The following is a 130,644-nucleotide window of genomic DNA, read 5'->3' as shown; positions in this document are numbered from 1 at the left end:
TATACCCTTTTCATTTGAAAGCAGTGAAGAGCTGTGCTACCTACTTTTCTTATTGACATCTTATATTTACATCAAGGGGATTCATATGATGTGGCAGCCAATAGGAGCTGAGCTCAGTTAAATGATCGATTTGGTGGTGGGTCTTATCCACTGCATTTTAGTCTGCTCTTTTGCCTCGTGCATAAAACCACCACTGGATTAAATTGCTTTCAGTGTTGATGACAAATGTGACAGGGGAGCCCACTGTATGTCTTCTAAATTGCTTTTAACTTGTGTTGAATATCAATCTACAGATCAGCCCGCTGACAGGCATTGATGAACTAAGGAAATTCATAACATACCGTAGGCCAATGCAATTGAGAGACTGCTGAGAAGATCATAAAGATGACTCCATCTTGAACAAAAGGCCTCTTCTCCATAATTAATGAATGCGTGACTGAATATAAGTATATTAAAGATTCATGAATAATTATATGATGGTTCAATCCAATTTTCCCACAATGGGTCTCTCATTTTAAGAGCTGACATTTCAGTTTTCTCCAATGAGCGCTTGTGCACATGGGTTGACGTCCTATGAGCCAAAGTCAAAAAGAAGCCATGAGCATTTGCTGCACAAAGTCAGCAGGAGTTATTTTTGGAGAAAGAAAAACAATGACATAACGACACTGAAACCACCCAAGGAAGACATCCATCAATATGTTGGCTTTAAACTTTACAGAGAAGGGAAAAAACACTTCATGTTTGTTGTGGCGTTTGCGTCTCTAGTAATGGAGGAAAGGAAGGATGGAGGGCAAAGTTTAATAACTCCCACACTGTTTTCCACATGTAGCTTGACTTTAAACTTGCCAAGGAGCCTTAACAATGTGAAGTATTATTTCAGTAGGTAAAGAAACAGACTGTAATATCTAGTGTGTACAAAATCATTTACCTCGCCAAGACGATAAATTAGGGTTAGGGTAAATTTGTTCCCTCACGGTGCCAGGACTTGCCGGGTGTGGAGAATGAAGTTGACAGAGTGGATGGAAGCCTGTAGATGTTATTCAGTTCTGCTTGGGTGGGAAATGCAGGCAAGTGAAAATTTACTGCATACTTAAGGGTATATATATGTGAACAGGCTGTGTTGTTTCATTAGGGCCCTAACATGATAAAAAGAACCCGTGAGGCAAAATCATCCCTTCACATTTTTCTCCCTGCCAGAGTCTTGGCCCATGAAAATATATTTTCTTTCTTCTCTTTGCTTTCTAGGTCTCGGTGGGAGGCAAGTTCATTTTAGATTCAGCAGGTCTTGATTAAAGGCCTCTATGTCATTAAGACTGCATGAGTGTCCTTTGCCCATATTTTTGAAGATGTGGGTAGTATGGCGTTCAGTGGGTAGTTATAGCAGATCGTTAAGCACAACAAAATCCTAGGAGAAGCACGACTCTCCGATGGTATGTTGTGTGCATGTCAAATCATTCATCCTGGTGAAGGTCTGACTTTCATTCATTGTTTCAAATGGATGCTTGTCCGTCAGCCACTGCAGCCTACACACACACCAATTAACAAACATAACACTGAGGTCCTCTGAACTTTTTCTGAAATCTTGTGCGTGCGGTGCTTAGTTGTAGCAATCAACTTATGCAACACAATTTTATTACATCTTCATTTATATAGTGCTTTTCACAACAGCTGTCGCTGTAACCAAGTGCTTTACAGAGCATATAATATAATACAACATGACACGTCACATAAAACATTGGCAATAATCCAATCATAACATGCCTTGTTGTTTGAAGCAGTTATACATGAAAGAGGAGAGAATCAAAGTCTCCTCATCAGAGGGTGTTGTACAATAGACAGTATTTCATTTTAATTAATGTAAAAGGAGCATCATTTTAAATTTGGCAAACAGGTTTTTTTTTTTCAAACCAATATTCTCAAAACTGCAGGGAAATAAAATTGTAAGGTGTAGAAAAACTGGGAGCTGTCATTATTTTTAGAATCCGCAACTCAACTCACAAGGTAAATACGTCTGCTTTTATGAAGGACTGAAGAAATCTGAATAATTGCATAGGAAGTCTGAAATCAGAAGACTTGGACAATCTTTAGTTAATAAAATGTCTCAAAAGTACTTGATTATTAAAATACGAGGTGACTAATTTGATAACCTGTTTGTTGTTGATTGATCGATTTAATTTTGACACCACTACAACTAATTGGAATTTAAACTGAACAACTCAATAGGTAATATCAATATTGTGTTTTTTTGTTTTCCTTTTTTTTAAAAATAAATCACTAACAAGTCCGGAAAACAAATGAATAAAATAAATGTTTTTCACTTTATTTTCGCAGATTTATTTTTCTGTTTGCCGTAAATCAGGGCTGTCCAGCTGCTTTTGTTTTTTGTGAACAACTCCCCTAGTTTAAAAGGATATTGCATGAGACACATTGAGCTAATAATAAAAGCAAGCGCATCTTGCAATTGGTGGCCACAAATTAGTCTTTTGTCGGCACTTTGTATCTATAATGTGGCCATTTTTTTTCTAATGCCATATCCTGCATTGTGAAAAAAAACTAAAAAAAACAAACAAACAACCAAAATAGAAGATATAATTTATCGGGTGAAATGACCTGTTTGTCCGGGCATCTGGTTTCTGGGAGTCAGGTCCTTATTGATTTTCTGTGAATAATTTATGCCATGGGAAAAAAATCTAACTCTGAAACCTATTTTTATCCACGAGCAATTCACATAAAGTACAGAGACTAGCTGTATAAGCACACCTAATGCTTGCCTTTACATGTTCATGTCTCTTCCCAGGTTTGTTTTGCTTTTCCTGATCACACATTTCTGACCTGGCATGTGGGAACGTATAAAGATCTGTGCCCTCTTGGCTCGATATCATTACACTGCTTGACACTGTATCCTCTACCAAACCTATTTGAAAAGAACGTAATGAACAGGTTGGTTTTTTTCATCAACATTCTTATTTTGAATATTCTCTGTATTAGAATGTCTTTTGTTCCCATAAAAGTTGACAAATATTCTACATAACATAATAGGTAATTACCTGCTCCCTACCCCAGAGATATATTTTGTAATTTCAACTATTTACTTGTCTCTCTAATAGCTACAATTATGATAATGGTCTATTACAGTCAAACTGATCCCCAACCCTCCAGCGTGAAATAAATATTTGCCACTTTTCATTAAATACATTTCATGCAAATGACAAATCTGTTAATGGCTGTCAGGGCACACAATGCTTGGGCGGCTACTTTTGATTAAATAGCACAGAGTCTGAGCAGAAAAGTGAAGCCCGTAAAGGTGAAGTAAAAACATTATTTGTATTTTCACCTGTTAAAAGTGTGCTTCAGCATTAAGCCACCAAATTATTCAATTAGTGTGTAGACTCACGCATGTGGAAAATGTCACAGGCACATTACCAGATGCAAAATACTGCCGCTGCTCCTGCGTCTGCTACAAAAGACCCTCCATCCCTATGTCGACAACTTCGCTTGAGCATTCAAGTGGGCCAATTATCAGATAATAGTGCTATTCTGTGCTAACACTGCAGCTGTACTTACATTTGGGCTTTCACATGCTTGTGTTCCCATATGATCTAATACCTGCTGTTACGTCAGACTGGTGGTAGGCAGCTAATTAAAGATTTATTCTGTATGTATATATGTGTAACTAGATGTTTGATAGCAAGCAATTAAAAAGTACCTGTCAAGGGCCACGCCAACATAATTGGCTTGCACAAGAGTAGTGACAGTGCTACATGTTTAAAACTTTGCAGGACAACATCAGAGGACAGATTTTTGTTTATAGTTTTTTTTCTGAATGGCTGCTACATCAGACTGCAGGGGGAAAGTTAGTAGTTTGAAATATATTTTACGACACATGGTCCTAGAACTTTACTAATATAAGTAAAACACAACACTGTTGTATGAAATTGTCAAAAACCTGCATAGTCATATTCAACCCTGATAACCCTTTTGGGCTCCATGAAACGATAAGACACTCTTAATGGCTTTTACCTAAAGTCATAGGTTCTGAACTTCAAGAACTCTAAATTACTCCAATAAAACCTACACTGGCTTTTATGATATTGTATGAATAAATCACAACTTAATAACTACAGGATGAACTCATTCCCTTCAGCCATTCAGGGGAAGTGTTTCAATTTCTCCTTATAGAGTCTTATTCTGAATTTAACAACTCTAATGCTTATTTCAATCTTTTTGTATGGATGTGTGTGTGTGTCAAACTAAATAATATAGGTTTTATTCTAGTATAAATGGGCTTCATTTGAAATGTATTGGTGTCTGCAGAAAAGGGAAGGTCAATTCGTCATTTGAGAACCCTTGATACCGTAATTTTACAACTATAGGGTGCACATAAACGCCTTTGATTTTCTCTAAAAAAAAAAAAAAGTGCCCATTAAGAAGGTGTATCTTTTGTGTGAATCAAATTAAATAAATCTGTAAATTTGTTTTGTGTGGACTCCGTAATATACAGGTAGATCGGGACAAAAAAAAAAAATACAATCAGAGGACTAGACGTAACACAGAGGAGTATGTACCTCATTGCCATTGTTTTGTGTGGCTTCTGCCATGTAGCTGGGGGGAAAAAATAAAAAATAAACAATCACAGGACTAGACGTGTATGTAGCTTTGCCGCCACCACACAGATATAATATACAAGCACCCAATGAACCAATCAGAGGACGTTATGTTTTGATATGTTCCATTAACACTGGATCCCTATTTAGTATTTTATACGGACTAAGTTCTAAAATGTCTCCATCTGCAATGGCAACACGGATACCCAATTGTACTTTAGGGATTTATGTAAAGTATAAAAACATCAACATCTCATGATTGATGAATTAATATCCAAAGCCGCTTTTCAAATTCAGTGTGCGTGGGGGGGGGGGCTCCCATTGTGTGATAATGTGGGGTTGATGTTTGTCCTTCATGATGTCATGCTGTCTTTGTTGTTTTTGATGAATTGTATGTGGCCACACAGATTCACATTCAGTTCATCAGTCATTGAATGAAAACGTGTTCCTCACTTTTACCACAACATTAGGTTTTGCATTCATTTGCAAATCAGGAAGGAAAAAAAGAGATAGGAAATGTCTACTGCAAAAAGCAAGCAGGTTTGTGAACTACCCGATTGCAACTGCTGCAGGTCGTGACGTGAAACCACAAAAGCAATTTGGAAAAAAAGAATAAAGATTTTCGTGCGGACATTAAAGACCTAACTTGAGAAAACATTGAAGACTCACAAACAAGCAGCAGCTGAAAAAGAACCTGTAGTAAAAAGTTTGACAAAGCATCTCAAAGAAAGAATTGTTTTTCCCAATTTTCTCAGTTGTTCAATTGGTGTGAACCCCCAAGAACTTAGCTTGTCCTTCTTAAGCGATATCTGATTTTCTTTGTACATTGTGATTATTATTGCGGGTTGCATAAAAGGCAACATCCTGAAAACCTCAAGATAACCTTAAAATTTCCTTGATGCAGAATTTATAATGATTCATGTGAATGAATAGTTTTGACTGTTTTAACTGGACCAGTTTTGGGAAGTGATGAGTGACGAGCATGGCATTGACACCACTGGATCCTACCATGGAGAGGATGACTTCCAACTGGAACGAATCAATGTCTGCTACAATGAGGCTTCAGGTCAGAAATCTGCCATGACTTTTAAGAAACTAAAATCCAAGTTTAGGATTTGATCCATAGGAGGAAAGTATGTCCCAAGGGCGGTCTTGGTGGATTTGGATCCTGACACCATGGACACTGTCCGGTCCTGCCCTTTTGGGAGGATATTTAGACCTGAGAACTTTGTCGTTGGTAAGCTACGACTTGAGCAAATACAAGACAGTATGAAATTCAATTGTGAACAAAATGGGGTATTTTTTCCAGGCCAAAAAGGAGCAGGAAATATCTGGGCCAAAGGTCACTACACTGAAGGAGCCGAGCTGGTGGACTCGGTTCTGGATGTGGTAAGGAAGGAGGCAGAGGAATGCGACTACCTTCAAGGGTTCCAGCTGATGCATTCTTTGGTTGGTGGCACCGGATCTGGGATGGGAACTCTGCTCATCAGCAAGATCCGTGAGGAGTACCCGCACCGCATCATGAATACCCTCAGTCTGCTGCCCTCTCTGAAGGTCTAACTCTTGTCATTCTAAGAGGTCATTGAACAATTGGAGTAAAATGAGAATTGTTAGCACATTAGCCTTGGTGGTTGGTGTTCTACACTCTGCTAAGTGAAGTTGTAGTTTTTACTTGCAACAATTCACCTGCAGGTGTCCGACACAGTAGTGGAGCCCTACAACGCTACCCTTGCGGTCCACCAACTTGTTGAGAACACAGACGAGACCGTCTGCATTGATAATGAAGCCTTGTACAACATCTGCTTCCGTACCCTCAAGCTGAAGACACCCACCTATGGAGACCTCAACCACCTGATTTCTGTCACCATGAGTGGTGTGACAACCTGCTTGCGATTTCCCGGGGAGTTGAACGTGGACCTCCGTAAATTGGCCGTCGACATGGTGCCCTTCCCTCGTTTGCACTTCTTTATGATGGGCTTTTCTCCGCTCAGCAGCAGGAGGAGCATACAGTACAGAGCCCCCACCTTGCGTAAACTAACTCTGCAGCTATTTGATGGCAAAAATATTATGGCTGCTTGTGATCCCCGCCACGGGCGCTGCCTTGGCGGAGCTGCCATATTCCGTGGCTCCATGTCCATTCAGGAGGTAGATGAGCAGATGCTGAACGTACAAAACAAGAACAGCAGCGACTTTGTCAAGTGGATCCCCAAGAACGTCATAACGGCCGTTAGCGACATCCCGCCGTACGGCAACAAGATGGCCGCCACCTTCATTGGTAACAACACTGCCATCCAGGAGCTGTTCAAGCGCATCTCTAAGCAGTTCACTGCTATGTTCCGCCGAAAGGCTTTTCTCCACTGGTACGTGGGCGAGGGCATGGATGAAATGGAGTTCACAGAGGCAGAAAGCAACATGAATGATTTGGTGTCTGAGTACCAGAAATACCAGGAAGCCATCGAGGAGGAGGAGGAGGAGGAGGAGGAGGAGGAGGAGGAGGAGGAGGAGGAGGAGGAGGAGGAGGAGGAGGAGGAGGAGTCCGAAGACATTTCACAATTCACTGCCTGGATGCGTTTCCTATAACCTGCATTATCTGCACTATCACTCCTGCCTCTTCTCTGCATTAGCGACTGTAGACCTTTGCCCGATTCTTTCAGTCATCAGTGGGTCTCTACCTAACAACAGTGGCCACAGAGGTCTGTCAGACTCACCAACTTTCTGTTAATCTTTCTTTTGTTCACTACGCAGTTCTACATTTCTGCCGTATGCAGTGCATTGAGGTTTAATTCGTTTCATTTGATATTTGACTTGAATAAATGTATTGGTAAGCATAGTGATGGTAGTGTTTTTTTGCTTCTTCATTCAGCCTGAACATGAGACGCAAGTCATTTCCACATCACAGCTTTGTCAGGGAAAGAAAAAAAAAAGGCACACTTCTCTTGTTTTAAAAAAAAAAAAAAAAAAAAAGTTCTTGTGTAACTATATTAAAGCGATGATACAAACATTCGAGCTCAACCCTGGCCAGGTGAATAAAATAGAGCAGAAAATAAAACTGTGTGGTTCCACTGGTTGCTTCCCTGCAGGGCATGTGTGCGCGTGTGTGTGTATGTACGTATATGTATATATAGAGTCTTTACATCATAAATAAAGATGTGCTTTTGGTGGCAAGTGCATATAGAAGTTTGGACTTTGTGGCATGCACACATGATGACACAAGACTGACATAAAGCAGGAAGTTGTCAGTCACACGCAGACAGCAGTGGTTGTGGTAGACTGCTGCTACTTCCCTCTGTCTTCCTGAATGGCAACAGAGAGAACGTGCTGAGGATCTTGCCCCTTCGGGACCAACACATGGACACAGTGGCATTCAGACAGCATGGGCTCCAGAATCAGGTATGTTATTATCAATTATCAAGAGAAAACTTCTATTCTTGCTGTCTTGTTTGTTACTTCCTCTCAGATCTGTGAGTACATTGCATGACTATAACGTTAAGTCAACTGAAAGGACAACAGAATGTGCTTCTCACAGAAAGCCTTATATCTTTTTGGTGTTTGTTAGGGTTACTGTTTGACATTCCGCTGTCAAATGTGACGGGTTCTCATCTGACTTTGTTTTCACAGACAAAATCCTGAGCGAGCCTTCATCGTATTCTTTGAGGCATCATGTCCCATAGCCAGAGATGAAGGTCAGTCCCTTGTACCTTACAACAAGGCCTGTGAGCGTTTCCATTACTGTCCATTACTATCAACAGAATCTCATCCAATACACTCCCAAATTAAGTAATGGAAGTGTTCCTCACAAAGGTTTCTTTGTCTCCAGCACTCAATCTGTCTTCCTACAAGATAGAGGACAGTGGCTATACATAATGTACATGCTGTTAAATGTCAAGCAATGCCATCTAAGCCAAACAACTGCCTGAAATGGATGGTACAAACACAATCTGTAACCATGGGTATTTCCTGTTCTGTGGTTTGACAACCGCATCGCTTGTCCTGTTGCTTTGAACTAGAAAGCAACATGAATGCAATCCATTTCCTAGTATGACCCCTTAACATGCTACATTTATTTGCAATCTGTTCGATCTACTGTTTATTCAAGTTGTCATGGCGCTCTATATACAAAAGTTGATGGTGAGCAACTTGGCCTTGGCTCCATAATGGTTGACAGTCACTCAGGTGATATAATATGTAATTGTGTGCTGCAGATCCGGGTGTACGTCTTCAGTTCCCAGATGACTTCAGAGATGAGGTACAGTACACTCTTGCATTTGTTTATGAAACACAAAGTATGGCATGTATCCATTTACAGTCAACTTTGAATACTATGGTGCATCTAACACACAAAACCAATTATCTGCTTTGTAGGAGTCTTGTCAAACCTTAACCAGGTTCTGCTTCCCATACGATATACAAAGGTAAGTTTTCTACCATTACTTCAGCTAATAGGTGTTATTTAGTTTTTAGTGAGCAGGACAACTAAGACACAAAAACTGTTTACATTTTTTTTTAACATTTGATTTGTGTTTTTACCTATTGAATTTCTATTTCATTGTTTGTTTGTTTGAACGTTTAGCAGGGCTCCCTTTTGTGTGGCCTCACACTGTAAGGTGTATCTAAGATTTAGTACCTCTTACATGTCCCATTGAAACGCTTACCCCCACCAAGCAAAAAAAAAAACATTTCACTTACTGCTCAACACTCTCAATAACACAACAGCATCGCTCAAAACAAGCAAAAGCAAAACTTCTCACAAACACTCAAAAACCTTCGCACATGGCCCCTAGAAAACTCACGTACCAAATGTGACTGTAAGAGGTTCTTCAGTTCTTCAGGGGCGGAGCTACAGGGTTGCCCAGGATGGGTGGCCAATTATTTTTGCTGAGGTGAGAGATATTTCGTTGAGTTTGAGAATTTTTGAAATGAACACAAGAGGTAAATATATTTTTTTACCTATGCTGGATCTTGTGCAATGAAGCTCCCTCCATTGTCATTTACGACACTTTTCTTGTCAGACTACACACTAAAAGCAGAAGCTGCATCTCGTCATAAAATTGTAGGGCAAACAAGTGTCTGGCTTCTTTTTTTTTTTCTTTCACTTTTGGCAACATTCTAGTTTTTCCAGTTATTACGCTCTCTTTACAATAACATCTTTCATTCAGGGTGAGAGAAGAAGTGGCTGTGCAGCACTTTACTTTTGTTCTGACTGATATTGAGGGCTGCCAACGCTTTGGCTTCTGTCGTCTCAGCAACAGTGCTCAGATGTGTCTTTGCATCCTCAGGTATGAACATGTCAGGGAAAACGCTTAAGGCAGGTTAAATGACTCTATGTTTTCACAGTTACCTTCCCTGGTTCGAGGTCTTTTATAAAGTTCTCAATACCCTAGCTGTATACATCAATAAGGGCCAGGTGAGTTTTTAATGGCGTCCAGGCTCATATGTTCCAAACAAATATTAGACTGAGCACTTGTATCTGCTTCATAGACCAATGAGATGAAAGTGATGCTGGCTGCACTCTACAACGAACCTATACCATTGACTGCCGGATCTATCACACTGCAGATGGTAAATCTCCAATTATAGTCCTACGTATAGTAGCAATAAGTATTTGTAAATTTAATAATATTAGGCCTGCCGGTACCCAGAGGGACAAAAGGTAGTGAGTCCAGTGAATAAATTAAATCTCCAAGTGGATTCAAAATTGTGAAAAATAGAGATTCCTCTTATACGTTACAACACAAGGTGAAATCTGTATTGCGCAAGCTTTTACGGGTTGAACGTAATCACAAAAAATAAGGATAAAAGTTAAAAAACTGAAATGCTGAAAAAAATTGCATTTTTGTTTTTTAAATCAGTGTCAAAAATACTTTTATGGGTACTTAACGGCATCTTTGGTTATATTTGCTGCTGACCAGTGTCATTTCCCCAAATAATCATATTGAATCCTTTTGATAAGGTTCCATACTTCATGGCTCCGGATCTCGGTCTCCCCTCTGTTCCCGAAAATGTGAGTAGTAGGATCAAACCTAGTGTCCCAAGTTTTACTTACTAACAACGCTGCTGTGTGTGTGCGTGTGTACGTGCGTGTGTGTATATGTGCGTGCACCAGAGGAACTTAACAGAGCTGGTGGTGTCCGTAGATGTGACGAACCTTCTGCAGCTCTACGCCAGCATGCTGTTTGAAAGACGCATCATCATATTTGCTCGCAAACTCAGCACCGTATGTATTTCTTTCGTTGTTTTGAATGACATTTTGTAACCATTCATATTACGTGCTACTGTGTTTGTAGCTGACAGCTTGCGTACACGCACTTGGGGCTCTGTTATACCCAATGCACTGGCAACACATCTTCATCCCAGTCCTGCCACCTCACCTTTTGGACTATTGTTGGTAAGCCTATCAGTCTGTCATCTGTGTTTCCATGTGTCACATCTGATCTGGTATTACCTGTTACAGCGCACCTATGCCGTACCTTATTGGAGTTCACAGCAGTCTATATGAGGTAAGAAATTGAAATTTACAAATCAGAATCAGAATCAGAATCAGAAAACCTTTATTGTCATTCTACGTACATAGTACAATGAAATTGGAGACCATGTCTGAACATGCCCACTTAATAATGGTAAGAAATTGAAATTCACAAATCTCTGAACATTCCCACCTAATAATGGTTTGGCAGAAGGTGAGGAGCCAAGGATTGGAAGGAGTTGTCATTTTGAATGTGGATGCAAACACATTGGAAACACCCTTCAATGACCTGAAGAAAATACCTTCACATGTGGTAATATATCTTTATGTGTGTGTTGTGTGTTTGTTTGAATGTGCAGTATTTATTTAAATGGTGCCTGCATCTATAGTGGTGAAAAATGATCCTTCAGATGGTATGGGCTCATTTCCCATTCGTCCCACTCAATGCTTGCTTCACAAGCCCCCTTCAGCCCCTGCTGTGACCCTGAACAAGATAATTGTATACACTCACATCCAAAAGTACTGGAACAGTGAGGACATTTGTTTTTATTTGTATTTCATTTTGCCTGTCAAGTGAAAGCACTTGAGCTTGACCTCAAAAGATTAATTTGAGAAAAGAGATTGTGAGAGATGTAAAAAGTTTGGAAATTAAATATATTGGACTTTTATTATGTCGCAATCACCTGGCATTTGAACAAGAGTGTGTGGGTTTCTTCCACTGTATGAGCGTATGTTGTATAACCTTCTTGTCACCACTTCTAAAAGTACAGTGTATCTGTCCCCAGAGGTCTGGGCTAAAAGTATGTTTGAAGAGCCAGGTGGTTTCTGCTGGCTGTGGCGTCTCACGGGCCTTTCTCAAGGCCCAGTCTGTGCTGTTTGGAGGATACAAGGATGCTCTGCAAAATCATAAGGTCGGTGCTTTATCATATGGCCTGAAAGTGCATGCTAATGTTTTTATGGTTCATAATTTTCTTTATGGCTCTGGTTCCAGTTTTTCGCTTCTCCATGACTGTACTTCTGATTTTTTTTTTTTATATATCTTAAAAAATACATTTTTATGTTTGAGGTGAAATTAGATTTCTTATTCTTGTATATTTTCATGCATATATTACATACTAAAAGTGTTATTATTATTATTAATAATAATAATAAAGATAATAATAATAATAATATATTGTAAACGTTTCTGTAATTTTGCAGGGTGGTAGGGTATGCTTCAGTAAGGATTTGTTTCTAGATCATAAGTCATCAAGTATGAGGCAGTTTCTTCAGAGTGCCATCCATTTGCAGTTCTTCAAACAGGTACGGTACTTGGCTCCTCTAAGTGTCTGCTGCTCTCTACTGGACAAAAAATATTGAACTGTACTGTAGATACTTAATGATAATCTGGGGCGAAAATATCCTCACCTATAAAATAATAGCACAATCCAAGACTATTTGTGACTGTGACTTGTGGTGTTTTACATTTATTTCATTGAGCATTGTTATAGCATCATAATGTAAGTATAATCTATTTTTGTTATCAAGGCCCATTTCCATTGAGTTCACTAATTGTGTTAGAATGGTAATGGTTGATTAGAAAATCCTTGATATGTGATATTAGTATTTTTAGTAACTTGTGAAATATTTTCAGTTTATTGATGAACGCCTGGATATTCTGAACACAGGGAAAGTACCTCAGGACTTGTTTGAAGAAGAAATCCTTGAGTGTGAAAGAACAGGTAAGTACAATGTGCTGTAGTGGATATAAATTGTGGATGGAGGAATCTGTCACTTGTTGAACTTTTGTTTTTTTACAGGAAAGACTAAATCTTATGTACAACTAGTTGATCATTTAAAGGTAAGTTAGTCTTAGCAAAAACAAATAAAAGTATCTTCTCAAATTGTTGCACAATTCATGATACCATTGTACCTTTGACAGAGAGGGGGAGGAGCGCTGATCCTCAACATGAAGTCCAAAACAAATAACATCCGGGTGAGCGCAAGCTGAGGAGTGTTAATTGTTAACTGTCTGCTAAACTTGAATGACTCTTTATATACAATATTGCACTTTGTCTTTATCAGGTGACAGGCATCGCGAATTCAGGTTTGAAAAGCAGGTTAAAAAATAAGGTGCGTTAGTGTCATAGTTGCAGTTATGCTCATATATGGTGTGTGTTTGTAGCTCCACCAACAAGTGTCTGTGTGTATGCATGTGTGGAAGGCAGGCCTTCAGCCAAACACAAGCCATTCAGAGAGGTGGATCCTTGTCACACCGTTCCGCTCCGTCCGACTGCCTGCAGAATGGCCTGCCAAACACGCAACACTTTGCAATGGTAAACAAAATATTGCGTCCATCAACGCCTCTCAATGGAAAGCCAATCGAGCATTTATTAGAAATCCTTGTTGTCCATCTTGAGAAGGAAGGAAGGAAGGAAGGAAGGAAGGAAGGAAGGAAGGAAGGAAGGAAGGAAGGAAGGAAGGAAGGAAGGAAGGAAGGAAGGAAGGAAGGAAGGAAGGAAGGAAGGAAGGAAGGAAGGAAGGAAGGAATGGTTTTCCATACTTGACAGTTGCGTAAGAGAAAAGCAAAGCACAACATCCAATGCTTTCCACTAATGTGTCTTGCTTTACTTTTGTGTGTTGTTTTCACATTTTGTCACGACTTGTCCATTAATTCCTTTTTGTTTGGTGCTGGTGATTCTTTTACTTCCGCATTGGATAACAGTCACGTCCTCATCGGCCCGGTTCCAAACTTAGTGTCACTCGAGGCCAGGGAGCCAAGGCAGCTGGAGATGCATGGAATGGGTGAGGCACATAAACAAATATAATAAATATAATATTTACCAATTAACCATTTAGCTTACCAGGACACATTGGGTATAGTTTTCCTTTGTGGGAATAGTCTTGGTAAAAGTCTTGAGTTCAATTCCACCTTTGGGATGAACTAAAACTAAATGAAAGTAAGCCTGAGCCATCAAGCCCTACCAAAGGTTCAACATCAGTGGCTCTGATTTCATAAAAGTTCTTCTGGCTGAATGGACAGAAATTTCAGACACACTGAAATAGTGTAACAAGTTTTACCAGATGACTTGAAGTATCCCTGAAGTAACCCTAACCACACATTAAGCTGATGTATATATATTCTCATTTGACCCTGTGTATCAATAAGGGCAATGTCTGGGCCAAGGGAAAAGCCTGACTCTGAGCTCAAAAAGGATGAAGAGAAGGAGGAAGATTTGCTGTGTGATCTAGAGGAAATGGATCTTCTAAGCGAGATTTTTGACACACTCAGCACCCGCAGCTCACATGAGCGGGTACAGCTATATGGCACACGCAGCCTGGATCTGTTTGGACCAGACTGTCATGACTATATTACAAAGGTAAGAACATCAAACTGACACATTAAATAACGCCACGTACTGCGGATAGTAACAATGAAGAGGTTCATCATACTGCTTAATCGATAGTTTACTGTAATCGTCAAGGCTTTTCACTGGGGTAAAAATTTAACATTCTCACCACCATGTGGTACACTGCGGCACAACAAATTAAAATATTCACAAGTCAGTAAGCTAAGAGTCCATGTTTTCTAATTGCATTTTTTTTTTCACCTAGTGTTGGTAACTTCCAATAACAACTATTCTGTGTTTAGCTTAGCCAAGTCAGTCCCAGCCAGGAGAGCCTTTCTCTGTCCACCAGCGGCAGTGGCAGCCTCCACAGCTGGAATCCGGAACAGTCAGAGGAAGTGCATACAGTCACTGAGATCACAGATTGGTTGACCCTTGATGATGCATCAGCAGAAGAAGAAGAGGTGCTGAAAAGCATTGGAGATCCACAGGAGAACAGTAAACTAGTGATAAATGTGACCCGTGGAATAGAAGTCCAGAACAGAACTAGTTCAAAGGAAGTAAAGTTTGAGGCAGAAATATCGGGAGGAAAAGTGACTTTAAAACAGGGCAATGAGGAGGAAATAGCTGAGCGGCTTGAGGACGAAGTGCTGAAAAAGACGGAAAATGCCGCAAATTTCACACAGAATGAGAAGAAATGTGGCGGTAAGAAAACAGCTGAAATAGAGGAGGATGCAACAGAAAAGAAAAGTCGAAACCTGGTGGAGAAAAGTAAAGATGCGGGACTTGGATGTCATCTATCCAGCGAAGGCTTCTTGGAGGAATCAAGGAATAAGAACTTGTCCAAGGAAGACAGCGCAGGAAACAGCAGTAACATTGTTCAAACATATCAGTCGTATAATACAAGCAGCCATTCAGATTCTCACAGCACCATCAAGCATGAACAGGGCGGCCCGGTCACTGTCAAAGTGTCAGAACTCAAAAAGATGTTTGAAGCGACCACACTGGCTGAATAGGAGATACACTTTGGTTCTGCTTAAAAAAGAAAACATATAAAAAAAACTATACCTCAGTGTATTGTTTGACAAACTTTGGATCGTGTCATGCATATATTCTTTATTCATGTACAGTACACATTTTTAATAACAAAAGTGAGCATCATAAAAGTGCATCTCAGTTATTGTCAGTGTTAATAAGAATCCTTCATGAGTTTAATACGTACTTCATATATATATACACACACACACACACACACACATACATATAGTCAAGTATATATAAATAGACAAGACAATGCAGAGTCGGGTAAAAAAACAACAAACATCTGTTCAAAAAGAAGGCAAAATTCAGTTCAAGTCTTTCATGTGGCAGACTGAGGACAATTTTGCATGAATGGAGCAAAATCAAATCAAATGTCACGTAATGACTTGCATTCCCCTTTTCATGCAGCACAACTGGTGACAGATTTGAAAGTCTGTTTTGTCCAACGAGTGAATAAATAGAGGTGGAAAAAAAGAACTGTGTGGTGTGTCAGAGGTTTTGCGAAGCAAAACTCAACAATTGATCATCACTAGGAGTGTGTGAGCAAATTAATCCAAACAGTTGAAAAAAGGTCAGTGATGGAGTAACTTGGTGGAATAATCATATGAGGCGTTCTTCTTTGGGTAAAGGGAAAGGCAGACCGTTCTTTTCAGATCCAGCTGCTCCGATCTGTTTCCTCTCTTCTGCGCTGGGACGGTAGGTTCCTTCCATTCTTCTCTTCTTCTTTAGGACGCACAGCAGAAGTAGCAGAGTCAAGCCAAGGAGAAGAACCACGGTGGAGATGAGTGCTGACACCGTGGGTGGGAAGGTTGTTTGTATTTTCATGGTGACGGACAGCTGTGAAGAGGTTATGAATATTTTGACAGAATGAAATAAGCAAAACAGCATAGGCAACATGTCAAATAGTTTTTAATATAAAAATCTTAATCCACGTTTAAGCAGGAGATTTGTTTTTAGGTATTTGTGATTTGTGAAACGAATACCAAAATATCACATCATGCAAGTGTATGTTGATCCAAGAAACTTCAGTGGGTAATTATGGGTAAAAGAAACACACATATTGGACAATGTGACAATGTTTTACCTCCCAGACGAAAGAAGGTCTGGTGTGTCCTTGGACCTTACATTGGAACAAACAAGCATAAAAAAATAATCAGAGAGCATGTGAAAAAAAGGCCACAATTAGTCAGATTACTGGTATAATGCATTTCCCCCCTCTGTTTTTTTGGACAGCATTTCAAAATGCATCTGAGATAGGAGGCATATAAATTTTTCACATCAGGTGATACAGTTAAAAAAAAAAAAAAAAACGTCTGAAAAATAACTTAAGAAGTCTCCTGAGAGATGAACATAGGTTCAGTGACATACTATTTGTTATTGGTTACTTCCCTTCCCACCAGATTATATAGGTTTATTTTATAACAGTGTTGACAGGCCGATCGGGATGCGGCTCTCGGGCTCTGCGAGCCAGGCAGGAATGCAGCCCGTCCTGCTCCACCTGTTCGCTCAGCTGACGACTGGGAGCCGCAAGACTAACACGGCTTCTTAGTTGCAGCCAATATTTAGAGCTACCACGTAATTTGAAAGCGAATGACCTGCCCAAGACGGAACGTGTCCTGGTGAAATGACACTCACCGTTCGTGGAAGTCCCAGTTTAAAGCCGACACGGAAGATTCAGGGCGACAGCGACGTGCCCTCGGCACAACCGAAACTCGGTGACGCACTACCTTTACCTGGCTGAACTAAAGCAGGTCATGTGACACATTGGCCAATCAGAATCATTCTCAGTTTACGGGATGGACCAATGTTTATTTTAGTTTGTTTTTCATGAATACCGTTTAAAAAAACGTGCAATTACGTCTAAATCAGTGGTTCTTAACCTGGGTTCGGTCGAACCCTGAGGGTTCGGTGAGTCGGTTTCAGGGGTTCGGCAGAGCCTCCACTGCAGAGGTCCGAACACACCTGATTTATATATCCGTATATCTAAACTGGTCTCGCAAAAGCAGAAGTCACACTGATTTGCTGGTATGTCATTTGTTGTGAATTCATGCATTGTGTTGGTTTTATTCTTTGAACAAGGTGATGTTTATGCACGGCTCATTTTGGGCACCAGTAAAAACATCTCTGTCTTGGCAAAAAAAAAAAAAAAAAAATCACTAAATAAGGGTTCGGGGAATGCGCATATGAAACTGGTGGGGTTCGGTACCTCCAACAAGGTAAAGAACCATTGGTCTAAATACAAGATTGCAAGTATTTTGTTTGGTAAACGAGCAAGTTGTAGCAACTTTTAGGACGAGCAACATATTGAAGCGTAATAGGCAACTGGCGGCCCGAGGGCCATATGCGGCCCTCACCCACTGTAGACGTGGCCCTTGATTAATTTTTGTAAATATATGTATAGTTTTAGTTGTGCTCAGTCATTTATAGAAGCAGCAACAGTGTGAACTACAGGATGGCAGCCATTCCTCACCAGAAGCTACAACTGTGCATCCAAGAAGAGCATATGTTTCAAGTAGCGGTTTTTGTGTGTAAATTTGGTTATTACATTGTTTTCACTCTATATCAGATATAGCTACACCAGAATGAGAATTTAAATCCATTTTAATTCGAGACACCAGAATGAGTATTTAAATCCATTTTAATTAAAAAATGAACCATGATAAATAAAAGACCCAATTGATGAGTAAAGCCACTTTTTTGGAAACAAATGGAAAGACGTCTCTCTTTGCCAAGCACAAGTTTGTCATCCGTGAAAATTCCCCGTTGCTGGAACACCAAAAACTGTTTGTCAGGGATTACACAATTTGAACCTTTTGAGCTTGGGCATGTTCAAAAGATATATCGACCCAGCTGGCTCAAAACAGTGAACCTTTCGTTTCAGTAACTGACTGTACCCAAAAATTTTAAAAGCACTATTGTGTAGAATAGATAGTGTTTATTTGATCTGAGAGTCTTTATTTACGCTAATTTTGCAGGATTTAAACTAAAATTTGAGAGAATTCATGAATGAGAAAAAGTCAGAATACCTGAAGAAACACCAATGCAAATCCATTGACATGTTTTGAGTTCCGATTGAATTGTTGCTCATGAAATAGAAACAATATGAAACCAAATGTCGATTTGCATTTGATATACACCAAATTATCCAAATATAGTTACATTTGTTTATTTGAGTGTTTTTACAGAAATGTTAGTATTCATTTATCATTTTCATTATTTGAACAAGCCATTGATTTTTAAAAGTATCTTTCGTAGACCTTTGCCAATCCAAGCAGTTTGGCAATTGCTGCTGGGAAATGATGTTGTTGCCCTCTGTGGACGCATTGGGAGGAGACCAGTTGAGAGAGGAAGATAAAAGGAGAGCGTTGCAGCACTGAACTCTGAATTGCAGTTCAGGATCGAGGAGACCATGAGTAATTCTCCTCTGTGGCTGCTGGCCTCACTGGCCTTTGCTTATTTGTCTTCTCTGGCCGATGGTGTTCCATTGTAAGTAGACTCACTGTTTAACACTTATCTATCAATCTATCAATCTATCAATCTATCAATCTGCCAATCTATCAATCTATCAATCTGCCAATCTGTCAGTCATTCTATCTATCTATCTATCTATCTATCTATCTATCTATCTATCTATCTATCTATCTATCTATCTATCTATCTATCTATCTATCTATCTATCTATCTATCTATCTATCTATCTATCTATCTATCTATCTATCTATCTATCTATCTATCTATCTATCTATCTATCTATCTATCTATCTTGCGCACTATTAGTAAAATGGTAAATGGGTTGTACTTGTATAGCGCTTTTCTACCGGCACTACTGATTACATGCCATCAGGAGCAACTAGGGGTTCAGTGTCTTGCCCAAAGACACTTTGACATGGACGCATGGCTGGGATCAAACTTTCAACCTCTCTACCACTGATCCACATCGCCCCATTTGAAATTAATTAATAACAGTAAACTGTAAACATTGGCTTAGCCATTCACATAATGATTAGCAGTTAGTTTGCAGTTCCACAAGTCAAGGTAATTTAGTCAAATAGTCATATTTGTTTGATTACATCAAACATGGTAAATAGAGCAGTGATGAAATGCTGTACTTAGCAAATTTTGGATTTCACTCCTTAACAATCAATAGTTGACTCATTGTTTGCAGAGTCCATGTAAGGTTGGAAGCGAGTGAGGTTATCCTCAGACACATGACGGGGGTTTTCAGAATAGGGTCGTGACATGATCAAAATGATAAGAAAGGGAGGCAAAATGGTGGGGGGAGAAAATACATTTGTCAATATTCACTGGAAAATCCTGTTGCAGAGTAAAAAAAAAAAAAGAGAGAGAGATAAGCAAATCCAGCATGTCTCTCCTTTAAAAAAAAACATTACGCAAAACATTAAAGAAAAACAAATAAAACATGTATGTAGTATTTGGTGCAGTTACAAAATAAAAATTCATTAATTAAATGATTGAATTTTTGATACAGCTGCATTACTGAGTGTGATTATATTGTGCCGCTATATCCTTGGCTTCTAATGATTCTCACATTAATGTGCTACAGGCAGGTGATGTCCGCCCCCAACCTGTTGCGGGTAGGAGCGAAAGAAAACATTTTTGTGGAGTGTCAAGACTGCACTGGGGGCGACATAAAGGTGGAAATAAAAGTGATGAACCATCCAACCAAAACCAAAAAGCTTGGCTCGGAGGCGTCTGTGACCCTTAATAGCGCTAACAACTTCCAAGCCCTTGGGCAAATTATGGTAAAAGAGACACTGCAAGTATATTTTTTAAAAGTGTCTGAGTACTTAAATATAATCTTTCCTTGCTACTTGTGCTCCTCACGCATTAGTTACAAAGCAAGGACTTTAGCAAAGACCCCAACGTGAAGCAGTATGTGTACCTGCAAGCTCAATTCCCTGACCGACTGTTGGAGAAGGTTGTGCTCGTCTCCTTTCAGTCTGGATACATCTTCATCCAGACAGACAAGAATCTCTACACCCCCGACAGCATGGGTGCGTGCGCAAAGCGTGGAGTCATTAACGGCCTTTGGGCTCAGAACAACTGAGAGCACCTAAAACCTGTCTTCCTGTCTTGCAGTGAACTACAGAATGTTCGGAGTGACGCCTAGCATGGAGCCTATTGAGAGAAATCAACGTAATGAAGATGAGGCTGCTGCCATAATCATTGAGATGATGGTTAGGAGAAACTTTTCAATAGAATAGACAATCAGCTTTTTAGAGAGCTGATGATACAGATGTGATTCACATGAAATGGAATGGATGGATGATCCTGTTCAAAAAGAAACTTGTGTCGATAATGATGATGTTTGTTCAATGTTCTTTGTCCTTAGACACCCGAAGAGGTCATTTTACCTCTTGAGTTAGTTTTTCTGAAGTCAGGGATGTATTCTGGAAACTTCAAACTTGCTGAGATTGTCAGGTGATTTTTTTTAAATTCTGTTTTTCACATTTTCTAGATGTTTTTTAATTCAAAAATTGAGATTTTTTTTTTTTAACCTGTAATGTTAATCCTATGAAAAGCTAATCGTTTTAACTCTCCCCATACTGATTTACAAATGTAAATATGAAATGAAAGTGTATGACAGAGATTGAAAACATAAATGCATGACATTTGACAAAACTTGTTTGTATGGCTGTGTGTAGTCCTGGAGTGTGGAAAGTCGTTGCCAGGTTCCAAAGTCACCCACAACAGCGCTTCTATGGAGAGTTTGAAGTGAAAGAGTATGGTGAGACCCGACTGTATTGCAACTGACGTTACAGAAAAAGTGTGTTACTTTTTATCCAATTTGGAACAATCAAATATTTTCCTTATTTTCAGTGCTCCCCAGTTTTGAAGTCAAATTGACGCCTTTGGTCCCCTTCTTCTATAAGGATAGCGAAGAGTTCGCTGTCGATATCAGAGCCACGTAAGTGAAAGTCATTTTGGTGTACTAAACTAAAGAGACTCTCTGTGTTTGACATCTCTTGTTGATTTGTGTGTGTTTGATTTAGGTATCTATTTGGCAAAGAGGTAGATGGGACGGCCTTTGTGGTCTTTGGGTTTCTAAAGGATGGCGAAAAGAGAAGTTTTCCTGAATCTCTTCAGAGACTTTCTGTAAGTTCAGTAAATTGCATCCGATTTTATTATTATGGCATATTTAAAACTGCATAGTACAGTATGTGTAATAATAATAACAATGATAGAGTATATTTATTCACTGGAGACAAATAAAGAATAATCTTTTTCATTTTTAAGATTATTTTATGTAGAGGGGGAAATGAAACAGATGGAACCAAAGCACGGATGAAACATCTTCACATAAAATTCACTTTATTTTTTTTTTATTTATCTGTATTTTGGACTTTTAGATTGAGAAAGGCCGTGGATTGGTCACACTCACGAAAGCACAGATGATACAAACCGTCCCAAACATCGATGATTTGGTGGGAAGTCACATATTTGTGTCTGCCAGCGTTTTGACATTGAGTGGTAAGAAATTATTATATGAATTATTTTTCACCGAAGAATCACACCAATGAGATGCAAGGGATGAGCCTCAATTACTATTTAGGTATAAGAGTGCATTTTTTTTCTGTGTTTGTTTTGTGTTTCCAGGTAGTGAAATGGTAGAAGCAGAGTTGAGAGGCATCAGCATTGTCACATCTCCATACACCATTGAGTTCAGGAAGACACCCACATATTTTAAACCAGGAATGACCTTCGATGTTACGGTAAATATTGTTGAATGGTCGTGTAATGGAATGATAGGGTGATGATAACATTTATGAAAAAATATTTCGATTTATCTTCCAATGGCAAACATGGAGGATTTTACTTATGATATCAATGTGGAATGAAAAACAGTTGAATGTTTGCTGACAAAGCATTCTTTTGTTTCTTGGGGGGCAGCTTAAGGTCACGAATCCTGATGAAACTCCAGCACGAGGTATCCCGGTGGTGGTGAACCCCGGTGAAGTGCAGGGCTTCACCTCAGACAACGGCATTGCCAAGCTCACTGTCAATACAATCTCAAGGGATGCAATTTTGACCATTGACGTAAGTAACTTGCCTGCAGGGAAAGTAACAAAGGATTTGGACAAACAACGCATGCCAGCTTTTCATAGCCTGTTAAATCTTGCATAGTTTGTTAACTTAAAATACTTTGTGTGCTTGTATGTATTGTTCTATTACAGGCAAGGACCAATGATCCTAAAATACTCGTTGGAAGGCAAGCAACTGCTACAATGAAAGCCCTCCCATATAATGCCAAAAGCAAAAATTACATCCACATAGGTAAGAGGATATCCTGCAGTGCAGAAGCAATTTTAGGACGCCATCTTAAGTGTGCTTTTTGCAGGTGTGGACACAGCAGAGCTGGATTTGGGAGATAACTTGAAAATCAACCTCAATTTAAACAAGCCACCAACTCGAGATACTGACATCACATATTTGGTGAGAATCGTTTTAAACCCATTTCTTTGCGTGTTTGATAGTTATGATTTTCATCGATAAAAGTTTGTCTCTTAAGGTCGTCGGCAGAGGACAACTGGTGAAATTTGGCCGTCATAGGACCATTGGCCAAGTTCTGATCTCCGTCATAATTCCCATCACCAAAGAAATGCTCCCATCATTCCGTATCGTAGCTTACTACCGTCCAGATAACAGCGAGGTGGTGTCAGACTCGATTTGGGTGGATGTCAAGGATTCATGCATGGGCACGGTAAAATGAACACATCAAGTTTTATTTTGAGTATAAATGATTGGTTTGATGATTATATAAGTCAAAAACTAATATCTGATTCTCATTATTTCCCCCTTTTAATTTCAGCTCAAACTGGAATCAACAAGACGTGCACCATCTTTTGAACCTCGTAAAATCTTTGGACTAAAGGTCACAGGAGACCCAGAGGCCACAGTGGGCTTGGTGGCAGTTGACAAAGGCGTTTATGTCCTGAACAAGAAGTTTCGTCTGACCCAGAAAAAGGCAACCACTTTTGATTTTTTTTGTTTGGTGGTCAATATGATCAGTATGGCCAGATGAGGAATATATTTTGGTAAAAGTAACTGAAAATTTGCATAATTTTAAAGAGATAATTGTGAACAAGACAATCATATACATAAATAGTGTCTAGACAATTCTCATGCTGCAAATTTTAGGAGATTTGTTTCTGCTTAACAGGTGTGGGAGGCTGTGGAAAAGCACGACACTGGCTGCACACCAGGTGGCGGCAAAGATGGAATGAGTGTCTTTTATGACGCCGGACTGGTGTTTGAGACCAACGCTGCACAAGGAACCGCTTACCGACAAGGTGACAGATTTGTTTGTCTTTCTGTCTATTTCTTTGTGTATTCACTTGGAGTGAGGATTCAAATTCCTGCAGATCCAAAGACCTCGATAGGCGAAATAAAAGATTCTATGTGACCTGAATCAACTATAGAGGCAACATTAGCCTCATAACTCAAATCAATTCCTGTCAGATATTGAATTTATTTATTTATTTATTTATGTATGTATTTATTTATTTATTTATTTATTTATTTATTTATTTATTTATTTATTTATTTGTTTATTTATTTATTTATTTATTTTTAAAAAAAAGATTAATGAAAAAAATCGCCTCCAGCATTTCTCATCCAGGGCAAAAGGGTAGGTCCTTAAACACAACCAGGACTTTGAATATGCTTGATTCTCACCATGTGGATCAACATTCTTTTATCGTGCAACACTGAGCTGTACCTGTAACCTGGTGATCCTGAAAGGGGGATCCTTCCATCTGTGGTCTCTTCTCAAGGTTTCTCATTTTCCCGTGGCAGGGTTTTTTTGAGTTTTTCCTTGCCCTTTTGGGAGCTTAAGATCAGGGGATGCTTTGAGAATAATTGTCAATTTTTGGCTATGTGAAGCCCTCTGAGACTGTTTGTGATTTAGGGCTATACAAATAAACTTGACTTGACTTGACTGTAGTGAAAAACAGACAAATTAGGTCTCACAACATGCAAATTAAAAAAAAAAAAGAAAATCCGCCCCTGACTCTCAAATAGGCTTCCTCGAATTAAATTTGTCGCAATAATATCTGCACTTTTTTTTTAATAATAAATTGCCAGTCTCCCATTTGATTGAGTTGTGTTCACAAAGCAGATGCCCAACAGTTTATTTCTGGAGTTCATCAGTATCCGGGTGGTCGTTTTCATGATTAAACTGTGTTGCATTTCCAGAGCTGAAATGTCCGGCACCCAGCAGGAGTAAACGAGCTTCAACTCTGCTACAGGTTACTACGACCTTAGGTGAGGATATCTCAACACTTCTACTCATTGTATGGCAAAAAAAGTGGGAGGAAAAGGAATCCCGCACCTGCACTAGACAACAAATCATCAATATATTGATTGTGGCCTCTCGTCTTACTCATTTCCTTTGTTTTCAGCAAGTAAATATCAAGGGCTACAGAGGGATTGCTGTTTGGATGGCATGGCGGAAACGCGACTCTCATACACTTGTGAAACGCGCAGCGAGTACATCACTGATGGACCAGAGTGTGTCGCGGCTTTCGTGTATTGCTGCAAAGAACTGGAAGGCCAGAGAGCTGAGATGAAGCAAGACATCCTTCAAATAGCTCGAAGTACGCGATGGACACAGGCAACAGCGAAATGACGGTCTCTCATAACTCTCTGACTTTAAATCTCTTTTTAAGGTGAGAAGAATGATCACATTTACCTGGACAACATTGAAATTGTTACCCGCACAAATTTCCCTGAAAGCTGGCTTTGGTCTGAGGTCAAATTGCCTGCTTGCCCTCCGCAAAGACGTAACTGGTAAGAAAATTGGTCGTATCTTCACTCAACACATACAAAATAGGTACTGTCACTACATCTGCACATCAAATAAGATCCAATGCAAGAGCTGTGTGCAAAGAAAGAACATCAACACTGTAGGAGATGTGTTCAAGTAACATAGCTTTTAGTTCTAGTTTGTCACAAGGTAGCCAAGTATTTTTTTTTTCCATATAGCACTCAATTAAACATAGTCCCTGTGGAAAATGATTTATATTAAACATATATGATACATTATATATATATTTGTTTCTTTCAGTGACACAACATCATATGAGACAATGGTTCCCATGCGTGACTCCATAACAACATGGCAGTTTATGGGTATTAGTTTATCCAAAACTCACGGTGAGGCTCCACTCATTTAAAATCAAAAGCCGGTTTAGTGGCTCTGAATGCTCCTTCCGTTGAGCTTTTTTTTAAAAATCCAATTACTATCTTATAGGAATCTGTGTCGGTGAACCTTTAGAGGTGATAGTACAGAAGGATTTCTTCATTGACCTCAAGCTTCCGTATTCGGCTGTGCGTGGAGAGCAGATTGAAATCAAGGCAATACTCCACAATTACAGCCCTGACGAAATCACAGTAAGTCTGTGTGTGCTCACTCTGCTGGATGACAAGATGAATCCGACGTTCAGTTCTTAGTTGCAATGTGTGGACACCATAAAACTAGACCATCCCTCAGTTCCCTTCTCCACCTTTGTGTTTGAGGTGCGTGTGGACCTGTTTGAGACAGCGCATGTGTGCAGTGCAGCCTCCAAGCGCTCAAAGTTCAGCCAGGAGGTTGAAATGGGGCCCCAAACTACGCTAGCTGTACCCTACATCATCATTCCCATGAATAAAGGAACGTTTGGTATCGAGGTCAAAGCAGCTGTGAGCGGTTCCCATCTCGCTGATGGAATAATGAAGGAGCTGAAAGTTGTGGTAAAGAAACATTTAAAAGTGGAATATTTTATTAATTTTATCGACAGGTTACACTGTTTGTGGGGGAAAAAAATCACTATTTAGAAGCTGGTGAAAATGAGTGTTCTAAGTAAGCACTTTAAAGTCCCTGAAAGGTTAAAACAAATGTCTAAATTTGATACGCCACAGAGAAGCATGCAGTACAAAAAAAAAAACCACGATATACATATTTTACCACTGACACTATATATAAATTCCCCTTTTTCCATTCGAGGGGACTAGACAATTTATATATAGTACATGAGGAAGGGCGCCACCACTGGAGAGCAAGAAGGACTGTATGCTTTCTAACCAAACTAATGCTATTTTAAAGATGGAAAAAATACATTCATACATGCAAAATATGCTTTAAATATATTTCAGTTTTGATTATACATTTTTCAATGCATGTATACAAGATCTGCTAATCTAATCCAACAATGATGGGTTTGGAGCAACCAACAAAATAACCATTTATTTTATTCTATTTAATTTTTGCTTTTCTAGCCTGAAGGTGTCTTGGTTAAGGCTCCAAAGGTAATAGACCTTGACCCTGCTAAAAAAGGAATAGGTGAGTTTCCGCATTCCACTACACTTTCTGAGAAGAACGTTGTAATTGTGTTGTGTGTGTTTTTTTTGTTGTTTTTTTTTATAACTTGGCATTTTACCTTCAAACTTGTGTGTGCACACCGTAGATGGTAAGCAAGAAGTCATCATCAACAGTCAAATTCCAAAGAACGATGTGGTACCGGGCACAGATTCTGTCACACACATCTCTGTGATGGGTGAGATTTATTTTTTATTTTTTTTAATCCATCCACTTTTCAATAAATTGACAAAAACATGTACCGTCACATGATGAAAATAGGACATTGCGTAACAACAATATGAGCTGGTGTTTTTAACTGCGTGTGTCTGCGTGCTTGCAGGTAGAGAACAAGTTGGTGTATTTGTGGAAAATGCCATTGCTGGGACGTCAATGGGTAGTCTGATTTATCAGCCTAGTGGCTGTGGAGAGCAGAACATGATCCACATGACCCTACCTGTAATTGCAACCACGTATCTGGACAAAACCAACCAGTGGGAAACTGTGGGCTTTCAAAAACGTAATGAAGCACTGCAACACATAAAAACTGGTAAGACATGATATTGGTCAAGGAGCAGAAATTAAATAGATGTAATCAAAATCTCCAATACGCTGAGACATTATCATTTAATATCAAGATGCTTAAAACTCTGTTTTGGGCACAGGCTACAAGAATCAGCTTGCTTACCGAAATAAGGATGGTTCTTTTTCTGTGTGGGCCAAAAGGCCGAGTAGCAGCTGGTGAGTCAAGCAAACAGAAAAAAAATAAAATAATAATCGGTCATTCTGTCAAGAACTTTGATATGCAAATGAACAGGTGCGCTGGCCTTCTCGTCTTTCAGGCTGACAGCCTATGTTGCCAAAGTGTTCTCCATGTCCAACCAGCTGGTGGCAGTGCAAAGAGATGTGATCTGTGATGCTGTCAAGTTTCTTATTCTCCATGCACAGCAACCTGACGGCATGTTTAGAGAAGTGGGCACGGTCGCTCACGGCGAGATGATTGTAAGGGCAATCCTTTTTCATTGCTGTGATTTTTGTATTGCCAACGATTTTGATCATAACGTGGCTTTGTCTATTTATTGTGTGTGTGTGCGTAGGGTGACGTGCGAGGTGGGGACTCAGACGCCTCAATGACGGCCTTCAATCTCATTGCAATGCAGGAGTCACACGCACTTTGCTCTGCCACTGTTAATGTGAGTACTTTACCCCAATTACCCTACCAACATCTTTTAATTACCAACTCCTTTACTTACTCCAAAAATATTGCATCGGTGTTAAGTGATCAGCTCATCAATTTTTGAAGTGATTGATCAGTGATTGAATTGACTGCTGAAAGTCAGGTCTGAATCCATCAGCACCCCAAGATTTTCAGACTTGGTATTTGGTTTTTGAAAACAGTGACTCCGTGCTTACGAATAACACGCTGGAAACAGTTCCTTTGGTTTGGTTTTGGTCAGGCTGAATAAAACTGTTTCATCCAGTTGTTACTTTAATTCAAGCAGTGACACAAATTGTCACATGAATTGATTGCAGCATACGCAGACTGAACACCAGGGGCCCAAAGACTGACCTTTGGAAGCTTCACGATCCCCCTTCTTACTTTGCTCTCCTTCTCTCCAGAGCTTGGAAGATAGCGAAGCCAAAGCACTTGCTTTCCTGGAAAAGCGTCTGCCCAGCCTCACCAACCCGTATGCTGTAGCCATAACATCGTATGCTTTAGCGAACAAGGATAAGCTGAACAAGGAGATCCTCTTCAAGTTCGCTTCCCCAGGTGAATTCTGGAACAGTCTTCCTTTCACTTTTTGGTATTTTATATTCATGAATAAAAAAATAAAAAAGTGTCATTTTACCAAAGTAAAAAAAATAGTTAATAGAAAGAGCCATTGCATTGTGATTACCAGAATAAAGATTTCTGGGAATTAAAGTCATCACAAAAACAATAATTATTGACGATAGGGAAAAAAACAAGTATAATAAAATATTAATTTCAAGTTATTTTCCTTTGCAGAGTTAAACCACTGGCCTGTGCCTAAGGGACATATTTATACACTGGAGGCAACAGCCTATGCTCTTCTGGCTTTGGTCAAGGCCGGGGTATGTGAATTTGTTTAATATAATACAGACAAAAATACAGACTTTTCCAGAAACAAACTGGGTTTGAGACTACAGATATATTAAAAGCAATGTAAAAAGCAAGTGTTTTCCATATTGTCCCGTAGTTTTATTTTAATAAAATTTGAAATAGTAGTTGATAATTCCTACAGTATATACTGTACATACAATGCAAAGTTTTCTTTTTTTATCTGTTCATAAAGCACTTTGAGGATGCCAGACCTGTGGTGCGATGGTTCAACAAACAGAGAAAGGTGGGCGGAGGCTATGGATCGACTCAGGTGAGAGAAGATTCGATGTCAATATTCATGTCATCTGGGCTCTGTTGAAACCTTTTCCCATTTTTCCTCCATTTAGGCCACAATTATGGTGTATCAAGCAATATCGGAATACTGGAGCAATGCCAAAGAGCCACAATATGATCTGAAAGTGGATATTGACGTGCCGGGCAGATCGTTACCTCTCAAATACAACTTCAACAAGCAAACCTTTCATACCACAAGAACATCTGAGGTGAGAGTGCCTCACATCTCATTTATTTAGCATTCTTGCTACTGTCCAAAAGTGTTCCTATAAAAGCCTCTGTGTGTATTTTTCACCCACAGATGAAAAGTATTAATCAAGATATCAAAGTGACAGCCGAAGGTAGCGGAGAAGCAACATTTACAGTAAGTCAACTAATTATGTTCTGGTTAGGCTCAAGTCCCACAATATTTATATGGCCTTTTATTTTATGATGAGGGCTATATATGATTTACTATGTATATAGGGTCTGCGTGTGTGCGTGTGCGTGTGTGTGTGCGCGCGTGTGTGTGTGTGTGTGTGTGTGTGTGTGTGTGTGTGTGTGTGTGTGTGTGTGTGTGTGTGTGTGTGTGTGTGTGTGTGTGTGTGTGTGTGTGTGTGCGCGCACGCGTGAGTACGAAAAGTTTCATGGCTTTATAATGAGTTCCATCATATAATTTGATGTTGTCAATGTGACAGATGGTGTCGTTGTATTATGCCCTGCCTTCCGAAAAAAAAAGTGACTGTCAGACTTTTGACTTATCAGTGCAACTTCTTCCAGGTAATTTTAATATTTTGTCGTATTTTAAAATTCTATTTGATAATTAGCTCATTCGTCTGGATGTTTTAATTGATTATATAAAAACACAATTTTTTTTGTCTGATACTGTCTTCCCAGAAAAAATTGATGCGGAAGAGAAGATATACAAGCTAAAAATAGAGGTTATGTAAGTACAATAAGAAAAAGAAGACTAGCAAACAGTGAGGTTGCAAAGTTTGATCCTTGTCTTTGTGTGTATCATTCCTTTATTTGTTTTCAATTCAAAACAACCAAATAAGTACTTGTTGTATCAATGTTCATTCTAAAATGGAAAACATGATTTTTTTTTTATCTGATGTTTGTAACAATGGAAAGGCCATGCTGCTTGTCGTATGTTTTTTTTCCCCCATTTTGTTGCTCTCCTGTGAAAAACACCTACTTATGTACATGTTTTCACATTAATAACAGCAACAATTCGTGCGCAAAATCAGAAACAAGTAATTATCCGTTTTTACCATTTTGCCTTTTGGAACAAATTTTGAAAAACAAATGAACATATGATACACAGATTCTTGACCCCTTGCCTCGGTCCCTTAAAAAAATTCAACAAAAAAAATCTGATTGTTTGAGTTTCTCAAGAAATACTGCTATGTTTGATGTCTGAGCAGGTATAAAAACAAAGAGCATGATGCATCCATGACAATCTTGGACATTGGCTTGTTGACTGGCTTCCGTGTTGACAACAACGACATGAACTTGGTATGAACCCTCACAGACAAACCTTCTTCCATTACTAAAATAGCTTCGAACCACTTCCTGATTGTATGTTTCCATGCAGCTTTCCAAAGGTCGTGCCCCCATCATTTCAAAGTATGAGATGAACACAGCCTTGTCAGAGAAGGGCTCTCTCATCATCTACCTGGACAAAGTATGACAGATCTCTTCACCTTGCCCCTGACACTTATTTCCCTTTTGATCATCGGCAGCTGCTTGATTTTATTTTTACATCATACCACCTCCACAGGTCTCTCATAAGCGTCATGAGGAAATCAGCTTTAGGCTCATCCAGACCCTGAAAGTCGGCATCTTACAACCGGCTGCTGTGTCTGTTTATGAATACTATGATGGTGAGTCACTTTTTTAAAGATACGTAGATGGCATTTTTATGGAATAAAATGCGGCGTTTAGTACAGCAACGTTCTTGCACCATATTTTACAAATAAAACAATACATCCTGTCCATTTCTGCAACAAAACTACTTTGCAGAGAGGCGTTGTGTGAAATTCTACCATCCTGAGAGGAGAGCTGGCCAGCTGCTGAAACTATGCACAAAGCATGAATGTACCTGTGCTGAAGGTAAGATGGAACACAGCTCCGACTGTATCGAGTGAATTTTCTGAGAAATACACTTTGTCTGGACAGAATTACATTTGACATTTTTGCAAAGCATTGTTCTCACAGTTGGAAAGCAAGAGTGAGCTATTTTTTCCAAATATTAGTAAAATTGCCACCGCTGTGTGCAACTGTAAGAGCCTGCCGGACAGGACACAAACAAACCCTGACTTCTAGCATCACATCATTACATCAAGTTAATTCATCTCTTTTTTCCCCCACACCCAGAGAACTGCAGTCTACAAAAGAAGGGTCAAATCAGTAATGATTTGCGTGCACAAAAGTCTTGTGAGAGTACCCCGACTAGCAAGATAGACTATGGTAAGACAAGTACAGTACAGTATATTAGTTTTTATTTGTCATTTTAGATGATGGAGAAATTAGTAAGTACTAAGATAATAATGTGTAACTCGTCTGTCCTCAGTGTACCGCATAAAATTGGACGCATTTCATGACAATTTGTCAACTGACATCTACACAGCACGGGTGACCCAAGTCATCAAAGAAGGTAGGATTTGATTTCAACTGACTGAGGAAATACTCACATTTGCTGAATGTTGATGCTCTCAAACTGAGACTATTTGCTTTCTTCTTCCATGTTGCCATTGCAGGAAATAAAGATATGGGTGCCCAAGGCCAACTACGCACATTCCTCAGTTATCCTCACTGCAGGGAAGCTTTAGAATTGGACATAGGCAAGTCGTATTTAATCATGGGCTCATCGAAAGATATTCACAGCGATGACGAGACACAAACGTAAGTCCCTGAGTTTTCTCTTCTTTTTTTTTTCATCAATGCTAGTTTTGTTTGATGCACTTGAAACATCAACTTGTTTTCAACCTCCTCTTTTTAGTTTCAATTATGTTCTCGGAGAGAAAACGTGGATCGAATACTGGCCTACATCTGCTGAGTGTCAATCCCAAGAACACAGACCTACTTGCTTAGGCATGGAGCTCCTAATAAAGAAATATGAAGGTTTTGCATGCGAACAATAGTCAAAATCAAGCTCATACAATGAAAATATGTTTTCACTATTCCCAGAATGTCAATCTTTTATGTCATGAAATGTTACACTGTGCCGATTAAAATTAGATGGTTATTAATCTCACTGTCTGTTTTACTTTTATAATAATAATTTATTAATAATTTAATTTAAAATAGTTTTAAAACTAAATGCACTGCACTGTCATAAAAATTCATTAAAAAAAAATACATCCTCACGAGTCGTAACATATCCAGCTTGTTTTGCTGTTATATTAAACAAAAGGAAACTGAGAATCGCATCAAATTGCCGCGAAGATGATCTCGGTGGGATCACACCATTAGGCTACTTTGAAGTTACTGAAGTGTTCTAGCATGCCTGGGGAGAAAACAGCTAAGGTAAACATCACAAACAATTATGCCAACAAATTTAAAGCTTAAGTTACATGGCATTTTAAGTGTCTGCTAAATGGATCTTAATAAACGCTCACAATTATGTGCAGCAAGATACCACATCTTAGATTAATGCCTGGCAATGTAAGAATGCTCAGAGTTCTACAGCTCAGCACTTGTTACTTGTATAATAAATACCATCCCTGCTGGACCCAGAAAAGGGAAAACATAATGACTTTAATAAAAGACATTTGTTTTCATATGTGTGAACAGTCCCTACTGCCAATGGCAATTTAGAGCTTTGCATGATCAGAAAAGGTTATTCATTGAAAGGTGTGCCATTATTTGGAAGGTATAGAATCGTAAATCTCTAGAAATAACTAGAATGTTATGTGTTATGTTTCATGCGCCCTGATTGCTTTTGCAGAGTTAAACTCAGTCATTCTGGAAGAAAAGTGAAGAATCCATTACAAAAGTTTCCTGATAACTCATAAAATCACATTTCCTCAAATATTACTTTACACGTATGCAGGTCCACCAATATTATAAAAAAACATATTTTTTGTCATAATAATTGAATATGTATGTACGTGTATTTTTTTTTCCTCTTGATGCTTTGTGCTCATCATAGTTTTGCTGACAGTATAGCTGCTCTCCTGATTATGAAACAGTGAGGCCAGAAAGGAGCGCATGCAGTAGTGACACAAGCAGTGAGAGTCAGCTCACGCTTTCCCCTCCCCTACCTCCTTGCTTTTTTATATTTCATTCATAAAATGCAGCATCACTGGCCACTCCATTTTCACTCTAGCCTAAAGTTGCTAGGCAACAGCAGAAAATAAAACAGAGGGAATGGGCTTTCACCCATTTAATCTCTAAATGAAAAGGACTGATGGGAAGTCACTGGACAATAACTGTTTTCCATGATTTCAAATTTAATTTGTTGTGCAAAATGTATATAGGCATATATGTTTAAAAAATTAAGAAAGTCGAGCGGCAGAGGCATATGAGGTGATTATTGTATATCGGTACTTTGCATGTTTGGGGGCCACCAAAATGGTGCCTGTGGACAAAATATTGTTAAGAACCACACAATCGAGTAGCTCGCAGGTATTTTCTAAAAGCAGTTCACCAATGCAATGTGATAGGAATGTTATAAAGGCGATCATGTCAAAACCAGTATTGAAGAATCAGCTCTCAGTTTTAAAAAGGTAGCTGACCTCTGATTTTTACAGTCAAAGCCCTGCGGGCAAATTTGCATGTGAGATGCCTGAAGAAGCAGATCCTGTCATGACGGTTTAGTATTATAAATTGTTTAAAAGTGCAATATGTACACTTTTGTCAATTTGAATACATATGGCCTTGTGTTATGTACGCAGCTCTGCAAGAGGCCACTGCAAAATGATCCGTTTCTCTGATTTTGTTATTGTTGGCTACAGGTTGTGTTTCGTTGAGTTTTTTTTTTTTTCATTCTATAAAATGAAAACATAAATTGCAAATCCAGATATTTGCCGGAGATCGAGAGGGAACAAAAACAGGTCAAACTACCAAAAGGCTCCAGTGTTTTTCTTTTGGTCTGATTTTCTTTAATCTCCCCCTGTACCCTGCAGATAGCGTGGGTGGCATGATGCATTTTGTTTTCTCGTTAAATACAGTCGGGGCTTCCAATTTTGGATACGTATGCAAAGGTATACAGTAGATGATGCGACGCTTCCATTTCGGTTGCTGCAGCAGAAAAGATGCGCTCTCTAGGTGTATCTCCCTCCCGCGTCCGTCTGCCATGCCGCGGACTGCCAAGCCGGCCAGACCGCGCCGCGCGTGCGTTCCATTCTGACCAACATTTCTAAAAATAGCTTGAGGTTGACGTCACTCGTCGAAACGTGTATGAGTCGCTTAGGGGAACGGTGGGTGGGGGCTACTGATGAGTCTAGAGCTCGTTGTCTGTATTTCGAGGGATTTGAGAGTGCGATACCATCAGCTGACTAACGACAGCCTTGCACTCCCAAACATTGTCACGGTCCTGCCACGCCAGGTCAGCGGCGGAGGAAAATATCGGTGACGTTACTCCCATCCCACCCACCACCCCACCTTAGTTTAGTAGGGCGGGGGGATATTGCCGTTGGATTGCCGGAGACCAATCACAACGCGGAATTGGACGTCACCGCAGATTGATACCCAATGGGGAGCCGAGCCTTAGCTGTCAATCAAGTCCAATTCGGATGAGTGGGCGGGATGTTCACTGGGCTGTAGTTCCGTCATCCAGCTCATCTCCGGGGCTACAGGGGGCCAATGTTGATTTGGGCTAATTCTCGTCGTTGTAGGTGAACATTAGAGGTTTAAAAGCCTCGGGTTGCTAGCACGAATCCTTTCGATTGAGAAGACCGCATCCCCGCCCTGCCCGTCGCTGTTTATTTTATTTTATTTCATTTCATTTCTACTGGGGAGACTGGGCTGACGGTGGGAAGCCAGGGGGCCTCGATCGGAGGGGGCTACAAGGAGTCCGAGGAGAAGACTGGCTCCTCCGCGACCCGGGATTGTCGCTCGATATCGGTTCGGTAAAGCGAGGAGCGGCTGCACCCTCGCGGCACCATCAGCGGACAGCCTGTTCAAGATCAACACCACGTTTGGATTTAGGAAATACTGTCTCGTCCTAATCGACCTGCTTGGTGGAACCTGAGAGCGACTCATCGCCCGTTGACAGGTTGTCATCATGGGCAACGCGCCCACGGCGAGGAAGGGCAGCGAGATGGAAAGCGGTGAGTCGAGCAAAGCAGCACGCTTCCCACCTGAGCATCACCTGGCCGGCGCCAGCCTCCCTCAAAGAGGCCTAACGATTATAGATTTATTAAGAGCCACATCCAAAAACTACACACCGCCAATTGCACAATGAGCCATACATTATGTAAGTACTGTACCGTTAGTATGTTGATTGCGTGGTTGGGGTTTGCAATAATGTACAGCTGCATTACATCAGCTCTTACTAATGTTTTGCATCTCTCATGACGCCAAAATCATCAGAAAAGGTCCACCGCAGATTAAGTCCCAACGAAATCGTGCACATACTTCGAAATCACGGCTGTCTAACTCATGGCACGTGGGCCGGATCCGACCCACCACCTCATTTGAGGTGGCCCGTAAAAGTGAATCATGAGTCAACTTTGTGTTTCTTGCCATCACTTTGAATAGTACTGAGTAGTGGCAAGTACTTTTGTTTCACCAAAACCCTTATTGAAATAAATTGAGCAATATATTTAATAAACTATGATTTAAAATGTTGTTTTCCGTCAATTAGGCTACTTGTATGTATGCAATACAGAACTATGAGGATGTGCTAATACATTTCTATAGTCTTGAAAGTTGCCTCCGGCCTCCAGTTTTTTCTGGCTTCCCACCACATTCCAAACACATGCTTCCTTGGATACTGAAAGACTCCAGGTTGTACACTCGCTGTTTGTCTTCATGCCCTGCGATTGGCTGTGTTCTTCTCAACACTAGAAAGCTTAAGTGGTTTATAAAATACATATATAGATGGAGAAATTTCATACCCAAAAATGTAAATCATTTGAGAAAAGTCAATGTTAACTCCTACTTTTGGCACTTATTTGATTGCGCTGGTGTCCAATCTAAGTTCAGTACATATTAAACTTTACTTCAAAATCAACACAAGACCCCACCATATTAACATATTGTGCACTGAAACAGACTAAAAATGTGTGTTTGTTTTTCTAATTATTAAAGCCTTTTAAGCATCTTGTAGGGCAAACGTGGCCACGAGGTTAGTGTGACTGACTAGCTTTTGCATAGGTGCTTATTTGGGTAAGCTCCCACTCTTAAGTTGCATGATACATATAAATATTATTGTTAAAATAGCAAACTACATTTTGTGACAGAGCTAAACCAAGTAGATGCGTATGTAGATTTAAAAGTAATATGTTCAAACAATGTTCGATCCCACTTTTTTCAGAACGATAACAGTATGAGACTCAATACTTAATACCGATACCAAGTACCGATACCACTATTACTTTTGATACATAAAGTCCCCCTGCCACAAAATGGCACATTTTTAAGAAAGACCTATATACCCCAATCTAGCAATTGTACCTACAATTGCACAAAATTGCAATTTTGTGTTCTTATATGTATCTCTGATCATAAAACAGCCACAGGAGGCCATATTTTCATTGACATCTATTGGCCATTGTTGTGAGTACCGATACCTTGAAAAAAGTATTGGTAGTCGTCCATCCCTAGTTTAAACAAAATATTTTAATAGTTTATGTTTGAACAAGTTATTTAACTTACTGTTGAAATTTCTGAATTTCAAAGCATGAGCTTAAAGTCAGGTAAAATGAACAGGGTTCATTACTTGTTGCCCTTCACAGTTAATAAAAGACTAAATAAAAATAATAAAAAGTGTATTGTCGGTGTTATCATCTACAGTCAAGGAGTTCCTTGCTAAGGCCAAAGAGGACTTCCTGAAGAAATGGGAGAGCCCTGAACAGGTGAGAGAAACTGCACACCTATAGCCATACTTCTAAATTTGGGCTGCTTAATTTTTTCAAATTGTAGCATGACCCCACATTTACATTTTGTAGTACAGCAATCTATATTTTGTAAAAGATGTTGCTGTCTGCCAAAAGTGTATTCCTAAATTCAATAAATTTCCAAATAAATGTTCCCGAAAAAAACGGAACACTTAAAATGCGCTCGTCAAAGAAAAACAAACCAAACTCACTCTTTGCGTGTGTTTTTTATTTTTTATTTTATTTTCAGAACACTGCTTGCCTGGAGCAGTTTGAGAGGTTGAAAACTCTGGGCACGGGCTCATTTGGTCGTGTTATGCTGGTAAGGCACAGAGAAACGGGACAGCATTACGCCATGAAGATCCTCAACAAGCAGAAGGTCAGTTTGGGCCAGAGGTCAGGACACACTCTCTGGCACAATGCAGAAGAAGTGATATTGTGTATCCATGTTGGCGGAAACCATTCCAATGTAGTAATTGTGGACCAGCTCTACACCTTCAACAGAGTATTAAAAGGTGCATGGGAGTTCACTCAAACAGCCTATGTTTGTTTTGTTGACTTGTAGAAGGAATTTGACCGTGTCCTACGAGAGTTCTGTGTCTCGGAACCAGCCTCTCTGATACGGGCTGTTTGTTCCTTGTACCGTGTGAGAGTTTGATCTGCATTGCCTGCAGTAAGTCCGATTCGTTTCCAGCGAGGGTTGGATTCGGATAAGGCTGACTCTCAGCATAACTTTTGAAAACACTAATGCGGACTCCTTATTGGTCTGTCTTGTGAAGAAGAAAAAGCAGAGCCAAAAGGCGAAGCTCTTGACCAGATGGTCAAACTATAGCTTAATGATAGGGAGAGAAGCTCGGTCATCCAGGAGGGGCTCAAAGGAGGGCTTCTGCTTCTCTGCATCAAGAGATGAAGTACTCGGGCACATCACGGTTGAAGGAGCCCCAGGTTAGAACAAATACTTTCCGGAGAGACTATGTCACCTGGCTCACCTGGCTCACCCGGCCGGCCTGCGAACGTCTCTGACTTCCCCTGGAAGAGCTGGACAAAGTGTTTTCTTGTGAAAAGAAAGCACTTCTATGGGAACGGCCTTCACAGTAAACCTTTGTTGTCTGTCACTACATTTCGGACTTTCCCAGGGATTTTCCAGATGTTTTTGTAGGGCCCCCAGTTCTCCTTCCTAAAAGATGTTTTGGTGGATTTGGGAAAAAAAACAATGATTTCTTATTTTTTCCAAGTTCCATGACGGTCATATTAGCATGTTTGGCAATGCCATGCGTTGATTAGGATAACAATTTCCCAAATAGCGTGGATTCCTGATATTCGCTGAAGATAGGGATAAGGGGATAAGATATAGGAACAATCTTTCACACTCACATTGACGCCCATGGCCATTTATCCTAATATGCATGTTGTAGGAACGTGAATACAGGGTGACCAAAGAAAGCCCAGGAAATTCCACTTAGGAAGACCAAAGGCCACTTTCAAAAGTCACATTTCTAACTGTCAATCAGATTCATCGTTAAATTGAAAACACTCCTTATTTACAATCAGGCCCATTTAACTTCTCACTTTCTCCTAATTTTAGGTGGTAAAGCTGAAGCAGATAGAGCACACTCTGAATGAAAAGAGAATTCTTCAGGCCGTCAACTTTCCTTTTCTCGTGCGATTAGAGTACTCGTTCAAGGTAAGGCGATGTACACAATTGTGTATTGTTGTACTTTATGTTGATGCCATGTGGGAACACCTTGACAGCACACTGTACCTGTTCCCCAGCTGGCCATTCTCCGCTTTATCCATTTAAGCTGTTTGGATACCTTAAATGCCCCGGGACTGAATGCTTTGATGCTTCAGATAAACCTATTAGCAGAAGGCTTGCTCGAAGTCTTTCTTTTTTTTTTTCTTTTTTTTTATACCGACCTGACATTTCACAGAATTAATTGGTGTATGGAATGAACCGGATTGCAAAGATAAAAATGATGCTCTGGACTTGAATCAAGTCACGATCCACGTGGTGCCATATTTCTTTGATACTGACCTACTGCAGCTCCATTTCGTTTTAGCTGCTTTTTGTGGAGAGCGGCCTCTAGTGGAACATTTTTGGGACAAGATTATGGAGGCTCTCCTTAATCAAAGATGACAGTATTTTGGCGGCATTGAAAGTAGGCCTTCTGGATTATATTAGAAAACACGATTAATGTCCTATTTCAATACTGTCAAACCAAATAAATATAATAAATACAATAAAAGACAGCTTACCAAAATTTCAAAAAGAATGTACAGTGGAATTAAAAGCTTTTGGCGAAATTATTTTGAAGACACTTTAAAGGATTCAATCATAGATATTGTAAAAAAAATAATAATAATAATTCAACAGCAGATTTTTTTAACCTGGATTGAAAACTTTTCACACTTGAATGCAACGTTATGAATGAAAAGTGGGTACCAGCAGGTTGCAATGACAGAACATTTATGTATTCTATTCTGATCTGTAGCAATGGCTTTATTTGTAGTAACCCAAAAATATGTGTTTCAACGCAGAACATTGTTTACTCTCTCTCTCCTACAGGACAACACTAACCTCTACATGGTGATGGAGTATGTGCCAGGTGGAGAGATGTTTTCCCATCTACGAAGAATTGGCAGATTTAGGTTAGTATGTTGTTGACATAAAGCATTTTTTTGGGAGCTGATGTAAAATTTGTACTCCTACGTTTGCAGTGAGCCTCATGCTCGGTTCTACGCTGCTCAAATTGTTCTGACCTTTGAGTACCTGCATGCTTTGGACTTGATCTACAGAGATCTCAAACCGGAAAACCTTCTAATAGATCAACAGGGCTACATACAGGTAAATGTAGCCCCTTATTTAGGAATATGGGAGGAATTTGGGGTATTACTCAGAGTTAAGTCATTGGTCTTTTCCCCTCTCAGGTGACAGATTTTGGCTTTGCCAAACGTGTAAAGGGCAGGACCTGGACACTCTGTGGCACCCCAGAATATCTGGCCCCTGAAATTATCCTTAGCAAGGTAAAACTCTGCTTTCCTCTCAGAAGTATTAACAAGACAAGGATTTGTCCTTTTGCACTTTGCATGTTAATGAGATGCTTCATGGCCGTGCTCTCGTCCCATTTAGGGATATAACAAGGCAGTGGACTGGTGGGCGCTGGGCGTACTGGTCTACGAGATGGCAGCTGGGTACCCCCCTTTCTTTGCTGACCAGCCTATTCAGATCTATGAGAAGATTGTATCGGGAAAGGTATACTCCGACTGACACTTATATATATTTATCATCGTTGTCCCACCGTGAACTAGAAATGATGAATTTGTATGCAAAACACACGTTTGATTATTTACTTTATCCAATTGTAGTTTGCATTTTACAAGTGATGCACCCAACTTTAGAGGGTGAGAAGAGCAATGGTGGTCAACTCTAAAAAGACAAATTGTGATTGTTTGAGAAAAGCAAGCAGCTTTGTTATCTGCCTTAGGTGCGTTTCCCGTCTCACTTCAGCTCCGACCTGAAGGATCTCCTGAGGAACCTGCTACAGGTAAAAACATTGCAGCTATTAACGACAACCTCCCTTTTGTTTTTGTTTGCCAAGCATCCTCAATGAATCTTAATGGAGGAAATGCATTGTTCTGATTCTCAGGTTGATCTCACTAAACGCTACGGGAACCTCAAGAACGGGGTCAATGACATTAAAGGACATAAGTGGTTTTCAACTACAGACTGGATTGCCATTTACCAGAAAAAAGTATGTATGTTTTACGTGTTTGTGTTTTGTTTGAGGCTCCGTTGTGCAGGCAAATTGTCCTTCTCGTCCATCAACAGGTGGAAGCTCCTTTCGTTCCCAAGTTTAAAGGGCCAGGCGACACCAGCAACTTTGACGACTACGAAGAGGAGGAGATCCGCATTTCCTTCAATGAGAAATGTGCCAAGGAGTTTGCCGAGTTCTAGAGAGTACACGTGAGTGAGTGAATGAGGGAGGGAGGGAGTCGATAAGGAAGATGGGGAAGTGGGAGCTAGGCTGGTCAAGTGGGAGTTGTAAGGGGGAGCCTTACCGTCTCCTGTCACAATCACAAGCACCAGCTGCAAAAAGAGGGAAAAGGAATCGAGCGAGGAGAATGATAACCAGCAGTGTTGCCTTTGTCTGTTCTACTTTCTTTCTGATTCTGTCTCATGTTTGGATCCCTTTATAATGAAGGTGTGCTTCGGATTCATGGATTGGGCAACCCCTCTCGTTGAGAATTTCCTCTTTGCTGGTATGCTTTCATCTTTCACGTTTAAGGCCCAAAAGAGGCGAATCCATTTGTTAGAATCAACTGTTTCATTTGTTCGACATACGCGAGGACCACTGGAACTGGACCAGCTAAAAGTCTGCACTGAATTTTTTAATTCACATTGGGAATTGGTTGATATGCTCTTCATCCAGTGAGCAGTAGAAGTTTCAAAGTAAACGCTCAAATCAGACACGCACAGATACATGTACGGCTTGAGAGGTTTTGGTTTTGCAACGTTGTTTTTTTTTTTTTCCTTTCTCTCTCTCGAGGAACTCCATACTCCATGTTGTAGGCAGCATACTGTATGTCAAAGTCACCAGTGTCATATCGTAAACCGTATGATGCATTGCAGACAGAAGTCACTCTTGATGACTGTGTGTGTGTGTGTGTGTCAGTGTTAGTCTCATTGCAACATAGCAACTTTATCCATCTCCATGGCAACGTTTAAATGTGATATCATGTCACACTAACTAACACAACGACATGGACAAGGGAATGGACAAGCACTGTTTCGTGAAGGAACACTTAATGTTACATAATAGTATCTCAGGTTTGAACATATCACTCAGTTGGGGACATTGGATAAACATAGCTTGCATGGAAATGGAAATTTCAAGTTCTGGTCAGAATTCAAAAGGAACAAAAGGGAATTTTTAGATATTTGATTATTGTCTTCCACATTTTTGCCCTTCCATTTGGTTTTGTGACTGGAAAAAAAAAGCCTGTGTTGTGTTGTCTGCGCTCTGCTCTCACCTACTCTGCATGTTCTTGCCCTGAAAGGGACCATCTGAGGCAGACTACCTCAAACTGCTTCTGGATTACCAGAGCACTTTGATCTGTCATTGATGCTGGTCTTATTTGTGTCCCTCATTATTTCAATTGTTTTTAAACTACCTGACACTCAGCTTGAGCCAATCACACCTCTCTCTCTCCCTCCCCCTCAGTGTATGCTCTTTAAGTTACATGATACATGTGGTCAGTACCTCCTTTAGCTACGATGACAAGTGTTTCGATGACAATTCTGAAACAAAACAAACATCAAGCCTTTTGTATTATGATTTCATAGCTACGTTATACTTCATCACCATATACTGATTCTTGATATTTTAGTAGAGTTTCACCCCAAAAGTGCAATCTAAGAGCGATCGCAATTGCCCCAAGATAAATGCAGGTTCTTCTGAGTCTACACATTTATTTAATGAACTGCCTAAAATCAAATTAAATTGCACGAATTTAGTGCACCACTTGTTTTATTCATTTCACTGACATTTTCATTTCACTGACTGTTTTCTGTATTATTTATGTATTTATTTATCCATTCCTGCTATATCTATACATACACACACACACAAATATACACCCATATTGAGACATAAAAAAAAACAGACAAAACATAAGAGTTGTTGAGCTTTTGTGTTCTAAAGACTGGCTTGGACCCACCTTGAAAATTAGATACTAATATATCTAAAGGGTTTTTTCTGTAAGAAATGTAACATACCTGATGCTTACCTAACAAGACAATGAAACAAATGCTCACTTTCTGAGCAGTGCTATTTCTTTTATAAGGAGAGGAGGAATTATTGACCAATCAATCTGATGTCGAATTCACGTTGTCATTAGATCAATCATGATTATTACTTTGCTATTTTTTATACTGTTGTAACCCAGTTGTTAAGACTTCACACTTGCTGTATGCCATTCATGTCCGATTCAATGTTGACTCACATCATGGACAAAACAAAATTTAAAGTTCCAAAAATATTGTGTCTCTCATCGATGTTTCTGCAGTGACACTTCCCCTCAAAGCAGGCACGATGCTATGTTGCCACATTTTTAGGGAAATGAAAGACTTCTGTGTAAACCATGTTAACCCCTGCCACACATGCAGCTTAACACACACGACACGCACACGCAGTAAAGGAAAGTCATGATGACAGTGACATAAAAAAACATGAGTGTAATATTTTGCAACATGAATATCATTCCAATAAAGTTTTACTTGTAAAATTATCTTGAAGGTTCCCGTCTTTCCCAAAGTGGTTTTGTTGCTTCTTCAGAGTTTTCACACAAATACTCTTACTGCACTTAAATCCATTATTCACTTGTATATCTATAGCAAGATATTCCCCATCTTGGTTGATGTTGTCAGCTTCAAGAATGATGTGCTGTGAAAGCATTATTTTCTTCCTGCTGGCTTAAAAACTACACACTTACATTAAGAAATTCTCCATCTTGTCTGGAAAACATACAGTTAATGAGTGTTTTTCAGTTGTCATTAATTTAGAGATGTGTTGCTTTGTTAGTCAGTTCACAATGTTAGCAAAGCTATTGAAAAGACTGGTTAAAAGCCTGACTAACATTTATGTATGCATACATGTGTAATATCGATTTTCTTTCAGATTTGTCAAGTCAAATAAAGCTATCAAAACTAAAACTACCCACTACACTCTAAACTGTTTGCCATCCAAACGCAGGGTACACAGAGACTAATAACCATTCGCACATACATAATCACAATTCGGAGTGATAAATCGGCCTACCCGTTTTGGAATGTGGGAGGAAACCATAGCACCCGGTGGAAACACACGCAGGCACGGGGAGAGCCTGCAAACTCCACATTGGAAAGCCGAAGCCGGACTGCACCTCTGATCTATGAGTGCGCCACTGTGCCGCCCGAGACTGTACTTTTTTTTTTTTTTATTATACAAGTATACTTGTACAGTATACTGTACTCGTAGTTTTGCTGATTTTGAGTATACTTTTGCCCCCTCTGGTGTAGCATAAAGGTCAGCCATCCTCCTCGTCTCCGACAGTAATCTACTGCCGCCAGGGGGAACAGGGTGCCCTCCTCACCCTCCTCCCATATCTTGAGCGTCTATTCCCTGCCACCACGCGGCGCACACGCAGCCCGCCGCGCGTAGCGTGCGTCAGTCTTTGTGTATCCGCCGTGGACTGCACACGATGACACGGTGAACAAAGAACGCAGCTGTGATGCGCCAAAAGCGAGACAATTCCACCTTAAATGCCGTCGCAAGCGCCATCTTCGGTCCACCTTAAGCGCACAACGTAGCGGACGAACGGCGAAGTGCCGAGCGGGCTTCCGTAGCGGTCCTCCAGCCGGGGAGTGATCGCACTCCGCTTCCAGCTTTGACACAGCAACGCCACTTGAGGAACAACAAATACACACGTTCTCGGGCCGAACCCCAAGGAGGAACATGTCCGGACCCAACAAGTACCGAGAGTGGATCCTGGAAACAATCGACTCTCTCCGCTCGCGGAAAGCGCGTCCGGATCTGGAAAGGATTTGTCGAATGGTCCGAAGGCGACACGGGTCAGACCCGGACCGAACCAGGGCAGAACTGGAAAAACTGATCCAAGAGCAGACTGTGCTTAAAGTTAGCTATAAGGGCTCCATCTCGTACCGGAATGCAGCCAAGGTGCAGAGGAAAAGCAGAAAGAAGAGTGAAGACCCTGTGAGCAACAACAACGGCGACAGCGCGCTCAGCTTCACCGACCAGGAGGACGACTCAGAGCCCAGCCCGTCTCAACTGGCAGAGGCCAGCAATAAGCGCGGCGCTCCCTCCAGCCCGAGGAGCGGAAACAGGAGCATCAGCGGCGACGGGCCGGCAACGGCCCGTCTTGTAGATGAAGAGAACGCAAGTGCAGCCGCGGGAGCACAGCAAGTCCGTCCTGGTACCGGCCGCAACGATGCACTTGGACGAGACAAGCAGCCGGGTCCGTCCGTGGATGACGCCCCCAACCAAACTTGCGCGGGGGGCGCCAGCACACGCAAGCACGCAGTGGCCCCTCAGCCCCAACTTCCAGGGGAGGGAGGTGGCATCGGATCCGACTTGGACCTGGGCGACCGGGTGGTGGCTTCAGTCCGCAGCCTGTCCGAGAGGAGCCACCGGGGGGGCGACGCCGCCGCTGCCGGTGGCAAAGGCCCCGTGAAGCCACTGGGGCTCAAGGAGATTTTGGGCTACCTGGGCAGCCAGGAGCGTCTCTTCGAGGAGAAGCTGACCAGGGGCAAAGTCAAAGTGGTCATGGAGAGAGAGGTGGCCCGGGGTAGGCTGCGCAGGACCCGCTGCGGGAACATTACTCTTCCTCTGAGGGGAATGACGACGACGGAGACGTTCGCCGCCGAGAATCTTGCAAAGAGCGCGCTGCAGCCCGCGATAAAGGTTGGCGACTCTAACTTAATATTTGCAACACGTCCAGGCCCGCGCGGCGCGGTGAAGCGCTGTCTGCTGTTAAATTAATGAAAGCTGGTCGAGATCGTGCATGTTGCGACGTAAAGCGCTCCACTTCGCCAAATCACATTTTTCTTTTTAAATTAGGAAGAAAAAAAAAAGATACTGCTGCATAATCTAAATGTTTGGGTTTTGTTTATTATAGCGGGACGTGTTTATGGGACAGGCGTGCGTTCGCCCGTTTTCGCGTGTGCTTCAAGCACAAAAGCTGCCGGTTACAGCGCAGGAGCGGCTCCTGGAAGAAAAAAAAAAAAAACGCGCACGCATGCTGTGAGTGGGTTTCTGCATGGCGCGTGCACGAGCGAGTTGTTCTTTGAAAGTGGGATCTGTGACGTGTAATTTTAGCTCGTCGTTCTCTTGGCCACCCGACCCACACTCATTCCGTAATTTGCATCAACCAATAAGATCACTTTGCTCGCCATCCCCGTGTGTCCCAAGTTCGTATACTTATCATCGAATCCTTTGTATTATTCCCCCCCCCCCCCCCTTCCCTTCCACTCCGACCGCGTGACGTGAGCACACGTTGGTATCGGCGTTTGAGTTATTTACGGTAATTTAAAAATTGATTGTAAACATGAAAATAAAAGCAAAACAACTAACAAAGACATAACACCAGTTTTATGTTAAAAAAACGATAAGAAGTCTTCAACCTTTGGCAAAAATGATGGAATCACGAATCTCAGGGATGCATGTACTATAGATTTTATCCCACCAATTTAAAGGATGTTTGGGCATAGTGAAATACATTTGCAAGATGACAATGCATCTAGCCATAAAGCAAAAACTGTAAAAATATTCCTTGAAGTAAGACACACAAGGGCAATGTCATGGCTTGCACATAATCTGAATTGCAGTCTAATTGAAAATCTATAGTGGGAGTTGAAGAAAATGTTCCATGACAAGGCTCCAACCTGCAAAGCTGATTTGGCAAAAGTGATGTGAGAAAGTTGGAGCCAGACTGATGAATACCGAGTATTGTCACTCATTAAGTCCACGCCTCTGAGACTGTGAGCTGTTATAAAAGCCAGACATGTCTATAAAAGCCAGAATTTTGTTGGCGATTCATGAACCTAGAATTTTTATCACGTGTTGTAGACTTATAGGAATTATTCTCCATGCAAGTTACATTCAATTTCAGATTCAGTTTACTTCCATGAGAATAACCACCAATAATAATGCTTGGTTGTATCATTCCAATAAGTGTTTTTTTTTTTTTTGTATGTTGTGGTCCAAAGTGAGACAACATGGCAAAGTCTAATATATATTTTGTTTACATCTTTCAAAACTTTGTTGTTGTGTCACTTTCCGATTCTTCAGGAGATGGAAGAACCCAGTGAAGAGGATGCTGTGGAGGAAGTGAATGAGGATCCCAGGAGTTCTAATGAGGAAGAAGGACAATCCCTGGTTGCCATGACAACCGAAGCAGCTCCAATTGGGAAAGTCAGTGAAGATAGCAAAATCTGGAAAGCGTCGGAAGAGGAGAGCCTCTGTCATCCGCATCGGGACGAAGGTCCGTCTTTGTCGGAGTTCAAGAAAGATTTATTTCATAATTTATACTTTCATGAAACACTTTCTCACAATTTTAGTATGTTGTACACACACGGTGATGTAGAACTGAGAGCTGTTTCTATTACAGATATTTTCAAAGCTAAAAATAGCATACTATTCGAAATGCCTCTGTATGATTTAGTTTAGTTTTACTCTAATGCAGACATTATCACCAACAATGCTAGTCAAGGATGAGCTTAAGTGTATTAGGGCTCATTTTGTGTACCTAATATTGTGGCCAGTGAATAACACCTAAAACTATTTGATGAGATCATCTCTGTTTATTGACAAATACTCTCCTCAGTTATGGATCCCCTCAGTAGGAATGGGTGTTCACCTTCTTTGGGTGCTCCTCCATCTATGTGCTTTACAGCATATGTGGAAAAAAGATCTGGGATACCTGATCAGCCACTTATGGATATGCAGGTAAACTGCTATTTTTTAATCAATTATTAAAACAAACAAAGATATATACACACACACGCATGCACGCACACGCACACATGCTCAGCATAACTTCACCTGTTAAACTGTTTGTTCAAGTGTTGAGTGCTGGATGTCATTGGTTTACGTCAATAATAAAAAAAAACGTATCTTTACATGCAGAGTCAGAGCCACATGCAGCACACCCGGTCACGCTTCAACGGTGAGTAGTTCCTCTCTCCTTCTCCGTGTGTGTGTGTATGTGTGTGTGTGTGCGTGCGTGCGTGTTTTGATGTTATTAACAAGAGCAAGGAATCAAACTTTTTGGGGGTCAGGTATTGAATGTAAGCCAGAAGCAGGTGTGTCATCATGCCTACTCACACCCACCGCCTCCCCGAGAGACACTGGCCTTTCTGAAGAACAAGAGATGAACGATAGCGTTAATAATGGAGGGTGAGTACAGTCATTTCTCATGCATCATTTCATTTTCTAGTGCAAAAACCTGATGGCTTTCAACAACATAGCAGGAGCTTGAATAGTGAACCTCAATGGAGAGGGAGAACCCGATTTAATTTAAGTGGATCCATTCATTTATTCAATTCTTTTGATTTGTAGGTTTGTAAAGATGGGAGGGGCCGGGGGGAGCCCGGTGGACTGGACTGTGGCTGATGTGGTCACTTATTTTACAATAGCTGGTTTCCCTGAGCAGGCTGCTGCCTTTGGTACACAGGTGAGGATGCCGCTCCCTATTTGCCACCAGGGGGCGTCACAGACCGAATCAACAGTCGCACAATCTAGTCACTTCAGTCCACTTCTCACTGTTCAACTCCTGCACTTGGATTTGCTCTGTTTAGGAAATCGATGGGAAGTCTCTTCTCCTCATGCAGCGTAATGACGTTTTGACTGGCCTATCAATCAGGCTTGGCCCCGCCCTCAAGATTTACGAGCATCACGTCAAGGTTTTGCAAAAAACACACTTTGAAGATGAAGAATGTTCATGAAAGACACAAACTATGAAACTGAAAAAAAAATGCACGGAACATTTACAGAATGCCACGCACAGATTTAAATTATTGAGAATGACAAAGACTGTTTCAAAAACAATTTCTCTGTCAAACTACCCCGTTCTTGGTTTATGGGTGCATATAGTTTATCCACTCATCCTTATTCTACACTCAAAACTACTGGGTCAATTGTTATATTAAAAAAAAAAAAAAAACAACAACAACGAATCAGTTAAGTGGCTATTGATTTACGCCTTTTATATGCACCAAGAGTTTTGGGACAATCCAATCCAAACTGCAGCAGGAGTATTTCTGTGGTTTGTACTTTTGAAAGTGTAAAACAGCATGAAGCCAAATAATGCAATTGTTTGTGCTAATGTGAATTTAAGGCAGAGACTATTGTATAGACTATTGTACAAGAACATGTTGCCAAAATGATCATAGATCTTGAAAGCGTTCATTGCTGTTCTGTTATTTGATTCAGCGTGTTATGTCATGTGTCAGATTGATTTTCAACCTTGTTAGAACTGAAATGAAAAAACAAAATGAAGAATTATTTTTTTGAAAAAAAAATAGTACATCATCCTATTACCCAAGTGTACCTAATATTGTGGTTGAAGATTGAGTTTTCAAACTTGTTAGAACTGAAATGAATATAACTAAATAAAGAATTAGTTTTTTGTTAAAAAAAAAAACCTTACATCAACCTATTACCCAAGTGTACCTAATATTGTGGCTGGTGTCCGTGAAGAACTACTTTCTATAGATCCCAAAGGAATCTGATACCAGCCTCGGCAACCTAGTTCTTCCCTCAAGCGAAAACAAAGTGAGAGTTAAATAGTATGTAACATTTATTTGTTAATAGACGCTCCAACTAAGTGAACAGAACAAATAATTTGTAAATATATAAATCATTCTAGTCTCTTTGAGAAGAATTTGTAAATAACATAAAAGCAATGATGTCATTGAATCACACAGGTTGTCATGCAAGCTGCCTTTCAAGCAAACTCTCATAATTATGTGACAAATTATTCCATCTCCTACATTTTCACAGCAGCATAAATGCTTATTTTCTTATTTCAATATATGAAAACAAACATGACTACCTCATTTGTTTGTCTCATTCTCCTCTTTGAATTGTCTCTTAAGAGCACACATTTTCACTTCATGTTGAGATGTTTGACGAACCTTTCAGACTGTTAAACATCAATTTTTGGTTGTCACATAGTCTATACAGTCAATTTGTGCTCTACTTGTTTATTTGCTAACTTTTAGTAATAAAGCGAGAACTCATGTGTCTCCTCTGTGTATGTTCATGCATTTCTCTGACATTGAGTAATACCGATGCCCATGTTTGGGAGTTTGTGCATAGTTGTGTGCACACGCCGAGTTAATAAGGGCATCTAAGCAGGTACATGCAGTACTGTGGAAACATGTCGGTCATGGGCAATTATAAAAAGAGGGGGAGGGGGAAATATGTTCATGGGACCCAATAGGAGAAAGAAGCACGCAGTACCAAGAACCCGATACCGTTGGCTCTGATTCGAGCAGAAGTCAGATCAGATCATACCTGACTAATATAGTTTGACTGAACCCAGAAGGACATGTGGAGGAAATGAGAGCTTCTGCAGGAGAACAGTGAGTTCACCAACAAATAATTTAATTTTGTCTCATACTACAAATTTACTGAATCATCTCATTGGGCATTTGACACACTTCAGATATTTTTGCTTGCTAGCTCTCAAATATTCTTATTCACATAGCCTAATACTCGAGTTTATAAAAGACAAGATTACTTTTACACAATTCTACCGCTCAGTGTTTCACTACTGAGCCCTTTTTTTTTTTTTTGCTAAGGACTGAAGGCATTAGGTTTTAACATTAAAAATGACTTGAGACAAGTTATCAACTGTTTGTCTTTATTTGCAGGTAAACTTTATACACTTAGACGAGTGGTTCTCAAGTTACTGTTGTCACCCAATCACACAATCAGCGAATGGGTGAACAGTGATTATGTCGGGATTCCCTGTATGAAGTAAGGAATTATATGGCCACAATATTTCCCATATATTTTTGCATTTGTCTCTTCTTTTTGGGAAAGTGCCTTACCTAATGCATTCCTTGTGGAGAGTCAGTATACGACAGAACCGTTTTACCCCAATGGCTCTCTCACAGCATTGTAAATATTTTCCAAATGACCAACGTTGGAATCACAATAAATGTTGACTGAAAATAAAAGGCCTTCAACCATAACTAATTTGAACAACAGTTGTTGCACGATTGCAGTTGAGGATAGCTGACAATAACATTATTTGCAATGAAAAAGAGAATAGGATGTATTCATGATGTTGAGAAGATCTGTATGGGATACACATGCGTCATTTTGCATAACCAATAATAAATCAGCTGAACAGGAAAGGTCGAGAAAAAAAAAAAAGATGACCCTCGGGACACGTGTGCTGGCACAATCATTGCCAAAATACACACTGAGTCATCAACCAAAGTATTACGGACATGACAGGCAACAGGTGGGCAGTTCTCTGCCATATATTCTGGGTTCTATCCATGCAATGGAACATTTTTGTCACAACTCGTCCCTGGTTGCTTTATTATGTCTGTTACCATGGTTTCTGTTGGCGTCACCCCTCCCCTCCTGTGTTACCTCAATCAATGTCACCTGCCTCTTGTTACCTGTCTTGTATTTAAGTCCTGTCTGCCCCTCACTCCCGTCGGATTGTTGATGTCATCTCATGTTTTCTTGTTTCCTGTATTTGTCAGTTCTGTTTTGGTTAGGCAGTCGGTCGATCCGTTATGATATGTCAGTTTGCTGGTTCTGTTTGTTTGTTCCCCTTATCCTCTCTTCCAACTACCTTTTCCCTTCAGTAAACCCTGGTCCAAGTTGCATTTGCTCGCCCTGCTCCATTCTGATCCGTGACAATTTTACTCCTCTGTATCTCCCTTTCTCATAGTTGCAGTCACACCAGTGGATCTGTCTGCCTAACTGGACCGACAACACCGAGGGAAGGGACAGAGCAGGACGTTTTTCCTGAAAAGGCTGAGGTCGTTTAATGTTTGCAATATGCTACTGAGAATGTTTTACAGTGGTCTCCAGTGTCCTGTTCTTCACCGGGGCCTGCTGGGGAGGCAACATCTGTGCCAGGGACGCTATCAGGCTGAACAAGCTGGTGAAGAAGGCCAGCTGTGTGGTGGGGTTGGACAGCCTAGAGGTGGTGGTTGAACAGAGGATGGGGGGAAAAATAACTGGTGGCCATATTGGCCAGTCCTCCCATCCACTGCACATTGAGCTGACGGGGATGAGGAGCAAATTCAGCGACAGATTTGCCCTCCCCCGTCAGAGCACAAAGACATTTGGACAGTCGTTTATTCCAGCTGCACTCCGACTCTACAACCAGGCTCGCAGGCATGGGGAGACCTGGAGCTAGAGTTGATAGGCTAACTGACTTGGGACTTTTTAGCAAACTACCAGCTTGCACTGCATATTTATTGGACCAGCAGTGTGTTTATATTTATTGCATTGTGAACTGTTTTTCTGTTTGTCTTCCTCTTTTCAAACGTCATGAGCTGTTTGACACCTGATTTTCCCCAGAGGGGGCAATAAAGGTTTCAATCAATCAATCCCTACCTGCCCATCTGTATCACTTCACAGAAGCTTGTTCTAATGTAACTGCACCATATATTAGTAAAGCGTGATAGCGGCCAGCTGGATCTCACCTCATACCCATAAATGTTTTTTGTCGTTGAAGCCCATATGACATATTTTTTTATTATTGGCAGATGTTTCTGCAACTTTGTGGTGCCATTCACTCATGATTCGAACTTCAAATCACAGCAAAACACAATTAAATGGCAAACCTCACACATTGGGTGACAGTTCAGGAGCATTTAGTTGCGTCGCTCGCTGTGCAGTGGGTCCAAGGTGCTGATCTGTGTCAATGGAGGCTGAATGGCAGAGAGGACACTAAGTATCCCAACCTGTCATACCTAGTCGTAGGTTTAAACTTGAGATTCTGGTCGGTATCTGCTATCAGATGAAATACGCCCACCCAGTCCACTGCTCAACACAGTCAGGTCTTGTGTGCCTGGTACAGATTGTGACGGATTCAGTGGGAGATAAAGAAAAAAGTTCCCTAAAGGGCAGCTGTGTGTTTTGTAACTTTCAGCCTTTGAAGTGGGAATACATGCACACTAGTATATATAAATATTAACTATGTATTCAAACATTAATTTTACATTTGTTTCTCTTTGTAGGGTGAAAACTGTTACTTTATTCCAGAGACCAGGACACCATAGTGTAAATGGATGGAAAAACATTAGTCACATTATATTCAGATATAGGTTTACTGTGTATATTGACCCACTGCATAAGAGTGGTTTTATAACTAAGTGCACACATAAACACATTGACTTCCTTTATTAAATTAAAAAAAACAAAACATGCAGACTTCTTTTTTTTTTTTTCAAAATAAAATGCCATTTAATAGTTTGGTGGTGTCCAGTAGATATCTTTGGACAGCCTTTCCCAAAATGGATTTTGAATATTTATTTAATTTTATTTAATTTGATTGATTGATTGATTGATTGATTGATTGATTGATTGATTGATTGATTGATTGATTGATTGATTGATTGATTGATTGATTGATTGGGCAGGGATGGCGGTATTTCATTAACAGGGATACTACAATTAATAAGCACATGAACAGCATCAAATTTGCAAGTGAAGCATCGTGAGCAGGTCGATTAACAATTACGAAAAAAGTACGGAACTTTTATTTGTTTTAAGGGGAAGATATTTTTGAAGCACAAGGTCCTGTCAGCTGTTTATTTCCGGTAGAAACGGAAGTGGATCCAAAGGGCTTGTGTAGGTGACCGAATGGCAGATAGCTGAAGCAATTTTGAAAACATTCTCACAGCATTGACTAAAGACAACCCGATTGAACACATTCAGTGCATAATCTATAAAGAATAAAATGGGGGCTCACCTGGTCAGACGCTACATCACTGAGACCGACACCGAACCAGACCCGGCCAAGAAATTCGAGTTCGATCCCCAGTTTGGCTTTCCTGAGAGGAAAGAACGAGGTTTGTAGTAAGAACTAATGCCACAAAAGTGCGTCGGGGGATTGCATTTGTTTATTTTGCTTGGTCTCTGAAATTAGCGAATCTATTTTTGCATGTATGGATGAAACTCCGCGATAGCTTGTCAGCTCTGCCATTGCCATTAGGAGCTGCTTTAAGCCATATTTTGCCATTTACTTGTATTAATGCAGCAGGAGCTACACTTTAGAAAATGTATTGCACTCGTTCCAGTTTTTTCTAGAGAGGGGCAGAGAGATTCAATATAAACAGGACGAAATAAAGAATGATCATAACCGGGCTGTTTAATAAGGCCTTTTGAGCTCGTCATGTTTTCCAACCAAAATATTAAAATCAGCATTTTTTTATTCTGTTTAGCGCGTTTCCCTCACAGTTCTGGGTTCGAATATCGTTTCTGTTTGGAATTTGGGTTTTCTCCCACATTACCAAAACATTCACATTAGTTGTACTGTAATACAAAAGATTATAATGCAGCTATTGGACACATCAACTCGTATCTCAAAGTAATTCCAAGTTAACTAAACAATAATCAGTTACTAAGCATGGTAACTAATAGTTAATAGTTATTCCACATGATGTGTTAAGCTGTAAGCCATTATATTTCATTCATTCAATTTATTTTCACACTTGCAACACAACCAATACATTTCTCAGTATGAACAGGTTAGCTTCTAAATGGTACATTACTTCTGCATCAAAAGAAGATTGATGTTCTGTGTCATTTGCAGAGATGGTTGCGACCCAAGAGCAGATGAACTTGGCCCAACTGCCTTTGGAGCAGAGGGACTATTGTGCTCATCACCTCCTGAAGCTCATGAAGTGCAAACGGGACAACTGGCCAAACTTTCTTGCCTGTAAACATGAGCGACATGACTGGGACTACTGTCAACACCAGGAGTAAGTGTTTACATCAATAGTGATTGGCGTTTTGTCAATGGTCACTTTTGCTTGATCGAATATATTTGAAATAGAGGAAGATTTGATACATTATATTTGCCTAAAGTAATCTTCTAGAAACAATCAGTTTTATTAGCATACATAGGATTTTGTATTGTGTGCTCATACATTGTACAGTCAGGCAAAATATATATTTCATGTATGTTTTTTGTCTTTAGCTATGTGATGCGGATGAAGGAATATGAGAGGGAGAGGAGGCTCCAGCTGAGGAAGAAGAGAATTGAGGTCAATGCCGAAGCTGCATAATCAAGCACATCGGTTCCCTCGTCTCTGTATATACCTTATACACTGTTCACATTAAACAGTGCTGCTAAATTACAGATTGCAGTCTAGGCTTTTTTTTTTGAGGGGGTGAGGGGGGGGGTGACTTCATGCAGCCCTATATTGAGCTGCTCATGCTTTATGGTCACCCTCCAGCTCACTCATTGTATTTTCTCATGTAGAAGTTGTCCCCCAAACCCCCTTGCCTTCTTATAGCCCTGGATTTTACACCTTTCATCCATTCCTGTCAAATTCTGACTTTGCAACTAAATAAAACAAATGTATTTAGTAATGAATAGCCAATTAATCAATGTGCTTCTAAATATTCTCATAAAATTACATTTTTCTTCATAAAATGGGGTGGCCCCCATTACTCCTATGTTACAAAACATTGTGCAGCTTTACTAATTTTTCTCATGAGGAGGACATGCTTATCACATTTAATTTTGTCAAATGTTTTCTAGCACCAGGTAGAAACTGAATCAACAAAACCAGCCACAGGTTTGGTTCCTTTTTTATTAATAAATTACCTTTTCAGATGAAGGGATGTGAACAACTATTAATAAATTCCCGAACATCAAAACATAAACCAGACCTGTATGATCTGTATGGTGCATGTCAGTTGCACAAATAATTCACAGAACCAGGCAAAATTGGTTAGGTTGTTGAGTGTGTGAAACGAAACAAAGCTAGAGATGTGTTAAACACTTATCAAAATAGCGATAAACATGCGAGCAGCACGCGAGCATGTTTTCAGTCAGTGGACAAGTAGAGGCGAAATAAAGGGAGATGATGAGATTGCTACCCTCAATGAAAGCTGATTAAGAAGAAGGAGCCACCGACTACAGGACAAAGGGCAGGATGGGTGATCGGAGAGGAGGGTAATCACGGAATTCTTTCAGGTAGCTGCGATGCTTTCCCTTGGCCCACACGGTCATCTGAATGAAACCCACCAAGGTGAAGAAGGCCACAGGCAGACACTGAGTCATCAGTGTGAAGCCGAGCCAAGAGCCCAACTGCAACGAGATGAGGAATGTTGATATGAAGTATAAAGATGATTCTTCACTAGCTATGACAGTTATTTTTAAGCATTTTAGATTATACCAGACTCAGATTTGACCATCACAAAAAACAAGAGTAAACAAAAATAACCTCGTAAGTGTAGTTGGGGCAGGAGACCAGCAGGAAGATCCAGGTAAAGGGATTCTTTGTTGGATATGGTATCTTTCTGGTCTTGGACCCTGAGTATAGTGAGATATCATGGATAGATGTATTTTGTAGATCAATAAAATGTTTGTACATTTGCCTCAAATATTATTCTGCTATACAATTTCATAAAACACCTTTTAATTCTGTCTCAATATGTTGAATGGGATTTTCCAAGTTAAATACAGATCGATGAATGAAATAGTTTTTTTAATAAATTAAAATATTTTTCCTTTTTTCAGAAGTTCAAAACAGAACAATTGTTGAGAAAAAAAAAAATTCCACTGTTGCGATGACAGTGCACATACCTGGTGGACGGAGGTTGCGGAGCGCAATGTGGATGGAAAAGTTACCAATTTGACAGAACTGAGAAAGAGAACGACTGCGGTCAGAAACTTGTACCTTGTAACTGATATCATACGCTGTGTGGAAGGATTCTTACCAGGAATAAGATGAGGGCCATTTTGATTTGTTGCTCGCCATAAACTGTAACAATAATTCACACAAACAATTGGAAATGAAGTTCAGAGGACACATTTTTGTCTGGGAGAGTATTACAGTATGTTCATGCACTCACTTGGTGGCGTATATAGTGGATGATTGATGTAATAAGCCATCCATGCTGCAAAGCCCCAGTAGTATGTACAATTCTGAAAAACATACACTTGTCTAAGAATCTACAAAAACATGTGCCTCAACATTTACATCACTTGATAAGAAGACTGACTGCACTCAAATAGCCACCAGTCTCACCTTGAAGATGTTGCGCAATGGCATGGTTCCGTGAGAGAAGCGATGGACAAACAGTGTCTCCAGCAGCCTCTTGACGTAGTGGAACGAGTGGCACATGCAGGCCAAACTGGGAAAAGCAAAAGCTCTGGATTAGCTGCTGAATAAAAAGCAAATGTAGGCTCATGGCCTTGTGCGTCATGAAAATCAGAAAGACTCAATGTTCTTCAATGTTCAACATGTTCTCAAAGGCTTAGTAAGTCCATCGCTAGTCAAGCAGATTTGTTTAACGGAGCAGATTTTGTCACTTACTGAACAACCCAGTGTTTACTGGTAGTGAAATCATATTTAGGAGCATAGATGAAGGGGACCCTGAAGTAGAACATCAGGTAGATGACGAGAGGTCCGGTGTACTCTGTCAGGAAGACCTGAAAGTCACGAGAAGCCACATGATCACAGTACCAACGACAATCCGTGTATTTAAAGGGCGTGGTACAGCAAACAACTCCAAGTAGAAGAAAAACATGAATTGTAATATTATTGCTCAACTGCACTGGAATATTAAATTACCTAAAAAATACTGTGTGTGGGTACACGCGTGTCAACCTGTACTTACAGTGACCCAGCTGATTTGAGCCCCCAGGTCTCGGAAGTAAAAGGTTGCCGTGGTTCCCACAGGAAGCTGTTGCAGAACATCCTCATCTTTTAGAGATTTCCCCTCTGGAACACAAATAAACATAGTCAGTGAAATATAGTGTTCCCCGCTGTATCATGGTTCAAGACCTAGTTAGATGTTATTTACAACGATCATTTATGGTTTTTACATAACACATACAAGTCTGAATTTAAAGTTATGTAATTTGGTGTGTTAAAGGGGAAGTCAACCCCAAAAATCTTTGTGATCATATTCTGTGCACCAAACTAGTTGAGGCACAGTATTGTGAATCATGTTTGGTTTGAGGAAAATGAATCTCATCTCATCTCATGGGACGGCCATTTTGACACTTGCTGTTGACTGAAAATGACATCACAGTTGCCAGGTCTCAGGTCACAACACTTCACCGGTTTTCTGAAGATGAGCTGTGGTTGGTTGTGACCTTATTTTATGAGTCAGTTTTACAGTAAACGTCAAAGGGGAGTTCCAAATAAACAGTTTAAAGCCATCACGCTTCAATGTGAAAAATAAAACTATTACAAAAAATGTTGAGATGGTTCACAGTAGATGTCAACGAAATTACTTTAATGAAGCCAAAAACCACTTACTGGGGTCAAGGCGAATGGACTGTCTGGCTGGGTACCACTGAGGATCTGAAACAGACAGTGTGAACATTTGCTTGCTCTTAATTAAGATGTATACTTAATTAGGATGAGACAATAGCGACAACACTTACGGCTCTTGTGGAACATAGACTTGATCTCCCCGATGGTGGCATTTGGTTCCACCTACAAATAACAACATGACAAATAAATTGACGGAAACATACAGAGGAACAGACAACAACCCAGTTTTCCATTCATGACGGTGATTAGCGGTAAATTTAGCTCTGGCTGTGCCCACACACACACACCCGTGGATGTGAGCAATCCAACAGCTGGTATTCGGGTTTCAAGGATCCTACGGCCACAGCCAAAGCGCGCGCTGTTGTGCCGGGCTGGTTGCTGTCAGCTTGGTACGAAATTTGAACCCCAATACATAACACACACAAAGTGGACATACTAATGGCATATTCTAGAAAAAAAAAATGTAAGCAAACAATAAATGACAACAACACATAGTATCCAGATACACTTCAATTGGATCAGTTTGGAGTTGTCTTGCACGGATTTTTTCCAATACATAGCAAAACTTTTTAATCATCATGGAATATTATTCATTATCATTATTTATTAGATGCCATTAGAGATACTACAGATGTTCCTGGGGGCTCTATGTGACGCTTCATTCAGTATTCTATCTTTACTATCAAGGTCTTTTGCCAATTGCCAATCTATGGGAAGTCGAGCTCATTTGAGCATTAAACCTATCATCAGGTACTCCGTGTTTGTTTTTCCATGATGATAAACTAGTAGAGTAATTTCATTAATAGACTCTAGCCTGGCTTTAAAAGACTGACAAGCTTCACTTCTTTCCATGTCATTTGTGAGACCATGTGGCGTTCACAGTGAGATCACAACACTTAAAAAAAAGAACCTGCCTCTTTAGAATTACATGCATAAAACCCCCACAACTATCTGGGCCTCATTAGGTGCTTTGTCCTAAATAAACCCTGACTAGACACGATAAACCATTTAAAGAAACAATCCCTTACCACTGCAACACCGTCCTTTCTATATCTGGCATACACTCGATGGACAAAGCTATTGGGACACGTGGCCATTACTCGACAAGCTGTGAAAATGGCCATAAAGTGCCTATTCGATTGTGGAAGGCAAATTTGCAAATCAAATCACTAACTGAAATAATTATACAGTGGCAAAATAATTTGCCTGCAGATGGAAATTTTACTAAGCAACACTGTAGTTTGGGAAACTACAGAAAGCTTGCCTGAGGCCAGCCAGCCCTAAGTGACAGCGAAGGCAGTTGTAAACAGCGAATGTAACTGTACACACCAGAACAGTATTAATTTACAAACCTCACATTGAGAACTCAAATCAGGTAAGGATAAAAGCAGATTTTAGATCGATTTTAGCATCCATGTCGATTGGATCTGCGCAGCCTCCTCAGAATCAGTCGTTTCGATTGATTTAACTTAATCTGGTCTGTTCGATACAAACTTTTATCTCCATATTTAATCAAATAAGAATGGAATGTACACTGCATAAAAGGCTCTGCTTAGGGGGTAACAAGGTCATGTGAAGCGACTCACCTCAGAGACACATGCAGAGACCTCATTGTTGTCAATGTGATGACCGTGTGCCATCAAAGATAATAATTTGCTAATAATCCACTTGATGAAAATTCTAATGCTTTCAGTCATCCTTCCTCTCGTCACCTCTGAGACGTCACAGTTGATCAGTCCTGTTCTAGAGGTCATCAATTATTTTTTTTATATTTGTGTGATAGTTTAGAACTTTAAACATTACTTTTAACAATCTTAAGGTTTATGATGGTAAGAGGTTGATATAGGCAGGGAATCCAGGGACCTACAGTATTTTAAATAAAACCGATTGGGGATTATCATCAGTCACCTGCAGAGCTGATCATTTGAATCGAAGGAGGGAAACTTCTAAAATGTGCAGCCCATAACTGTGCTCTAATGGCTCATCACCTTTGTCCTAGTTCATCCGAAAGGTTTTTGATTGACTTGAGGTGAAGATGTCAACTTGGTCCTCAGTACGCTTTTCCAAACAAGCCTTTGTGGGACTTGCTTTTTGCATTATGGCAAAGTCATGAAAAGAAAATGGCCCTCCATAAAATGTTCCTACAATATTTGAGCATTGTTTCGGTAAAATTAAGGAAATTACCATTTGAACGGGCGGCTCAATAGGAATTTGGGTTACATTGGTGCCATAGCCTAAACTAAAGACCACCTGTACATGGACTCTTTCAACATTGTGACCAGACCACTAAGCAGGCAAAGTTGGGTCATGTGTGAAAGTGTAGATTTACAGTTGTACATTCTTGGACGTCAACTCGGGCAGATTCAGTAGGTTCTACAGTGGGATATTTCATATTACATTAGACCACCTCAGTTTGTTTCATTTGTGTGCAAAAAGTATTCACACCCACAAGCCATGCAAACAACGATGTCTGCAGAGTGTAACATGAGTGTTGTGAAATTAGCTAACGATGTTGTTGCTCACCTTGTCCAGGAAGCAGAGCTTGTCCTTGGTCTTGGCATCAAGTATCTCCACCTCAAAGAAAACAACAGCCTTTTTAGCTTTTTTAGCAGGTTTACGTTTGACCGGTGCCGGGGCCAGTACAGGTGCAGCCGCTGCCCCGTTTGCTGGCTTTTTACCAATGGCAGCCTCAAGCGCGAGGGCATCCATGTCGACCGTCCGCCTTCTGGACTCACTTTATTCCCTTCTCCCCACCACCCAAGTGTCAAGCCCTGAAGAACCACTGTGAGCCCAAGAGGAGAGTTGCTACACTCAGCTGTGGAAATAAATCCGTCTGCCCCATGCTTGGTGCTCTGGCAGCCCCTCCCTCTTCCTCCTTTACCTCATCCAACCACCCCGTCCCACCCTTGCTGGCTGCCCCTGTCTCATTCCTTCACTTCTGGCCAATTGCTTATTTTAACTGCCAGCCGACCCCCGGAGAGTGGACACGTGTGCGCATAGTTGCAGATTCAGACTTGCCATCTGCAAACATCTCGTGGAGGGAAAAACCTCTCGAGCAGGCGCATTGTTATGGAGTTGATGTGATTATCCAATGTTCACCCCTTGCCCCCAATCTTAGCATTAAAAACATTCAGAGACCGCTCGGTCTAGTCTAGGGTTAAGTCCTCAGAAGGGAGAGGTGTTATGACAACCAACACCGTTGGACCCCATCTCCTCCTCTCCTCCTCTCCCTGCAGCTAAATATAAAACCTACTGCTAACTCGGCACAAACCTCTTGCCGATGACCCCCCCCAATATGTCTATGGGGTTGATGTCATTAGATTGGCACTGCCATTTGTGCCTAAAAAACACCTCACTACTTCAATAGGCTCAGTTATGTGTAAACCCTCTTTCAGTCACTCACTTAGATAATTTCCCTTTGCTTGCCACCCAGGGGTGATAATACCACAGATTCTCTTAGCTAAGTTAGGGTATTCCCCTTAGTAAAGCCCCCCCATGCTTGTTGTTCACACAGTTGCTATTACTCAATGAAAGACATACAATTATTAACTTTTAGGTGTTTAAATTTGCAAATAAAAATAAATGAATGTAAAGCTCAGTAATGCTTTTTGCAAGTCACCTTAAGGTTGATACAAGCAGTCAATCAAATGGGTTTCTAAACTATTGGACTATTAAACTTTTTTTAATGTACACACTTATTATAGTTTTGTATTATTATTATTATTATTATTATGTTTATTATTATTAACACAGTTTTTATCTATTGTAGATCTATTTTTGGTCAGATTTTTCCCCAGAGACTCTTTTATGACTTAAATTGCTCATTTAACTAGATACAGTAGATATGATTTATTGTATATTGAAGAAAAGCATTTAAAATCACAGCGCATAGCCCCAATTTACTATTCTGCAAGTCAAGCATTCAAACATACCCATGGCGGCCACTTTATACCCCACACACCCTCTCACCCTTGTCTATATAAAGGCTGAAGCTAATAGCAACAGCCTGTCAGCCTAAGGCACGATGAACTGAGGGTTACGCGAGGGGAACTGACTTAAAAAGCTCTTGCTACGATGAACACAAGCAAGAGGTAAGGTACTGATTGTCAAATCAGCATTGTTTGAATTAGCGGAGCTGATTTTTTTAGTTTAGTCAACCACTAGACAGTTGAGAGAAAGGTAGAGCTTTGGTGCAGTCTGGGGTACATTTTACAAAACAAGAAAACGTGGAAATTTTTAACAATTAGGCATTGGCGTAATAATTGTCACGTATTGTGAAGTTGATTCTTGTGTGTCCAAATAACTGGGTCAAAATGGATATGTACTAATTAGCTTTCACCAGCAGAGGTGCTGTTTATTCCGTCTCAACTAGAAGAACATTACGGTGTCAACTTTAGGAAGTCCTGTTTAATACGATAACAGGTTCGAAACAGCGGTTAAAAGGAAAATTCACAATAATTTTTTTTTTAAGAAATTATTGTTATTATTATTATTATTTTCCTCCATAGACAATCAAGCAACATTTATGCAGATTTTTGTTTCAAAGCTGTACCATACAATTTTTATCCGATATCATCCTGAATACTTTTTAAGCATTTTTTTTTTCAAAACCAAAACTCATACTTTTTGTTTTGTCCCAATAAAATACATGACTGATCATTCAACATTTTTTTATGTTTTGTTCATAACATATTAAGGATAACAAACTATATTAACTTTTTAAAATGTTTTTTTTGTAAACAATGATAACAGGTAACAGTAAACCTCCAGCCACATTTTACTTGAACTTCAGACTAGCTACCATTAGATTCAATCTAGGCCAACTAAAGGGCATATAACACATTGTCACTTCCAGTTGTTGACACTTTTGTTGTTGCTTTTTGGACATCTGCACTTGGAGGTTGTTTTATGTGTTTCAAACAAACTTTGCCACGCTCCGTCCTTTTCACTACTTATGCAGTTGATGCAGATATCACCAAAGTGCCTACAAGGGGTTGTAATGACGACTAGTTGACAAGTAGTTGACTGGTTGACTACTCTATAATGACATTCAGAGGGTGATGTTGATTTTTTTTTTTCACTGGAAGAGGCAGAAACATTCACAGTAAAACATGAGTGAATGATGTGAATTTCCCCTGATAATTGTTTTTTTTTTCTTATTGCTTGGGTTAAGTAAGTGTGAAAGAGCCAGTAAAGGGTGGGGAGTGAGCCTCAAATAGGATTTTGAATACCATACAGGTCTCCCTCATTGGACAATGCAAATGTAACCTGGCTGTCCCATAGGCAAGAAGACCAAGCGAGAAGATTTTTTTTTTCTCTGGCTATAAATACCTTCACGTCACAGTGGGTGAGCATTCCTACAACCTGTGCCAATGCTCTTGTGTTCTAACACGTATGGTATGTTATTTGTAATTGAAGTGTATGAGCCATCCGTTGTGAGTAAATATTATTGCAAAGCATTCCCTTCTGCTGTGATTTTTTTTTTTTTTGTTAAAACTACATCAGCAGTGACTAATCAACGCCAACTCCCATTTTAGTGCAAAAGTCACCACGCACCAAGCGCCGACACAGCCCTGGGTGAATAACAAACCAGATGAGGGTTTACAATCAAAACCATTTGTACCACTTGGTGGAATACAAGCCTATTATCTCCAGTAAAGGACACAATCAGAAAAAAACACTACGATCCATAATACGGTAATTTATGCTAGTCGAGGTATTTCAAATTGCACACCTGATGGTAAAAATGGTTTAACAGCAGCTCTAATGAAGACAGATAACGTTACAGGCGATACAATCCATTAGAACTTTGGGATAAGTTTGCATCGAGCTTTGCATAGATATGCTGATATTTTGGATACAGTATTGTGGCGCGAAACATTATAGAAAAATTCAGCAGCCTACTCTTCTACACTACAGCCGCCGATGACAATAATAACAAATACAAATTTTAATAAATACCCTGACAGTGCCAATTAGGTATCAAACATATCCAATATTCATTTATATGCTTATCAAATGTGCTGCTTCTGCAAAGATTGCATTTATCCAGAGAATGTATGTGGTTTACACATGCTCCCTTGACTTGTAACATGCATGTGATGTTGTTAAGAATCCCAACTCAGGGTCCAGACACTGGTTGGGTCGGTTTCTGTCATTCTGTTTTAATCCTGTCTGATGGGTTTGGGGGCTCTTAGACACATTTTCTTAACCTCTTCCGGTGCTTGCATTGTTTTAGGTTATGTTTTCCTCAACAGATAGATAGAAAAATTGCATCGTGATTTGCAGAGACGTGCGTAATGAACAATTGGCCAAGAGAGACCGTTGAAACTTTATTATTTTCGCAACTGGATTATTGAGTAATAACATGATAAGGAGGGCCAGGAGTCATTCCAGTCAGAGATGGCGGTGATGCATTGGTTTATACTGATCATATATGTCTTTAACTTACAAATGCTTAATTGCGATACACAGATTTTTCTTCAAACCGCGACTAACTTGTCAATGAGACAATTCAACAATAAAACCGCTGATGTCCGCATACGATAAGCCACAAAGCTTCGGTCATTGCAGCCTGGCGGTGTAAATTGCCGCGTGCTGTATTGTGCCAACACTTGCATTACCAAAAGCGTAAATTTGACATGGTATGCGCTGCAATACATTGCTGCAATATATTTGCAACTCATTAAAGTGTTAAAATTTCTGTAAGCCCCATTGTTACTTGAATGACTCATGGTGACTACTCACCTCGTAGTGCTTCATCTTGTCAATCCTTTCCTTGGTATTCCAAATGATCGACACGGCAACCTCCAATCAGAGAAAAATATCCAAACCCTAAACGGATATTGGGCGGGTGAAAGAATGCTTATTAACCAATCAGAACAAGTGTTAGTCGGAAGAATCCGCCCACAGTATCTCCTTCCGAGCAAATAGGATTCAGTAAATTAGGAGCTCCATCATCGTCGATAACAATGTGCGGTGTGTTCAAAATGTACGTCCCCTTGCAGAATTAGAAAAATGTTCCAATTTTTTTAGGGAAACTACAGATGAAACTATCTCGTAAGTTTTCTTTATGATTTTCTTTATAATTTGCTTTCTTTATTATTGTTTTATATGGTATGGTATGGTATGGTATGGTATGGTATGGTATGGTATGGTATGGTATGGTATGGTATTATTTGTAATGTATTGTATTGTATTGTATTGTATTGTATTGTATTGTATTGTATTGTATTGTATTGTATCAAAATTATATCACTGTGTTTTGCTTGATCATTCTTTTTTTTTTTTTTTTTTTTTTACAGAATGGGACACATCTTTCAAATTCTTCCAGGCTATTTAAACTTGTGAGCCCAACGATACATCCATCATGTGTTAATGCCAAAATTGTGATTTTATAAATATTTTGTTGATGAACTTTCAAAACACATATAACTGATAAAGTATGTTTTAAATACGCTTTTTTTGGTATTACATTATTGAAGTTAGGCAGGACTTTTTGTATTTCGACCCCATTCCTTCATTACATTATTGAAGTTTTATTAAAATTAAAATATTATTAAAACATTTTGCTTTGCTACAGACCTATTTCAGTAGTAATTTTGCTCTGAAGTTGAGTCTCATCACATCGACACAACAATTACTAAAACAATCTTCAATCTTATATAATTTAATCTTTGATCTGTGATGTTTCTTTGACCCCTTGATTCTGTTCTTTTGCTCAACCATTACAAAGACATCACAAACACACTTATGACAGACCAAATTAAGAGCAACCTTTAACTTGATACAACTATATACAATAATTTACACGCATTTTGGGAAATGCATTTTTTATTCAGAAATATTGGTGCCTGAATTGTCCTCCAATGAAGTGTAATAAAGTTTAAAAAATATTTAATTCGTTTTTTTCTGATGCTACTGAGTGGAGTTGGAAGAAAACCTGATGAAGTGCTGTAAATGTTAGTTCCCCCCATCTCAATAAAGAAGTGACCGGATTTTCTCTCTTCAAAACCTGAGTAACTGCTTCAGTACGTTCCTCCACAAGTGTGCGAAAATCCGGGCCACACCTCACAAACAAATGTTCAAGTCAGAACTTTGCTTTGACATTTGACTGAGAAGGAACAACTGGTCTAGAGTGTTGCGTATGTGTTTTTACATAGCTTATTCAAGTCATAATGGTCAATGTTGGCTGTGCAATAAGAACTAGCACACGCTACTTTAAAAATAGGTTGCTTTATGGAGAGACTAAAAAGGTGATAGCGCTTTACTGTACTAGAATATTTCTGACTGTAATTGAAGGCATCACGGAGTGACGCATGGGAAGGCGTGGCTTACTTCAATCACCGGACTCGCGACAGTGGAGATCGTACTGGCTTGTTATGGAAATCTCTGGAAGTTTCCACACGGTTTATATTGACACGGTCTCGGGCGTGTCGCTGAATTGAGACGGCACGTTGGACGAGGGAAGGGAACGTTTGCATTTAAACGGGTGACAGGCTGACGGCCGAGAGCGGAAGAATGGGGAAAGACTACTACGACATTTTGGGTATTAAGAAAGACGCTTCTGAGGACGACATCAAGAAAGCTTATCGTAAGCAAGCTCTACGTTACCACCCCGACAAGAACAAGTCACCGGGAGCTGAAGATAAATTTAAGGAAATCGCCGAAGCTTACGATGTCCTGAGTGACCCAAAGAAAAAGGACATTTACGATCGCTTTGGGGAAGAAGGTAAGCGTCTGTTGGAAATAGCGAGAATGTTGTTTTCTTTGGTGGCCCACTTTTGACGGTAGCAGCCAACAAACGTCGTCCCGTGTGTCTATTAATGCACACTCGCTTTAAAATTGGTTGTCAAACTTTGTGTATGGGCCTCCAAACGAAAGCGAGCCTCTTAAAGCACAAACTTAATGGAAGTCCTTTACTTGTCTTGTCGGAATTCGGTGGGAATAATATGCGACGTTGAAGTGACGTGTCTTCTTAATTTAAGTCTCGCGTCATGCCGTTTAATATTTGGGATAGTAAATTGAGTGATCTAAATTCGTTTGGAATGTGGGTCATGAATGTACACAGTTAAGTACGCCACAGCAGTAATGTATGTGAAATTGTGACTTGGGAGAAACGTGTTCGCAAGTCAATGTTACCATGGCAACTAAACACACGGCAAGGTCTCGGGAATGGGTTTAACCTACAACTAATTTCAAATGTCACATGTATTTTATGAATACATTTCAATGTACTATTTCCACCATTATTTACTGTCACCAACTGTCAAAAGAAAGTCAATACAGCTGGGCATTGGGAATTTGGAGCGCCAGTTTAAGCTCTACTTTTTTTATTATATACAGGTCATACCTGAATAGCAGTCATAGGAAAAAAGTGTCTCATAGTCCAAAAAAATAGACTATTTGCTTTTTGGCGAATTGGCAGCGTCAGTGTATGTAAGAATTGCTGAATGATATTGTTTATTATGCCACGGGTAGGCCTGTCTGTACATAGTGGATTTAGGTTTTAGGACATTCGGTCCATCTCGTGATTTTGATATTGCCTCCAGAATCTCTGGCTGTGTTTACAATGGACAAATGAATGTAATCTGATCAGAGTTCAGATTAAAAATTGTACTGATAGCATTGTTTTCATTGACACTAAGATATTGACTCGATTAGAACTTGTGTGTTCATGCATCAGATTTGAAGAAATCATTTTTCAGGCTTTTAATCCAAATTAATGTAAACATAGCCAGTGTTTACAGGCATCAGGTTCATGACTAATAACTCCCAATTGAGAATTCGAACTGACAATAATATATTGGAGTAATATTGTGCATTTCAAGGAAATGCAAAACAACACTCACCACAATTTTTCCATTCATATTTATGTTGTTTTACCCTATTTTATTCAGGTCTGAAAGGAGGTGGACCCGCGGGTGGTGGTGGTGGTGGTGGCCCAGGCAATTTCAGCTACACCTTCCAAGGGGACCCCCATGTCATCTTTTCAGAATTTTTTGGAGGACGAAATCCATTTGAGCAATTCTTTGGTGGGCGCAATGGCGGCATGGATGAGGATATGGACACTGACGATGCTTTTGGACGGTTTGGAATGGGTGGTGGCGGCTTCCCCCGCTCCTTCAGCTCCAATATGGGAGGGTTTGGCGGTCACAGCAGTGTTGTGAAGAAACAACAAGACTCCCCTGTGGTTCATGAGCTGCGAGTGTCCTTGGAAGAAGTGCTGTCTGGTTGCACAAAGAAAATGAAGATCTCTCGTAAAAGGCTGAATCCTGACGGGCGAACGCTGAGGAAAGAGGAAAAAATCCTCGAGGTGCAGATAAAGAAGGGATGGAAGGAAGGGACTAAAATCACGTTTCCCAAAGAGGGGGATGAAACCCCGACAAACATTCCCGCAGATGTGGTCTTCGTGCTCAAGGACAAACCGCATGCTGTGTTCAAGCGTGACAACTCCGACATTGTTTACACAGCCAAGATCTCACTCAGAGATGTAAGTTCAAAAACCAATACACCTTTTCACTGTGCTGGAAATGAGGGTTCTTCTTGATCTGTTTCACTTACTTGCATGTTGCTTCTGTTTCCAGGCCTTATGTGGCTGCACAGTCAACGCACCTACGCTGGAAGGCCGAGTCGTCACAGTGACGTCAACTGATGTGGTGCAGCCTGGGATGAAGAGGCGCATCAGCGGTGAGGGGCTGCCGTATCCCAAGCGCCCCGATCGTAGAGGTGACCTGATAGTAGAATATGAGGTTAAGTTCCCCGAGCGGCTCAGTCAAAGTGCTCGGGACACCATCGCCCAAGTTCTGCCTCGGTCATAAGGATGCCAAACTGGACTCTGGCAAATGAACCCCCCCCAACAACCCATCCTTAAAATGCCAATTATATTTTATTTTTTATATGGCATCATGTGTGAGACAATGTTGTGCACTGTTGTCACACCATAGATATGGGACATAAGACCCAGATCACCCATATTGTAAATGCCTCGTTAGAAACTGTACAATACTACAGGCTAAATTGTAAATATAGCCAATATTGTTTAGTGTTAAATTCTATGAATGAGATGATTATATTTTGCTGAAATGTTTGTAAGCTTTCTGGAGCTTAAGGTGTTGTTTTAAGAGCAATAAAAAGTAAGGATTTGATTTGTGTATGATGTATCTACTGATCTGTTGACAAGGCAAAGAAGTTCACATTCATGGGCTCAAACAAGATACCTTCAAAAATAAGACTAACATTGCTCCTTCATCTAAAAATTGGGCTTCACCTACATGACGATAAATTAAAGTCGGTCCAGTTTGTTAAAACAATGATATTTAAGAAAATCGATTAAAACTGCAGCTCCTACTAAAACGATAAACTCCATCAATTCACGCTCCCAAGAAGGCATATATTAAATATGACAATCAACAAATGTTTGCACCTTTTGTTTAAAATGATTCAACATAAAAGTCACAAGTTGACAGCTTGTGTTGCTCCACCTGGAATTGTTGTAGCCTACCTTTTCTGTTTGTGCATTGTTTTAAAGAATTAGGGACAATGAATTGTTTATTCATTTGAACACATTAGTTACTGGTAACCTTTTGTGCCCTTAATATTTGTTGAAAACAGTCATGTCATGACTCCCCCAGCATATTAACTCGTATTGTACCAGGTCACAATCACTTCTGCAGGCAAATGCATTTCTGTAAACATTATACTATACACAGTATCCTTTGTCTGTTTCTCATGAATATTTGTTGAACATATCTTACGTGCACAACGCAATCAATTTCCATGAGAATCTCAGAACAGTTTGTTCTATGTGGCCTCGCTAGGCTTACGTAAACATGGTACGCATTGTGATTAATATTGCACATGTTGAAAAAGGACGAAGCAGCAAAATCCACCTGGTTTGATTCATCTCAGGGGGTGACCATTTTGCCTCTTGCTGTCAACTGCATCACAGTGCTTAAGGGCTCAACTTGCAAATGTCACATGTCCAAACTCAGAAAGCAGGTGAGCTGTGATTGGACATTACTCAAACGCGTACGTAGCAATTTGCCTTCACCGAAACGTACAGTCCTTTCAGCCTTTGCTGTGTCTCAATATTTCAATCCTGTCCTGTTATTTACTGTCATCTGTCCCTAAATTTAAACTAGTCAACAATGTGAGCCACTATCGGCGAATGCCAGAACGGAAGTCGTGACAAATAAAAGCTGCTCGTTGGACAATGGACAAAATGGTTCAAAAATGGCTTGGTTTGAATAGTCACAAGAAAAATTTATTTAACAATATTTTCCAAGAATAACTACAGATACCCGTGACACAGTCAGCAGACGGCTGTTTTGAGCCTCCCAGCCTTTTGTGTGGGTGATGCACCAAGGCACACACCCCTCTGCTAAAACAATAGCTGCAAACACTCATGTTGAGTCCGGAAGATAGTCATGGGCAGATTGAGCAACAGATAAGGGAGAAGAAGAGACAACCCGACTGCTCCTACTGGAGAGTGATCATCTTAAACTACAACAAATCAAAAACAGTGAAATCTTTGTAGCTTTTTGTACCAGGCACTCATGTGTTGAGTGAATGTGAAGCAGTTGAGTTCTCGGTCTCCATTGTTTCAGGATTCCTTTTGAGAAAGGATGGACGTTTTTTATCTTGTCATCTTTTACTGCATCTCAGGTGAGTTCTGAATTTTGGCACATTCTTTTTTTTTCATTAATGAAAGGCAAGTTAGTTCTGTTTGCTATTACAAATTTTGAGATCATTTTATACACACACACACAAATATTTTTTTTAAAAGTACTTTACATCTATTCAGGAGTGATGGTAATAATGTATTATAAGTGTGAAAAATAATCCGTGAAGTAGCGAGGCCGTGAAAGGTGAATAATGCTATAGCGAGGGATTACCGTATACAATTGTTGTCTTAAAGTGTCAGCGCTTCCTCCTGGATCTCCCCCCTCTGCAAGCCCACAGACGCTTACAGAAAACATTCCATCCAGCACTGTGAGATTGCCTGCAGGATCAGCAATGACCACTCCTGAGGTGGAGACTGACCAGACAAAAACAACCAAACTCTCAGGTTCCAATCACAACTTCCTTCCTAAGTGTGTGTCTGTGACATGACTCAATACTTATACTATAAGTACCTGTCCGGTTCGCAGTTTCTACAAGCCACTTCAACTCAGAAAAAAATGCTTGAATGGAGACAGTACGCTTTCATCTTGTGTAGTTAGCACTTAGGAGCCGTCGATCCCTGCTCTCAAGTAACTGAAGAAGGTCAAAATGGTCACTAAAATAACATCGAGTGAAGCAATAAAACTTTTCAGAATTAATTTTAGCTGGATAAGTGATATGTCCAAAGTGTTCCATCTTATGAATACATATAAAAAAAAAAAAAAAACATTTAATATGGAAATAACTTGTTATAGAGGACGGAAATGTAAAATAATGCAATCTTAGCAGAAGAAAATAGCACTGTAAATTACTGACGGTTATACATATTTTTTTTTTCTAGTACAGCAATACTGTTTAAGGATGGAAACATGAAGGGCTAGTAGTAGAGTTTCCCAAACATAATTCAATCAAATTTGCGTGGACATTTTGTTTTGTTAATCTGGAAAATCTCATGGTGTGACACCAAAGAAAATTGTCACCAAAGGTCAATAATTTGTTTAGTAAGTAAGTAAATAAATAAATAAATAAATAAATAAATAAATAAATAAATAAATAAATACATTGTCACGAGCAATAACCATTTGAAAAACATAAATGAATAACCTTAACTGCTGTTTAAATTTGACCGACAATGACTGACATCCAGTCAACACATTTCACCCAAAGTCAGCTGGGATGAGCACCAGCTTATCCATGAGCCTGATAAGAACATGCAGTTTAGAAGACTTCTTGGAAGTTGTTCACGTGAACAGACCTTGTGCAAGCAAAGTGATGTTTATGGAATGCATCACATGACATAGTATGGCTAGATTTATGGTTTGTTGCCAATTGTATTCATGCTCAAATCTGCCATGTTCACAGACACTACTGTGGTCATCATTGTGTCTGTTAGCCTGGCTCTTCTGGTTTGCGCCATCATTCCGCTGATGTTCTATAGGAACTGGAAAAGTAGTGCAGGTGAGGCACACGCACACAAATGTAACAAAACAGTAACGTATCCATGCTCAACCTTGCCAAATGATTCTTTCAGAAGCTCAGAACAGAGCAGGCGCAAACAAAGAAGAGGTGAGTGTGACTCAGAAATAATAAAAAAAAAAAGGTTTGCTGATGTTTACACAAAGGTTACTCAACAATGTCTCTTGTACACAGGTCGAGGGAATGTCACCAGTAAGGCCGCATCGCGTTCAATCACCTGGTGGCATGCAAACTAATGGGCAGAATCTTTGCTTGCTTGCCACATCTTCCATTCAGCCAGCCAGATGAGGAAAATCTAGACTGGATGGGTTTTTATTGGTTTGCCTTTCTTGTCTTTCCTTTCCTCGGCACTGACTACGATAAATGACAATGCCAACTTGTGATCAAGATGCCTTGCTAACATCTTAAACGAAAGAATTTTTTTATATATATATTTTGAATTTGTTTATATGTATAATACAAAATACAAAGAAATGAAGAGGTGCATAAGAGCACAGCAGCAATGGTTTAATTACTCAGTCAAACAGGGAAAGGGCCAAACAAATCCATCAATTGGTGATAAGAAGTTTTGTATTGATGCAATTGTGAGTCAAATTTGAATAAATAACATTAATAATAAATAATAAATTGAGGACTATGTATGACAAGTCATGAAACTATTATCCCTAAAGGGCTGTGAGTAGTACAGGGATGCCATTTAGCACAATCTGATTAGAAGCATGGGAAATAATTTGAGGCAGTGAAATAGCTTTTCTGTGAAAAATATGACAACAAAATTGAGTCCTTTTAGGATCAGACTGCACCATGAAATATAGGCCAGTCGAGGGCGCTATAAACATGAAAAAGATGAGCAACGTTTCATCTTCTCAGCTGCCCCTTCTTGCGATGGTCTTCATAGTGGTGAAAAAAGTGTGTGTGAAAAGTACAACAGTCTTGTTAACTCAATGGATGGTTGACTTCATGCAGCTATTGCAAGTAAGCGTTATTAAATGTTGCCCACTGTTCAATTCCTGCCCTGTCCGAGTTATGCATGCATCATTGTGTTCTTGGATAAGACACTTTACCCACCAGTATCACTCACATTGGTGTAAAACTCGGGTGTGAATGGTGGAGGTTGGAGAGGCCATAGGTGCACAATGGCAACCAATCCTCCCTCAGCCTGGCCCAGGGCATCTGTGGCAAAAGAATGTAGTTTATCACCACCACCAGAGTGTGAGTTCAAGAAGGTAACAAGCATGGGACAGAAAAAAAAGAGAGGAAAAAAAAACTACTAAGTCAACATGTGTACAATGGAAAAATGCTTCATGTAACCTTCAAAAACCTGGGAAAGTAAAGTTGCCGAAAGGAAGAACGCCAGTGTTATGCATCTTTCTCTTTGAGGGTGCAACACATGGTCCTATTTTCAGTGAAAGTAATGGCTTTTAGAAGATCATAAAAGTACTGTATACTCTTTAAACAACCACTATGTTGTATTTTTGATGCATGGTTGTTGTTTCCTTTTGCAAGAATATTACACCATCTTTTATCTTATGCAGGCTTATTTGATAATCCATACCATAATTACCCAGAAAATCATTTCCCTTACCTAATTCAGTGCCTTGTCAATCTTCCAAACTGTCAGACATTCTGCCAGTACAAATATTAAAAATATTAAAGCACAGCTGTTTATCTCTATTTTGAAACAATTTTTTTGTGGGTGCTTGTGTATATTTTCATTCATTCAAGTGATTTAATTCTCACATATCTGTGTCCGGGAACGTTACAGTACTGTTGATTGTTTTAATAAACATGTTTCTTCTCATAAGTCAAGGGTTTTCAGGGGCAGAGAGAATTAACAGCGGAAGTGCAGCACAAATTGGAAAAAGGAACCAAGCAACAACAGAAAAAAGAACAACTCAAGAGACTAAACGTAAAAGAGAACTCATGAGAGCATGGAGATACTTTTCCTTGTAATCGCATTTCTTATGCATGGTAAGAAATACCTCACTTCAATTTTCTCTACTGTCCTCATCCATTGAAATGTAAGTTACAAAATAAGTGAGTGATACAAGTTGATACTTCTCTTTGTTTGGTTCAGGGACAGCAAACACGGATACTGAAGTCACAGGAGTATCTGGGGAAAGCGTTCTAATAACATGCTCTTACAACGGTCTATTTGATAACACCAAATACTTCTGCGAGAAAAACTGTGGTTATGATGACGATGTCCTAATAAAAAGCAAGGGGAAGTGGACATGGCATTCAGATGGAAGATACAGCATAATAGATGAAGGAACAACATTCAGAGTTAAAATCTCTCCGCTGACAAAGAAGGATGCTGGTACCTACTGGTGTGTATGGGAACGATGGTCTCTACTAGATCATTACGAAAAAGTTGTCCTCACTGTCAGAGAAGGTGAGTGGATATAGAACTCAACACTCTTGACCTCTTCATTAAGTCTGCACCAGGGGATATTTTTCAGTGCGGGGACGTGAGAGATTACACCTCATAACACCAACTAAAGAAACTCTAAATTCCATGTGTAATTGCTATCGGAAACTATCCGTCCATACGCTTTTCTGTCCGTCCATCGATTCTGTATCACTTTGTTTTGGCACAAAGCAACTTTGAGGAGGGCAGCAGAAATCCTGCCACACAAAATCACTACAAATGTTGCTGACTGCTTTACACCATATACGTTATCTTTTCCTATTTGTGCTTTGTGCTTGTTTGCAACTTTCTTTCCTATATGTTTTTAGGAACAACAAAAGCACCCAAACAAGACAAGCCAACAACAAACCCTACTGAGCAATTTCGTCCAAGTACTCCATCCTCTAGTAAGATATTTTTAGTTAGCCATCAAAAACAAACGTACCATATGCGTAAAACACAGAGCTCCGTGAACTGCTTTTGTGTTTCTTTGTTAAGGGTTAAGTCAAGTATTAAGGACACAAACACAAACACACACACACACACACACACACGCACACACACGCACACACACACGCACACACACACACACACACACACACACACACACACACACACACACTATATATGCACACATATATGCTGATATATACTGTAATTTTTGGACTAAAAGTCGCTCCGGTATATAGGTCGCATTAGCCATAAAATGCACAATAACGTGAAAAAAACATATATAAGTCGCTCTGGAGTACAAGTCGCATTTTGGGGGAAATTTATTCGACAAAATCCAACACAGAGAACAGACATGAAGGAGCAACAACAGGCTAAACGATAGTTATGCTAACGTGACATAAACACAAATGAAGAGCTGAGAACGGGCCTGACATAACATTCCGAGTTATTCAAATAACTATTACATAAATAACACGTTTATAAAACCATCTGTGTCACTCCAATTCATTAAATCCATCAATCGTCCTTTATGGAAACGACGCCGCGTATGCGCCGCGCTGCTGACGTGTAAATATTCTAAATATTCCACAGACCCATATAACGATATATAAAGTATATATCAAATAACTATCATATAAACAACAGTATTATCAAACCATCTGTGTCACTCCAAATCATTAAATCCATCGATCAAATTCCTCGTCCTTTGTCAACAACGCCGCGCATACGCCCTGACGTCAGCCTCGTCGTTATTCCACAGATCTAGTATATAACTATATTATAGCGTTAACAAAGTCCAAGGAAAGACGTGGGTTTGGCAAACGTCTCTTTATTTAACAAAACAAGAGTTCAACGAGCCAACAAGTACTGAACTGTAACGATAAAAACATATACAAGTTGCTATACGAAATAAAATATATCAAAAAACTATAACATAAATAGTTCACCACCACACGGCCCCAAGCACCGGCGTCGACTTCCAGGTGTGTGGTGGCATGGACTTCCATCCCCGGAGGTGGCACTTCCATCAACGGAGGTGGAAGAGAGCTTTATAGAATAGACCGGGCATGCGTAAAAGCCATGTCCGAGCCCCATCCACCGTCCCTGGACAGCCACCTGGCCAAGCCGGGTGTGCGTAAAAGCCATGATAGTTTTTCAAACGTTCAAACTCTTCGTCCTCCGTGTCACTTACAAACAAAGCCACTAATGATGCCGGTAGTACGTGGTGCCCTTCGTCATCCCGTGATCGAATCTTTGTCCTTTATGTAAACAACCGCCGCGCCACTGACGTCACTTGAAATTCAAATTACAGTAATCCCTTGCTACATCGCGGTTCGTTTATCGCAGTTTAACTTTTTTTTCTTCTTCTTTTTTTTGGGGGAATTTTGAAAATTTGTGAAAAAATTCACATATAAGTCGCTCCTCAGTATAAATTGCCCCCCCACCCAAACTATGACAAAAACCGCAACTTATAGTACGAAAATTACGGTAGTATATATATTTATACACAGGGGATCCTTGAGTTACGCTGTTTCATGTTTACGACACACGTCTCATGTATTATTATTATTTTTTTTTCATATTTCATCTCATATATTTAAAGAGCCTGAAATATTATCGGAAGCTATCTGTCCATCAGATTGTCCGTCCTCCATGTGTAATGGCTATCGGAAACTATCTCTCCATCCGCTTTTCTGTCCATCCATCCATCAATCCATCCATCCTGTATCACTTTAATTGGCCCAAAGCAACTTTGAGGAGGGTAGCAGAAACCCTGCCACACAAATCACTACAAATGTTGCTCACTGCTTTACGCCATATACGTCATCTTTTCCTATTCATGCTTTATGCTTGTTTGCAATTTTCTTTCCTGTATCGTTTTAGGAACAACAAAGCCACCAACAAACCCACCTGAGGAATTTCCAAGTACTCCATTCTCTAGTAAGTTATTCTTGGTTAGCCATCAAACGCAAAAACACCATATGCCATAGTTACATGCCTATGACCGTAATCTCTGTTATACAGTTTGTGCTGCTCAACTTCAAGATCAAATGTTCATTGATTTGAACATTTAATGCTTGTGATATTTTTCATTTCTAGTAAGCGATATGGTGGTCACTCCGGAAAATGTCATCGTGGGCAGTAAGAGACATAACACAGCTAGTGCTGTTGTTACAGCTAAATAATGCACATTTTGAATGTTTTCGCTGCTTGTATATGTGTTCAAAAATGTACTTTGTTTGATGCCAACAATACAGAAAGTTGAAATTCATACACTGCTGTTTGAGTAGAGCAGACAAGTGTCGTATAAATGATTCCAGTCACACTAAACACAAGTTGCTTCACTTTCTTGCAGAGTCTAACCTGATGCTGCTTGTGGTTGCAGTAACGTGTGCAGGTTCTATCTGTGTGTGTCTTTGTACACTCATTTTGTTAGTGACTAGGAAAGCCCAGCAGGTCATCCCACAACAAAATGTACAGGTTTGCTCACATTAAAACACACATTACTTGGTATTATCTGCAATTGAATTGAAGTAGAACAGAGGTGTCCAAATCCTGGCCCGTGAGTCATTCACTGCATTTTATTTTTAGCCTGCCGCATAGGCTGATAACAATGTTAAAAAGGTTATTTATTTATTTATTTATTTATTTATTTATTTATTTATTTATTTATTTATTTATTTACTTACTTTAGCCCCTGCCCCATTCTTAACATATTTGTGTATGTGACCCTCAGTGAAAAAGGTTTGACTCTAAAATATGTGCTAATCCAACAGATGTCATCTAACTACGAGAACACGATGCCTGCTTTTAGAAGTGAAGACCACTGTGGGGCCTCAAGTCCGCAGTGTATCGTTCATTTGGAAGATGCACCAAGAGAACCTACAGTGGAGGATCAAGAGTATGCAGGCTGCCTTGGCGTCAGCGAATATGTCGATTTACAGCTCAGTCAAGTGGAGGAGCATGCCTATCATGACCTACGTACATCAAAAGAAATTCCCAAAGGAAAACACATTTTGAAAAAAAAAGGAATTTGAAAAGACAATAGTTGTCCACCACTAACATGACTAGGTATACTGATTGTTTTGGTAGCTGTTTTTTTTTTTTTTTTTTTTTTTTTTTTTTTTTTTTTTTTGGTTTTTGGTTGATGGTTGGTCCCCACCACACAACCCATTTAACTGCTGTGATAGAAAATTGTGTACAATCTTGATCTTTCCAATTTTTAACTGCAAGTGTCACATTTCTGACTTTCTTCCGAACGACCAATGACTCTTTTGTGGTCTGGAACTTAGCTGTTTGTGCGAAGAGGATGACAAGGTTCTTTTTTGTGGGGTAAGACAGAGCATAGTACTATTTTGTAGTGAAAATAATGGGCTGGCTTACACAGCTTTAAAAATAGAAGATCATAAAAGTACTGTATATTCTTTAAACAACAACTAGTATGTTGTATTTTTGATGCATGGTTGTTAACTTTTGCAAGAATATTACACCATCTTTTATCTTATGCAGGCTTATTTGATAATCAGGATAGAGTATTTTCACGAGGGCTGCAATTGTGAGATGCTGCTCGATTCGTTGAATTATCTAATTTAACTTTCACATTTTTAATCATGATTACCCAGAAAATAATTTCCGTTACCTAATTCAGTGCCTTGTCAATCTTCCAAACTGTCAGACACTCTGCCACTACTAATATTAAAAATATTAAAGCACAGCTGTTTATCTCCATTTCGAAACAATTTTGATGTGGGTGCTTGTGTATATTTTCATTCATTCAAGTCATTTAATTCTCACGTATCTATGTCCGGGAACGTTACAATATTGTTGATTGTTTTAATAAATAACTTTCTGGGTGTGAAATGTTTCTTCTCATAAGTCAAGGGTTTTCAGGGGCAGAGAGAATTAACAGAGGAAGTGCAGTAGTCATTGGAAAAAGGAACCGAGCAACAACAGAAGAAAAAAAAACACATCAAGAGCGATTAAAGGTAGAGAAGAACCCTTAAGAGCATGGAGATACTTTTGCTTGTACTCGCATTTCTTATGCATGGTAAGAAATAGCTCACTTCAATTTTCTCTACTGTCCTCATCCATTGAAATGTAAGTTACAAAATAAGTGAGTGATACAAGTTGATTCTTCTCTTTGTTTGGTCCAGGGACAGCAAACACGGAGACTGAAGTCACAGGAGTATCTGGGGAAAGCGTTCTAATAACATGCTCTAACAACGGTCTATTTGATAACGCCAAATACTTCTGCGAGAAAAACTGTGGTTATGATGACGATGTCCTAATAAAAAGCAAGGAGAAGATGAGATGGTATTCAAAAGGAAGATACAGCATAAAAGATGAAGGAAAAACATTCAGAGTTATTTTCTCTCAGCTGACAAAGAAGGATGCTGGTACCTACTGGTGTGGATGGGATCGACCGGCTCTAATAGATATTTACGAAAAAGTTGTCCTCACTGTCAGAGAAGGTGAGTGGATATAGAACTCAATACTCTTGACCTCTTCATTAAGTCTGCACCAGGGGATATTTTTCAGTGCAGGGACGTGAGAGATTACACCTCATAACACCAACTAAACAAACTCTAAATTCCATGTGTAATTGCTATCGGAAACTATCCGTCCATACGCTTTTCTGTCCGTCCATCGATTCCGTATCACTTTGTTTTGGCACAAAGCAACTTTGAGGAGTGTCAGCAGAAATCCTGCCACACAAAATCACTACAAATGTTGGTGACTGCTTTACACCATATACGTTATCTTTTCCCATTCATGCTTTGTGCTTGGTTGCAACTTTCTTTCCTATATGTTTTTAGGAACAACAAAAGCACCCAAACAAGACAAGCCAACAACAAAGCCTACTGAGCAATTTCGTCCAAGTACTCCATCCTCTAGTAAGATATTTTTAGTTAGCCATCAAAAACAAACGTACCATATGCGTAAAACACTGAGCTCCGTGAACTGCTTTTGTGTTTCTTTGTTAAGGGTTAAGTCAAGTATTAAGGACACAAACACAAACACACACACACACGCACGCACGCACGCACGCACACACACACACACACACACACACACACACACACACACACACACACACACACACACACACTCACACACACACACACACACACACACACACACTATATATGCACACATATCTGCTGATATATACCGTAATTTTTGGACTAAAAGTCGCTCCGGCATATAGGTCGCATTAGCCATAAAATGCACAATAACGTGAAAAAAACATATATAAGTCGCTCTGGAGTACAAGTCGCATTTTGGGGGAAATTTATTCGACAAAATCCAACACCAGAACAGACATGAAGGAGCAACAACAGGCTAAACGATAGTTATGCTAACGTGACATAAACACAAATGAAGAGCTGAGAACGGGCCTGACATAACATTCCGAGTTATTCAAATAACTATTACATAAATAACACGTTTATAAAACCATCTGTGTCACTCCAATTCATTAAATCCATCAATCGTCCTTTATGGAAACGACGCCACGTATGCGCCGCGCTGCTGACGTGTAAATATTCTAAATATTCCACAGACCCATATAACGATATATAAGGTATATATCAAATAACTATCATATAAACAACAGTATTATCAAACCATCTGTGTCACTCCAAATCATTAAATCCATCAAATCAAATTCCTCGTCCTTTGTCAACAACGCCGCGCGTACGCCCCGACGTCAGCCTCGTCGTTATTCCACAGATCTAGTATATAACTATATTATAGCGTTAACAAAGTCCAAGGAAAGATGTGGGTTTGGCAAACGTCTCTTTATTTAACAAAACAAGAGTTCAACGAGCCAACAAGTACTGAACTGTAACGATAAAAACATATACAAGTTGCTATACGAAATAAAATATATCAAAAAACTATAACATAAATAGTTCACCACCACACGGCCCCAAGCACCGGCGTCGACTTCCAGGTGTGTGGTGGCATGGACTTCCATCCCCGGAGGTGGCACTTCCATCCACGGAGGTGGAAGAGAGCTCCATAGAATAGGACCGGGCATGCGTAAAAGCCATGTCCGAGCCCCATCCACCGTCCCTGGACAGCCACCTGGCCAAGCCCGGTGTGCGTAAAAGCCATGATAGTTTTTCAAACGTTCAAACTCTTCGTCCTCCGTGTCACTTACAAACAAAGCCACTAATGATGCCGGTAGTACGTGGTGCCCTTCGTCATCCCGTGATCGAATCTTTGTCCTTTATGTAGACAACCGCCGCGCCACTGACGTCACTTGAAATTCAAATTACAGTAATCCCTTGCTACATCGCGGTTCGTTTATCGCAGTTTAACTTTTTTTTTTCTTCTTTTTTTTGGGGAATTTTGAAAATTTGTGAAAAAATTCACATATAAGTCGCTCCTCAGTATAAATCGCCCCCCCCCCACCCAAACTATGACAAGAACCGCAACTTATAGTACGAAAATTACGGTAGTATATATATTTATACACAGGGGATCCTTGAGTTACGCTGTTTCGTGTTTACGACACACGTCTCATGTATTATTATTTTTTTTCATATTTCATCTCATATATTTAAAGAGCCTGAAATATTATCGGAAGCTATCCGTCCATCAGATTGTCCGTCCTCCATGTGTAATGGCTATCGGAAACTATCTCTCCATCCGCTTTTCTGTCCATCCATCCATCAATCCATCCATCCTGTATCACTTTAATTGGCCCAAAGCAACTTTGCTTTGACGAGGGTAGCAGAAACCCTGCCACACAAATCACTACAAATGTTGCTGACTGCTTTACGCCATATACGTCATCTTTTCCTATTCATGCTTTGTGCATGTTTGCAATTTTCTTTCCTGTATCGTTTTAGGAACAAAAAAGCCACCAACAAACCCAACTGAGGAATTTCCAAGTACTCCATCCTCTAGTAAGTTATTCTTGGTTAGCCATCAAACGCAAAAACACCATATGCCATAGTTACATGCCTATGACCGTAATCTCTGTTATACAGTTTGTGCTGCTCAACATCAAGATCAAATGCGTCAATATGTCAGCTGTTCATCGATTTGAACATTTAATGCTTGTGATATTTTTCATTTCTCGTAAACGATAAGGTGGTCACTCCGGAAAATGTCATCGTGGGCAGTAAGTAAGAGACATAACACAGCTAGTGCTCTTGTTACAGCTAAATAATGCACATTTTGAATGTTTTCGCTGCTTGTATATGTGTTCAAAAATACAAATTTTCTCTGACAAGAAAATAGTTTTTTTTTTTTTATTCTTTTAAATTGTTATGTATCCATTCTTTACGTATTTTGTTTGATGCCAACAAAACAGAAAGTTGAAATTCATACACCGCCGTTTGAGTAGAGCAGACAAGTGTCTTATAAATGATTCCAGTCACACTAAACACAAGTTGTACTTTCTTACAGAACCTAACCTGATGCTGCTTGTGGTTTCAATGACGTGTGCAGTTCCCATATGTGTGTGTCTTTATACACTCATTTTGTTAGTGACTAGGAAAGCTCAGCAGGTCATCCCACGACAAAATGTAGAGGTTTGCTCACATTAAAACATACATTACTTGGTATTATCTGGAATGGTACTGAAGTAAAAAAGAGGTGTCCAAATCTTGGCCCCAGAGTCATTAACTGCATATTATTTTTAGCCTGCCACAGAGTCAAATAACAATGTTAAAAATATCATTTATTTATTTATTTATTTATTTATTTATTTATTTATTTATTTACTTTCGCCCCTGCCCCATTCTTAACATATTTGTATATGTGACCCTCAGTGAAAAAGGTTTGACTCTAAAATATGTGCTAATCCAACAGATGTCATCTGACTACGAGAACATGATGCCTGCTTTTAGAAGTGAAGGTCACTGTGGGGCCTCAAGTCCGCAGTGTATCGCTCATTTGGAAGATGCACCAAGAGAACCTACAGTGGAGGATCAAGAGTATGCAGGCTGCCTCAGCGTCAGCGAATATGTCAATTTAAAGTTCAGTCAAGTGGAGGAGCATGTCTATCATGACCTATGTTCATCAAAAGAAATTCCCAAAGGAAAACAAATTTTGAAAAGAAAAGGAATTTGAAAAGAGAATAGTTCTAGGTATACTGATTGTTTTGGTAGCTGTTTTTTTTTTTTTTTTTGGTTGTTGTTTGATGGTTGGTCCCCACCACACAACCCATTTAACTACTGTGATGGAAAATTGTGTACAATCTTGATCTTTCCAATTCTTAACTGCAAGTGTTACATTTCTGACTTCATAGCGACCGATGACTCATTTGTGGTCTGGAACTTAGCTGTTTGTTTCATAGAGGCAGATAAGGTTCTTTTTTGTGGGGTAAGAGAAGACACAGACAGAGCATAGCATTATTTTGTAGTGAAAATAATGTAGTGGGTTACACAGCTTTAAAAATAGAAGATCAGAGAAGTACTGTATATTCTTTAAACAACCACTATGTTGTATTTTTGATGCATGGTTGTTTCCTCGTGCAAGAATATTAACACTTAGAAGATCATCTTTTATCTTATAAAGGCTTATTCAATAATCAGGATACAATATCTTCATTAGGGCTGTCATTCATATATCTTTGTTGTAAGATGCTACTTGATTCATTGGATTATCTAATTTGACTTTCACGTTTTTTTACCATAATTACCCAGAAACTTATTTTCCTTACCTAATTCAGTGCCTTGTCAATCTTCCAAACTGTCAGACATTCTGTCAGTAGAAATGTTAAAAATATTATAGCACAACTGTTTATCTCCATTTTTAATCAACTTTATTTTGGGTTCTTGTGTGTATTTTCATTCATTCAAGTCATTTAATTCTCACGTACTGTTGATTATTTTGATAAACAACTTTCTGAGTTTTTCATAAGTCAAGGGTTTTCAGGGGCAGAGAGAGTCAACAGAGGAAGTGCAGTAGTCATTGGAAAAAGGAACCGAGACACAACAGAAAAAAAAAAAAACAGATCAAGAGAGACTAAAGGTAGAAAAGAACCCATGAGAGCATGGAGATACTTTTCCTTGTAATCGCATTTCTTATGCATGGTAAGAAATAGCTCACTTCAATTTTCTCTACTGTCCTCATCCATTGAAATGTAAGTTACAAAATAAGTGAGTGATACAAGTTGATTCTTCTCTTTGTTTGGCGCAGGGACAGCAAACACGAAGACTGAAGTCACAGGAGTATCTGGGGAAAACATTACAATAACATGCTCTCGCAACTATTCAACTACTCCACTTAATAACATTAAATACTTCTGCGAGAAAAACTGTGCTCATGTTGATGATATCCTAATAAAAAGCAAGGGGAGTAGATGGTATTCAAAAGGAAGATACAGCATAATAGATGAAGGAAAAACATTCAGAGTTAATATCTCTCAGCTGACAAAGAAGGATGATGGTACCTACTGGTGTGGATGGGATCGACCGGTCCTAAAAGATATTTACGAAAAAGTTGTCCTCACTGTCAGAGAAGGTGAGTGGATATAGAACTCAACACTCTTGACCTCTTCATTAAGTCTGCACCAGGGGATATTTTTCAGTGGGGGGACGTGAGAGATTACACCTCATAACACCAACTAAAGAAACTCTAAATTCCATGTGTAATTGCCATCAGAAACTACTCGTCCATACGCTTTTCTGTCCGTCCATCCATTCTGTATCACTATTTTTTGGCACAAAGCCACTTTGAGGAGGGCAGCAGAAATCCCGCCACACAAAATCACTACGAATGTTGCTGACTGCTTTACGCCATATATGTCATCTTTTCCTATTCATGCTTTGTGCTTGTTTGCAATTTTCTTTCCTATATCGTTTTAGGAACAACAAAGCCACCAACAAACCCACCTGAGGGATTTCCAAGTACTCCATCCTCTAGTAAGTTATTCTTGGTTAGCCATCAAACGCAAAAGCGCCATATGCCATAGTTACATGCCTATGACCGTAATCTCTGTTATACAGTTTGTGCTGCTTCAAGATCAAATGCGTTAATATGTCAGCTGTTCATCGATTTCAACATTTGATATTTGTGATATTTTTCATTTCTAGTAAACGATATGGTGGTCACTTCGGAAAATGTCATCGTGGGCAGTAAGTAAGAGACATAACACAGCGAGTGCTCTTGTTACAACTAAATAATGCACATTTTGAATGTTTTCGCTGCTTGTATATGTGTTCAAAAATACTAATTTTCTCTGACAAAATTGTTTTTGTTTTATTCTTTTAAATTGTTATGTATCCATTCTTTATGTACTTTGTTTGATGCCAACAATACAGAAAGTTGAAATTCATACACTGCTGTTTGAGTAGAGCAGACAAGTGTCGTATAAATGATTCCAGTCACACTAAACACAAGTTGCTTCACTTTCTTGCAGAGTCTAACCTGATGCTACTTGTGGTTGCAGTAACGTGTGCAGTTCCTATATGTGTGTGTTTTTGTACACTCATTTTGTTAGTGACTAGGAAAGCCCAGCAGGTCATCCCACAACAAAATGTACAGGTTTGCTCACATTAAAACAAACATTACTTGGTATTATCTGCAATTGAATTGAAGTAGAACAGAGGTGTCCAAATCCTGGCCCGAGAGTCATTCACTGCATTTTATTTTTAGCCTGCCGCATAGGCTGATAACAATGTTAAAAAAGTTATTTATTTATTTATTGATTTATTTATTTACTTTAGCCCCTGCCCCATTCTTAACATATTTGTGTATGTGACCCTCAGTGAAAAAGGTTTGACTGTAAAATATGTGCTAATCCAACAGATGTCATCTGACTACGAGAACATGATGCCTGCTTTTAGAAGTGAAGGTCACTGTGGGGCCTCAAGTTCGCAGTGTATCGCTCATTTGGAAGATGCACCAAGAGAACCTACAGTGGAGGATCAAGAGTATGCAGGCTACCTCAGCGTCAGCGAATATGTCGATTTAAAGCTCAGTCAAGTGGAGGAGCATGTCTATCATGACTTACGTACATCAAAATAAATTCCCAAAGGAAAACAAATTTTGAAAAGAAAAGGAATTTGAAAAGACAATAGTTCTCCACCGCTAACATTTGATTTTGGACTTGGTGAATTATTTCATGACTAGGTATACTGATTGTTTTGGTAGCTGTTTTTTTTTTTTTTTTTTTTTTTGGTTTTTGGTTTTTGGTTGATGGTTGGTCCCCACCACACAACCCATTTAACTGCTGTGATAGAAAATTGTGTACAATCTTGATCTTTCCAATTCTTAACTGCAAGTGTCACATTTCTGACCTTCTTGATAACGACCAATGACACTTTTGTGGTCTGGAACTTAGCTGTTTGTTCAAAGAGGATGACAAGGTTCTTTTTTGTGGGGTAAGAAAGAGCATAGTACTATTTTGTAGTGAAAATAATGGGCTGGCTTACACAGCTTTAAAAATAGAAGATCAAGTACTGTATATTCTTTAAACAACTAGTATGTTGTATTTTTGATGGATGGTTGTTGTTTCCTTTTGCGAGAATATTACACCATCTTTTATGTTATGCAGACTTATTTGATAATCATGATACAGTATTTTCACAAGGGCTGCAATTGTGAGATGCTGCTCGATTTGTTGAATTATCTAATTTGACTTTCACTTTTTTAATCATGATTACCCAGAAAATAATTTCCGTTACCTAATTCAGTGCCTTGTCAATCTTCCAAACTGTCAGACATTCTGCCACTACAAATATTAAAAATATTAAATCACAACTGTTTATCTCCATTTTGAAACAATTTTGCTGTGGGTGCTTGTGTATATTTTCATTCATTCAAGTCATTTAATTCTCACGTATCTATGTCCGGGAACGTTACAATATTTTTGATTGTTTTAATAAATAACTTTCTGGGTGTGAAATGTTTCTTCTCATAAGTCAAGGGTTTTCAGGGGCAGAGAGAATTAACAGAGGAAGTGCAGTAGTCATTGGAAAAAGGAACCGAGCAACAACAGAAGAAAAAAAAACACATCAAGAGAGATTAAAGGTAGAGAAGAACCCATAAGAGCATGGAGATATTTTTCCTTGTACTCGCATTTCTTATGCATGGTAAGAAATAGCTCACTTCAATTTTCTCTACTGTCCTCATCCATTGAAATGTAAGTTACAAAATAAGTGAGTGATACAAGTTGATGCTTCTCTTTGTTTGGTGCAGGGACAGCAAACACGGAGACTGAAGTCACAGGAGTATCTGGGGAAAGCGTTCTAATAACATGCTCTAACAACGGTCTATTTGATAACGCCAAATACTTCTGCGAGAAAAACTGTGGTTATGATGACGATGTCCTAATAAAAAGCAAGGAGAAGATGAGATGGTATTCAAAAGGAAGATACAGCATAAAAGATGAAGGAAAAACATTCAGAGTTATTTTCTCTCAGCTGACAAAGAAGGATGCTGGTACCTACTGGTGTGGATGGGAACGATGGCTTCTGCTAGATAATTTCGAAAAAGTTGTCCTCACTGTCAGAGAAGGTGAGTGGATAAAGAACTCGACACTCTTGACCTCTTCATTAAGTCTGCACCAGGGGATATTTTTCAGTGCGGGGATGTGACAGATTACACCTCATAACACCAACTAAAGAAACTCTAAATTCCATGTGTAATTGCTATCGGAAACTATCCGTCCATACGCTTTTCTGTCCGTCCATCCATTCTGTATCACTATTTTTTGGCACAAAGCAACTTTGAGGAGTGTTAGCAGAAATCCTGCCACACAAAATCACCACAAATGTTGCTGACTGCTTTACATCATATACGTTATCTTTTCCTATTTGTGCTTTGTGCTTGTTTGCAATTTTCTTTCCTATATGTTTTTAGGAACAACAAAAGCACCCAAACAAGACAAGCCAACAACAAAGCCAACTGAGCAATTTCGTCCTAGTACTCCATCCTCCAGTAAGATATTTTTAGTTAGCCATCAAACACAAACGTACCATATGCGTGAAACACAGAGTTCCGTGAACTGATTTTGTGTTTCTTTGTTAAGTGTTAAGTCAAGTCTTAACAACACAAACACACACACACACACACACACGCACACACACGCACACACACACACACACACACACACACACACACACACACACACACACACACACACACACACACACACACACACACACACATACTATATATGCACACATATCTGCTGATATATACCGTAATTTTTGGACTAAAAGTCGCTCGGAATATAGGTCGCATTAGCCATAAAATGCACAATAAGGTGAAAAAAAACATATACAAGTCGCTCTAGAGTACAAGTCGCATTTTGGGGGAAATGTATTCGACAAAATCCAACACCGAGAACAGACATGAAGGAGCAACAACAGGCTAAACGATAGTTATGCTAACGTGACATAAACACAAATGAAGAGCTGAGAACGGGCCTGACGTAACATTCAGAGTTATTCAAATAACTATTACATAAATAACACGTTTATAAAACCATTTGTGTCACTCCAATTCATTAAATCCATCAATCGTCCTTTATGGAAACGACGCCGCGTATGCGCCGCGCTGCTGACGTGTAAATATTCTAAAGTTGAAATTCATACACTGCCGTTTGAGTAGAGCAGACAAGAGTCCAATTAGCACAGCTCAAGTCTACTGTACGTATAAATGATTCCAGTCACACTAAACACAAGTTGTTGTACTTTCTTACAGAACCTAACCTGATGCTGCTTGTGGTTTCAATGACGTGTGCAGTTCCCATATGTGTGTGTCTTTATACACTCATTTTGTTAGTGACTAGGAAAGCTCAGCAGGTCATCCCACGACAAAATGTACAGGTTTGCTCACATTAAAACATACATTACTTGGTATTATCTGGAATGGTACTGAAGTAAAAAAGAGGTGTCCAAATCTTGGCCCCAGAGTCATTAACTGCATATTATTTTTAGCCTGCCACAGAGTCAAATAACAATGTTAAAAATATCATTTATTTATTTATTTATTTATTTATTTATTTATTTATTTATTTATTTATTTATTTTAGCCCCTGCCCCATTCTTAACATATTTGTATATGTGACCCTCAGTGAAAAAGGTTTGACTCTAAAATATGTGCTAATCCAACAGATGTCATCTAACTACGAGAACATGATGCCTGCTTTTAGAAGTGAAGGTCACTGTAGGGCCTCAAGTCCGCAGTGTATCGCTCATTTGGAAGATGCACCAAGAGAACCTACAGTGGAGGATCAAGAGTATGCAGGCTGCCTCAGCGTCAGCGAATATGTCAATTTAAAGTTCAGTCAAGTGGAGGAGCATGTCTATCATGACGTATGTACATCAAAAGAAATTCCCAAAGGAAAACAAATTTTGAAAAGAAAAGGAATTTGAAAAGAGAATAGTTCTAGGTATACTGATTGTTTTGGTAGCTGGTTTTTTTTTTTTTTTTTTTTTGGTTGTTGTTTGATGGTTGGTCCCCACCACACAACCCATTTAACTACTGTGATGGAAAATTGTGTACAATCTTGATCTTTCCAATTCTTAACTGCAAGTGTTACATTTCTGACTTCATAGCGACCGATGACTCTTTTGTGGTCTGGAACTTAGCTGTTTGTTTCATAGAGGCAGATAAGGTTCTTTTTTGTGGGGTAAGAGAAGACACAGACAGAGCATAGCATTATTTTGTAGTGAAAATAATGTAGTGGGTTACACATCTTTAAAAATAGAAGATCAGAGAAGTACTGTATATTCTTTAAACAACCACTATGTTGTATTTTTGATGCATGGTTGTTTCCTCTTGCAAGAATATTAACACTTAGAAGATCATCTTTTATCTTATGAAGGCTTATTCAATAATCAGGATACAATATTTTCACTAGGGCTGTAATTCATATATCTTTGTTGTGAGATGCTACTTGATTCATTGGATTATCTAATTTGACTTTCACTTTTTTTTACCATAATTACCCAGAAACTTATTTTCCTTACCTAATTCAGTGCCTTGTCAATCTTCCAAACTGTCAGACATTCTGTCAGTAGAAATGTTAAAAATATTATAGCACAACTGTTTATCTCCATTTTTAATCAGTTTTATTGTGGGTGCTTGTGTATATTTTCATTCATTCAAGTCATTTAATTCTCACGTACTGTTAATTATTTTGATAAACAACTTTCTGAGTTTTTCATAAGTCAAGGGTTTTCAGGGGCAGAGAGAGTCAACAGAGGAAGTGCAGTAATAGGAAAAATAAACCAAGCAACCACAGAAAAAAGAACAACTCAAGAGACTAAACGTAAAAGAGAACTCATGAGAGCATGGAGATACTTTTCCTTGTACTCGCATTTCTTGTGCATGGTAAGAAATAGCTCACTTCAATTTTCTCTACTGTCCTCATCCATTGAAATGTAAGTTACAAAATAAGTGAGTGATACAAGTTGATTCTTCTCTTTGTTTGGTGCAGGGACAGCAAACGCGGAGACTGAAGTCACAGGAGTATCTGGGGAAAACATTACAATAACATGCTCTTACAACGGTCTATTTGATAACACCAAATACTTCTGCGAGAAAAACTGTGGTTATGATGACGATGTCCTAATAAAAAGCAAGGGGAAGTGGACATGGCATTCAGATGGAAGATACAGCATAATAGATGAAGGAACAACATTCAGAGTTAAAATCTCTCCGCTGACAAAGAAGGATGCTGGTACCTACTGGTGTGGATGGGAACAATCGTCTCTACTAGATTATTACGAAAAAGTTGTCCTCACTGTCAGAGAAGGTGAGTGGATATAGAACTCAACACTCTTGACCTCTTCATTAAGTCTGCACCAGGGGATATTTTTCAGTGCAGGGACGTGAGAGATTACACCTCATAACACCAACTAAAGAAACTCTAAATTCCATGTGTAATTGCTGTCGGAAACTAACCGTCCATACGCTTTTCTGTCCGTCCATCCATTCTGTATCACTTTTTTTTTTGCACAAAGCAACTTTGAGGAGGGCAGCAGAAATCCTGCCACAAAAAATCACTACAAATGTTGCTGACTGCTTTACGCCATATACGTCATCTTTTCCTATTCATGCTTTGTGCATGTTTGCAATTTTCTTTCCTGTATCGTTTTAGGAACAAAAAAGCCACCAACAAACCCACCTGAGGAATTACTCCAAAGTAGTAAGTACTCCATCCTCTAGTAAGTTATTCTTGGTTAGCCATCTAACGCAAAAGCGCCATATGCCATAGTTACATGCCTATGACCGTAATCTCTGTTATACAGTTTGTGCTGCTCAACATCAAGATTAAATGCGTCAATATGTCAGCTGTTCATCGATTTGAACATTTAATGCTTGTGATATTTTTCATTTCTAGTAAACGATATGGTGGTCACTCCGGAAAATGTCATCGTGGGCAGTAAGAGACATAACACAGCTAGTGCTTTTGTTACAGCTAAATAATACACATTTTGAATGTTTTCGCTGCTTGTATATGTGTTCAAAAATGTACTTTGTTTGATGCCAACAATACAGAAAGTTGAAATTCATACACTGCTGTTTGAGTAGAGCAGACAAGTGTCGTATAAATGATTCCAGTCACACTAAACACAAGTTGCTTCACTTTCTTGCAGAGTCTAACCTGACGCTGCTTGTGGTTGCAGTAACGTGTGCAGGTTCTGTCTGTGTGTGTCTTTGTACACTCATTTTGTTAGTGACTAGGAAAGCCCAGCAGGTCATCCCACAACAAAATGTACAGGTTTGCTCACATTAAAACACACATTACTTGGTATTATCTGCAATTGAATTGAAGTAGAACAGAGGTGTCCAAATCCTGGCCCGAGAGTCATTCACTGCATTTTATTTTTAACCTGCCGCATAGGCTGATAACAATGTTAAAAAAGTTATTTATTTATTTATTGATTTATTTATTTACTTTAGCCCCTGCCCCATTCTTAACATATTTGTGTATGTGACCCTCACTGAAAAAGGTTTGACTCTAAAATATGTGCTAATCCAACAGATTTCATCTGACTACGAGATCATGATGCCTGCTGTTAGAAGTGAAGGTCACTGTGGGGCCTCGAGTTCGCAGTGTATTGCTCATTTGAAAGATGCACCAAGAGAACCTACAGTGGAGGATCAAGAGTATGCAGGCTACCTCAGCGTCAGCGAATATGTCGATTTAAAGCTCAGTCAAGTGGAGGAGCATGTCTATCATGACCTACGTACATCAAAAGAAATTCCCAAAGGAATTTGAAAAGAGATTAGTTCTCCACCGCTAACATTTGATTTTGGACTTGGTGAATTATTTTATGACTAGGTATACTGATTGTTTTGGTAGCTGTTTTTTTTTTTTTTTTTTTTTTTGGTTTTTGGTTGATGGTTGGTCCCCACCACACAACCCATTTAACTGCTGTGATAGAAAATTGTGTACAATCGTGATCTTTCCAATTTTTAACTGTAAGTGTCACATTTCTGACTTTCTTCAGAACGACCAATGACTATTTTGTGGTCTGGAACTTAGCTGTTTGTGCAAAGAGGATGACAAGGTTTTTTTTTGTGGGGTAAGACAGAGCATAGTACTATTTTGTAGTGAAAATAATGGGCTGGCTTGCACAGCTTTAAAAATAGAAGATCATAAAAGTACTGTATATTCTTTAAACAACAACTAGTATGTTGTATTTTTGATGCATGGTTGTTTCCTTTTGCAAGAATATTACACCATCTTTTATCTTTTGCAGGCTTATTTGATAATCAGGATACAGTATTTTCACAAGGGCTGCAATTGTGAGATGTTGCTCGATTCATTGAATTATCTAATTTGACTTTCACTTTTTTAATCATGATTACCCAGAAAATAATTTCCGTTACCTAATTCAGTGCCTTGTCAATCTTCCAAACTGTCAGACACTCTGCCACTACTAATATTAAAAATATTAAAGCACAGCTGTTTATCTCCATTTTGAAACAATTTTGCTGTGGGTGCTTGTGTATATTTTCATTCATTCAAGTCATTTAATTCTCACGTATCTATGTCCAGGAACGTTACAGTATTGTTGATTGTTTTAATAAATAACTTTCTTGGTGTGAAATGTTTCTTCTCATAAGTCAAGGGTTTTCAGGGGCAGAGAGAATTAACAGAGGAAGTGCAGTAGTCATTGGAAAAAGGAACCGAGCAACAACAGAAGAAAAGAAAACACATCAAGAGAGATTAAAGGTAGAGAAGAACCCATAAGAGCATGGAGATACTTTTCCTTGTACTCGCATTTCTTATGCATGGTAAGAAATAGCTCACTTCAGTTTTCTCTACTGTCCTCATCCATTGAAATGTAAGTTACAAAATAAGTGAGTGATACAAGTTGATTCTTCTCTTTGTTTGGTTCAGGGACAGCAAATACGGAGACTGAAGTCACAGGAATATCTGGGGAAAACATTATAATAACATGCTCTCGCAACGATCTATTTAATAACATTAAATACTTCTGCGAGAAAAACGGTGGTCATGATGACGATATCCTAATAAAAAGCAAGGGGAGTAGATGGTATTCAAAAGGAAGATACAGCATAATAGATGAAGGAACAACATTCAGAGTTAAAATCTCTCCGCTGACAAAGAAGGATGCTGGTACCTACTGGTGTGGATGGGATCGACCGGTTCTACTAGATCGTTACGCAAAAGTTGTTCTCACTGTCAGAGTAGGTGAGTGGATGAAGAACTCGACAATCTTGACCTCTTCATTAAGTCTGCACAAGGAGATATTTTTTCAGTGCAGGAACGTGAGAGATTACACCTCATAACGCCAACTAAACAAACTCGAAATTTCATATGTAAGTATTATCGGAAGCTATCCGTCCATCGGATTGTCCATCCTCCATGTGTAATGGCTATTGGAAACTATCTGTCCATCCGCTTTTCTGTCCATCCATCCATCCATCAATCCATCCATCCTGTATCACTATAATTGGCTCAAAGCAGCTTTGAGGAGGGTAGCAGAAACCCTGCTACACAAATCACTACAAATGTTGCTGACTGCTTTACACCAAATACGTCATCTTTTCCTATTCGTGCTTTGTGCTTGCTTGTAGTTTTCTTTCCTAGATGTTTTTAGGAACAACAAAGGTACCCAAACAAGACAAGCCACAAACAAACCCAACTGAGGAATTTCGTCCAAGTACTCCATCCTCTAATAATTTTTGTTTAGTTAGCCATCAAACACAAAAGTATCATATGCGTAAAATACAGACTTCTGTGAACAAATTTACGTATATATATATATATATATATATATATGTACAGGATGTCCTCAGGTTACGACATCCTCATGTTACGCTGTTTCGTGTTTACGACACACGTCTCATATATTATTTGTTATATAATTCATATATTTTTTTTGTATTTCATCTCATATATTTAAAGCCTTTTTTCGACCTAAGCGTTCTTTTGTTGTAAGCGTCGTAATGGCGTCCTAAGATTCGTAACGCACGCGGGAACTAGTTGGTAGGAACTAATTTTTTGAAACAGAACACTTGTCAAGAAGACGATTAATATTCACCGTCAGGTGGTGAGCATTAGATTTGGACTAGGTAGCACCTGAAAGAGGAAGCGTGGTAGCACATGGACGTATAAGAACACACTTCCTCAGTACCCTATGAGAGAACTTTAGCAGGTACAGTAGCGAGGCCTGAAAGTTACGGGAGCATCTTCAATAATCATAATGCTACATATTCAAGGTAGGTTGCGTGTACGGATTATTTTCAAAGTACAGTACATTGGTTTAAACTTTAAACTGTTTATCAAAACACAATAATATTGACACTTTTTCAGATGGGATCAGTTAGAAAACCAAAGCTCCAATTGGTTAGGAAGGTCAAAGCCTTGAACTTCGATGCAACTATCTAAATTCTGGGCAAAGTAAAGCTAGTATGTTCTTCAACCCATTTGAAGATGACATACCTTTCAATCACCTGATATAGATGTAAGAACGTATAAGGTGGGTTCTCTTTTTGATAACAACAGTGGAGTTTTTTTAACTCTCAGGATCGATAAATCCCTCCGAAATGACAGTGTTACCTCAGCTCAAATCATAGCAATTTCAAACAACTACTAAATGGTCAATTAGATTCATGTTACGTATGTCCCATTACCTGGTGTATTTTTGTGAAGAAGAGTGGAACAAGGAGGGAATAAAAAATAGATGTCCAACAATCTTTAATGTGGTGGGCTGGTTTGGACTGCCACATTGTGGTAAAAGTGATATTGTGTGCTGTTGTGCTGCTCAACTTCAAGATCAAATACCTCAGTATGTCAACTGTTCGTCGATTTGAACATTTAATGCTTGTGATATTTTTCATTTCTAGTAAACGGTACGGTGGTCACTCCAGAAAATGTCATTGTGGACAGTAAGTATGAGATATAACACAGCTAGTGCTCTTGTTACAGCTAAATAATGCACATTTTGAATGTACATGCTGCTTGCAAATGTGTTCAAAAATACAAATATTCTTTGCCAAAAAATCGTTTTTTTTTTAATATATATTTTTTTAATAGTTATGTATCCATTCTTTATGTATTTTGTTTGGTGCCAACAATATAGAAAGTTGAAATTCATACACTGCCGTTTGAGTAGAGCAGACAAGAGTCCAATTAGCACAGCTCAAGTCTACTGTACGTATAAATGATTCCAGTCACACTAAACACAAGTTGTTGTACTTTCTTACAGAACCTAACCTGATGCTGCTTGTGGTTTCAATGACGTGTGCAGTTCCCATATGTGTGTGTCTTTATACACTCATTTTGTTAGTGACTAGGAAAGCTCAGCAGGTCATCCCTCGACAAAATGTAGAGGTTTGCTCACATTAAAACATACATTACTTGGTATTATCTGGAATGGTACTGAAGTAAAAAAGAGGTGTCCAAATCTTGGCCCCAGAGTCATTAACTGCATATTATTTTTAGCCTGCCACAAAGTCAAATAACAATGTTAAAAATATCATTTATTTATTTATTTATTTACTATAACATGTAAAACAGGTTTAATGATGTGAAATATGCGATCATCCAACAGATGTCATCTGACTACGAGATCATGATGCCTGCTGTTAGAAATGAAGGTCACTGCGGGGCCTCAAGTCCGCGGTGTATCGCTCATTTGGAAGATGCACCAAAAGAACCTACAGTGGAGAATCAAGAGTATGCAGGCTGCCTTGGCGTCAGCGAATATGTCAATTTACAGCTCAGTCAAGTGGAGGAGTATGTCTATCATGACCTATGTTCATCAAAAGAAATACCCAAAGGAAAACACCTGGGGCACTGAAGACTACTCAGTCTCCAGAAGTTAGGAATTTGAAAAGAGAATAGTTCTCCACCATGAACTTTTGATTGTGGACTTGGTGAATTATTTCATGACTATACTGATTGTTTTGGTAGCTGTTTTTTTTTTTTTTTTTTGGTTGTTGTTTGATGGTTGGTCCCCACCACACAACCCATTTAACTGCTGTGATGGAAAATTGTGTACAATCTTGATCTTTCCAATTCTTAACTGCAGGTGTTACATTTCTGACTTCATAGCGACCGACGACTCTTTTGTGGTCTGGAACTTAGCTGTTTGTTTCATAGAGGCAGATAAGGTTCTTTTTTGTGGGGTAAGAGAAGACACAGACAGAGCATAGCATTATTTTGTAGTGAAAATAATGTAGTGGGTTACACAGCTTTAAAAATAGAAAATCAGAGAAGTACTGTATATTCTTTAAACAACCACTATGTTGTATTTTTGATGCATGGTCGTTTCCTTGTGCAAGAATATTAACACTTAGAAGATCATCTTTTATCTTATAAAGGCTTATTCAATAATCAGGATACAATATCTTTATTAGGGCTGTCATTCATATATCTTTGTTGTAAGATGCTACTTGATTCATTGGATTATCTAATTTGACTTTCACGTTTTTTACCATAATTACCCAGAAACTTATTTTCCTTACCTAATTCAGTGCTTTGTCAATCTTCCAAAGTGTCAGACACTCTGCCACTACAAATATTAAAAATATTAAAGCACAACTGTTTATCTCCATTTTTAATCAATTTTATTGTGGGTTCTTGTGTATCTTTTCATTCATTCAAGCCATTTAATTCACGTACTGTTGATTGTTTTGATAAACAACTTTCTGAGTCTTTCATAAGGTAAGGGTTTTCAGGGGCAGAGAGAATCAACAGAGGAAGTGCAGTAATAGGAAAAAGGAACCAAGCAACAACAGAAAAAAGAACAACTCAAGAGACTAAACGTAAAAGAGAACTCATGAGAGCATGGAGATACTTTTCCTTGTAATCGCATTTCTTATGCATGGTAAGAAATACCTCACTTCAATTTTCTCTACTGTCCTCATCCATTGAAATGTAAGTTACAAAATAAGTGAGTGATACAAGTTGATTCTTCTCTTTGTTTGGTGCAGGGACAGCAAACACGGAGACTAAAGTCACAGGAGTATCTGGGGAAAACATTACAATAACATGCTCTAACAACGGTCTATTTGATAACGCCAAATACTTCTGCGAGAAAAACTGTGGTTATGATGACGATGTCCTAATAAAAAGCAAGGAGAAGATGAGATGGTATTCAAAAGGAAGATACAGCATAAAAGATGAAGGAAAAACATTCAGAGTTATTTTCTCTCAGCTGACAAAGAAGGATGCTGGTACCTACTGGTGTGGATGGGATCGACCGGTTATACTAGATCATTTCGAAAAAGTTGTCCTCACTGTCAGAGAAGGTGAGTGGATATAGAACTCAACACTCTTGACCTCTTCATTAAGTCTGCACCAGGGGATATTTTTCAGTGCGGGGACGTGAGAGATTACACCTCATAACACCAACTAAAGAAACTCTAAATTCCATGTGTAATTGCTATCGGAAACTATCCGTCCATATGCTTTTCTGTCCGTCCATCGATTCTGTATCACTTTGTTTTGGCACAAAGCAACTTTGAGGAGTGTCAGCAGAAATCCTGCCACACAAAATCACTACAAATGTTGCTGACTGCTTTACACCATATACGTTATCTTTTCCTATTTGTGCTTTGTGCTTGTTTGCAATTTTCTTTCCTATACGTTTTTAGGAACAACAAAAGCACCCAAACAAGACAAGCCAACAACAAAGCCAACTGAGCAATTTCGTCCTAGTACTCCATCCTCTAGTAAGATATTTTTAGTTAGCCATCAAACACAAACGTACCATATGCGTAAAACACAGAGTTCCGTGAACTGATTTTGTGTTTCTTTGTTAAGTGTTAAGTCAAGTCTTAACGACACAAACACACACACATACACACACACACAAACTATATATGCACACATATATGCCGATATATAGTATATATATACACAGGGGATCCTTGAGTTACGCTGTTTCGTGTTTACGACACACGTCTCATTTTTTTTTTTTCTTTTTTTCATATTTCATCTCATATATTTAAAGAGCCTGATCGCTACAGCACTGGTAAGTTAAAAAGGCACATAGAATACATTCAGTTTTCCTTCTGTGGGTCTTTGGGCCTTTTTCCAATTTTCTTTCCTATACCCAAACAAGACAAGCCAACAACAAACCCAACCGAGCAATTTCGTCCAAGTACCCAATCCTCTAGTAAGTTGTTTTTAGTTAGCCATCAAAGACAAAAGTACCATATGCGTAAAACAAAGAATTCCGTGAATTGATTTTGTGTTTCTTTGCAGTGAAACCATTGTACATTGGAGCAAGCCTTGGAGTAATCACACTCACCCTGGCAATAGTTCTTCTCATATACTTCAAAAAGCAAAAAAGGAAGATTAGCACATATTCTGGTATGAATAACATAGAGCGACGACTCATTCTTTAGAAGGACGAAAGGGAAACTAACAGATAGTTTAAAGTAATGCAAGTGTATTTTTTAACAGAAAAAGCAATGGACGAGACCCCAGGATATGCAACGGTTTCCAGAGAAAAGATCAAATCATCTGATGCCCTGCCGTCATCTACAGCTCAAAGCCAGGACACCAGCAAATATAGTGATTCCCTGATTTCCCCAGACAGTCTACTCTATTCCACTGTCAGCCACAGCCATATGAACAGCAGCCAGGTCTCCAAACAATCTCCAAACGTGACATACGCCACCATTCTCGTCACAAATGAATCTGAATCAGTGTATTGCAATGTCTGAGTGCAGTGCACATCACCACTCTGAAGAAATCTCATAAACATATTATGATTGGAAAGGTTTTTGACAAAATAACTAAACAACATGCTTTAATTTATAACAGAATAAAGATGTTTGCCTGTATTGTCGTTTGGCTGTTTTTTTTGTTTTTTAACACTCTGTATTTCCTTCTGTTTCAACAGCAGGAGTGACATCCTTGTTTAAAAAAAATCATGCAAGCGTTTCAAGTTTGGTGTTTAAACAGAAATTACAACAAATTGTCATACAGTTTAGAACTTTAGATAATGTCACATAGGACAGATAAAATAGCTATTTATTGATTGGAATAAATAATCGTATCAATAAAATAATGAAAGAAATGGCAGTCAATTTTTGTCTACATCATCATGACAGGTTATCTTGTTTTTATTTTATTGTTAACCGGTGATGATTTTGCTGTTGAGTTCAAATGTCTCAATTACAGTGTTTTTGTTTAAAGTGATGGGAAACAAAAGCGGTTTGCTGGTGCTCAGCTATACATATGAGTACAATCATGAAAAATCAAGTGTGATTTGGTTTAAGACAGTGAAGGAGGGACTTTTGATGATTTTGAATATAAAATCAAAAAAAAAATGACACTGACATTTTCATAGTGTGTGCGTGCGTGTGAAACATATTCATATTTGGTTTGATTTTTTTATTTCGGCAAGTGCACGACACGTGTGTCACAGTTCCATTTCACATTTGACATATGTTGAAAAGGGAAGCAATTTGCTAATCTAGTCCCGCCGCCCCGACTGCAACAAAGGTTTCAATGTCTGACACACAATCCACATAGTGTCTACACAGTGTCGTTTAGCTCAGTGTTTCCCACGCTTTTATTCAAGTCGCTCATTTTGCATTACAAAAATTTCACAGCACAGTTGTTAGGTCTTTTACGCCCTCTGATGGCTGGACTGAGACCATTTGTGAGAAATCTGACCGAAAGATAAAACGTGAATTTGTGTGACGTCTTTACTTAGTTAACGTCATCTTCTACGGAGCAACAGCAATTTGGTGTTGTATTTAATTTGCACAACTCTGTGCAACAACACGTTTTGAGGCCATTTTAAATTCCTGTGACATTACAAGTTCACCAATTTTCCGTCCATGGTGCTTTTTAAAACACATCTTGGAACGTGTATGTCGATTCTGACTGACGGTTCAGCCGACCAATGAGAGAAGGAAGGCGGGGCTGAGCTTCCAGTCCGGAGGCTGGGTGTGTGTCGCCTGACCGGATAATGGAATAAGTTAACAGTCAATGTGGCTCGAGTACTCCGTATTTTAGTCTGCTTCTTGTTTTGTTGCATCCCAGGCGTGTCAACATTTATTATCTTATCCTTTTACGGGGGTGTTAAGATACACCATAGATATTGGACTAACCGCGCAATTCCATATAGAACTTTGGAAAAGCGACCCGTTGGCCTTCTTTTTGACAGACAAGACAAGTAGTTAGAGCCCGCTGAGCGGACCGGGGTGGCATCATGGGAAATCGGGGGATGGAAGACCTCATTCCCCTCATCAACAAGCTTCAGGACGCTTTCAGCTCCATCGGCCAGAGTTGCAACTTGGAGCTGCCCCAAATAGCGGTCGTCGGCGGCCAGAGCGCAGGGAAGAGCTCGGTTCTGGAGAACTTCGTTGGCAGGTTGTACTGTTTGTGGAAACTTTTCAGTGTGGCTGATTCAGTGACACTTACGAAGTCAAATATTTTCGCTTCATCTCTCATTTACTACTTGTGTAAAAGCCGTCAACTAGGCGCACTCACGGTGGGTTTTTTTCCCCCTTTTAGGAAGATGAGTTATTCACCATCAACATTTGCGCTTTCTACGCAAGCATTTTGTGTACGTCTTGAAGACAAACACCCATGGTTTAATTAGCTTGAACAAATACGTCCAGAAATAACACACACGAGAATTTATTTGTTTGCTCTCTCAGCTTCACTTATTCTGTCAAACATTAACAAATTCACAGTTCCTTAAGAAGGTTGTAAATACAGCCTTTATCGACCATGCATAAACCAGGTCAATGTCTGACTTTAAAAAAATATTTACAGCGTCCATTGTCATGTGCCTCATTGTGGTTATGTTTTTCCTCAGAAGACCATTGTGACCCAGAAACTATACATAAGAAATTGGATGAAAAACTGTTTTGGAGTTCCACTAAACAAAATAATTTGGTGTGCCTGATCTGGCCTACGGGGTTGAACTTGATCCTTGATACTTGATACTGTTTCCTGGCTAAATGGATTATGAGCATAAAAAGGCAAAACCGGTTGGTGTCTTTCAGGATGGCAACTGAAAGAGCTGAATTTGTGTGCTTTTCGAGTGAGACTGACAGAATCTTAATGAGGTCCCCCTGCGGACAAATAAGAAAAAAAACTGTCAGAACATCACTGGTTATTCAGGCACACAGATTTTTTACAAGCAGTTACTGTTCATGCAAGGTCAGAAAAGGAACATCTGACGTGTCTCAGTTTCAGGATGTTGTCACTGCTGAGATGGGGAATGTGTCTTATGCGGCCATGCCTTCCTTTTGCCTTTTGTCTGTGGGTTCCAAGCGGTTCCTGGGGGAGACAGTAGGGCCATTGATGCGCTGATGTGTGGGGTCATCAGTGATATCACCAGCTGCACTGGCATGTGTACATGACACACTCTTGCAGACTCTCACAAAGGGCGCACGAGCTATTTTCATGTTTGTTAATGAGCCCACTAATGAAGCTGTTGATATTCTTTGTTGCGTTTGACACTTTGAGCAACCTTTTTAAAGCCATTTACAATTCACTAGTCTGCATTTACAACTTCATTTATGTCTTACATTTCACAGCAGCCGCAGCTGTAACAAAGCACTTTTCATAAAACAATGGGACAAACACAAAAAAACACAAGTTCATATCGCTCCTTTTTAACAGAACTTAATGTGAAGATATAGTTTCAACATTCATATGCAGTCCCAGAATTTGGTTTGCCGCTTTCTTTCGCAAGTTGATAGGAAGTCCTAAGGAAGGAGGATGGGATTGTTGTGTAACTTCCTGAATGCTCCGTCAGCACTGGCTAACAAGCATGAGTGGGTTTGAGTGGTTGTCAGTGTGTAGGTCTGTCTGTGTGTGTGTGTGTGTCCTGTTAACTTGCCAATAAGATGCTGCAGTGTGTGGCAGGTTTGATGAATATACTGTATTTATTTTCTTATTGTATATTTTATAAATTTAGGCAGCAATAACTCGTCTGTATGGAATCGAGCAATCGACAATAAATGTAAAATGGCAACAATAGTAGCCAGCTTCCTGACTACAGTCGAGGTACCCTTATGCAAGGCGCGGAACCCGCAGTCTTGTTCAACAGGACTGTTTGGCGCTCCAGTCACTTAGACATCTGTCCTTGCATTCTTGCATGTGTGATTTGGTTCACAGTGTGGTGTGCAACACAAAGGCAGAAGTGTGTGAGTAAGAAGTCTAAATGCACAATTGACAATTTTGTAATATTCAATCCATCCGTGTACACAAATGTGGTGCGTCACGTCGCTTTTTCTTTTTAGCATCGAAACATCTGAAGAGAAAAATTTGCAAATAATTTATTTATGCATATGGCGCTCAAAAATAAAAACTATGACAGCTCTGGATTGACAACGGAAAGTGCATGTAAACCTAATACGGTTTTACTCCCAATGAAATGAGAAGTAATATTTTCTTATGAAACACCAAATGTAACAACTTAAACAACTCCTATCAAAATGTCAATTAGAAGCAATTACATTATATGTGGCGTTATTGCATTACTAACATTGCAAGTATTTCACTGAGTGCATCGAATCAGTGTGGCTCTTATAACGACAGACATGTTGTCATTGCCTTGAGTGATGTGGCATCACTGACCTGGAAATAATCACAATTCAATTGAACGGGAGTTTCCATTCTGATGAATGCATACTGTATGCGCACAAAGGGAAGGTGAAAGATGTCTTGTCGAAGTGTCTGTGTTGGTGGGAGCATTTGCACTGACACCAGCATGACCAGATGAAACTCTTACCCACAGCCACTGAACTGCAGGCTTTTTTGCGACCAATTAATTCATGGCCTCTAGTCTGGTATTGTTAAAAATTTTAAATTCAACAGGGTGTTAAACTCTCCCACTGGAGCTGCGCTAGTCCCCGTCATTTCCTGTTCTTGAGTGACCAGCCAGTCAGTCTGCATCGTTGGCAATTGGTGCAATTCAAAGTGGAATAACTATTGATTTAGCAAGGGTTTATCTATTTGTATGTCTGTCTGCCTGCCTCTATCTACCTTTATGTACCTAACCTTTACCAGATACTGTTTGGTTTAGTGTTTGCTAAACATCACTTGTGTCTCCCCCTGCAGAGACTTCTTGCCCAGAGGGTCTGGTATCGTCACTCGTCGTCCTCTTATTCTGCAACTTGTTAACAACAAAGCAGGCAAGTGAAATATGTACTACATCGTAGGTATAAACGCATGTACTGTATTCAAATCTCCCTATTGTAGGGACTAATAAATTTGAACAGTGGCATCCTCTACTCTGATAGAAGATGTCTCAGTTAGTGCCTCACTCAAAACAAACATATCCACTTTTCTCCTCTTGAAAATAACAGGTGGTAATCCAAAATTCATACCCCACATAATTAGAATCCGTAAACACTAGATGTCGCTATTGCTCACTCTAGGAGTTGAATTGACAAGTCAACGGGTTTTAAACTCAATTGCACAGGAACTCAAACTGAAGGTCACCGGCTGATCAGGGTAAACATTTACTGAGCAAACAGATTTTTTTTTTTTGGGGGGGGGGGGGGCATATACATATGAATATGTATTAAAACAGATTATATAATGATATTACAAAAAATAGGTTACCTTTAACTGCCCATCCATCCGTTCTCTGTATCGCTGAGCCTCCCTTGATATGTGCGGGAGCCTATCCCAGTTGACTTTGGTCGAGAGATGACTGACTGGCAGCTAGTCAGCTAGGATAAGTTATGTTTGAAAAGAAAAGTGTCATAGAAAGAAGAATTTAGAAAAAGACAATTTCAAACTTGGATGAGAAAAGTTCTCCTAATGGCCGTCTGATACAACGAAATTGAAACACCAACACTGAGTTAATGTGGCTGTCAAAGCGGTGCTCCCAAATGGTCTTTTTCTATTCTCTGCATCATCACATTTTTATATTTTCTCTTTGCAGAGTATGCAGAGTTTCTGCACTGCAAGGGCCGTAAATTTGTGGACTTTGATGAAGTCCGTCAGGAGATTGAAGCGGAAACGGACCGGCTCACCGGATCCAACAAAGGCATTTCACCCATTCCAATCAACCTTCGAGTCTACTCCCCTCACGGTGAGGAAGAGACACACTAACGATAAAACACAAACGTTGATGTGACATCTTGCTTCAAGTTTATTTCCTCCTTTGTACCTATAAGTATTAAACCTGACCCTGATTGACCTGCCGGGAATGACCAAAGTGGCTGTAGGAGACCAGCCTGCAGACATCGAACACCAGATCAGAGACATGCTCCTACAGTTCATCACCAAGGAGAGCTGCCTCATTCTGGCCGTCACTCCCGCTAATATGGACCTGGCCAACTCCGATGCCCTCAAGATTGCCAAAGAGGTCGATCCTCAAGGTACGGCGTTTGTTGTCGTTTGAATTCGTCAAGTTTGTTATCTTTAGCAACCTGTTCTCTTCAATGTGACTTTCTTGTTTCACGTTTTTATTAATAGTATGAATTAGCATTAGCCATCTTAATTTATATCATGCTATTAACCATTTTATAAACTGGATGTGTACATTTTTTGACTTAATATAAAATTATTATGTACAGTGGGGCTATTTTTCAGCCTCATTACATTTTTAGCCCAGCTAGCAGCAATTGCCCCATAATTTGACAAATTGCTTTGAAAACTGCACCTCTTTCTTTTTGTTAAGTTTAGTAACAGTTGGAATTCCTCTTTTGATATGAGGCGAGTATAGTGAAGCAAGCCAACATAGGTGACATTAACCAAGGGATGAATGTAATATCTGAAATTTCTATTGTTGATGTTAGCATGTAGCTCAGTGCAACTCTCACCTTCATCCATTTACATTGCTTGCATGGGCCGATAAATGTAATCCATTCAATTTCTCACACAAAACAATGGTGGTGTCTTTGTTGAAATCGAGAAAAATATTAAGGTGCCATTTTTGGCTGACGCGTTTTGTTTTCAGGTCTGCGGACTATAGGAGTGATTACCAAGCTGGACTTGATGGATGAGGGGACTGATGCTCGAGACATTCTGGAAAACAAACTCCTTCCTCTCCGCAGGGGTGAGACCACACACACTCACACGCTCAACAAATACCATCAGTACCACTTAAAATCAAATTAAACACTGGTTTGATATCACAACAGTAGAATGTTCTGTCTTTCTTCTCGACAGGTTACATTGGGGTGGTGAACCGGAGTCAGAAGGACATTGATGGGAAGAAAGATATTCGTGCCGCTTTGGCGGCTGAGCGCAAATTCTTCTTGTCCCATCCTGCATACAGACATTTTGCAGAGCGCATGGGCACACCACACCTGCAGAAGACACTAAATCAGGTTTATAAACTAAAAAAACAAACACTTCCTCCACCCAAAAAAAAATAATCTGCAAATATACAGACAAAGCCACAATTCCTTAGCACGTCCAATGTACTGCTAATTTATATTGGCTCCAAATATTTCTTAACACAAATGGTCTATTGCATTAGTTAATTCAGTATAGAAGTTCAATACAAATTTGTTTTTTTTCATACAAATTTTTTTATATACATTTTTCTTTTCCTCCAGCAACTTACCAACCACATCCGTGAAACTCTGCCTGGGCTACGCAGTAAGCTGCAAAGTCAGCTTCTCTCCCTGGAGAAAGAGGTGGAAGAATATAAAAACTTTCGTCCTGATGATCCTGCACGCAAAACCAAAGCTTTGCTTCAGTCAGTACACACACATAGTACACTAACACACGCACGCGTAGATGCAAATAGATTTGAAAACTACTATGCTGCTTCACATGCAGGATGGTGCAGCAGTTTGGCGTGGACTTTGAGAAGTGCATTGAAGGCTCGGGGGATCAGGTGGACACCTCCAACCTATCTGGAGGAGCAAAGATCAACCGCATTTTTCATGAGCGTTTTCCTTTTGAGCTAGTGAAGGTGACTATTATAGTAACGTAATATCTGATAATGACAGATAATGACGGGTCATTGTTAACAGGCCTTTGCTTCCTTGTGTCTTAGATGGAGTTTGATGAGAAGGAGCTGAGGAAAGAAATTAGTTACGCTATCAAAAACATCCACGGAGTCAGGCAAGTTGGAACATCCTGCGTATCAACACTTGGCCTACCTCTCTGTTAGCTTGTGTCTGAGCTCTCTTCCTTGTTTGTCAGTCTTATAACATCCACCCATGCAACCAATTCATCATTTTCCTAATCATTGTGCTGTGATTTTGTTTTAGTTTGATTTGTTTTTGTCCTCTTGTCTTATTTTCTGGTTAAGTGCCCCTCCCTCCCCCATGTGCACCTCCTGTCTTCCTGCTCCATGTCTGTCTCATTTGTATGTCCTTCAGGACAGGCCTGTTCACCCCAGACTTGGCGTTTGAGGCCATAGTGAAAAAGCAGATCATTAAGCTGAAAGAACCGTGTCTGAAATGCATCGACATGGTCATCCAGGAACTCATCAACACAGTCAGGCAGTGCACTAATAAGGTATCACTGCATGGTCTCTGCCATGCTTGTACACCAGAGAGTGTGGTCGACTGCCGTGCAGACAAGTTTTGCCCCCAGATTTGACATTATTTTTATGCAGCTGCACATTTTTGCACTTCATTTTCACATTAGCGTTAATGGGGACATATTATGGAAATGGGGCTTTTTAATTTCTTGCAAATAATTAGGTAGGTCCTGCTGACCCATCCGGTATGAAATTAAGCAACCAAGTACATTTTTTTTCTGCAAAATATTTGAAAACTTGAAAAAAAAAATTCTGTGAGACATTTTTGCCTTGCACTGTATGAAGCTTCCTCCATGAGTTTTTCTCTTCAATACTCTGGAGTCCGCTTTCACCATTTTCCACTTTCAGCCCGGTCATTGTGTTACTAAATCTCTACTTATCAGTGCTTTTACAGTATTCACCACTATTTTCTAAATTACGGGGGAAACAAAATCATATAATATGTCTCCCTTAAAATGCTAAAGTTTCTTTGCTTTCGCACATTAAAGTCCGAGCTGCAGTGGGTTCACCGCAGTGATGTCGCTGAGAAGCTGTGTGGTCAGAAACAGGTCTATATGTGTTCCTGTGCCGGTTCGTAACTAAACAAGCTGCAGGTTTTTTTTTTTTTTTTCCCCTTTTCAATTACAAGACGTTTTTTACTTGTCAAGATTTACTTTGTGCTCTAATAGTAAACTGAAGCGCAATCACTATGAGTATAGTGAGTATGAGCGATCACTAAAGTATATGGACACTATTTATTTTTTTGTATGGAGCAGGCTCATAAGGGAGTAGCATGGTGGTCCCACATATACAGTATCTTAAAAAGAAATATCTTGAGGATTACAGTGTTGTCATCTGTGACCATCCATTTCTAGTTTTTGTTTCTGTCTAATTAGAATCATCTGTCACTTGTCTCTGTTTATTGTTTCTTTCTCTTTGTCAGTTTTGTTTGTGGTTTCGTGGCAGGTAGTGCTTTTTCGACGTATCCTGTTTTGAGCTATTGCACAGTCGCATGTTACAGTTGTGCTATGTAAGGGGAAATTAAAATCAGTATGCAATTTAGTTTTTTTTAAAAATAAAACTTGTGGGACAGATGAAGACTTAAGAGCCGGTCGTGTGGGCTTCTTTGATTAGTTAAATAAACAGTGACTGAAGGTGTGCCTTCACTAAAAAATTTTCCAATGCAAACCTGCAGCTTGTTTAATTGGCCAAAACATGAATCAGAACTAACTCAAATGTTCCCTTTTTCTCCCCCTTTTTGTCATAGTCTCCCTCAATGCCATTGCACTTTACTCCCCAAACATGGGCTTTCCTTTCTCTGCCACCTTTCTCTACCACCTTTCTACACAACGCTACATGACCGCATCTTCCATTAATTGTCCAACTCCCATGATGCATCACCACAGGACAGGCCTGTTCACTCCCGACATGGCGTTTGAAGCTATAGTGAAAAAGCAGATCATTAAGCTGAAAGACCCCTGTCTGAAATGCGTTGACCTCGTCGTCACCGAGCTTGTCACCCTGATCAGGAAGTGCACCGAAAAGGTAAACGGGAGATGCACGGACAGGTGGTGTGACAGGATGATAGAAGGCAATCAGGGATAGAACAATGCACAGCAAAAAAGAACTAATGAACGTTGCTGTCTATTGCTTCACTCAGCACCCATCTCATCCTCTGATTCCCTCTTTAAATTTAAGAGCCCCTCTAATCGTGGACCTTGACCAGCCCTTTTCGCTCCATCAGCTCTAAGAGCAATAATTTAACCACCCCTGATTAAACCAATTTCCCATGACCCACTATCACAACTTGGAAAATGGATTCTGTCTTGTCAGCTGAGTATTTTGATTTCAAGTAGGCTTTATTCCCTCTTTCTAAAGCGTTTTCTCATCCTCACGGCAACTCTTTATCTTCTCAAGTATACCTCACTGATTTTCTGGCACAGTTTGTGATTATGCTGCACCTCACTGATTATCTGGCACAGTTTGAGATTATGCTGCTATAAGACGGTGGTACCTCGAAGGTCGATCACAATCCAGTCCTGATTCATTTGTTAAAAAAATGCCACAATTCCCCTCATATTTGCTGTCAATGGCAAATGTTGTTTTGACAGTTGACCGAGGTCGAACTTGGAGGTGCCACTCGTCACTTTGCATGTCTTACTTTTGCTTCATGCACTTGTTAATACTGCGCGCACTGCGCTGTTATGTATTTTGTGTCATTGCCGTACCCGCAGCAGTGTTTGTTTTTGCCGCCTGTAGCTTGGATCATATCCTCGCCTTAGAGAAGAGACGGAGCGAATCGTTACCACTTACGTCAGAGAGAGGGACAGCAAGACTAAAGACCAGGTGGGTGTGTGTGTGCATGTTGCATCTTTTTGTAGTTAAATGGTCTTGAGCAAATGTTTGTCACGTTTGGCCCATCAGGTGCTCCTGTTAATTGACATCGAACTGTCCTACATCAACACTAATCATGAGGACTTCATTGGGTTTGCCAAGTGAGATATTTCTGGTTTAATAGAATTATTTGAATTTTCTTTTTTTTTTCCTGCACAAAGACAGATGGCCAGCTACACTGCTTAAAAACAATACAATTAAACCTCAACAGAGATCTTTATTTTCTGACTGAGGAAAAAAAACATTTGGAATTACCCACATAATAAAAATGCATCTTACTGTGTATACGCGAGCCCATTTGTTAAAAACTCCTGATCTTGCAGTGCACAGCAGAGGACGGCTGCAAATGCAACCAAAAAGAGAGTCATGCCTAACCAGGTAATTGCATAAAATTGTCTACCTGGTTGTTTTAGTGTCTTGGTCAGTGTGTGGTTAACAGTCTTTTGTTGATTCCCATTAACGTCTCTGTCCTTGTGGGCTATTTTTTTTTTTTTTAACTCTCCCGTGTTATTCCTACATTTCATGATCCAGGGAGGGCCTCTTGTAAGTATCTTACCATCTTTCTCCATCTCTTGTTCCCTTTCTCCTCGGTGGGGTGTCTGTTTCAAGCATTCTGTTTGTGGAACTTTGTGACAGCGGGATGAGAGAAAGAGATCATTCATGAATGACTCTTGAGAAATAGGCCTCTTGTCATTAAATGTCATTAGTTTAGGAGGTCAGTACTCCGAGAATGTTTCCTGACTTGATCCTTCTCACACAAGTGCACAAATTGGTTGCAAGTCAGTTTTGTAGTTTAACGCGTGTTAGGGTACAAATGTCCATTTTACTTCACTTTTGTTCCTTTGTGTCCAAGTCTAGCAGAGAGAGATGTAGGCGTTTATTTGTTTTGTTTTGTTTGTTTGTTTGTTTGTTTGTTTGTTTGTTTGTTTGTTTGTTTGTTTGTTTGTTTGTTTGTTTGTTTTATTTGTTTGAAGGGGCTTAACTTGCATGTTTGTTTTTCGGAATTCCTTAAGATTTTTTTCTATAGTTGGGTGTTTACTTTTTTAATGCTTGTGTATACGTACTGTATTAGTAAAGTGTTGGTGTCTCACGCACAGGTTATCCGTCGAGGCTGGTTGACAATCAACATTAGCATCATGAAGGGAGGCTCCAAGGACTACTGGTTTGTCCTCACTGCAGAGTCCCTTTCCTGGTACAAAGATGAGGAGGTAAAGAAAGGACTCACAGCTTGTGCACAGATTTGAAATGTTCAATTGTAAATGAAGCACAGTAAAGTGGATGGTCGTATGTTGTGTAATTCATTAGGAGAAGGAGAAGAAGTACATGTTGCCTCTTGACAACCTGAAACTAAGAGATGTGGAGAAGGGATTCATGTCCAGCAAACATGTCTTTGCCATATTTAACACTGAGCAGAGGTGAGGGCAATGCTGCCATCAACTGCTCCTTTAGACCTTTTGAACATTTACCCTATCCCTGCCACAGAAACGTGTACAAAGACCTGCGGCAGATCGAGCTGGCGTGTGACACTCAGGAGGATGTAGACAGCTGGAAAGCCTCGTTCCTCAGAGCTGGTGTTTACCCTGAGAAAGACCAGGTATTAACCTTTTAAATAGGCAGTGTTTGAACATATAATACTCACAGTAATGTGACAGAGACACTTTTGGTTACTTTAGACTTGTTGGACCAGATTGTGGTGATGACGAAAGCAGATTTGGGTTTATACTTAACATTAGCTTTTCAGGATCACTAGTCAGTCCGCCCTTTTTTGTATACGAAACATAGAGGGCCACAACAACGCACACATCTGGGTCCAAGACAAATACTATTATTTTCATAAACTCCCAGCCCTAATATATACATATGTATAGTTGCAGGATATGCCAGCATTTCCCATAGTGGAGTCCATTGTCTCTTTTCACCCGGTTTCTTCACTGTCTCTCTCCAGGCCGAAAATGAAGAGGCCATGATTCCAGGCGACACCGTGTCTATGGACCCACAGTTAGAGCGGCAGGTGGAGACCATCCGCAACCTGGTGGACTCGTATATCAGCATTGTAAACAAGTCCATCAGAGACCTCATGCCCAAGACCATTATGCATCTCATGATTAACAGTGTAGGTTTCCTATGTTTTATTAGCACATGTGGAGCATTCCAGGGTTAACGCAGGATGGATGGATGAATTATTTTGCGATTTGATCTTCAGGCAAAGGACTTCATCCATTCTGAGCTGCTGGCCTACCTGTACTCAGCTGGGGACCAGAGCAGCCTGATGGAAGAGTCTGCTGAGCAGGCTCAGAGGAGAGATGAGATGCTTCGAATGTATCATGCGCTGAAGGAATCTCTGGTCATTATTGGTGACATCAGTACCACCACTGTTTCAACCCCTGTGCCTCCACCGGTAGACGACACCTGGATCAAAGAGCCTAGGTAACGCGTGGGAATAGAATAAAATGCGATAATAATTCATAGATTATTTTAAATGTATATTGTAAATTGATAAGTTTAGTGTCTTACACTGTTTGAGATGTTCGTCTATCTCAGTCTCCCAGCAGGAACCCGCCCTGCCGCTGCAACAGCGCCCCCTCCAAACCGACCCCCAGCAGTCAGGGGACCCGCGCCCGGTCCAGCCCCACCGCTGAACCCTTCACCGGCATTCGGCGCTCCACCAGTACCAACTCGACCTGGCCCACCACCTGCCCAGTCTGCTTTTGAACCAAGCGTTCCACTCATTCCCTCCAGACCGGCACGTGTGCCTCCTGCTCTACCACCAGGCATCCCAAGGTAAGCAACAACAGTCGATGGATGCATTTCTACCAACAATTGGTGAGTGACAGTGTGGCGTCATACCACAATAAGGCACATGGCTTTGCAAGTGGCTCTTTATTGGTGAACGCAACAACTGCAGGTCATTGCCAATTTCTTGATGAAAATGGAGCTACTGATGCTATGGTGTATATATGTGATGGGAAAGTGGATGGTGGCGGTGCTTGTGGTGCTTTGGGAATCACGGTGCATGACTAGCTGATGACATTTTTCCTTGCATGTTTCTCTCTCCCCCATTGTACTCCACCTGTGTCTTCCTGCAGCAGAAGGCCCCCGGCTGCTCCCAGACCCACCATCATACGTCCTTCAGAACCCTCCCTGCTTGACTAGAAGCGCACACACACTCTATGCAAACATTTCATGTAGTTTACACTTTTATATATCCAATTAGTTTCTTATCTGCAGTTTAAAGATGTTTATGACATTTTGACCTGTTATCATTGATGACTTTTGACATTATGTAAAGGGATCATTCTTATGAGTCTTGTGGTTTAAGAACCATCACATTTTTGATATATTATTTCATGTTAAATTCATTGTGAAATGGCAGAAATTTTATTTTCAAGAAAAGTATGAAGACATTTCTATATGCTAATGCAATGTCAAAAGTTTTACACACTAAGCACCTCATGACATGAGTTGCACTTTTTGATGAGTCAGTTCTCCATGTGTGGTAAATCTCCAAGATTATATTTTAGGTCATCCCGCAATGAACAATTTTTAATAATTCTCCCTTAGTATTTTTTGCCAAATTACTTCCATAACCTAATTTATCAGTATATGAGTTTTATAGGTTTTATTATATTCCGTCTCCCAGCAGTGCATGATAAATTATAATCCTGCCTTGACTATGTGTATCACGATAATCACGTAAAAAGCCATAGATATCATTATCTGACTTAAAGTGCCTGCTTTTCAGAATGTTTATTAAAGGATGCCTTTCACTTTTTAAAATGAGGATATGCAGTGCTATTGCTTCACTTTTCAGCCCTACCTTTCCTGAGTGTATTACCATTTCTCTTTGCATGCTAATGGTGCGCAGTTTGATGGATAGCATGCACACTAATGTACTGTATGCTATATTTACACAGGTAAGCTCAGGTCACATCTGATTTTCATTCAAGTCAAGTGAATATATCTGTGCTGATAAAATGTGTGACATTTGTTTGGGGTGGAATGTGTTGCTATGGTAAGTACAGTTGCTAGGAGCAAAAGAATAAAGACAGTGCAGGATGAGGCTATTCATAGAGCTGGAATGACAAAAAGTTATGCAACTTGATTTATTAAGTATTGTACTTGCTTCTCCATTGTGTCTGTTACTTGGCACTTGATTAAAAAAATATATATATCTACCTCTTTGCACAGGCGTCCTCCTCCACACTCTCGTAGCAACCAAAGGTGATGGTTGCTTGATCACAGCGCAACGTGGCTCAGCAAGCTCGAGTGGATGGCTCATGGCACGTCTAGAATTTGTTTCAAGTGAGGATAACCGCTAAAATAAATCTGTTATTTCAAGTAGATGAGGTGTCATTTGTAGAAGGACACTGGATGTGGTGCACATCTCAGCAAAAAAGTATGTCAAAACGAGTTTTTGTGTTTTTTTTGTAATTATGGTTTTATTGTTCAACTCGATATTTGTGACATCTGTCATATCAACAACACAAAAATTATACAAACATTAAAATCGATGCAAAGGCTCCCATGAAAACCTTGCTTCGAGATTTTACTGTGGCAGTACCACCCACTGGACACATTAGAAAAAAAGAGGATAAAGCAAAGGCCTTAAGTACAAAGGCACAGTACCAGTCATTATGTTCCTATTTAATTTTTGGAAGTCTTACAAAAATGAGTACTTCTTGGGGGTTAGAGACAGCACATTGTGTTACAAAAATGTACAAAAAAACTTCAAGACTATTGCACATAGTTATCACATCTAAACTAGAAAGGCTCCCACATCACCTTTCAGCTTTACCCGCTCCCCCCCAAAAAAATCATAACAATCACAGCAAATCCCACCACTGTTTTACTGTGAAATATACTGCAGTGCCTTCTAAAATGTATTCTTTGCATCATTTGTGGGAAGACTTCATATTACAAAGGCACTAAAGGAAATAAACAAGGCCACCAACATAGGAACTGTTCACTGTTATTGCTCAGATTGGCGTGTGACAAACTTTAAGATGTCAACCACATCACTTGGTGCCAACAGTGGGTGTTGACATAACAAATATGGATTGTGAGCCTCGCCCAGGTTGTCTTCTCTCACCGGGGAGTTTGTTCTACGAGTGCACCCTCCTCTTATCGTCAAACAGTTTACGCACTGTGTAGACCTGAAGGGGAGGAGGTGACAATCTTATTAACATCACCAACCATATGGAGTCACTAAAAGTAAGAATGAACAACAGTTTACCTGGGTGAAGGCCACGCATAGCATCACCAGCATGCTGGCACATGACCAAAACGTAACCCTCCACAGGTTGTCTTCCAGAAGGTTTCGGTCCCGTGCCTCAAAAGCTCGCAACACCGTTTGCATCTGCCGACTACGCTCAAGATGTTTGTGTACAGAGTCCATGTACTCCTGGGAGAGTAACGAAGAAATTTCAAAACTAGTTTTATTTTTATTACTGCATTTTTTTCCACCACACCACGGTTAACATTGTGGTCAAGGATTAAGCAGTTTAATCCATCTGTTTGCACCATGTCAGGAGGCTGACATTTTATGCAACACACCTCCCTGCTGTTGACGGATATTGACTTCGGACTTACGAACATCACATGACCAAACACAGAAACTAACTGACTTGTGTTGTTTTGTAGGATCTCAAACAATAATATGATGTGTGCCCCCATGTCGAAGTGCTTTTGAGCAAGACACTGAACCCCCGGTTGCTCCTGATGGCGTGTCATCAGTAGGTGAATAGGAAGCAGTGGTAGAAAAGGTAAAAACGCACTGTACAAGTAGAGCCCATTCACCATTTAGTGACTCCTTGAAACACTTCAGCTTACCCTTATATCCTGCAACTTGTACTGCAACATATTTTCATCCAACTCTAAACCAGCCCACTCTTCATCACCTCCCACATCTCCTCCTGGCCCCTCGATGTAAAGCTCGAAGAATACCATCTTCTCCGAGAAGTGGCTGAAGCTGTTATCAAAGCAGACTTGATAGTCTCCCTCTACTGTGGGCTCCACCCTGAAAAACAAAGAACAAATACAGGAAGTAAAGCCAGCAGCAATAAATGGACAGTTCAAATAACAAGATTGAGGATCTAGGTGTGATTGGAGGTGCTACTCACACATGAACTCCATCAGAGCGACGGGTCTCTGCGACCATCGGGACGCCCTCTGGACTGAGGATCGTAAAATCCACATCCATTCCGGCACCTCCAATCACCTGGTAGTAAAAATCAGACCGCATGTGTACATTTAGACATTTCTTTGACACATTCGGCACACCAAACATTAACGAGAAAAATCTCACGGCACACTGAACGAACATTGCCAAAAAGCGGATATGCATGTATGTATGATATTTCAAAAGGAACAAAACGTAATTGCTCTGCTTGGCTTTGAAGGTCGCTGGAGTAGAACGCTGAACAAAGACAATTTTTAACTAACTCTTTTTTTCTAATATTACACTGAACTGAAACAGTAAATGGCATTCTGATGTTCTACACATCAAACTGTTGAATTCTAATCTAAAGCAGCAGCTAGTTAAAATTTGCAGAGTTAATTTCGAGCTCAGGAAGTAAAAACTGAAGGATAAGAAAACAAAAGTGAAATGTTTCAAGAGGAGTCATTAAGTATTTGTGTCATGCAAACAGTTACCTGATATTCGACCTCCATCGTACCATTCTTTATTGCCCGTTGGAAGAAACATTCGGATTTCCCGGCTTGCAAAAGGAAAGTAAACTCGTTGCTCTCCTCTCCAAAACCGAACACCTCGCCCAAACTCCATCCGAACACTGCAAGGAGCAGCATTCGAGTTTTGCTCACAAAGATAAGATCCATGCCGAGAATATTAGCCCGAACACGGTTAAAGATTACACTCAGACATTCCTTGATCTGGTGTTTCCGCGGAAGATTTTTTCGTACTGTGATTGGGTGGATAGCGACCGTCAAGTCACATGACATAAATGGCCAATTAGAAGGTGCAGCATGATACAGCTCAACCAATACACAGGCCATTCGCTGGGATACGCCAGCGTGTGCGCCATATTAAATGTGTCATATCCGTCCAAAGTGCAAAACGTTAAGGTCCTTCAAGCAGGGACGTCCGGTCAGACACCTCCCTTTTCCATCATGAAAAGGGGAAAAAAATGCAATTGTTTTTATTATAAAGTCGTTTTCCTTTTCATTGCAATAGTTTTGTATCATTTTGAACCAAAATCGCTGAATTTTTATAGTTATTTTAAAACCGAAGACGATTCGCTCGGAGGAGCCAACTTCCTGTCGAGCCTCCGCCGAGGATTGCGTAATGACATGGCTGCCTATGTTGACAGGCGATGCAATTAGACTACTCTGTCTTTATGTCGCTGTTTAAGTGTTTAAACACTGTGGCTATATTAACTAATTTCCGTAGTTAAGCTGATGTATTGAATATCTAGTGTTTTTTGTCATCTGTCTGTAACGTCGTGCTTCTTAAGATGAACAAAACGGCTTTGAAAAGAGACCTTACGGAGGCTACGAGAAAAGGTTCTCCAGCCTTATGGCAGGGGGTGCTAGTGATCCCGGGATACTTCATGCGCCTACCTGTAGAATAAGAGATTTCCAGTTCAAATTGACAGTGCGCAACTGAGGAGGAGTCGTCCTTTATTTCGTTTTACATTCGTTTTTTCCCCCCCCGTTTTTACATTTCGTTTTACAATGGAGGATTACATATCCAAACGATTTTCAACTATGGATTTTTGGTCGAAGCAGGAGGTCATCAGTAAAGGAAGAGCAACTCCGGAGTTAAAAGGTTTGATTCGGACAACGGGACTTTGGAAAGGAGTGGTACGCACGATCGAAAACAAGTTTTTGATTCCATGCATTTTATTGGGTGTTTTTATGTTTGAAGACTGCTAATATGAGATTTTAATTAAAACAGATCAAATTAAATAATGAATAAGCCACACTAGAGCAGCGTTCGCCAACTTTTTCTGTGACGCAGTTAGGAGCCGGACAAATTTTACCGGGGGGGGGGCGTCAGTGCCTCCCCAGTCATGAACCTCACCGCACGTCACTGGTGCCAGTGTAACTAATAAACAGGCTACTGAGAAAGTTTTATACATAGTCCTGTGAAGGGAAGTTTACAGTCTTAAGAAATGTTACATTCCTTTATTCCCAGAGGGTGGAAATTATTCTGTTTCTATGCTTCATTGTAAATCTCAAATTTACCATCTTTAGATCCCTAATCCAAGTCTAAAGAGCTAAATCTTTAAACTGAGCCACAGTCAGTTCAATTTTGAGTTAAACATATGTATTTAATTTATCACAGGGGACCATGATGCTGTGAAATATGATGGGATTTTAGTAGAAAACTATTGTGACAGGCTCCCAAAAGGGGGCACAAATAGAGGCTGACCAATGGTTATGTTTGTATTTTCCAAAAGACTGTTTTATTTTTACATTTGGGAGAAATTCTTGTCCTATAAAATAATTACCTTAGGGACACAAAACAAACACTTCACAAATCGTGTGCTTTCTCAATAACTGTGGGTTGAACGGCACTCATTCAAGCCCACCTCAACTGCACACGTCCATCTGTCTTCCCTCGGTTTAATCTACAATCAACACAATGTGTGCATATGTGTGCTGTATCCTTGGCTTCAGCATATGGAGGAAATCATTTTTAACACGTGCCTCTCACTACAACAATAACAGATTAGGTGTAAAAACCTGTGTCGTTCCAGTTAAGCCTGTCCAGCATTTTATTTAATAATCTAAAATATATTTAGGAATCATTTTCTTAGCCTCTCTATGTACTATTTAAGACCCCAGCATTGCAATACAATTTATTCATTCACAACTGAGGGAGGCGCCCTAGAGCAAGAAAACTTGCTGTTCTGGCGTTTAAAGTACGTATGTCACACTTGGTGAAAAGAGAAGTTCGAGGAGGATGAGTGTAGTGTCTATCGAATCACAGATTCCAAGATGTCATCGTTAATACAAGGGAAGACTTACTGTAATTTAAGGTTGTTACAAAGCTCATGAGAACAATTACAAGCAAAAAAGAAAGAAGGACAAGAGAACATGTGCAACACATTAGTCACCTTCAAACATGAACACACGCAATTTACACAATATTGAATCATTTCTTCTTTTAATGCATTTACGTTGCTAAGATTAGTCTGCTCCATTGATGAGAACTGAGTGTGATTCTTTCCATATATGTTCTGTAAAGTGCTTTGTTACTGTGACACCTGTTGGTGAATAAAGATGTAGCCTGTTGTGTTTACAAATATTATCAATATCCAAGCCATTTGGTCAGTTGCAGGTAACTCGTCGTCTTTGATACAGTTGTAACAAATGCATGATGTCAATATAGATGTCAATATACAAAAACAGCGAAATTCAATAGAGACACGTGAGGAGAGAAAAGGAAGTGTCAGCTGAGGAATGATAACTACAACATTGTGGGGGAGTGTCCCACACACAGTCTTCTGTTGCTCTTGAGTTGTTTCTTCCCTGTGTCATATTCATTTCCTCCTGACATGAGCTTGTTAAAGAAAGCAATATTGGTGGCAGTCAGCAGGATATCTGCGAGGCAACACACTCAGCTGTACTGAGAGTTCATCTAAAGTGTTGGCTGTAAGTTGGCATTTTCAAAGATCACCATTTTTGTGTTTATTTTATTTTTCTAGTACTCCATTCTTGAGATTGTTTCATTATTATTTTTTTTAATCCCAGTTTTGGGAAATTGGCTGAGTTAAGAAGATACACAAAGCGTCAGTAAGTCCAAGGTATCCATCCTTTGTATTTAAAAAAAATGATTATTTTGTATGTAGTAATATCTGTTCTCAGACTCACTTCCAAGAAGTCAGGTTGCATCACAGCCTCTATTTATTTTGCCGGCATTTCTTGCTTATTCATAATCTGATTTCCGTATCTTGTGTCTAGACTTGTTCCCAATTGTGCTTGCAGCCTCCTTTCCCGGATGGGCCTGGTGACCTTTTGCCTCCTTTGCATCACAGGTGGAGCAGCTCAGAGGAAATGTCAGAGGGTGACGTGGCCAGTCGTCCCCAAGTCTTTGTCGTGGATAGCCAAACCGGCTTCTTCCCCCCACCCCGACCCGTGAAAAAAACACAATGGACTCCCACCAGAAGCAAGTGTCTTCTGCTGGTGGTGGTGCTGGCTATGCTGGGACTTGTTGTGGAAGGATGTTTTGTCTATAAACTTTACATGAAAACCGAGGTGAGGTTGTTGTCTTGGTCTTGTTGTCTTTCTGACTGAAGACGAAACTATTTTGACTGCATTTCTCTTTTGGAAATTTCCTTTTTTTTCTTACGTCATGAACTGTCTCTGTTTTGTTTCTCTTTCACACGCGCGCACAGTCACAACTGAACATCCATTATCTTTGTATAGGCAATCACAGTTACATACCCATTTGTATAAAATGTCAAGTGGTCTCTCCCGTTCCAAAATTAACTGTATGACATTGTATTTTGCACCGCTCAATTTGTTGAACATAGTACTGGGCTTTATTTATCCAATGACGTCAAGATTTAAGAGCAACAGCTTCCAATGCTACTACTCCATAAAAGTGTTTCACCCCCATATTGATTGATTGATTGATTGATTGATTGATTGATTGATTGATTGATTGATTGATTGATTGATTGATTGATTTAGAAAGTATTCTAAAGCTTTGAGGGTTGATTTTGTGTTATAAATAAAATCTATTATTATTATTATTATAGTAGTAGTAGGAGTAGTAGTATTGTCAATTTAGGGCACAGTGTCGAAAGACTTTGCCTGTGATGAGGCATAATACCAGCATGACATGACGAAGTCTGCATCATAGTGACTGTTGTAATTTTCCGTAAAATCAGTTTCCTCTTTCATGCAGTGTATTTTTACAAATAAATTGATAGCAGCAAATTTAATTGTTGTCCAATACTTACACGGTATTGTAAAGGCACAGAAGCTTGACATCCACTGTCATAGTTTTGATATTGTGATTTTCTCATTCCATTTCCAACAAAAGATCCTCCAGCATGTGCATATGTGGACATCCTTCAAATTGCCACACTATAGAGGCCTCATTTGTTTTGTAAACCTCAACAACAACATTTCCTGCACTTGAACTTGTGACATCTTTGCTTGTTTGACTTTCTCTTGTCTTTTCACTTTCTTCCTTGCAGGCATTTTCCATCTGCGTGTCAGATCCTCTCTGTCGGAACATGTCCAACTCCAAAATATCCGCCCAACAGGTAAGTTTGAATGAATGTGTCAACAATTTAAATGTCATGTTACGCTTGAATTGAATTGCCTAAGGTTTACTCTTGCTCTTTTTTTGTCTTGCAGGTTGGCTCCTTCCAAGATCCAGCGGCATCCAAAAGTATAATTATTTATTATGAAACAGAAAATAAAAAAGACAAAATTATATAATGTGATAGAAAAAACCCAGTTGCATTACTACATGACTGTTTATAATAAATAAACAAAAGTGATCCCATATCTTGTAATAATAATAATTATCATTATTATTAATTGAGACTAAAGTCATGCCTCAAATTCTTCATGACACAATCACTCACCAATTCCTTTTACCCATAGCTGACACAACTCTTGACATTATTATTAACAAATTCATGATGATGTCATAACAACACTCACCTTTACTGGACAACCAATAGAAAAGCTTCAAAATTGATGACTGTAATTCAATTCAATTGTTACCCCTTTGGAAACAGGAGGCTCGAATGAGATTCAGCCAGTTCAAACTCTGCTGGGACCTAAGCCCTTTGCTCACCTGATTTGTAAGAATCCTCTTAATACAGCACCTTAAATAAAATGAATATACTATTTAAACATATTGATTTAACCCTCACTCAACTTTATTTCAGGCAGCAGCAATCCTGTTGGGGAGAAAAATGTGGTGCTGTGGGTTGACAAAGATGGTGACGCCATCACCCACCAGATGGGCTACAACAATGGCCGCCTGTTGGTGGAGAAGGAAGGTTATTACTACCTCTACTCCAAAGTGCAGATAAATGCTGCAGAGGTGTGTTCTCTTATCCAGCACAAGGTGATGAAAGACACGGCTGCATACGACCAACCCATCGAACTTATGAAATCAAAGAGGTTAGCAGGCATCTGGTTTTCTTCCTCTGTTGCTAACTTTGTACACAACCATTTCATTTGCATTCAGTTTCTGCTCTTTTTTCCTTCCTCTAGGACCCGCTGCTGGACTCCTAAACCTTCAAGTGTCAAGTCATCAGGTGGGGAGGATTTATGGGACAGTTACCTGGCGGGGATCTTCCACCTGCAGTCCGGAGATCAAATTTTCATCACATTGGATAGTATACAGAAACTGCGTCCCGGACCGACCGAAAACTTTATGGGGGCCTTCATGGTATCTCCATAGAAACATATTCCAAAAAAAGACAAATTTCACACTTGTGTCATTATGATTAGCTTCTTCCTTTTTTGTTTGAATATATTAGAAGAATTTTTGCAAATTATTGCAATCTCATAAAACTGTATCTGATATTCAGACTAGATTTTTTGTTGAATGAGTAAAAGTTCTGCATATTGAATCGGTATGGGATGAATACATTATCCCAAATTGTGGAAATAATTGTTAGAAAGTCGACAGTAAAGCGCCCCAAGCACTTGTAGACAAACCACTGAATTACAGGTACAAATTTATTGATGTGTTGTAAAACACACGCCTGAGAAGAGAGATGAGCAACAAAGATGAGTCAGCTATTCTTGCAATGCATAATGAGAAACGAGTCCTCTCATCTCACTTGCTCTTCTTTGGTTTAATCACTCAAGTCTTGCAATGGATGTTTACATGTTGTACAATTGAAATATGTGATCTGTAGGGATTAAGGCTCTAATTCCTAAAATGGCGCAGAATAAAAATGGCGGCATCTTGATTTTTGAGCAAGTGCAAGCCTCATTTGGTTACTCTCCCTGAGCTATGCTGCGCATGCTGACATACAGAGGATGGGCCCTTTGACATGCACCCAGCGCATAGTTGCCTGATCTAAGGCCAGTCGAACATGATTTTTAGTTCCTGGAGACAGATGTAGAGGTAGAATGACTGAGAAACAAGAATTAAATTTAAAGGCCTGTCAAAATATCTCCAGGTCAGACACAATGTGCACCAGACTTCAGATGTCATCTACCCAAAAGCATATTCATTTATCCATCCATCCATCCATCCATCCATCCATCCATCCATCCATCCATCCATCCATCCATCCATCCATCCATCCATCCATCCATCCATCCATCCATCCATCTTCTGTACCGCTTGCGGGCGTGCTGGAGCCTATCCCAACAGGGACCGGTTGCCAGCCAATCGCAGAGCACACAGAGACGAACAACCACTTGCACTCAAGCCCACAGGCAATTGGGGAGTGCTCAATCAGCCTACCTTGCATGTTTTTGGGTTGTGGGAGGAAACTGGATTTTCCGGGGAAAACCCACGCAGGCACAAGCACGGGGAGAACTTGCAAAGTCCATACAGGGAGGGCTGGAGGTAAAATCGAACCTGCACCCTCTGAACTCTGAGCCAGATGTGCTAACCAGTGTTCCACCGTGCTGCCTCCAATTAACTAATATATGTAAATTAGCTTAATCGCCATTACCTCATTTTATCCAAACAAATTTGAGCCCTTGAGAATGGATGTATTCTGCAGCAAATGCGACAAAGTGTAGGTGCAAAAGCCCTTTTTTTGTACAAAAGGACACACGCAAGACTTCAGCAAGAAAAGTTGATAAAATGAGTCTGCTAGATATGGAAACAATGGGGAGAGTGGGGTGACCATGTTTAGATAGAATCTTGATGTAATTGGGTTATTTCCTGTGGTAAGCCGCAAATCAACACATCAGCATCTCCTGTGCACACCTTAGAACATGAGACTTGGCGAGTATGTGCTTGGTGGTAATCTACTAAAAGCAATTCAAAAAGTGTTCTACTTTGAATTTATCATCTGTTCCTCCATAAAACTGTATTTTTATACTGAGAGTTTTATACAATAATTGTTATACATTCATAAAAAAAAAAAATCTGTTCATCCTGCTGTTATGGTCTAAAGATTTCGTGCAAATGAGATCCAATGCAAAGGCGGCATCAGAATGGGTTGAAAGAAACTGTTTGAGATGTACGATATTGTATGTTGATTATTGTCACTGTGGTTGCAGTTTGCATTGTTGGGGATCTCTACATAACAATAATAATAAACCATAATACTACTCAACGTTTTTATATTCAATGTGATGGAACTAAAATGCAAACTAAAATTATATCATAAATATTAAACTGATCTGGCATAAATTTCAATCCAGCATACTAATTGTAATTAGGCAAATAAATACATTTTCCTGTGCGCCACATTAAAATGTCAGTAAACATAACTAATAATTGTTGAAATCTGAAGTACTACAATTTGCTTTTTAAGAAATGTAGCTCACGGGTCACAATGACAAGGGATATACTCCTATTAATTGTCTGTTGTAATCGGCACCTCAATGTGATATCACCTTTTTTTTTTTTTTCCAAACCGCACTTCAAAATAAATAAACAGGAAGTGATGCACTGTTACTTCCCGCTACAGACAACAACAGGGAACATTCCCCTTAGCTGACACTTTCAAACATTCCACTTGTAACTTTGTCGTAATCACTTTCACGACGTCATTTTCCCCTTTTCGCCTTCACGTATGTGAACACACACGGACACACAAAAATACAGCTCATATATGTTTATTATTATCATTATTTCCATGTTAATATGGATACAATCAGCAAAGTGCAGTTTGTCCATTGGACTTAGCTACATTGTTTCATCACATTTGTCAAGTCCACATTTTGAACATCAAACAAAGTACATTTGGTTACACTTTTTTTTTTTTTTTAAAGATGCCCAAATTTAGAGCTACATCTGTGTATTTTACACACTGAATGATACATGCAATGTTCCCATCCATATGTTTCCCTGACTTGTGTTAGATTCTTCAGATTTGTATGTGAACGAGCAAAGTGCATGAAATTACTTGACAGGAGTCACTGATGATATTCACTTGTCTCCGATGTACGCATTGTGGATTCAGCTCCCACTCAGAGTCAGTGTACACGTAAATCTGAATGGTTGTTAAAAGTGTAACTGGCAACCAATTTGGTGGACCCTTTTGCCCCAAGAAAGCTTGGCTTGAATCCAGCACTCTTTAACTCTGAACAGGATAAGCGGTGCAGTGAATGGTTCACAAAAAAAAATCTACTTTTGAGGGTTCCCTTATGAAATAGTTTTACAGAGATTCAAGTTCAAAAACTTGATTGTACACAGGCCTGTATATACCTGCTAGCTTATGTTTATTTAGCAAAACTGAACTCTTCAGTACATATTTTATTTACTCTGCAATTTTCGTTTGCATAGCAAATCATAACTTCTATTGTGTTAATACCAAAGGAATGATTTACAGTCAGCGTTGCAGTTAGCGTGACTGTGACCTCACTGCTGTTTATCTAACGTGGTATGAAGTGAATCCAGATGAGAACCTTGAAGCCATTTTATAAAATAAAGAGAACCGGCAACTCAAAGACAAAGTGAATTGCACATTAACACTAATGTAGTGTTCTCAATATATAACATCATATAGGACATATAGCAACCTGCAACATAAATAGTACCATCTTGTCAAATAAATATGTATAGTATTAAAAAGAAGCAATCAGTCTCTAGTACATGTTTGCTTCCTGATTGCAACTTGTCTCTTTTTTTTTTCTCCACGTGAGCTCCGCAAAGTCTTTCACATGGTTGAGTTTTTTAGTTGGGATACTTGATGTCAGATATTAGTCCACGAGGAAAATACCCAAATTAGACCCATTGAGCTCCAGCTTCCAGTCCTGCAATCCTTCTTCTGGTACACTCATTTGGGTGAGCAACGACGTGTCGTCGTTCAGCCAACTCACAGTCCAACACTTCTTGCTTTGTCGTGGGGTGTCTGCTAGAAGCTTCACTTGGCAGCTCAGCGTGTCCCCCACATTTACGATGAGAAGGCCAGGAGCGCAATTGTATGTGCAGGTCAGGTTGAGATTCAGGTAGATGAAGTACATCCCCGCCTTTCGTGGTCTCAGTGAGTGTTGCTTTGAGTTAAACTGGAAGGTGGTACCAACAGACTTCCCGGTGCCGTAGTGGACTGAATCCCATTGAACTGTTGAGTTCACCAACTTGCCTGTAAAAAGGAGACATCAATAATCATCAGTGAAAATGTCATTGATAGGGCATGCAGCCATACTGCCGAGGTAAAATCCAGTATTCGTCATGAAATTGGAAAGCCAAATGATTTTCTTAAACTCTAAAGTATAGAAGTATCGGTAAATAATTGGCTAGAATATTCTATTGGTTCCGGTGTAGACTTTACACCTGCATAGATGTGCCCCCGCAATCCACCCACATTCCAAAAACATGCATGACAGGTTCATTGAAGACTCGAAATTGTATCGATGTGTTCATTCACTGCTTCGCCCACAGTAAGATGCAACTCAACCCTAATTAGTATAAGTACTTCAGAAAATTGATGAATGTTGTTCAAATACATTTGACCAAAAACAAAGAGACTTACTTGAGATTGCCTCCAAGAAAGCAAAGTTCTGCATCTGTCAACATATAAACAATAATGGCATAAGAAGTCATCTTGGACAAAAGAGGATAGGCTACAGTATTTAAGTCAAATGTCTGATTTGAAAAAAAATAATAATCCAAAATGTACCTTGTATGGCGGGCTCTGTGTTTGTTCTTCGTTTGCAGAGCGATACGGCTGCAGCCGTGAGTCCCCGTGAGTCATCAGGAAAGGGAGACACACTACAGCCATGGCAGCGAGCGCTGCATACAGGACGAGGATGGACACGACCATGCACACGTCCAGACAACGACCCCGTTCACGTCTTCTGTTCTCTTGACACTCAATGTCCGTGTCTTTGAGTGTCTGTCCTAACAATGCGCACATAATGACAGCTCTTGGGACAAGTCGTCTAATTGCAGCGGGTAACTTCCACAGGATGGCGGCTTGCTCTGTACGACACTCGGTGCACGGGATTGAGCCGAGTGTCTTCGATCCAGCCCTTTTATAGCTAAAAAAGGTGCGAGAAAGGAAAAATCACGGAAGTCGTGGGTGTCCATCCTCGCCTTATTTCTCACGCTGCCGCCACTCCTCCGCGATGTCCGACGTTCCGGGGGCGTGAAAACTTTCCGAGACTCCCTATTTCGCAACCCTCTGCAGCCGAAGGCGCTACGTATTTTTAGAGATAGAGGAAGAAGTGAAACTGGTTCCACTCATCAGCTTCTATACTCAAATAACTACAGAGAGCGCGAGAGAAAAAATAAATAAATTGTGAACTTGTCAAATTTTCAAATAAACGAATGAAACAAAATAACCCAAAACAAAGGGCAAATCCACTTTTCTTTTAATCTGTCAGTTAAACAAAATCATGAATAAAACAAAATAACAAAACTTTCAACCATGCAAAATCCATCGATGAATAAAGGAAATAGCAGCAACAAGCCACGTCAAATCAATAACTATGACTCAATAACTAGAACTACAATAAAACCCATTTCAAATAAAATAAACTAGAACGACTACGAAAACACTGGTGTAGGGAAAACACTGAGCAGGTTCTGTGTACAGAGGATGTGGGCACACTGGTTAGCACGTCCGCCTCAATTCGGAGGGTTCGATTCCATCTCCGGCCCTCCCTGTGTGACGTTTTCATGTTCTCCTCATTCATGCGTGGGTGTATTCCGGGTCCTCCGGTTTCTTCCCACATGCAAAAAACGAAGGTCGAGTGAGCACCCCAAATTGCCCGTGAGTGTGAGTGGGGAGCTTGTTTCGTCTCTGGGTGCCCTGCAATTGGCTGGCGACCAGTTCAGGGTGTTCCCCGCTCGCAGAACACCCAGGACTGGTGCAATCTTGGCAAAAACAAAAGTTTCGCTTCCATGTCAGCCAATCATATTAAAGAGTTAATGTGACATCAGGGGTTTCCCGTCATGTGAGGTAGTGTCAGAACTGAGAGTGATTGTGAACGTGAACCACAATCACTTTTATGACGTCTTGTACTATTTGTTGTACTACAGTCAAACCTCGACCTCCGAATATTGTTTGACAACCGAAGCAAAAAAATCTCGAATTTTTCGTTCGAATTCCGATTTGTTCGAGAACCGGGACGATCAAAAACCGAGGTTTGACTGTATTTGTTACACACACAAACACACGACCCCCCCCCCCCCCCCCCACACACACACACACACACACACACACACAAACACACGTCACATTTGTGGAGTCCACTGAGACATTTTGCACTGTAAAAGTGGAAATGGCATCGTGCCATTGTCTCTCCAGATGATGTAATCACACATGACATGTTGACTGGGCTTGGGTAATTCAAGTAATTCAAGTATCATGAGGAATGACAATAGAGAATAAACAAGGGCATAATGAGAAAATGTGGGGGCGTGATAGATACGTAGAGATGTGGAAGTCAGCATGTGACACACACACGCACTCGCACGCACGCACGGACACACACGAAAGTATGACAGCCAATCAGGAAAATTCATGTGCTCACGTGCAAGAGGCAAAAATGAAAAGTTTTTGTTACGTCATGAAATTGACCACATGAAATATACTACAAATGCACCCAGATTTCTCAAGTCTCTTCACACTGAATGAACGTGTATATAAGTGAGATAAAACAAAGATTGTATCTTTGGGAAGGGATAACAACAAATCTTATAGATATAAAGCGAGAAAGAGAGAAAGAGAGAGAGAGAGCGAGAGAGAGAGAGAGAGAGAGAGAGAGAGAGAGAGAGAGAGAGAGAGAGAGAGAGAGAGAGAGAGAGAGAGAGAGATGAAAGGACATTTACTTTTTATTACTTACAGTACTGTATATCAAAATATGCATATACATGTCAGTTATGCATCTTGCAGTCTCAATACAGAATGAGGAGAAAAATTCCACCATAACAGGTTTGGGTTTTTCACTGTTCTCGTTTTTGCTTTTCACCCTCGCAGTCACGGATGTCTCAGTCACTACTGCTGCATCTGTTTCACAATGCGGCAAACCTTTTTGGCAGTCAGTAAAAGAGAAGTTAGTTTTCTTGTCACTTACTGACACTGTGGCTAGTTTATTTGACCCGTGATTGATTGCAGTATGAGATTGACAGCCAATCAGCAAAATATTATTATTATTATTATTATTATTATTATTATTATTATTATTATTATTATTATTATTATTATTATTATTATTATTATTATATGCGCCCTTTTTCAGTTACCTCCGCTGAGTAGAACTTTTCGTATTACTTCGCTCATCAATGGCACCGATACTTTTGCTTGGGGCCCAATTGGGTCAAGATAGCAGCCTTTCTTGTCCACATTTTAGTAATCATTATGAAGTTTTACGAATCGGGTTTTTACACGTCTTTTTCTCTGTGGCTAAAGGTTTTAATCTGATTAAAGAGCCGACTAATTGACAATGAGGCAAACCATGGTGAAACTCAACCGAAGAGAAACCATGGTTTTACTGCCACCTAGCGCTCAAACTACTATAACTACAGTACAAAGACAGTGGACTCACTCATTACCTTAGAACTGTGCTCGAACACTGGAAGTCGAAGACAGTCCGTTGTGGGATGTGAAACAAGTTCTTGAATTAATTCTACACGCAAAAGATTTAATTGGACAATCAATCATTTTATTTTTAGCTTTATTTATCCAGTAAAACAAATTGAGAACGTTGCAATAATTTGCAATTCCGACTTGGCAGCAGACAGTGAAATATAATCAATTATTTATTCCTTAAACAATAATAGTGTTTTCCCTTATTTATGTTTAATCAACAACTGTTTTCAAATTGTAATCAATTACTGTCCGCGCATTCATTAAACGAAACAAAACATAAACAACAAACGCTTGGATTTTTATGGCTATAAATTTGGTGTTTCCTTGCACAAGCCTAAAATTTTAACTCAATTTGTTGGTAAATTGAGGTGAGATTATGAAGTATTCATACTTTTTGTTTCTGATGGTGTGCTGACAATTTTCGTATAATTTCCTTGGCTCACTTGAGAAACTGATATGTCAACAAAGTGCATGCAATGAGTAAAACAATTCTCCCACGTTGAGCACCTCTGCTTTTCCAGGTGATTTGACTTCACGGCTCTCTTCGCGTGTCACTGATGTAGTGTTATATTCGCCTGACTTCGGAGTATGGGTTCAGTGCGACCAAAACGATTGGCTGCCTCTGCTACTGACGGGCGACCAGTCGAGGGCGTTGTCAGACCTGCAGGTCGTTGTCAGCTAGTGATGTGCATTCCAGTTGTTTTAAGTGAACTAAATCTTTAGAATCAGTTCACTTAAAAGATCCGTTCAAACGAATCGTTCAACGAATCGTCCCCCCTTTTTTCAGTTCATATGACTTCAACCAGTAGGTGCCGGTGTTATGCGTATTGAACCTGGTGCCACCTCGCCGTAAAACAAAACGAAGAAGAAAATGACGTAACTTCCCGTTCACGAACGAGTCGTGAATTGCATTTCCCGTTCACCAACGAACGAATCAGTGAGTGAGTGATTTGCATTTCCAGTTCATCGCGAGAACCAATCAGTGAGGGAACGAATCCTGACTTTCTCGTTCGCGAACGAGTCAATGGGTCATCTGCCTTCCTTCCCGTGCATCAACGGATCAGTCAATGAACGTGTTGCGTCTCCCTCCTGGCGTGAACTATGTAAACCAGAATGTAGATTGACGATTTGCCAAGGAAAGAAAGGACCACTCACTGTTAACACCACTTTTTTTATGCGCGTTCTCTCCAAGCTAACGGCTAACTTTATTGCATGAAGGGATGCGCCGTTATGCAACAACGGGGAGGTTATGCTTCTCTTTGGGTAATCTTGATTTTATAACACTTGTAGTAGTTTTTAAATAACGTGTATGCATATATACGCCTAAATATTGTTATCCAATATATCTAATGCAATTTCACATTGGATTGCTGGTTTGAAATTTACTTTTATTATTATTATTATTATTTCAATAAACATTTA

The 130,644-nt window shown here is 39.7% G+C and overlaps 15 protein-coding genes and 2 long non-coding RNA genes across 46 annotated transcripts; 13 read left to right on the top strand and 4 right to left on the bottom strand.

The window, feature by feature from the left end:
- Nucleotides 1–2,965: 2,965 nt before the first annotated feature.
- On the top strand, nucleotides 2,966–7,434 carry LOC125968677 (tubulin beta-1 chain-like). The gene is made up of 5 exons (XM_049719970.2): nucleotides 2,966–5,144; nucleotides 5,562–5,670; nucleotides 5,731–5,841; nucleotides 5,914–6,158; nucleotides 6,297–7,434. Exons 1-5 carry the CDS (start codon nucleotides 5,121–5,123, stop codon nucleotides 7,182–7,184), a joined length of 1,377 nt encoding a protein of 458 aa, XP_049575927.1. The 5' UTR covers nucleotides 2,966–5,120; the 3' UTR covers nucleotides 7,185–7,434.
- Nucleotides 7,435–7,821: 387 nt separating this feature from the next.
- Nucleotides 7,822–16,760, top strand: dennd1c (DENN domain containing 1C). 2 transcript variants are annotated; one of them, XM_049719969.2, is made up of 22 exons: nucleotides 7,822–7,994; nucleotides 8,223–8,287; nucleotides 8,807–8,850; nucleotides 8,967–9,016; nucleotides 9,761–9,880; nucleotides 9,939–10,008; nucleotides 10,083–10,163; nucleotides 10,555–10,605; nucleotides 10,708–10,818; nucleotides 10,889–10,989; nucleotides 11,056–11,101; nucleotides 11,282–11,380; nucleotides 11,853–11,978; nucleotides 12,268–12,369; nucleotides 12,701–12,788; nucleotides 12,867–12,907; nucleotides 12,989–13,042; nucleotides 13,132–13,179; nucleotides 13,275–13,382; nucleotides 13,772–13,851; nucleotides 14,216–14,426; nucleotides 14,699–16,760. In XM_049719969.2, the coding sequence occupies exons 1-22, from the start codon at nucleotides 7,978–7,980 to the stop codon at nucleotides 15,407–15,409; spliced, it is 2,424 nt and encodes an 807-aa protein (XP_049575926.1). In that variant the 5' UTR covers nucleotides 7,822–7,977; the 3' UTR covers nucleotides 15,410–16,760. The 2 variants fall into 2 exon arrangements, with proteins under 2 accessions (XP_049575926.1, XP_049575925.1); XM_049719968.2 differs by having other exon boundaries at nucleotides 7,825–7,994; nucleotides 11,279–11,380.
- A 1,972-nt stretch (nucleotides 16,761–18,732) lies between these two features.
- Nucleotides 18,733–32,439, top strand: LOC125968675 (complement C3-like). Its single transcript, XM_049719967.2, has 43 exons — nucleotides 18,733–18,920; nucleotides 19,999–20,197; nucleotides 20,287–20,449; nucleotides 20,535–20,632; nucleotides 20,788–20,876; nucleotides 21,101–21,183; nucleotides 21,276–21,363; nucleotides 21,449–21,551; nucleotides 21,806–21,926; nucleotides 22,053–22,168; nucleotides 22,347–22,493; nucleotides 22,631–22,730; nucleotides 22,795–22,889; nucleotides 22,966–23,157; nucleotides 23,266–23,421; nucleotides 23,617–23,746; nucleotides 24,651–24,719; nucleotides 24,857–25,051; nucleotides 25,124–25,244; nucleotides 25,522–25,610; nucleotides 25,708–25,847; nucleotides 25,974–26,186; nucleotides 26,712–26,775; nucleotides 26,900–26,989; nucleotides 27,134–27,340; nucleotides 27,456–27,531; nucleotides 27,633–27,792; nucleotides 27,888–27,983; nucleotides 28,411–28,561; nucleotides 28,799–28,884; nucleotides 29,106–29,183; nucleotides 29,260–29,415; nucleotides 29,508–29,570; nucleotides 29,884–29,965; nucleotides 30,083–30,131; nucleotides 30,613–30,703; nucleotides 30,783–30,872; nucleotides 30,969–31,071; nucleotides 31,211–31,300; nucleotides 31,565–31,657; nucleotides 31,761–31,844; nucleotides 31,948–32,092; nucleotides 32,190–32,439. Exons 1-43 carry the CDS (start codon nucleotides 18,844–18,846, stop codon nucleotides 32,329–32,331), a joined length of 4,980 nt encoding a protein of 1,659 aa, XP_049575924.1. The 5' UTR covers nucleotides 18,733–18,843; the 3' UTR covers nucleotides 32,332–32,439.
- A 2,494-nt stretch (nucleotides 32,440–34,933) lies between these two features.
- On the top strand, nucleotides 34,934–43,521 carry prkacab (protein kinase, cAMP-dependent, catalytic, alpha, genome duplicate b). Its single transcript, XM_049720397.1, has 11 exons — nucleotides 34,934–35,463; nucleotides 37,151–37,212; nucleotides 37,484–37,612; nucleotides 38,819–38,917; nucleotides 39,800–39,882; nucleotides 39,952–40,078; nucleotides 40,162–40,257; nucleotides 40,364–40,486; nucleotides 40,719–40,778; nucleotides 40,881–40,985; nucleotides 41,063–43,521. The coding sequence occupies exons 1-11, from the start codon at nucleotides 35,418–35,420 to the stop codon at nucleotides 41,186–41,188; spliced, it is 1,056 nt and encodes a 351-aa protein (XP_049576354.1). The 5' UTR covers nucleotides 34,934–35,417; the 3' UTR covers nucleotides 41,189–43,521.
- Nucleotides 43,522–44,393: 872 nt separating this feature from the next.
- On the top strand, nucleotides 44,394–50,036 carry samd1b (sterile alpha motif domain containing 1b). Its single transcript, XM_049720396.2, has 7 exons — nucleotides 44,394–45,692; nucleotides 47,079–47,271; nucleotides 47,614–47,735; nucleotides 47,916–47,955; nucleotides 48,068–48,185; nucleotides 48,348–48,462; nucleotides 48,587–50,036. Exons 1-7 carry the CDS (start codon nucleotides 44,727–44,729, stop codon nucleotides 48,731–48,733), a joined length of 1,701 nt encoding a protein of 566 aa, XP_049576353.1. The 5' UTR covers nucleotides 44,394–44,726; the 3' UTR covers nucleotides 48,734–50,036.
- Nucleotides 50,037–50,159: 123 nt separating this feature from the next.
- Nucleotides 50,160–52,372, top strand: LOC125968357 (uncharacterized). Its single transcript, XR_007481249.2, has 2 exons — nucleotides 50,160–50,374; nucleotides 51,706–52,372. It is a non-coding gene; the product is annotated as an uncharacterized lncRNA (long non-coding RNA).
- A 1,197-nt stretch (nucleotides 52,373–53,569) lies between these two features.
- Nucleotides 53,570–55,131, top strand: ndufb7 (NADH:ubiquinone oxidoreductase subunit B7). Its single transcript, XM_049719334.1, has 3 exons — nucleotides 53,570–53,839; nucleotides 54,583–54,751; nucleotides 54,970–55,131. Exons 1-3 carry the CDS (start codon nucleotides 53,728–53,730, stop codon nucleotides 55,055–55,057), a joined length of 369 nt encoding a protein of 122 aa, XP_049575291.1. The 5' UTR covers nucleotides 53,570–53,727; the 3' UTR covers nucleotides 55,058–55,131.
- Nucleotides 55,132–55,570: 439 nt separating this feature from the next.
- On the bottom strand, nucleotides 55,571–65,135 carry tecrb (trans-2,3-enoyl-CoA reductase b). 3 transcript variants are annotated; one of them, XM_049719316.1, is made up of 12 exons: nucleotides 65,036–65,135; nucleotides 60,812–60,862; nucleotides 58,399–58,450; nucleotides 58,271–58,315; nucleotides 57,624–57,727; nucleotides 57,320–57,435; nucleotides 57,032–57,137; nucleotides 56,856–56,928; nucleotides 56,721–56,764; nucleotides 56,587–56,644; nucleotides 56,225–56,313; nucleotides 55,571–56,088 (listed from the first exon to the last, which is right to left on the bottom strand). In XM_049719316.1, exons 1-12 carry the CDS (start codon nucleotides 65,048–65,050, stop codon nucleotides 55,915–55,917), a joined length of 927 nt encoding a protein of 308 aa, XP_049575273.1. In that variant the 5' UTR covers nucleotides 65,051–65,135; the 3' UTR covers nucleotides 55,571–55,914. The 3 variants fall into 3 exon arrangements, with proteins under 3 accessions (XP_049575273.1, XP_049575272.1, XP_049575271.1); XM_049719315.2 differs by lacking the exon at nucleotides 65,036–65,135 and adding an exon at nucleotides 60,967–61,122; XM_049719314.2 differs by lacking the exon at nucleotides 65,036–65,135 and having other exon boundaries at nucleotides 60,812–61,125.
- Nucleotides 65,136–66,422: 1,287 nt separating this feature from the next.
- Nucleotides 66,423–69,435, top strand: dnajb1b (DnaJ heat shock protein family (Hsp40) member B1b). Its single transcript, XM_049719317.2, has 3 exons — nucleotides 66,423–67,019; nucleotides 68,188–68,780; nucleotides 68,875–69,435. The coding sequence occupies exons 1-3, from the start codon at nucleotides 66,809–66,811 to the stop codon at nucleotides 69,106–69,108; spliced, it is 1,038 nt and encodes a 345-aa protein (XP_049575274.1). The 5' UTR covers nucleotides 66,423–66,808; the 3' UTR covers nucleotides 69,109–69,435.
- A 1,141-nt stretch (nucleotides 69,436–70,576) lies between these two features.
- LOC125968358 (uncharacterized) lies at nucleotides 70,577–71,606 on the bottom strand. Its single transcript, XR_007481250.2, has 3 exons — nucleotides 71,425–71,606; nucleotides 71,185–71,327; nucleotides 70,577–70,961 (listed from the first exon to the last, which is right to left on the bottom strand). It is a non-coding gene; the product is annotated as an uncharacterized lncRNA (long non-coding RNA).
- Nucleotides 71,211–89,635, top strand: LOC125968352 (CMRF35-like molecule 5). Of its 12 annotated transcripts, none has more exons than XM_068650593.1 (10): nucleotides 71,211–71,357; nucleotides 72,314–72,409; nucleotides 72,483–72,517; nucleotides 72,602–74,398; nucleotides 79,445–79,762; nucleotides 80,108–80,185; nucleotides 82,151–82,207; nucleotides 85,346–85,387; nucleotides 88,962–89,086; nucleotides 89,375–89,635. In XM_068650593.1, exons 4-10 carry the CDS (start codon nucleotides 74,359–74,361, stop codon nucleotides 89,633–89,635), a joined length of 921 nt encoding a protein of 306 aa, XP_068506694.1. In that variant the 5' UTR covers nucleotides 71,211–71,357; nucleotides 72,314–72,409; nucleotides 72,483–72,517; nucleotides 72,602–74,358. The 12 variants fall into 12 exon arrangements, with proteins under 12 accessions (XP_068506694.1, XP_068506696.1, XP_068506697.1 ...); XM_068650595.1 differs by lacking the exons at nucleotides 88,962–89,086; nucleotides 89,375–89,635 and adding exons at nucleotides 85,672–85,796; nucleotides 86,061–87,014; XM_068650596.1 differs by lacking the exons at nucleotides 79,445–79,762; nucleotides 80,108–80,185; nucleotides 88,962–89,086; nucleotides 89,375–89,635 and adding exons at nucleotides 74,505–74,822; nucleotides 75,167–75,244; nucleotides 85,672–85,796; nucleotides 86,061–87,014.
- Nucleotides 87,185–97,303, top strand: LOC125968354 (CMRF35-like molecule 5). 3 transcript variants are annotated; one of them, XM_049719324.2, is made up of 7 exons: nucleotides 87,185–87,346; nucleotides 87,453–87,770; nucleotides 88,116–88,193; nucleotides 91,366–91,413; nucleotides 91,609–91,650; nucleotides 91,865–91,989; nucleotides 96,299–97,303. In XM_049719324.2, exons 1-7 carry the CDS (start codon nucleotides 87,307–87,309, stop codon nucleotides 96,545–96,547), a joined length of 900 nt encoding a protein of 299 aa, XP_049575281.1. In that variant the 5' UTR covers nucleotides 87,185–87,306; the 3' UTR covers nucleotides 96,548–97,303. The 3 variants fall into 3 exon arrangements, with proteins under 3 accessions (XP_049575281.1, XP_068506704.1, XP_068506705.1); XM_068650603.1 differs by lacking the exons at nucleotides 87,185–87,346; nucleotides 87,453–87,770; nucleotides 88,116–88,193 and adding exons at nucleotides 90,448–90,596; nucleotides 90,703–91,020; XM_068650604.1 differs by lacking the exons at nucleotides 87,185–87,346; nucleotides 87,453–87,770; nucleotides 88,116–88,193; nucleotides 91,609–91,650 and adding exons at nucleotides 90,448–90,596; nucleotides 90,703–91,020.
- Nucleotides 97,304–97,420: 117 nt separating this feature from the next.
- LOC125968355 (CMRF35-like molecule 5) lies at nucleotides 97,421–99,542 on the top strand. Of its 3 annotated transcripts, XM_049719333.2 has the most exons (7): nucleotides 97,421–97,576; nucleotides 97,683–98,000; nucleotides 98,346–98,423; nucleotides 98,705–98,725; nucleotides 98,816–98,869; nucleotides 98,959–99,066; nucleotides 99,160–99,542. In XM_049719333.2, exons 1-7 carry the CDS (start codon nucleotides 97,537–97,539, stop codon nucleotides 99,420–99,422), a joined length of 882 nt encoding a protein of 293 aa, XP_049575290.1. In that variant the 5' UTR covers nucleotides 97,421–97,536; the 3' UTR covers nucleotides 99,423–99,542. The 3 variants fall into 3 exon arrangements, with proteins under 3 accessions (XP_049575290.1, XP_068506691.1, XP_068506692.1); XM_068650590.1 differs by having other exon boundaries at nucleotides 98,705–98,869; XM_068650591.1 differs by lacking the exons at nucleotides 98,705–98,725; nucleotides 98,816–98,869.
- Nucleotides 99,543–100,636: 1,094 nt separating this feature from the next.
- Nucleotides 100,637–113,896, top strand: LOC125968587 (dynamin-2). Of its 5 annotated transcripts, none has more exons than XM_049719818.1 (20): nucleotides 100,637–101,082; nucleotides 103,789–103,862; nucleotides 104,621–104,770; nucleotides 104,856–105,059; nucleotides 105,641–105,739; nucleotides 105,853–106,013; nucleotides 106,245–106,387; nucleotides 106,471–106,606; nucleotides 106,691–106,758; nucleotides 108,568–108,706; nucleotides 109,421–109,507; nucleotides 109,586–109,656; nucleotides 109,879–109,933; nucleotides 110,653–110,763; nucleotides 110,861–110,970; nucleotides 111,038–111,149; nucleotides 111,501–111,668; nucleotides 111,759–111,982; nucleotides 112,097–112,336; nucleotides 112,645–113,332. In XM_049719818.1, exons 1-20 carry the CDS (start codon nucleotides 100,922–100,924, stop codon nucleotides 112,706–112,708), a joined length of 2,577 nt encoding a protein of 858 aa, XP_049575775.1. In that variant the 5' UTR covers nucleotides 100,637–100,921; the 3' UTR covers nucleotides 112,709–113,332. The 5 variants fall into 5 exon arrangements, with proteins under 5 accessions (XP_049575775.1, XP_049575773.1, XP_049575774.1 ...); XM_049719816.2 differs by having other exon boundaries at nucleotides 112,642–113,332; XM_049719817.2 differs by lacking the exon at nucleotides 108,568–108,706 and adding an exon at nucleotides 107,019–107,157.
- A 70-nt stretch (nucleotides 113,897–113,966) lies between these two features.
- Nucleotides 113,967–116,493, bottom strand: tmed1b (transmembrane p24 trafficking protein 1b). The gene is made up of 5 exons (XM_049719820.2): nucleotides 116,207–116,493; nucleotides 115,675–115,772; nucleotides 115,385–115,571; nucleotides 114,789–114,956; nucleotides 113,967–114,708 (listed from the first exon to the last, which is right to left on the bottom strand). Exons 1-5 carry the CDS (start codon nucleotides 116,387–116,389, stop codon nucleotides 114,658–114,660), a joined length of 687 nt encoding a protein of 228 aa, XP_049575777.1. The 5' UTR covers nucleotides 116,390–116,493; the 3' UTR covers nucleotides 113,967–114,657.
- Nucleotides 116,494–116,619: 126 nt separating this feature from the next.
- LOC125968589 (tumor necrosis factor ligand superfamily member 14-like) lies at nucleotides 116,620–122,466 on the top strand. Of its 8 annotated transcripts, none has more exons than XM_049719827.2 (8): nucleotides 117,382–119,170; nucleotides 119,270–119,322; nucleotides 119,504–119,773; nucleotides 120,724–120,792; nucleotides 120,887–120,920; nucleotides 121,276–121,341; nucleotides 121,429–121,666; nucleotides 121,760–122,466. In XM_049719827.2, exons 3-8 carry the CDS (start codon nucleotides 119,573–119,575, stop codon nucleotides 121,947–121,949), a joined length of 798 nt encoding a protein of 265 aa, XP_049575784.1. In that variant the 5' UTR covers nucleotides 117,382–119,170; nucleotides 119,270–119,322; nucleotides 119,504–119,572; the 3' UTR covers nucleotides 121,950–122,466. The 8 variants fall into 8 exon arrangements, with proteins under 8 accessions (XP_049575785.1, XP_049575783.1, XP_049575784.1 ...); XM_049719824.2 differs by having other exon boundaries at nucleotides 117,383–119,170; nucleotides 119,554–119,773; XM_049719828.2 differs by lacking the exons at nucleotides 117,382–119,170; nucleotides 119,270–119,322 and adding an exon at nucleotides 116,620–117,338 and having other exon boundaries at nucleotides 119,554–119,773.
- A 1,818-nt stretch (nucleotides 122,467–124,284) lies between these two features.
- Nucleotides 124,285–127,477, bottom strand: LOC125968590 (uncharacterized). The gene is made up of 3 exons (XM_049719830.1): nucleotides 126,307–127,477; nucleotides 126,160–126,193; nucleotides 124,285–125,769 (listed from the first exon to the last, which is right to left on the bottom strand). Exons 1-3 carry the CDS (start codon nucleotides 126,541–126,543, stop codon nucleotides 125,387–125,389), a joined length of 654 nt encoding a protein of 217 aa, XP_049575787.1. The 5' UTR covers nucleotides 126,544–127,477; the 3' UTR covers nucleotides 124,285–125,386.
- Nucleotides 127,478–130,644: the final 3,167 nt, after the last annotated feature.

The sequence above is a fragment of the Syngnathus scovelli genome, chromosome 5 (assembly GCF_024217435.2).
Source record: "Syngnathus scovelli strain Florida chromosome 5, RoL_Ssco_1.2, whole genome shotgun sequence".
Taxonomy (NCBI): domain Eukaryota; kingdom Metazoa; phylum Chordata; class Actinopteri; order Syngnathiformes; family Syngnathidae; genus Syngnathus; species Syngnathus scovelli.
The sequence above is the reverse complement of the archived record's forward strand: the minus strand, read 5'-3'. Positions and strand labels throughout refer to the sequence as shown.

Coding starts and splice junctions, on each gene's coding strand:
- LOC125968677 (XM_049719970.2), top strand. CDS start 5,121: ATGTCTACTGCAAAAAGCAAGCAG. Junction 5,671..5,730: donor CTGCTACAATGAGGCTTCAG/GTCAGAAATCTG, acceptor TTTGATCCATAG/GAGGAAAGTATGTCCCAAGG. Junction 5,842..5,913: donor ACCTGAGAACTTTGTCGTTG/GTAAGCTACGAC, acceptor TATTTTTTCCAG/GCCAAAAAGGAGCAGGAAAT.
- dennd1c (XM_049719968.2), top strand. Junction 10,990..11,055: donor CACCTTTTGGACTATTGTTG/GTAAGCCTATCA, acceptor TACCTGTTACAG/CGCACCTATGCCGTACCTTA. Junction 11,979..12,267: donor ATGCTCTGCAAAATCATAAG/GTCGGTGCTTTA, acceptor GTAATTTTGCAG/GGTGGTAGGGTATGCTTCAG.
- LOC125968675 (XM_049719967.2), top strand. CDS start 18,844: ATGAGTAATTCTCCTCTGTGGCTGCTGGCCTCACTGGCCTTTGCTTAT. Junction 21,364..21,448: donor GCTGTCGATATCAGAGCCAC/GTAAGTGAAAGT, acceptor TGTTTGATTTAG/GTATCTATTTGGCAAAGAGG. Junction 29,416..29,507: donor ATACCACAAGAACATCTGAG/GTGAGAGTGCCT, acceptor TTTCACCCACAG/ATGAAAAGTATTAATCAAGA.
- prkacab (XM_049720397.1), top strand. CDS start 35,418: ATGGGCAACGCGCCCACGGCGAGGAAGGGCAGCGAGATGGAAAGCG. Junction 38,918..39,799: donor GATTAGAGTACTCGTTCAAG/GTAAGGCGATGT, acceptor TCTCTCCTACAG/GACAACACTAACCTCTACAT. Junction 40,487..40,718: donor AGAAGATTGTATCGGGAAAG/GTATACTCCGAC, acceptor TATCTGCCTTAG/GTGCGTTTCCCGTCTCACTT.
- samd1b (XM_049720396.2), top strand. CDS start 44,727: ATGTCCGGACCCAACAAGTACCGAGAGTGGATCCTGGAAACAATCGAC. Junction 47,956..48,067: donor CACCCGGTCACGCTTCAACG/GTGAGTAGTTCC, acceptor TTTGGGGGTCAG/GTATTGAATGTAAGCCAGAA. Junction 48,463..48,586: donor CTGCTGCCTTTGGTACACAG/GTGAGGATGCCG, acceptor TGCTCTGTTTAG/GAAATCGATGGGAAGTCTCT.
- ndufb7 (XM_049719334.1), top strand. CDS start 53,728: ATGGGGGCTCACCTGGTCAGACGCTACATCACTGAGACCGACACCGAA. Junction 53,840..54,582: donor TCCTGAGAGGAAAGAACGAG/GTTTGTAGTAAG, acceptor TGTCATTTGCAG/AGATGGTTGCGACCCAAGAG. Junction 54,752..54,969: donor GACTACTGTCAACACCAGGA/GTAAGTGTTTAC, acceptor TTTTGTCTTTAG/CTATGTGATGCGGATGAAGG.
- tecrb (XM_049719314.2), bottom strand. CDS start 60,997: ATGGATGCCCTCGCGCTTGAGGCTGCCATTGGTAAAAAGCCAGCAAAC. Junction 57,436..57,623: donor CTCAAATCAGCTGGGTCACT/GTAAGTACAGGT, acceptor CGTGACTTTCAG/GTCTTCCTGACAGAGTACAC. Junction 56,314..56,586: donor CCGCAACCTCCGTCCACCAG/GTATGTGCACTG, acceptor CACTATACTCAG/GGTCCAAGACCAGAAAGATA.
- dnajb1b (XM_049719317.2), top strand. CDS start 66,809: ATGGGGAAAGACTACTACGACATTTTGGGTATTAAGAAAGACGCTTCT. Junction 67,020..68,187: donor CGATCGCTTTGGGGAAGAAG/GTAAGCGTCTGT, acceptor TATTTTATTCAG/GTCTGAAAGGAGGTGGACCC. Junction 68,781..68,874: donor CCAAGATCTCACTCAGAGAT/GTAAGTTCAAAA, acceptor TTCTGTTTCCAG/GCCTTATGTGGCTGCACAGT.
- LOC125968352 (XM_068650593.1), top strand. CDS start 74,359: ATGGAGATACTTTTCCTTGTAATCGCATTTCTTATGCATG. Junction 79,763..80,107: donor TGTCCTCACTGTCAGAGAAG/GTGAGTGGATAT, acceptor ATATGTTTTTAG/GAACAACAAAAGCACCCAAA. Junction 85,388..88,961: donor GGAAAATGTCATCGTGGGCA/GTAAGTAAGAGA, acceptor ACTTTCTTACAG/AACCTAACCTGATGCTGCTT.
- LOC125968354 (XM_049719324.2), top strand. CDS start 87,307: ATGGAGATATTTTTCCTTGTACTCGCATTTCTTATGCATG. Junction 88,194..91,365: donor TCCTAGTACTCCATCCTCCA/GTAAGATATTTT, acceptor GTATCGTTTTAG/GAACAAAAAAGCCACCAACA. Junction 91,990..96,298: donor TCCCACAACAAAATGTACAG/GTTTGCTCACAT, acceptor ATCATCCAACAG/ATGTCATCTGACTACGAGAT.
- LOC125968355 (XM_068650590.1), top strand. CDS start 97,537: ATGGAGATACTTTTCCTTGTAATCGCATTTCTTATGCATG. Junction 98,001..98,345: donor TGTCCTCACTGTCAGAGAAG/GTGAGTGGATAT, acceptor ATACGTTTTTAG/GAACAACAAAAGCACCCAAA. Junction 98,870..98,958: donor TCCAAGTACCCAATCCTCTA/GTAAGTTGTTTT, acceptor GTTTCTTTGCAG/TGAAACCATTGTACATTGGA.
- LOC125968587 (XM_049719816.2), top strand. CDS start 100,922: ATGGGAAATCGGGGGATGGAAGACCTCATTCCCCTCATCAACAAGCTT. Junction 106,607..106,690: donor TTCCTTTTGAGCTAGTGAAG/GTGACTATTATA, acceptor CTTGTGTCTTAG/ATGGAGTTTGATGAGAAGGA. Junction 110,971..111,037: donor ATATTTAACACTGAGCAGAG/GTGAGGGCAATG, acceptor TCCCTGCCACAG/AAACGTGTACAAAGACCTGC.
- tmed1b (XM_049719820.2), bottom strand. CDS start 116,389: ATGGATCTTATCTTTGTGAGCAAAACTCGAATGCTGCTCCTTGCAGTG. Junction 115,572..115,674: donor CGCTCTGATGGAGTTCATGT/GTGAGTAGCACC, acceptor TTTGTTTTTCAG/GGTGGAGCCCACAGTAGAGG. Junction 114,957..115,384: donor ACAAGTTGCAGGATATAAGG/GTAAGCTGAAGT, acceptor TTACTCTCCCAG/GAGTACATGGACTCTGTACA.
- LOC125968589 (XM_049719828.2), top strand. CDS start 119,573: ATGTCAGAGGGTGACGTGGCCAGTCGTCCCCAAGTCTTTGTCGTGGAT. Junction 120,793..120,886: donor CCAAAATATCCGCCCAACAG/GTAAGTTTGAAT, acceptor TTTGTCTTGCAG/GTTGGCTCCTTCCAAGATCC. Junction 120,921..121,275: donor AGATCCAGCGGCATCCAAAA/GTATAATTATTT, acceptor CTTTGGAAACAG/GAGGCTCGAATGAGATTCAG.
- LOC125968590 (XM_049719830.1), bottom strand. CDS start 126,543: ATGTGCGCATTGTTAGGACAGACACTCAAAGACACGGACATTGAGTGT. Junction 126,194..126,306: donor CACAGAGCCCGCCATACAAG/GTACATTTTGGA, acceptor ATATGTTGACAG/ATGCAGAACTTTGCTTTCTT. Junction 125,770..126,159: donor TTTCTTGGAGGCAATCTCAA/GTAAGTCTCTTT, acceptor TCCTTTTTACAG/GCAAGTTGGTGAACTCAACA.